Consider the following 144,179-nt stretch of genomic DNA (forward strand, 5'->3'; position numbering starts at 1 on the left):
GTTTGGAAACATCCATTTCAACCATATTATACACTATAAATCTTTGTCTATTTTAGGTCCTTAAGAAATGGACCAGTTTAATCTACATGATGGCAATGTACCTTCACCTGAGGTGAAACTCCTCTGAGTTTTGTTTCCTAGCAGGTCTTCTTTCCTTTAAAGTTGGAGTTCTTCCCAGACAATTCTCAGATGAAGAAATTAAAACTATTTATAGTCATATGAAAATATGCTCCAAATCATTATTAATCAGAGAAATGCAAATTAAGACAACTCTGAGATACCACTACACACCTGTCAGATTGGCTAGAGTGACAGGGAAAGATAATGCAGAATGTTGGAGGGGATGTGGGAAAACAGGGACACTGATACATTGTTGGTGGAATTGTGAACACATCCAGCCATTCTGGAGAGCAATTTGGAACTATGCTCAAAAAGTTATCAAACTGTGCATACCCTTTGATCCAGCAGTGTTTCTATTGGGCTTATCCCCCAAAGAGATACTAAAAAAGGGAAAGGGACCTGTATGTGCCAAAATGTTTGTGGCAGCTCTGTAGTGGCTAGAAGCTGGAAAATAAATGGATGCCCATCAATTGGAGAATGGTTGAGTAAATTGTGGCATATGAACATTATGGAATATTATTGTTTTGTAAGAAATTGTAATGACCGCGTATTTAAAATCAGCCGGAGTCAGGAACTCGGGTTAAGGGAAAAATCTTCAGTCTTTATTGAAGTGAAGAGGTGGAAAAAGATTGCGATAGCAATATGGGCAAGAAGGATTGTGATAGCAATATGGGTAGCTGCGACAGGAAGCCAGCTAGCAGACGAGAGAGCCCTGAGCTCTCCTCCCCTTCCTTTTTCACTCCCCTACCTCCACCCACCAGAATCGTCATTTCCTATACAACACATCAGGACTTGCACAAAGAGTGGGTGGGGGCCATTCTCTCTCCAAGCTTATATATTAATAGAGTATGGTCCAATTACTATTTAGCCTCATGTTCTTGGGACCTCAGTGCATCAACTCAAGCCTCAGCCCATTACAAGAAATGACCAGCAGGATGAATACAGAGAGGACTGGCGAGACTTACATGAACTGATGCTAAGTGAAATGAGCAGAACCAGGAGATCGTTATATACCTCAACAACGATACTGTATAAGGATGTATTCTGATGGAAGTGGATCTCTTCGATAAAGAGATCTAATTCAGTTTCAATTGATCAAGGATGGATAGAAGCAGCTACACCCAAAGAAAGAACACTGGGAAATGAATATAAACTGCTTGCATTTTTATTTTTCTTCACGGGTTATTTATATCTTCTGAATCCAATTCTCTCTGTGCAACAAGAGAACTGTTCAGTACTGCACACATATATTGTATCTAGGATTTACTGTAACCTATTTAACATGTAAAGGACTGCTTGCCATCTGGGGGAGGGGGTGGAGGGAGGAAGGGGAAAAATCGGAACAAAAGTGAGTGCAAGGGATAATATTGTAAAAAAAATTACCCTGGCATGGGTTCTGTCAATAAAAAAGTTATTTAAAAATTTAAAAAAAAGTTGGGAGTTCTTCCTAATCATTTTTGGGTAGTGGACCTTTTGGACAGTTTAGCAAAGCTTGTGGGTCCCTTCTCAGAAGGTTTAAAATGTATAACAAAATAAAATGAATTGCAAAAATGCCAATTATTTGCTGAAAAGTTTTTATGAAAATAAGTATGGATCATGGGTCAAAAATTGATTGAAAAGATACTATCGCTTACTCAAAATTATTCTTAATTTCATCAGTTATTAATATCCTTTCCTCCATGAAATGATTCTGAATATACTTTGTATTTCTTTATTACATAAAAATCATTATTTCTTAGTAAAATGTAAGTTGCCTAAGGGCAAATTTATTATCATTTTTCCATTATTTTAATTCCTACTATCTAGCCTAGTATCTTGTTTTTATTAAATTGAATTGAATTGAAGGGAGATAAATCAAAATTATTCCCCCAACCCAAAGATACCCTATACTTCCTGCTCTCAGAACAACAAGAGTGAACTATCCACATAGAATCCTACATTTTATTATTATTATTATTTTTTGTTTGTTTGTTGGAGAGGATATTTATATGGTGATTAGCTGTCTGCAGAAAATAGCAGACATTTTATCAAACGTAGTTGGACACGCATTGTAAAGAAGCTTAGGATGAAACTGAGCAGGTATCTGGGAAGAAATAGAGGGAATAAAACTAAATACTTCACAGGAATAACCAGAGGTAAAAAAAGCATTGAGTTGGTCAGTTATAGTATGAAGAACCATTGCAATGTGAACATATGGTGGCTGATGGCTGCCATCATTTCATCCAAGCCAAAATGGGACTGTGCATTGGAGGTATTCAGATAGATTTTAGAAGCAAAAATATTGCAGCTGTTTTGTTTCCCCTTTCACCTTGGCCAGGGAACTCTGAGCAAGCAGATGGTCTTTGGTTTCCAGCCACGCATCCCACTTGCCAGGTTTTGTCAAGCTGCCTTTAGCATGAAGTATAGACAAAATCCTGAAGGTAATATTTTCATTATTATTGGATTTAGTCAGATGAACATTCTTGTCCCTGAAATGAGCCTTATAAGGAAAAATCTGGGACTGGGAGCAAAATCACAAGAATCAGTAAATCATTGTGATTTAATGTTTGAAAAAATGTTTTCGGTCTCTTGCCATGAGTTGCTCTTTCCTGTGTCAAACAATGGAAAAAAGTGAAAGAGGGGCTGAGGCCTTCATTTTATGACTAATAATAAAGTGACACATTTTGATGTTTGATTCTAATATGAGTTATTTTATTCTGCTTCACTTTATGATAGTAAAATATATATTTCAAATTATTCTATATTAATGTAGTAAAAATTCATTTTATTTTAAAATAGGAGGACTAGGTTCTTATTTTATTGTACAATAGTTATACTCCATCATTTTATTGTGGGATTCCCCCAGTAGAATACATGCTCTGTGATATCAAGGACTGTTGTTTTTATTTATTTATTTTTCCTTTGCACCATTCTCCAGTGCCTGGCATAATGCCTTGTACATAAGTAGATATAATAAATGCTTCCTGGACTAGAAATAATAAAAGTCTGTTTTATTATGAAATTAACTTATTTTATTTTATTCTATATCATAGAATATGTTAAAATTGTACTTTATTTTTTATTATTGTCTGCTCTCTTCTTAGATAATAAAATGAACTCAAAATGCTTTTATGTATTATAGTCTCAAATTTTTAGAATGATTACTTCAGAAAGCATGTATAGAATGAAGACTTCTGGGAATTCTGGGGCATCCAATGTATCATATGCAAAGTATACACATGCACATACATACACAATGCATATATATGAAAAGTATACATACATATAAAATGATATATTGTTGTACTGGAAAATTATTATTTTACTTTTATTTCTATTTATAATTATTTTATTCCATATTGATAATAATATTTAAATTTCTGTTTATTCTAACATAATAAAATATACTTTATTTCATGCAAATAATAATAACTAAAACTTAAAAAAATTTTTTGGATATTGCTTTATATACATTATCTCATTTGCCTCTTGCCATAACTCCATGAGATACATGTTCTTTTTCTCCCCAATTTTATAAATAAGAAAATAAAAATTAATATATTTATTTATTTAAATTCACATCGCTTGCAAGTATTTAAAATATCATTTTCATTCGATTTTTAATTACACAAAATAAATTATCAGTCTGCTTTATATAATAATTTAAAATATAACCATTTTTGCATATTCCATATTTGATTTTTGTTTTATTTGCATTTAAAAATAAGAAACATTTAAAGTTTTAACTAATATTTAAATTTATTGTTATAGTTTCTGGAAAATTATTCTTACATTTTCAATATGACATTGTTTTGTGGAAATTTCTCTGTCAGTCATTATGGGCTTAATAATTAAAGGCTTAATGATTAAATTTATAGATGATTATAAATGTATAAAAGCTAAAAAAACTGAAATAATTTCCCGATTACAATAATTTTTGATGCTGGACACATTTGCATTATTAGCTGAACCATGGGAAAAACTAAACTAGTATGGTGTATAGATAGTATGTTGGATTGGAAGTTCATGGACTTGTGTTTAATTAGATCTGGCTTGTCCAATTTGGAACTTGTATGTTCCTCAGACAGTTATTTCATCTCTCTCTTTGATCCTTAGCTTCCTCAAATAGAAAGTGAAAGGAATTAGAATGGTGTCTTTTGAGTTTTTTTTTTTTTTACAAATTCACACATATAATTCTGGGAAATATATGTTGTAATCTCCTGTCAGTTTATTTGCCATATATAGACATTAGTGATAATCTCATGAAAAATAAGAACAGATAGTTGTGTAGTGTAGTGTACTGTTGAATCAAAATAATGCAATATATAAAATGAAAAGAATCTTGGCCTATGAGTTAATTTCCAATAGTCATTAAAATCCTTTCCAGTTTACCATTCTATGGCCTCTGTTCTCACTCCTTAACTATTCAAATCAAAGGACAGTAATGATTCTAGAGGACTTATGATAAGGCTTATTAACAAAACGTATTAATTCATTTATTTTCAACATTTATTCAAAAAATGTTTGAGTTTTGAATTCTTTTTCTCTCTAGCCTTCCAGCTCACAGAAAAGGCAAATATGTCATTTATACATATAAAGACATGAAAACCTATTTCCATATAAACAAAGAAAATGAGAAAACATACTTCACTTTGCCCTTTGAGTTCATCAGTTTACTTTTCTGATAATGGATAGCTTTTTCCATCTTGAATCCTTTGGAATTATTTTGAGTCATTGTATGATTTAGAATAGCTCAATCTTTTACAGTTGATTATGATAACAATATTGCTGTTTCAAGGTACAATGATACCCTAATTCTGCTCATTTAATTTTCAATAAATTCATATAATATTTTCCAGAATATTTTTTGAAACCATCCCAATCATTATTTCTTACTGAGAAACTGAGGCAGGAGAGAGATTCGAGAGTTTTTAATATTTTATTAATGGGAGAGTAAGATTGACTGGACAGGACTCTCTCTCAAATTATCCAGTCAGACAGAGATAAAGATATACTGGGACCAAGGAATCCATGTTGGTCCCAGGGCTGGAGGAGACTGTCATCTCAAAGAATCCAATTTCCAGCATCCAGCCACCAGCCTCCAGAAATGAATGGAGGAATCCCAACTTCTTAAATACCTTTTATCTGAACAAAGGAAGGGGTGAGAAGCGCGGGAAAACTGTCAGGATGGAAGAGGCCATAACCTCCCCCCCCAAAAAAAAAAAAATCCAGAGACAGGATGTCTGAATACACAGAGATAAAGATGTCAGTGAAATATCTTGGAATATTTTAGAGGGATATTGTAAATTCTTGAGGACAGGAAAGTCAGGAGGTCTACTCTCTTGTTTATCTTGCTTGTGCTAACAATTTATAACCTTAGAGTAATTGGTCCTCAGTAATGGACCAGAGTGGGTGGGGTTTACAACTTAGGGGATTGACAAAGAATAATTAAAGAAACTAAGACAAGGGAAACTAGTGCAGGGAAACTGAGTCAGGACAGTTAAAGAGAACTGTGACATAACATTACAACACAGTAGAATTCTATCACAATCATCTATCAAAATTTGTTCATTCATTCTCCGGTTCATGGCCATCTTTTCAATTTTTAATTCTTTGACACCACAAAAGAGCTGCTATAAATATTTTTTGTTCACAAAGGTCATTTCTCCTTTTTATTAACCTCTTTGATTTTGATGTAGTATTCCTAGGTCAGAGGGTATGCACAGTTTGCCAGTTCTTTGGGCATAGTTCCAATTTGCTCTTCAGAATTATTGTACCAATTCACAATTCCACCAACAGAGTATTGGTATTTCTGCTTTTCTGCATCCCTTCCAGCCATCCTTATAAGGAATCACATATAAACACAGATATAACTTGTCTGTAAAATGTATAGATTATAAGAACATAAAGCATTTATCCCAATTTTTTTCTCCATTCACTGGATACATTTATAGATGATGTAACAAGTTTATGTGGGAATGTAAGAATAAATGCCTTAAAATTATCATTTTACTTTTCTGCTGTTACTCAATTTGATAGGTATGATGTGATACTTCAGAGATGTTTTAATTTGCATTTTTATAATCAATAGTGATTTAGAACATATTTTCATATGAGCATTTAAAGCTTTGATTTCTTTTCCTGAAAACTTTCTGCTCATATCCTTTCACCATATATCTAATGGGGACATTTAATATTATCCTTCTTTATGATTTGGATAGGGAAGGAAGGGGGAAAAACAAAGTAAAAAGTACAGAGAGAACAAAAAGGAAGTAAAGAAAATCTCAGTAGCTTGAAAACAATGAATAGTATTTATTATATAAGTTTCTTGAAGTGGAAATTTCTTGTTTTATATTGAATCTTCCCCTATATTCTTCTATGTACATGATAGTGCTATTATTTCTTCTCTTTTTTTATATTTAAGTTTAAAATGAATAAAACTTTTACAAAAAATAAAGATTTGACAACTAAGAGATCATTGATAATTTTGAAGACATAATTTTGTTAATGACTTAGAATTTGCAAAATACTCTGATTAGTGCTGGTGTTACAAATAGAAAGGTAAGATGGTTCCTGCTCTCAGAAAACACATTTCAATGGAGGAAAAAAATTATATGGAAGGTTTCAACTATAGTTCAAATAGAAATGTTTCACGGTTCTCTGGGTATAGCAGCAAAGAACATGATAAAGCCACTTTAAAAAAGCCATTTTGACTGATAAAATCATATAAATTTCTGATGTTTCACCATTTGACAATGCAATGGTGGCAATTTTTTCTTTTTTTAAAATTGATGATTTTAAAGCTTTTTATTTTCAAAACATATTTATAGTTTTAACATTGCAAAAACTTGTATTTCAATCTTTGTTCTTCCTGCCTTCCCCCCATTCTCTCTCCTAGATGGCAAATCATCCAGTATATGTTAAACATATACAATTCTTCTATACCTATCCACATTTATCATGCTGCACAAGAAAAATCAGATCAAACATGAAAAAAAATGAGAAAGAAAACAAAAAGCAAGCAAACAACATCAAAAAAGATGAAAATGTGATGTTATGATGGAGGTTCAGTCCATATAATCCTCTTTTAGGAAACAGATGGCTCTCTCCATCACAAGACCAGTTTCTGGTCTGAATCACTCTACTGTTGAAAAGAGCCACATTCATTCAGAATTCATCATTGTATTATGTGCTGTTGTTACGTACAATGTGTTCTTAGTTCTACTCACTTCATTTAGATCAGTTCATGTAAGTGTCTCCAGTCCTTTCTGAAATCATTCTTCCCATCATTTCTTATAGAACAATAATATTCCATAACATTCATACACCATAGCTTATTTAGCCATTCTCCAACTGACGGGCATCCACTCAATTTCCAGTTCCTTGTTGGTGGCAGAGTTTTCTTATTTGTCTTTGGCAATGGATTGTAGCACCTGCATGAACAGTCACCAGATTATATCTCTGAGAGATTTACTTTCCAGGATGATGGTTATGGGCACTGAGCATCACTGTTCTCAAAGCTCTTGGGTTTAGAATCTTGAGAAAGCAAGTGGTCAAAGTGGTGAAAGTGGTGGTTTGACTTGCCTGATACATACTTCCTCCTTTCTTTACCTCATGGTATGCTACTGCTTTAGCTTGGTTGACTTGCTTGAGCTTTGAATGTTGGATGGTTGAATTCTTAGATTTCTCTGTCATCCTTACTTTGTAATTTTCTCTTGGGAACCCTTAAAAAACACCTCAATTTACTAGTGCTCACCTTTCCCTCTCTTCCTAATCCCACCATCTTTAATCTACTTTTTCATTTATAACATTTTTCTATCCCATAATACAGTACACATTCCTTGAGGGACTGATTTACTGGGTCTTTTTTATCCTCCATCTAATGTACAAAACCTGTGTACATAGCATGTGTTTAATAAATGTGGATTGATATTATTGAACTGAATGAATCAATATATTAATAAAATAAATTAAACACTTGAAACCAATTAGCTAACTACACCATATAGATTCATAAGATAAATTCTTAAAAAACAGGGAAACTGGGTAGAAACTTCTGTGTATTTCTTCAGGATGGGGGTAGTGTCTCATTATTATGGCATTTTAGAACATATTTTCAGTTGTTTTTCACATCACATCATTTATAAGCTATGGTTTATAATTGCTTAAATATATGAGGAGTATCTGCCACCCTCAGAAAAGGTTAGTGGTATCTGAAGACATGTAAATCTTCTTTTATGAAAAAGATGTCAACCTAAATTATGTCTTGAGTCAAGGTGTTATAAAACATTGGCTTGGATTATGCTTGCCTGAGGAGTAATTGTAGTTTAATTCCTCATTAGCAAGTCAAGCCTTATTTATGTAAGATGATCAAGAAGGTGAGATCTCTGACCCACTGATAGGTGGAACTGGTAGGAATCAAGTCAAAAAGTTGAATAGGTTTCCATCTGGAATCACTGAATACTTTATGCCCCATGTTACTGTTTTATGTGCTTTGGATGATTAAACAAATAGTGCCCCAAGTTTTTCCTTTATGAAGATATAAATAAATGAGTAGAGATTACCGATCAGCCCAAAGAACAAAGATATAAATGAAAATGTAATTGTGGAAAATCCAGATAACATGATCCCTTTAACAAATACATGAGAAGTGAGAAATATAGAGCTAAGAATTTTATGTGGGTGATATATATAGGAATAGATTTTTACTGGATCTAGGGAACAAATTGTTACATCGTTTTAAACTTTCATCCCATTAAAGGTCCCAGACCTTTATTTCTTATAAAAATTATTTTACATACTTTTATCTTCTCCATTTTGTCCTAAGTTAATGATATCAAATTTATTTTTGTATTTTGTATTTATTTCTTTATATTTTAATTGAGGTATAGATTTGTCGATATAGGTCCGCTCAACAATAGTAGAATATAGTTTAAACCTCTCATTTTACACATGAGAATGAAGTCTATACAGGTTAAGTGACTTGCCTATAACCACAAAGTTACTAAGAAGTGGAGGTGGCATTCAAACCCTTGCCTTCTTATATGATCCTGTGGAATTCATTTCTGTATTCATTTTTCTCTCCTCAATCCACCATAGAAATTGTATCAAACGTGCTCAAAAGTATTCTTTATTTCTTAAAAAAATAATGTGCAATGGTTCCTGGTGCAATATCCCTAATCTATTCACTATTCATTCTTTTTGTTTGTAAAAAAAAAAGGATTCATCACTGGGATACCTTCATTTTTTCATCTTACATTTCCTAAGTAATATTTTTAATTTCTCTTCCTGTGTGTAAATCAATATTGGTCATATGTTACACCCTGAATATGACCTCTCTATTTCTTTTTTTGGTTACTTGTAACATTAATTCTTATGAAACCATACTCTATTATTACTTCCAGTCATATTGCATCATTAGAAGAATGCCATTGTCAAATGGACAGATTTGATATGTGTGTAAGGATGAGGACTGGGACTTAGTATCTTTTGGAATAAACTAAAATGTCTCAATAGTTATCAGTCTCATTCTTCATTCTATTAAATTTTGGACCCAGGTCATTGTCTAGCTTCAATGTCTGGCCAAGATAGATGTATTAATGGCTTTTATATTTATTTCCACTGAAATTATCATATTAATTTTTTGGTCATTCTAGCTTACTTATACCTTTCTTGGATAATGACTCTCTTATTCAAAGTTGTTAATTATTCCTCAGAGCTTTTTGTCTTTTAGAATTTGGTACGGAAGCCCCATATGCATTTGTTATAATTGAGACAAAAAAAGAAACCAAGCCCCCCCAAAAAACACACACACACACACACCTCCTCATTCTCTGACATAACTTTCCTCCATCTTCTAGACTTCTCATAATCTATCTGAAAATGTTCCTCTCTCTTATCCCTTCTCTTTCACCATTATTTGGTTCTTTGATGGTTAGAGGATTTTGGGCTAGAAGTTCCCATTTTTCCTACCTTATTAGAATCTAGTTAACTATGATCTCAAAGGAGGGAACTAATCAGAATCACTGGAGAGGGATCCATTCAGCCATATAAAACACCTGAATTGCCTTCATCCCCAAGTGACTGACTTTGGAGCTTCCCTGATGCATGGAGTGAAGAAGAACTTCAAATTACAGGATAGAAGATGTAGATGTGAAGCATTCCTAAAAGTAACCAAGTCCAACTTCCTCATTTGGAAAAAAAAAAAAAAGAACTGAGATCAAAAGAAGGTAATCACAGAATCACAGAATTTGAAAGCTGAGAGTAACTTAGTGACCACTTATTCCAACCCATAATTAAAAGTAATTCCCACTAAAATATTTCAACATTTAACCTTTTCTTGAAGATCTCCAAGGAGAGGGAACCTGCTACCTTTCAGGGTAGCCAATTTTACCTTTGGACAGCTCTAAAAGTTAGGCATTTTTTTCTTCAAACTTAAGTTGCTTCTTTAAAATTTCCAATTATCACTAATGTTTGTATCTTCTATGGACAAACCAAAGTGAATCCCTTCTCACATGACAGCTCTTCAAATACTAAATGATAATTGTCATGTCTTCTCTCCTTTAACATAAATACACACAATTCTTTCAAACTATAATCAAGTGACTTTTATCTTTGTTTTAGCTTAGAAGAGTTCTCCCTTTCTTCACAATTTTTGTAGATCACAAGCGTTTTAATTTGGCAAATAAGAAGGAAGTAGAGTAAGCAAGTAGAGAGAGAGCAGGAAGGAAACCTGATAAAAGATGAATACTTCACTTCCATTATAGTCAATATTTCTATCTAGAAATTGGGACTAGAAAGGGTAAAGAAAAGAACAACCAGCCAGTTGTGGTCAGTCTTAAGTTGCCTTCATAAAATTTCCATCCAGAGATGAGTATTCAACATTTCTTTTCCAGTATAATTGCTCCTGAAATTCTTACCTCAGAGCCTCACATAAATCTATAAGGTAGGTCTATATTGTCTAATCCCATCTAAGGAATTCTTCTCATATTGCCTGTTCTGGTTAGTTCCTTGACACAGATATTGGAAGTTGAACATTTTGGCATGTTCAAAATCTAATGGACTGGTACTAATTTATAGCATAGGGGCCGCAATCTCCATGGACAGGCCAGGCCAGGCCCTCTCTTAAATGGACATCTTTTCTCTATGGCTGCTTTTCATTAATTTGAGCTCTTGTCCTTAATAGTTGCTCATAAAAGGATTTATCCCCAAGTTCCTACTATTTGTGAACTAAGGGAAAAGATAAATCAAGGACAGATAGAAAGCAGACCTTCTTCAGGATTTGGAGGAAGCTACTTAGGTTTTCCTTCTTGAGAGTTATTCTCTCTCCTTCAAACCTTTTTTAGTTCAGTTACAAGTTAAAAACATGTGGATTCAACAAATCCTGCTTCTGACTGTGGTATAACTGGGCAGAGCCATTTCACCAATGACAACAATTTGTGAGAATCTAGCAGTCTGTTCATAGTCATAAAATCTAGAGCTGGAAGAAAACTAATATAGGGAAGATATTCCAATTTTACAAATGAGGGCAATGAAACCCAGGGAAGTTAAACAAATTGGTTAAAACCACAGAAGTAACTGTAAGAGGGAGGATTTGACCACAAGTTTTTTTTTTTTTTCAGTCTAGAATCAATATATTTAATTGAATTTGTCAAAGGATAGCCTTTATTTTATCTTTTGTATTATATAAATAACCTATACATATATGCATATAATATATGTATGCAAATACACATATACTTTTCTATTTATCATTTATATGAGTGGTGCTTTTATTTGAGAGAATTTAAGTATATTCACCATGCTTTTCCTATAGATTCTCACAATTAAATTGAAATGAATTTTTCTGCACTTTCAAAGTTTAATTTTTTTCATAGCATATAGGACAATAGAATTTATATATTATTGATTTCTTTGTCTATTTCTTATCCACTAACTTTCATTGTATATTCACTTAAATCCTGGAAAAATAGTTACAGTATCAAATGATTTCTTTTAGACCTCTGTTTCTTTCTACTTAAAAAGACATGCATTTTTAAAAATAGCAAATAACTTTTTGCTTTTGACTATACTTCACGTTTCACCCCAAATTGTTACCCTTAAAGAATAGGATGCTGTTTTGGACAGGTTCCCCTCCAGAGATGATGAGATTCAGCCTTTTATTTTAATCACCAGTCAGATGTACTTAGTGCCTTTCCTGCTAAGGAAACCTGAGGTGTGAAGGAACACTTTTAGGTTTTGTTTACTAAGCTGCTGCCTCAGGGTCCTTAATAGGAAAAAGTTTCTGTCTGCAACCTCAAGTCCATAGTCTATAAAGCTAGAGATTAGGTAGTGCTCTGATGAACCTTGGCATTATTATTTTTTTTTCAGATCATTCAAATCAAAAAGAAGATGAATTTTCTAGACTGTTCATGTTATGTTTGTGTTTGTTACATCTAGATTAAAGGTTTTGAGAAAAGGAATATAAAGGAATTCATTCAGAAATGGGTTCTCTTCAATAGAGATGACAAGCAACACCAAGTTTGGAGGAACTAGATTAAAAAAAGATATTTAACAAATCAATAAAATATGATAGGACATAGATATGTTAATATGTGTTTTTTAAAGTTAATATGTCCTTGCAGGGATGATTAGGCAAGCTTAGTCATGCTTTCTCCTCTTCCATTTGAATTTGACACCCTACAACATTCCACATTATCTTTCCCTGTCATTCCAGCCAATCAGGCAGAAATTCCTAAAGGAACTCCTCACAAAAGATTTTGAATAAAAAAATTAAAGGACACTTACAAAGACAAATTTCTCCACAACAGTCCAAGTTATATTATTGCTTCTCTTCATTTTGATGATCAATTCTGATGGACGTGGCCCTCTTCAACAATGAGATGAACCAAATCAATTCCAATAGAACAGTAATGAACTGAACCAGCTATACCCAAGGAAAGAACTCTGGGAGATGACTATGAACCACTACATAGAATTCCCAATCCCTCTATTTTTGTCCGCCTCCATTTTTGATTTTCTTCACAGGCTAATTGTACACTATTTCAAAGTCCAACTCTTTTTGTATAGCATAATAACTGTTTGGACATGTATACATATATTGTATTTAACTTATACTTTAACATATTTAACATATATTAGTTAATCTTCCATCTGGGCGAAGGGGTGGGGAAAAGAAAGGAAAAAGTTGGAACAAAAGGATTTGCAACTGTCAATGCTGAAAAATTACCTATGCATATATCTTGTAAATAAAAAACTATTATAAAAAATTTTTAAAGGAATTTCTGGCTTCAGAAAGTTGTATCTTTTTTAAAGGTAACAGAATACAATATGAGGTGGAGTAGCATTATACTTTAAAGAGCTATTCTTGAGAATTAATTCAAAGACTTAGGAAGGGAAACATACTGGAGAATACTATCTCAACAGGGTGGAAGAAAGAGAAGTAATATTATTATGGAGGATACTTCAAACCATCTGAAGAAAAGAAGGAAAAAGATGAAGAATCTAAAAAGTAGAGGAAACAGTTTGTTGGTATAGAAGCATGATATTACAATGAAGAGACATCAGCTATAATAACAATAACAATGATAATATTTATATAATCCTTTAAAGATTGCAAAATGTTTTTACATATACTGTTCTACTTGCTACTGTCCAAAAGAGTAGCTGATCAATTTGCAAGTTGCCTTAATTTAACTAAATCCTCAAAAAGAGAATTAACAAGAACAACTACTCTTGATGTAACTGACAATTCTCTTAAGTAAGAAGAAACACTGGAAGGAAATAAATACTCTTCTATAGAATTCGTTATAAATGGGAAAAGATGGATGGGTAGAATCTGAAATGCATTCAAGATTTTTGAAGAGTCAATGACAGAAGTTTGAGAGAGAAAATAAGTAGGTTCCAGTGGTCCCATGTTTGGAAGAAAAGAGTAAGAGGGATGATCTACTTTCAAGAATGAAATTTTGAACATTGAAAAAGAAATTAATTTGATCTAAAAACAATAAAATGTATGATATATGTTCTTTTTTCATAAAAAAGGAAAATGGCACATTTGGACTCTGCATCAAAGAGATGAGGTTGTTGGAGGTAAGAAAATGAAGAAACAGTGAAGTGATGGGACAGGAGGCAAACCTAGTGGAGTTTTCTTTAATTAGAAATTAGACATGAGGACTGAGTTTCTTGAGACTATTGAAAAGAATTTGCTCCTTTTAGATTCTGAAGTCAATGTAGAAATGTGGGCTAACTGCTTGAATGTTTTGATATCCATCTATTCTTCCATTCATCCAATCCATGAATGGATTAATTAATCTATCCAAACACATAATCTTTTGGTACATATTTGTGCTAAACTGTTGATGTATATAGGTATACACTCTCTCTCTCTCTCTCTCTCTCTCTTTCTCTCTCTCTCTCTCTCTCCATATATATATATATATATGACATATATGTGTGTATGTGTGTTTTTATTCATATGTGAAATAGATATATAGATATAAGGCAATTTGAGGGAAGGTAATAGCTAGGGATCTGAAAAGGATTCATGAGAAAAATGGCACTTAAGCTGAATCTTGAAGAAAACTAGGGATTTTACTGAGTGGAGTTGAAGAGGCTATGAATAAGCCAGTGCAAAGATACTGAGATAGGAAGTAGTATATTGTATAAAAGGAAAAAAGGACAACTTAGTGTGCATGAAAGGGGAGTTCATGTAATAAGGCTACAAAGATTGGCACGTGCCAGATTTTGAAAAGTTTTGAATTTCAAGTAGAGGGATTTGTATTTGATCCTTATCCTTGATAAGAAGCCATTGGAACTTACTGAGCAGGTCAGTACCATAGTCAGACCTGCACTTGAAGAAAATCATTTTTTTTTTGAGGGGGGAGGAGAGATAGTTCAGGGAGAGGAGGAAGCCTTGAGTAGTGAGAATATTTAGGAGATCATTACAATAAAAATTCTTTTTCATCCATTTATGTGTGGTTAAGAAATTTTCTGGATTTGAACAATGAAATGTCTATGTGAGTGGAGAACATTAGGGAGCAGTTATTTGAGAGATGTTGTAGAAATAAAAGTTACATGATTTCATTAGTTATTGAATATGTAGAAGGGGTAAGAATAAGAATTTTAGGATGGTACTGATAAAATTACAGTTTTGAGCAACTGAAAAAAAATTCTAGTTCCTTAAACAGAGACAGGGAAGATAGAAGTGTGTGAATAGAGTGGTGGTAGATAAGTTCTATTTTGACCACATTGCATCTGAGATGCCTGTACATAATCAACTCTAAGAAAACTTATAGTTATGTTACCAACAGTAGTTTTTAAGTTGATTTTTAATAATGTTGGATAAGAACTTGACTGATAGCTATAGGACTAATTGGTAAACCTCTTATTTCTTTATTATCTCTTATCAGGAATAGCTGCTGATCATGAAATCAATTATTCATTTCTTTAAAAGGAATAGCATGTCAAAAAGTCATAGACATTAATCAGGTATAAACCTTATAGGAGTCACTGTGGGTCAATGTTGTAAACTCAATTTGGGGCACATGAAATTCTTAAGAACTTGAATTTCTATGCTTCATCAGAGCAATTATCATGGATATTCTTAATTATGATTTTGGCACTTGGATTTTTCTTGAAAAATAATGATAATAATAATGAATCATATTCATGTATTCTATAATATAACCAATCATAAATCATCTCTGTTCTTTATTTTCATTTTATTCCTGGTTACAAAATGTTCCCAGATGTGATCTATTTGATATTTTCATGTTTGAAAATTCATATCCTTTAACTGTGTGAATTGGGGCATAAAAGAGCACATTCCTTCACCATCAAGCTCTTGCTAGTGCATATATGTTCCACAAATGGACCACTGATTTGAAAATGCAACTTTTTAAACATAAATGTAAGGCAAGACCAGTTTCTTTTAGAGATTTTGTATCTAAGAAATCTTGAGAACTGAATTGAGAATGGCAACTTGTTTTTTATTTTATTAATAGTCAAGAGAAATTTGCTGCAATCAGTCTTCTTCCATTTATAGGGTTTTCATTCAATGGGTATTGTCTTATGCTTGGAGTTGAATATTTTTTACTTGGCAGGAATCAGGTCACCAGATTTTATGTCTTAGCATGGCTAACATGTATTGGAGAGGTAATTTGATTAAGTTATTATTATAATATTTTTAGAAATAATTGTGTGTTCTGTAAGAAATGACCAGCAGGATGAATACAGAGAGGGCTTGGAAAGACTTACATGAACTGATGCTAAGTGAAATGAGCAGAACCAGGAGATCATTATATATTTCAACAATGATACTGTATGAAGATGTATTCTGATGGAAGTAGATTTCTTTGACAAAGAGACCTAACTCAATTTCAATTGATCAATGATGGACAGCAGCAGCTACACCCAAAGAAAGAACACTGGGAAATGAATGTAAACTATTTGCATTTTTGTTTTTCTTCCTGGGTTCTTTTTACCTTCTGAATCCAATTCTCCCTGTGCAACAAGAGAACTGTTCGATTCTGCATACATATATTGTATCTAGGATATACTGCAACATATTTAACATATATAGGACTGCTTGCCATCTGGGGAGGAGGTGGAGGGAGGGAGGGGAAAAATCGGAACAGAAGTGAGTGCAAGGGATAATGTTGTAAAAAATTACCCCAGCATGGGTTCTGTCAATAAAAAGTTATTATAAAAATAAAAAAAAAATAAAAAATAAAAGAAATAATTGTGTGTAAAATTAGAATTTGAGAAAGATATACTAAGTAATAGGCATCATAAATAGCAACCTTGCATTTAGATATTGTCATTTTCAATAACATTTTACAAATTCTCATTTGCTTCTCATGGTGGCTATATGAAATAAGTAGAAATGGCATTTGTTATTCTGATTTTACAGATTAAAAAAATACAGACCAGGGTGGATGATTTATTCAAGGTCCCAAGGATACTTACTTCTGGTCAAATTCTAGCTCACCTTACTCTGGTTAATGCTTTTTAACATCCCACCATCATGACTTATCAAAATAAATAAGTGAATAAATAAGTAATTCAGTTTAGCTTTAGTGCTAATTTTTTTCTTATATCTTCATTATTTGAAATTATATTTTAAATTCTATTAACCAGAATATTTGATCAACATAGAAATCCCCATCCCCTAACTGTATTGGATAAGAAACCTAAAACCTTGTGATTGATGTGATCTAATACTACTGCCTCTTTTTACTGGGACAACATGGTAAAACTTGTTACTTTTGTTTTCCCACTGGTAAATCCTTCATTTCTCTAGATTCATTAGAGCAGGTATTCTGAATTCTGTCTCTCTGTCGCTGTTACTCTCCTTGTGTGTGTCTGTACACATGTGTATGTTTGTGCTTTAGACTCCTTTGTTAAGGCACTCTGCTAAAATCCATGGACTCTCTCTTAGAATCATATTTTTAAATGCATAAAACCCACAATATTACAAAAGAAATCAATTGTCTTAAATGCCTTCATCAAAGTGTTAAAAAAAATTCATATACTAAACATTACCTTTTTATGCATGGTAATCTAGAATTCTCATTTTTAAATAAAAAAGCAGGAGGCAGAACCTTAGAACTGAAGCATCTCAAAATGGAAAATAAATTTTGTGGTCATCTAGTGCCAGATCCTCATTTTATAGATGATAATATTGGGGGTGATGATGAAGTGATTTGCCTAAAATCATGTATTTTGTAAGCATCAGACCTAGAACTTTGGCCTCTTTTATTCTTTTTGTCTAGTTTTCTTTCAATGGCAACCCTCTTTTAATTCAAATATTCTGCAAAAAGATCTCTGGCTTTTAAGGATCACATGAATTTGGCTCAACATCTTTTTTTAAATTTTTGTTTTGAATGGGACAAATGAATGAAAGGTGAATCAGAGATAAACAATCATTAAACACTTATGAAATGTCTACTATATTCCCGATTCTGTGCTATGCACCAATGATACAAAGAATTGCATAGTATTTCTGAAGGAGCTTATATTTTAATGATGCAATGAAAAACAAAGGATGGCCAGTAATGACAGAAGCTGAAAATGGTTGTCTGTGAGCAGGGCATCGAGATGGCATAATGGTCTTACACTGTCTTCTAGAAATAGTCTTCAAATCATAGAAATGTCAATTTAAAATCAATTTCCAGTTAAATTCAAACATAGATCATTAAAGCTGAAATGAATCTTAGAATACAGAATTTAGAATATTAGAACTGACAAGAAGCTTAGAGTTTATTGACTTGGGGTGGGAGTGAATATAGATATATTATTGTATATGCATTTTTAATATTTTTATAACTATTTCCTGTTGTGGATAGAATATAAGATAATGGAGTTGTCAATGGGAGGTAATATGGCATAGTCAATGAAAGATGGGTTTTCACATTACAAAGAACTGGATTTAAGTCTTGTACATGACAAATATTTGCTGTGCGACCGTCAGTATATATACATTCTATATATATATATGTATATATTCAATTATGTTATATCATATATGTTTCATATATGTGTTATGTCATATGTATGGATATTATACTTATTATAAAAATATATCGGATGGATCCGAAGTCAGGAAGACTTGAATTTTCATCTAACCTCAGATACTATCTAATTGTGTGATCCTAGACAAGTCACTTAATCTCTGTCTGCCTTACTTTTCTGGTTGGTAAAATCATGATAATACATAAAGCATCTACCTTACAGAGTTGTGAGATTCAAATAACATAAAGACTTATAAAATATTACGCCTATAAGTCAAGTTCCCGGCACACATGGAAAACACACATACACACACTTTCTCTCTGTCTCTCCCCCCCCCCTTATACACATGTGTTTTAAATATTAATAAATATGTATATATTAAATGTGCATTTATACAAGTATACATATACAATACCTATACAAAGTGAGATGAAATCCAATAATGAGTGAATTTATTGCATGCATTTTATAGGTAAATCTATGCTCTTGAAGCACAGAGGGGACCAAATTTATGGTTTGATTGTTATAGGAAACTCCTGGTGAGAAAATTCAATCAATTCAAGTCAGTATTTCCTCAGAAATCTTAGTCTTAGAATATTGTCTGGCATATTGGGAAAGCTTTGTGATTTTCACTGTCACACAGCCACTATATGACAAAGTCAGAACTTGAAATCAGGTCATCATCATTCCCCTATCACCTTCCTATTCATTATGCCATGGCCATAGTATGGTATAAATATGACCAGTAGAACTTTTTCCTCTGGAAACCCCTAAGACTTGTGTACTGGAAAAGGGAGATGACATGAAATCTGATCCAGGCAAGAACCAAATGTATGAATGTTCATCTTGGATATGAAATAATAGTTGCAATTTGTGTGCTAATATCAGTTGTTATTTATAACAATGGGAGGAGGATTGAGAGGTAAGAGAAACTTTTGACAAGGTCCTTGTCATCTGAGCTTAGATTCTTTACCAATAATAAAACTAAGATTTCAGAATTCTACTTTGACATTTGGATGAAGTATTTGGAAAGCATTGAAAGGGTGATGGTGGTGATGAAATTTATATAGTGTTTTAAGATTTGCAAAATTTTAAAAAATATTATTTTATTTTATTAAGAATGATTTCTTTGAGTTATCTCTCCTTTTTCTTGACAAAAGTTTTTTTTTTTAATATAAATATTCCTGGCAGACATTTAGCTGAGAGAGAATACAGATAGACCATTTGCTTAGTTCACTTAGAAGGTGAGAGTATAGAACATGAAAGTCAATGGAGAGTCTTACCTTGGCTAGAATATCAATATCAAACTCCCTCCCTCTCATCTAAGCTCTGTTTCAGCAGTGTCTGATTGAGTTTTAAATAACTTGGTGCCAATGGGACCAACAACATGAACAGAGCCTCTGAGTCCCCATTTACTTGCTCACAAACAGGCTCCTTCTGCCTCTTTCATTTTAGGCTTTATACAAAGCTTATACAAAGTCCATTGTCATAACAGTGCTTTGTACATAAGAGACATTTATTGAAGGCTTGTGTAACCCATATAGAAATAAAATGAATGAAAAATAAAAGTGCCAAATAGAACCATGAAGTTAGAGTACTGATCAATGAATAATAAACATTTATTTTAAAAATCAGAATAATTATTTTTAAAGAACAATAATCTACTTTCTCTCCTCGTTTTGCCTCCTGGGGTGAAGCAGGACTCCTGTAAGAAATAACAATCAGGCAAAACAAATTCTTACATTGGCCATGTCCATATATGTGCATACATAGAGATGTATTCATGGACATAAATACTCAATATCCCAAAAGTCTTAGTGCAATTTATTAAAATTTAATAATTTAACTTTAAAGTGGGCATATACATGTATGAGTAAGTGTGTGTGTGTGTGTGTGTGTGTGTGTGTGTGTGTGTGGTGTGTATGTATGTGATTCTATACCCAGAATCACTCATTATCTTTCCACCAAGAGGTGGCTAGCAGGTTTTATTATTTGTTCTCCAGAAACATGGCTAGTCATTGTGTTAATCAAAGTTCTTAAGTCTTTCAGTTATCCTTTTTTTTTTTTAAAACTTTTTTACTCTATGTATATGATGTTCCAGTTATTGTGCTAAAGACTGGAGATATAAAGGGGAAAAGGAAACAGATTCTAACATCAAGAAGTTTATGTTTTTTTTGAAGAGGACATATCTGTGTGTATGTGTGTGTGTGTGCATGTGTGTATACAGATAAGATACAAGATCATCTTGGGACACAGGGCAAGTGGTTGTTCAATTGACTGCAACATTTTTTTTTGTTTTGCTTTTTATATCTTGTATAAATGTCAAGAAGTAAATATTTCCACAGAACTACAAGTCTATATATTAAGATAATTTCAGGTTTCACTAAGATTGTATATTAAAAAAAACACTTAAATTATATGATCCAAAATGATTCCTTTGCTCATTTATTTAGTTTCCCTGCTTTATTGGAAATTCCATAAGCTCAGGCTGAAGTAAAAATGATATAATATCTCTACTACTTGTTACTTGTATGACCTTGCTAAACCTCATTTTATCCTTTTCACACACATATATGTATACAGTACACACACATTTATATAAACATATGTATTTGTGTATACTTATATGCATATGCAACATATTGTCAGTTCTACTTCTACATTACCTCCTCCATTGAAATATACCCACAGGAATGCAAAATCAAATATATAACAAGGTATAAACAAGATTTAGCAACTGATTTTAAATAGGGAATAAGGAAGGCAAATTCAATAAATTGAAAATTCTTTGAAAACAATGACCACTTTTCTTCTATCCCCAGTGCTTAGCAGCTAGTTCCACAATTGATGAGAAGTTACATAATCTCTTTAAGCCTCAGTTTCTTCATCTGCAAAATGAAGTTATTACTATTTTTTTCTTACCTACTTTTAAGAGTGACTTATAATGTCACAGAAGATGAACAGAAAGAGATTTTATCCATCATCTAATCCAACCAACTCAAGATAAGGACCTGAAGTTAGGTCCAAAGAATTCAAATGATTTCTTAGAGGCCACAGAAGCATTTCAGTCACAAAGCAAGGATTTGTATTCAGATTCTCTGACTTCAAATCCAGTATTCTTTCCATAGAAATGATATATGCAAAGCATTTTGTAACTTCAAAGAATTACACAAATGTGAGATTTTAATGAATTTAAAGCTTTCTGAGCTGGGAATTTTGACTTTATTGTTGTGGTATATAACCTTGATAAGTCACTTTTTGTTAATGGGGAATGGAAGCGATAAAAATAATTTTGTGACAAATAAATATAAGAAACAGCTGATGGAAAGTTTTAGGTATAGTCTAAAGTTAAAATAAATTGATGAACATTTTTAAGCTCTTACTATGTGCCAGGCAGTGCACTAATACCCAGGGATGCAAAAAAAAAAAAGTAAAAAGCAGTCACTACCCTCAACAAAATCCAATCTAAAGCATGTAAACAGTACAGACAGTGAACTAAGTAAGCTTAGATAGGGAAAATCTTAAGAACAAACCTTTTCATATTATTGAACATGTTACTCTATATAACACAAAGCCAAGTTTCACACTTTCCAGATGGGCAAGTTTACAGAAATGAATAAGATCCATATTAACTGGGAATCTATGTGTTTGCCGACAACTTCAGGATGACATACTCTCTATGGTCTCTGTTAGCTCCAAAATTAGACTGGAATATACATGAATGTAATTTGTGATTGAGGTATAAATAACTTGGTGGCCTGGACTACCCAGTAAATTGAATTGAACATGTCTCTGTCCCCCTCCAGCTGCTCACAATCTCTTTATGTCTGTGATAGAATGCCAATGAACCAAGCAAATTGGACTCCTGGTTCATGAGATCTCTAAACTTTAATGACTGCCAGGATGGGGGATGTGTACTGTCTAAGGTAAGGATTCTGTTTATGTCCTATCTCATATTCTCAGTGCTCCATAAATAGTAATGGTAACTCATATTTCTCTAATATAGTGGTTCTCAAATTTTGGATTGAGGCCTCTAAAGTTTTTGCAGGGATTCTACAAGTCCAAAATTATTCTACAAGTCCAAACAAGTCCATAATAATAATGTGCTTTTAATTTCTAATTAGGTAGTATTGATAGATACAATACACATACAGACAATCTCTTTGGGATATTTAATAATATTTAGGAGTATAAAGCAGTGCTGAGACCAATTTGAGAACCACTGTTCTAGAACGTTGGGCATTAAAATAATTTCTGTCAATATATTTTCATGAAGGGCTTTTGACCAGGAAAAAGTCCATATTTTATTTTATACTTGGGAAGGTTAATCATAACATCATAGGCTCATAAATGTTGAACTGGACAGAAACTTAGAGGTGAGGAAATCATGAATCCAGAGCAAGAAGAATCACCAGACAATATCTAGTTGTTTATCCCCTCATTTTACAAATGAGGAAACTGAAGTCTACAGAGGTCAGGTGGTTTGACTATAGTCATAAAACTAGTAAGTGTTCACCTGCTTCCTTAACTCTCATATGTGGCTTCAAAAAAGCTGTAACATGTGCAGTGGTCACATCCCAGTAAAACCTATCTCAGCAGACATGCTAAACATGCTAAACTGATAAGTCTCAAGCCCACCTGGTGAGTTAGTGGGATGTCTACCCCAAGTATATGGGAAAACTTCCTCCATGGAATGAGCAAAGGAGAACAATCTGTTAAAAGAGTCATAAAGACACCAGAAGCATGTATTATGGTATATTAAGAGCTTGGTCAGATGCCAAGGAGGACAAGGTCATCCACTGCATCCTGGACCATTGTCAGTTATTCTGACTTGTCTAGCCACTGAAATCTGATGACCCTGGAAGAAAGAGTGAGGTTGATGAATTTGTGCAAATCTGCCTCACATAAATCCAATTCACACACACGTCAATACATTATATCCATTATGTTATTGACCCTCTTCAAAAAGAATACTGAACAATAACAAATGACTTTGAATTCTCAGATTTTGTGACTCCAAGCACTCTTTCCAGTGTATCACATTACTTCCCAAACCCTGTTTTTTCCTATGCTTTTACTCTGTGGTAATGGACATTTAAAATTAATTTATTAACTTTTCAAAACTACTCCAGTATCTTTGCCAATAAAGCCCAAATGGGATCACAAAGAGCCATGCACAACTGAAATGACTCAACAACAAACAACAACAATTTGAAGAATTTATAATTTTGTTGATGTGAGTCTTCTAGCATTGATACTTATTGGACCCCTATATTAATTAGTAGATAGTTTTGTAAGTTGCTATAGCCTAAAAATTCAGGACCTTCTATTTAAGATATGAACCATCGATTATGAACTTGACCAATAGATATACAATCCATCATTGACTTTTGGCTTGACTTTGCTTGCACTTTGCTAACATTGCTTTGGAGAAGCTAATCTCCTTCAGATCAGAGGCATCAGGTGGCTTTAGTGAAAGAATTTATTAGATAAATAGCAAATACATATGTATGTATGTATGTATGTATGTATGACAGTGTCACAGAACATCAAGTGAGAAGTAGTTTCAGTGGTCATTGAGTCCAGCAAGCTCATTTTAGAGAATTGAGACTCAAGTGAGTGAAGTGTTAGATTTGGGAATTCAAACCCTGATTTGCTGACTCCAAGCACAGCATACTTTTAAATTAGCTTGGTATGACAGGGTAATTTAATTATTTTCCCTTTATAATTAGTTTTATATTTATATATAGTTTAATTTATAATTAGAGATAGAAGAGATCATGGTCTCCATCTAGCTCATTGCTCTTATTTATGAACCACAAAACTGAGGCTCAGGGAGGTTGAGTTGCTCATATTAAAACAGAAAGGATGCATTAAAGGTAACATTTAAACTCAGATCTTCTAGATTGGTGTCAGTGTTTGTTTCACCATGCTACATTCTGGAAGTCTTTGTATGTTGAAGGGGAAACTCATATTCAAGCTCATCTTTTCTTGACACATTGTTGACATATTAGGTCAGCAAATGGAATTTTCTTCAGAAATCCATGAAGATAATGAGCAAGACAAGCCAATATCTGTCAATTAGTCCATAGATGAGCTTTGAAGTGGGCCCTACCTGAACAGAAAAACCAGGAACAGTGTACTTGGGTAGTTTCATCAAGAAATTATTCCTACCCAAGATCATTTGTTCTTCTGGATTGAAGATAGCGTGACTGTCTTGTGGTTGGTTAATTAGACTACATCAGATTTATGGGAAGGCAGATCTGAATTAAATTACTTTAGTCATTGCTTTTCTTTCATGTTCCATGTAAAAAGTTAAGTTAGTTAAGGAGTGTGGGATAATACCTAGACCAATCAATAAATAAATCAATAACCTTTTATTAATCACCCACTTTGGGTGAGACGCTATGCTAGATAATAGGAATACAAACACAAAAATGAAACATCTCTTAATTTCAAAGATCTTAGGAAAAGGCTACAAGAATAAGCAGCATAGTATAACCAAATGTATACCATATCTGAAGTTAGAAAATTAATGTTTAAGTTCAGGTTTATCCACTTAATATCTTTGTAATTTACCAAATTATCACTCTTTGCTGATGATATGATGGTATACTTAGAGAACCCCAGAAACTCTACTAAAAAGGTATTAGAAACAATCCACACCTTTAGCAAAGTTGCAGGATACAAAATAAACCCACATAAGTCATCAGCATTCTCATACATCACTAACAAAACCCAACAGTTAGAGTTACAAAGAGAAATTCCATTTAAAGTAACTACTGATTGTATAAAATATTTAGGAATCTATCTGCCAAAGGAAAATCAGAAACTTTATGAGGAAAACTACAAAACACTTTTCACACAAATTAAGTCTGATCTAACCAACTGGAAAAATATTAAATGCTCTTGGATTGGGCGAGCAAATATAATGAAGATGACCATACTACCTAAACTAAGCTATTTATTTAGCACTATACCAATCAGACTCCCAAAAAACTATTTTGATGACCTAGAAAAAATAACAACAAAGTTCATATGTAAAAACAAAAGGTCAAGGATTTCAAGGGAATTAATAAAAAAAAAATCAAATGAAGGTGGCCTAGGTGGTACCAGACCTAAAATTATATTATAAAGCAGCAGTTACTAAAACCATCTGGTATTGGCTAAGAAATAGACTAGTTGATCAATGGAATAGGTTAGGTTCAAAGGACAAAACAGCCAATAACTTTAATAATATATGTTTGACAAACCCAAAGACACCAGTTTCTGGGATAAGAATGCATTATTTGACAAAAATTGCTGGGAAAATTGGAAATCAGTATGGCAGAAACTAGGCATTGACCCACACTTAACACCGTACACCAAGATAAGGTCAAAATGGGTTCATGATCTAGGCATAAAGAATGAGATGATAAATAAATTGGAAAAGCATAGGATAGTTTACCTCTCAGACCTGTGGAAGAGGGAGGAATTTATGACCAAAGAAGAACTAGAGATCACTATTGACCACAACATAGAAAATCTTGATTATCTCAAATTGAAAAGTTCTTGTACAAGCAAAACAAATGCAAACAAGATTAGAAGGGAAACAATAAACTGGGAAAACATTTTTACAATCAAAGGTTCTGATAAAGGCCTCATTTCCAAAATATATAGAGAACTGACTCTAATGACTCTAATTTATAAGAAATCAAACCATTCTCCAATTGATAAATGGTCAAAGGATATGACCATTCTCAGACGAAGAAATTGAAACTATTTATAGACATATGAAAATATGCTCCAAATCATTATTAATCAGAGAATGCAAATTAAGACAACTCTGCGATACCACTACACACCTGTCAGATTGGCTAGAATGACAGGGAAAGATAATGGGGAATGTTGGAGGGGATGTGGGAAAACAGGGACACTGATACATTGTTGGTGGAATTGTGAACACATCCAGCATTCTGGAGAGCAATTTGGAACTATGCTCAAAAAGTTATCAAACTGTGCATACCCTTTGATCCAGCAGTGTTTCTACTGGGCTTATACCCCAAAGAGATACTAAAGAAGGGAAAGGAACCTGTATGTGCCAAAATGTTTGTGGCAGCCCTGTTTGTAGTGGCTAGAAGCTGGAAAATGAATGGATGCCCATCAATTGGAGAATGGTTGAGTAAATTGTGGTATATGAACATTATGGAATATTATTGTTCTGTAAGAAATGACCAACAGGATGAATATAGAGAGTACTGGCGAGACTTACATGAACTGATGCTAAGTGAAATGAGCAGAACCAGGAGATCATTATATACCTCAACAACGATACTGTTTGAGGATGTATTCTGATGGAAGTGGATCTCTTCGATAAAGAGAGCTAATTCACTTTCAAATGATCAAGGATGGACAGAAGCAGCTACACCCAAAGAAAGAATACTGGGAAATGAATATAAACTGCTTGCATTTCTGTTTTTCTTCGCGGGTTATTTATACCTTCTGAATCCAATTCTCCCTGTGCAACAAGAGAACTGTTTGGTTCTGCACACGTATATTGTATCTAGGATATACTGTAACCTATTTAACATGTAAAGGACTGCTTGCCATCTGGGGGAGGGGGTGGAGGGAGGGAGGGGGAAAATTGGAACAGAAGTGAGTCCAAGGGATAATGCTGTAAAAAATTACCCTGGCATAGGTTCTGTCAATAAAAAAATACCCTCCTCTCACGAGAGAGCAGCAACCCGCCATTTGAAGATACAACATCCTTCAGAGCAAGTCCATAAACTTTAAAAAAATATATCTTTGTAATTTTGGGAAAGTCATTTAATTGCTCAAGAGGTAACAGAGTAAGAGTAAGAGCTCTGGATTTGGAACCACATTAAAGTTTTAAATCCAGGTTCTGTTACTTCAATCTACATAATCTTACACATCACTTAAATTCTGTGTCTCAGTTTCCTCAGCTGTAAAGAATCTGGCGTCAGTGTCTGGGCACCTATGGATGAGGAGGAGATGGGGGTATACTGATGAAAAGGAAATAAAAGAGGGGCTTCAGCCCCTACCATTGCTAACTGGATTGTATGAGGATAAGTAATTATGGTGGTAATGAGTAGATGCCCATCCCTTGCTTTTGTTTTCTCTCTCAAAAAGAATGGTTTGTGTATCAGAAAGAAGAGAAGAAACACAACTATTACCAACAATATCAACAATAAGAGTGGCTCTCTTTGATGGCTTTGTCTTTAGACCCAGATGAACTGTATCTTTGGGAAGTAAAAGAAGTGGCAGATGTGATTGCTGTACCATTGACAGTAATCTTTGTAAGATGCTGAGAACTACAGAAAGAGCTATGAGGCTGGATAAGGTCAAGTGTTGTTCAAATTTTCTAAAAATGAAAGAAAATGGAGGTTGAAAACTATAGACTGGCAAGCTTGAATATGATTTCTGCCAAGATGCTAGAATGTATTATTAAAGGAATAGTGAGTGTATATGTAGCTATAGAATTGGGAATGACAGGGTGAAAGAACAGCTTCTTTGAGGGAGTTATGCCAGAGTAACTTATTTTCTTTTTTTGAAGAGTGTAATTAGACTGGCATACATCAAGAGAATTCTGTGGAGACTTTACCTAGATTTATCAACATAGTTGAAAAAAAATCATTAATGGATTTTGGAAAAATAAATATGAGTTATATGATGGTAAAGTGATATCAAGTTGCAATGATATATACTCCATTAGGGTAACCAGTAAACATTAATGCCAACTTAAGAGATCTATGGTTGACGTGTCCCCAAAATTCGGGCCATGGCCTTCTGATCTTTGATGTTTCGATCAATAATTTAAATGAAAGCCTCGATGTCAACTTTTTTTTTATATAGATGATACAAAGCTGATATGGAGAGCTAGCATTGGATTATAGAGTGAGAATCCACAAAGATTCTGACATTGTTCAATAGAATTGAATGTGATGAAATAGAAGATTGAAAATTTAATTTAAAAAAATCAACTTCGTAGTATAAATGATGGAAGTAGACTGTATTTCTGAAAAAGACCAGGGGATTTTAGAAACCTCCAGCTTGTTATGAGTCAGAACCATCACATGGTAGCAAAAAAATAAGTTAACACAATTTTAAACTTTGTTAAAATAAATATGATTTCCAAAACCAGAGAGGTAACAGTCTTCTTCTACTCTGACTAGTTTGGAGTTGCTTCGGAGTATTATGCTGCTTTGACTGACATTTAGATAATAATCTGGAAACATAGGAGGACAATCAGTATATTGAATGCTATCAAGTTCATGACATACAAAAAAAGGGAAGGAATGTTTAGCCTGAAGAAGAGCTAAGAGATATAGTGAGGCACAATAACTATCTTGAACTTGAAGTATTTTAAAGAGTTACCATATTAAGGAAGGATTAAATTTATTCTACTTGGCCTCATAAAGCAGATTGAAAGTTCCAAAATTATATTTTAGCTTGATATAAGGAAAAAAACCTTTAAAGATGATTAGAAGTATCTCCAAATAAAATAGAATACCTTAAGAGGAAATGTCATCATTTAAATTATTTTTGTGCAAAGGTTTTTATGACCATCTCTCAAGTAGATTCTTGTTCAAATATGCATTGGATTAGGCCATTTCTGAGGCTCCCCTCTACTCTGAAATTCTATAATTATAAGATTCTCTGACATCATCTTCCTGAAAATTTTTTATTCTTTTTAATTTATAGATTATGCTTTAGAAATCTACACATTACATGAAGAGGCAAATTATACTAACCTAGAAATAGATTCTATTATACTTAGATAAAGTTAGTACAATAGGTGTATTTACTTGGCCCCACATGCCAAACTGGGTGACTTGGGCTTGTACAGTATAAGAAGAAGATCTACCTATCTATACAGATAGAGATAGATAGATAGACATAGATAGATACAGATATCTATAGCTATATCTATCTATATTTAGGTACATATATTGATACACACACACATATATACATATATAGATAGATAGATAAATATTTAAGTACTTATTAAGATCCATGTAAAAGTGCAAACTTACTAATTAATACTTCTTATGGTTCAGCAATATTTTAACAAAACAACAACTGACCTATATATTACTTTGAGTGTAAAAAAGATATTAGGAAACTTTAGTTCAATCTTCCTTTGCACTATCATAATTAACAACTGACACTGATATATTTCAATTGGGATATAGCCTAAAATAGTTTTTCATCTGCTTGGACCAACATAAAAGGTTGGGTTCTATATTTTGAATAAAGCAAGTCCCCTTTGATTAAAAACTGACTCCTTCCATTAAGCAGCTAGATGCCATAGTGGCCTGAGTCCTAGATCTGAAGTCAGGAAAAGCTGAGTTGAAATATAACTTCAACCATATTTATTAGCTGTGTGATGCTAGGCAAGTCACTTTAACCTCTATCTGCCTCATTTTTCTCATATCTAAAATAGAAATAATAATGGCACTTATCTTCCAGATTGGTTGTGAGGATAAAATGAGTTAATATTTGTAAAGTACTTTGCAAACTTTCAAGTGTTATATGTGAATGTTAGCTATTATTACTATCGTTGAGATGGTTACTGATTTAGAAGAGCTTGCACTAAAGAAATTTTTTTTTATTTATCCCCAGAGAATAGTATTGAGGAACTGTCTTGGATTCTTGAGAGAAGAAAAATTATTAGGATTAGGTTCTAACTTGATTAGTATTAATAGCTATGGCTTTAAGACTCAGATCTATTGGTATATTTCCTTTGTCCTGATAATTTTCTCTTCTGGTTGGGCAGAGGAGAGGAGTCAATATTCCTCCCTTTATCTTCTTCTCCCCTTAGCTTGGTAAAGGTGAGTATAAAGCAAAATCTCTGTTACTGAACTGTGGGGCTAGAAATATTTATCTTTTTGTATTTTTTTCTGTCATACAATTGGAAGGTTACCTTATGTCCAAACAAATTCCATTTAGCCTAAGACAGTATCTAAAACCACATTTTAAACACATAATAAACATTTGTTGACTGAATGACAGGTATATATTATTAATCCATTGCCAGGAGATGGTTGCATTTTATAATTTAGAAATTTATGGAGGATTCTGTTTATATTATGAGGAAGTCACTTTTGACAGATTTACATGTTTGTACTGAGCAAAGAATTTCCATTTTTATACACTTCATAAGTTTCAACTTACACTAAGTTTATGTTTACATTATTGAGCTAATGATTCCCCTAACAAATATCGCATGTTCTTCATTAAAAATTCTTTCTCAAAAAAAAGTACCTTTTGTGAGATATGGTTTTCATGTACTCTTATGGCCTGTACCTAGAAGATTCCAAAACTATTCGTCTCTTACAATTTTGGGTTATAAGAAAACTCAAATGAGAATTTTTTTTCTTATTTGAATAAGAATTTTAAAATTTTTATTGGATTGAAATGTCCATTGTTTCAATATTGAATAAGAAAATTTATTCAATAAATTTTCTTTTATTGAAATTTCTTTATGTAGAAATTTCTTTACATTTCTACATGTAAATATAAAGAAATGGATAAGAAATTTCTTTATGAAGATTATCTCATTTTGAGTCTCAAGACAACTCTATAAAGTTGGAACTTAAGGTAATGTTAACAATTTAATTTTACATATGTAGAAATTGAGACTTAAGGTGAAAAACAACAATAACAACTAGCATTAGAAGGACAAAAGTCCAGATTTTATTCATGCCAAGCCAATGATCTATCCATAATGACACATTGCCTCAAAAATGAATCTTCCTAGGACTCATTTGGCATTCATAGATTTCACTTACATCTCAACTTTCAGGTGACATTGTGGATAAGCATCACTAGGGAGAGAATACTGTGTTGAATGAATAAAATATATACTTTCCTAGAATATAGATGGTCATTCTGGGGCAAAGCTATAGGCTACCTAGTCTGATTAGAGATCATTACATAACTCCAAGGAATATTTAAAAGTTTCTAGGACTAGACCATTCTCCAGTTATTTTTTAAAACTGTCTCTTTAAAAACTGTCTTTAAAACTGTACTCAGTTTGATATTCATATTGACTTTTTTTGGTTTGTATAAGTTATTATATATTTAATTATTATAGTAAGCACATATGTAACATATACATAAATACATATGTATTACTATAATAAGTAGGGAAGAATAACATTTGATCTTGAAAGAAATTACATAACTGAATTAGACAAGAAATGGAACCAAAGACAGAACTTTAAGTCTTCTTGCTAAGTAATTAAAAACTATATTTTGATAAGTGGAGGAAGGAGGGTTGAAAGTATATGATTGCTTCTATAAGATTATCATAGTAGTGGTATGTTTGAATTTACGGGTATATGCAGTGTTAAGGTAGATCTAGTACCTCTGCAGTAATCACTTGTCACTTAGATTTGGTGTTGATCTGATTCTCTCAGCCCTCACCAGTTGCTCCAAGAGTCTATAGCATGCACAGGGACCACATACTGATAAACCTGTCCCTATAGATTGGTTTAATCAAGTTAAGAGTAACCAATAGATCCATTTCTGAGTTAGAAACAACAACTGATTGAGTGTTGTATCTACAATGAAGATGTGAAGATTTCCCCTGACTGATGAAAACAATTTGTTCCTACTGAAGCAGGCATTGTGGGGTAACTTGTTTAGACATTAAAGACACCATCAAAGTCATCCATTGCATCCTGGATTATTGTCAGCCATCCTGACTTTTGTTTTGCTCCTGGACTTAAATGACTGGAAGAGAGAGAGTGGCTAATGATTTTGTGCAATTATGTGTCACTTAACCCCAATTTATATACAAGTCAAGACATTATGCCCATGATATTATTGGTCCTCTTATAAAGCAAAGGATGAACAACATAAATTTGAATAAACCTTAAGCAAATATCTGGAATGCTTCCAATAACTGGAGCACTTCTGATGGGAAAAAGAACAGTTGCTTACTAGAAAATACAGTTTGGAAAAGGAAAAAAAAACAGGAATAGATCTTTATTCAACCTCATCAAATACCTGGGCCTTGGGGGTATCCGTCTGTGTTTTGAAAGAAAGTTCAAAATTAAAAAAAAATTGAAGTGATATGGCAACTCTTGAAAATCAACTGATTTAAAGGAAATAAAGTCATCTGTGATGTTTGTCCTCCCAGAAGGAAATTTCAGAAAACACATGCTAGGTATCATCATTAATTTTTTTAAGACAAGGAGATTCAATGAATGTGTTTAGGACAAAGAGTTTATGAATAAAAAGGATGCAATTCTTGATTAAGCATAACCTGAGAAGGTCAAACATCTGTGACTGCTTTCCTAACCTGTCGGAATTTTCTGAAATACTAATAAAATAGCAGATAGAGACATTTTGTGAGTGTAATTTACCAGGAGTTTTTTTTTTTAAGCTTTTGATAAGGTCTCATGTAAATGAGGTTATTAGGAAATAAATAACAGTGGGCCAAAAGGCACCATCTTGTCATAGATTAAAAACTGGTTAAGCTCCTGGAAATGAGTGTGGGGTTTTTGAATGGAGAAAGGTTAATGGAAGCGTGACCCTGGGGTTGAGATAGGAAGCCATAGTGTTTGATATATTTATTAGGGATTTGAAGGAGGATGAAGACAGTATACTTTGCTTGTCTTAGCACTGAATTGAAGCTGAGAATGCTGAGAACCAATTCATAGTCCAAGGCAAAAAAAAAAAAAAAAGACTTGTTAATCTGTCAACTTAATTTTTCCTTCTGCACAAGATAGATCTGACTGAACTTCTATCATTCACATTGAGTTTGAATGAACTATTTGTATTGTGGTCCCTCAAAAACTGTGTCTTTTAATGAGATATCCCCCAAATCATGTAACATGTTATCAGATCAGTGATTTATTTATTTTATTTTGTTAATCATTTATTAAGCAAATACCAAAGTATTAGACACAGTGATAATTGTCAGGGATACATATATGAATAAGACAGTCCCAAGAAGCTTCATAGGGGGAAAAAAAGCTGAAAAGGGGGATATGATAAAAAAAAGTATTTGATGGGAGAGAGATGGCATGGTGGTGAAATTAAAGAAGTCCACAATGAGTGAAGCAGAATAGACAATGAGATATCTGTCCTTTCCTGTCCCTAAAAGAAAGAGTTTTAAGCTCCATGCTCTAATCCGAGGGACAGAGGTTACTGATGAAGTCTGAGTAAATGATCCCTAGTTGATATTTCCCTGGATTTTACTTGTGGAAAAAGTTTATTAAAGAAAATTAACCACTTTCCTTTGGGGCACATATTGCTTGTGAAGATCTTCTCTAGAACATATTTAAGGGTGCATGGAATGAGTCTAATATTTAACACACACACATACATACTCAAACACAAACACAAACACATGTCACCTGGCTGCTTTCCTGGACCTCATCTCCAGAAACACATCATTTTGCAAGATGCAATAAACTTTGAAATTCTTACCTCTTTATGTCATTTCTCACTCCATTTGCAGGACTTCATCATACCCTCATGCTGAGCAACCTATTCTGCCCCAGCTTTTACACTTTTTTTATGTTTGTCTTCCTCATTAGATCGTGAGTTGCTTAAAGGCAGATACCATCTTATACTTTTCTTTGTATCCTCAGCATTTAACATAATGCCCAGAATATAGTATGTGCTTAATAACTTTTACTGTGATTCTAATCTCTTATTTATTTAATCTCCCTATCCATCCATCATCTATCCATCTATTTATCTATCTCTATTTATCTATCTATTCATCTTTCCTAGCTATATAGAAAATTCTGTCTAACTTTTTCTCCTTTTCTTTCCTTCTTTCTTTGTATATCTCTTTATCTCCTCTCCTTATTTCCAAGACACAATTTCTAAATGATGAATCCAAGGTTATGCCTGTCATTCTCAGAAATACATGGTTTATGAGCTGTAGTCTTTTAAACTAGATTCATTTTACTTCCCACCATATCATGCAGTTTTTCAGTAACTAATTCCTAGAAATTAACTTGAAAAGTTTTTTTTTTGAAACCTGATTTTCTCAAAAATAGCTTTTCTCAAAGCTATTTAAAGACATTCTGAAGTTATCAGGATTTCAACAAACCAATGAGATGAGGAGTCATCCTACATGTCTTTGATATTTGCCAGCCATTTTCTCTTCAGTATTCTGCCAGACCATGACCTTGAAATCATTATTGCTCACAGTTTGGCAGACACCAGCTTATTATGGTTTCCCTGCTCCACAGGCAATCAGACTTTTTGAAGTTTTAAATGGGGAAGTATGTAATTAACATAATTTAAATTACAAGCCATCTAATTTTGTACAGTAAATAGAAGAAAAATGAAAATCCTTTTCCATAGTTTCCCCCAGAGCTGGCAATGTGTGGCCTTCAGAATGGCCTTAGCTTCAGTCATCAGATTGTGCTAGCAGCATAATTGAGCTTTCTAAATCCTTATAATATTGTATGGGAATATGTGATTGAAAAAAAAAATAAAACATGTGGCACATGTTTTAGTCATTAGGGAGGAAGGAGTTACCTGAGAGAAGGCAAAATCATCACTGACCAGCATGATTACTTTAGGAAATTCACTTTAAATATCACCCGCCCTTTTGGAAGTTTTAAACTAGTCTGCTCATCTCCTCTTTTTCCTGTTTAAATTTTCTGAGTTCACTTATCATCTGTAGTAACATAAATTCCTGTTATTCCTACTCATTTTCAATTTTTTCTAATGATTGTTCAAAGGAAGTCTCATCTCCAGGCCTCATCCTTTAATGCTCACAGCTTATTGGGTGGTTTAAGAACTAATTTATGATTTTGAGGTTAGAGGAAGTCTACTTAGTGTTAAATGAGCTTAAGAAATGTTGGTTTCTTATCTAGTCTGTACTCTAACATTAATTTTTTTGAGGTTTACTCATCTCTGGAGACTACTTAGTGTCCTAGCCATGAAATTGAGTTGTTTTGGCCATTAGTACTCTCTGCACTTTAAGAAAGGTTATATCAATTCAATTCACGACCATTGAATTGTATAGTCTATCCTTGATTAGCCAGAAAGAAATACATTAACAGATTGTCTCATTGAACTGGAATGGGTTTTCTTACCATTGCAATTTTTCTTTCTATTCAGATCAAATTAAAACAAATAACAAACCAATCAAGATTTGTAGTACACACCCTTGATTCTGCATGAATCCAAATTGATCTCCTACACATTTTGCATTTATAATCCTCATAAATAAGATTTGTTGTCTAGAATGATGACTCCCATGAAACTGTTCAAAAGCATCCATCATATAGAAAACCTCCAAATCATTTATGTTTAACTTTCATCTTATTAGTCAAGAAAACCTAAAGTTTGTACCAGTATCCTAGTGTGAGGGGATGGATACCTATGATGAACTCCTTCAATATTTTATCCATGAAAACCCATGGATTTTTGAGAGATTTGATTAGCCAATAGTAGTAGAAAAATAAAGTGGATGAAAAATTCAATTTATAAGCCATTCAGTTTATAAAGGTTAGACTGGTTATATATGGGAAGGGAAGAAAACACACGCATATGTAGGTATCATTAAGATATTAACATAATTAGAGCACATTTTCCAGTGAACTTGGTGAACCATATATAGAACATTTATGGGGAAAATGCATTAAACTCAATAATTATTTGTTAAAGATCTATTTTTTAAAAAAGGAATTAGGTAGTCAGAAACAAAAATGGAAATAGTTCCCAACCAAGGGTTGTTATATGCGATTCAGGAAACAATATGTACAAAGATGGGCAAATAGATGGTGTAGTACATGAAATACTAAGCCTAAATTCAGGAAGATTTTGCTTTGAATTTGGCCTCAGACACCTGCTAGCTGTGTGACTCTGAGCAAATCACTTAACCCTGTTTCCCTCAGTTTCCTAATCTGTAAAATTAACTGGAGAATGAAATGACAAATTGCTTCAGTATCTTTGTCAAGAAAACATGAAGAATTGAACATCTTTTTTTAAAAAAAATGATGAAATTAAGGAGTGATAGAAGAATGTACTGGGAGAAAGGGAAAAGGAGAAGTGGAATGATGCAAATTATCTGCCATAAAAATAGAGACAAGAACAAAACTTTGATAGTGAAGGGAAAGGGAGGGAGGAGAGAGTTAGTGAATGAACCTTACATCAGAATTAGTTCAAATAGGAAATAACATATACACTCAATATAGGTATAGAAATATATCGTATCCTGAAACAAAATAGGAGGGGAATGGAATGTGGGAAAGGGACAAGGAAGTGGTAAGTAGAAAATTTCCCCCTCAATCAACTCTAATTTTCTATTCTATAAGCTAAACATCCCCAATCCCGAAAAGTCTCATATTCCTCTATGTAATGGACTCTAGAACCTTCATAATCCTAGTTATCCTTCTCTGGATAATTCTTCAACCCCCAAGGTATCTATGTCCTCTACTCTCAACTATTGCAGAGATTTTAATGATTTAGCATCCCTGTTTAAGCCATTTTACTTAGGGAAAATCCTTAAGAATGCAAATGGTGTTACCAGATCAGAGACTTTAAAAGCAGCAATAGCCACAGAATGGGATTGAACTAGTTGATCACCAAAGTCTCTTTTGGTTTACAAATTCTGTGATGCAAGACAGGGTTTCCCTGGGTAGGTGCAAGAAGTGTAAAGTGTCATTGTGCTCCATGACCCTGCCAGAGAAATCACAGTGCTTGATCTGTCTAACAAGAAATTTTATTCAAAGGACAGCATTAATTTTTCACACCTATATCTGGGAGCAGCTTATTTTCAAAACAAAACAGAAGCCAAGCCTAACCAGGTCTCCACCCTCTGATGCTAATAAAACGATTGTACCTTCACCTGGGTGATCTTCTCCTCCAGACAATCAAAGCTGTGACTTTGAAAAGTTACTGAATAATTCATTGGTCTGATACCATCAGTTTCCAGTAATCACTGGCTGTTTGTTCTGAGCTTGTCAGATGAGGAGCTGTGTGAGGGGCTGATACCAGTCAGTCACAAGGGCCCATTCTCACTGCCTATGATTTGACAATGTCTGTTTTGATGATGGGTAAAATGTAGCTGATAAAAATCTTTGCAGTTGATGGAGCATACATTAGAAAGTGGACAGCCTAATGCACAGAGAGAATAAGAAGCAATCCTTTCACTTTCCAACAATTTGCCCACCCCAAGTCCCTATCCTCTATATTTTCCCTTAAAAAGAATTTAAAAAAAACAAATTTAATGATAAAAAGCAACTAAAATGTAAATTTTATTCAAAGTAGTAAAATATTAATCTTTTTAAAGTCATAAATACCTTACCCTGACTAGTTTTAGAATTAATTTTAATAGAGCATGGGACCCTCATATTAAAAAAAAAATCAGAGAAATACTGTTTTATTTTATTTTATCAAAGAACTAGAAACCAGGTAAATACTCATCAACTGGGGAACCGTAAAATAATTGTAGTATGTGAATGTAGTGAAATATCAGCATGTGGCATAAGAAATGATGAATATGAAGGATTCAGAGAAGCAAAGGAAGATTTATATGAATTGATGAAAACTGAAAACTAAAACCAGAAAAGCATGTATAGATATTTAAATTAATTTGTGATCTTGTGAATTTGGAGATTACCTGTAATGACTCATATTGCATCTCATTGATGCCTATCTATCCTCTACAGCCAAAAGGTAAATTAAGAGAATAAAACATAAAAACAATACTGTGTGATGAGAAACTGTACCCCATTCCTTTCTTCGTATAAGGGGAGGATTATGGATATGGAATATCGTACATACTATCAGATTCAGGTAATTTTTTTTTGAACTCATCTTTTTTCCTTCCTTCCTTTTCCTTTTTATTCCCCTTCTTCATTCCTCCTTTCCTTTTTCTTTCTCCTCTCTCTCCTTCCTTGCTTTTTTCCATCTTTCTTTTTTGTTTCTTTTCTCTACTATTCAACACAATGTAGGAAATCTTTACTCTTAAATCTACCCCATTTCTAAACTTAACTTTTTCCATTGAGGGCCCTGCATTAATTACTTCCAGTCACTCAGATTCACAGCTTCATAGTAATCCTTGACTCCTGTGACTCACTTTTGTCACATATCCAAATAGTTGCCAACTCCTGTCAGTTCTATTTCTACATGTTTGCCTTTATTCCTTCAGCCTCATATGATCAAGGTAATGATGTCCCTTAGTTTAAGTCCTTATCCCCTCTTAATTGGACTGTTGTGATAGATACCCAAATGGCCTTCCTTCTTCCAATCTTGCAACTTTCCAATTTATTCCTTACATAGCTGCCAAATAAATGTTCCTAAGACATAGGTCTGATTCTCATTATTTTACTCAAAAATCTCCAGTGGCTCCTTGTTGGCCCAATACATGATGCAAACCCTTCTGCTTGGCATTTTAAATCCTGCACAACCAGACTTCCATCTACCTTTCCAAGCATATTTCACATTATTCCCCTTTATCCACTCTATGTTCCAACCAAACTGGACTTACTAGCTGGTCTCTGCACCACTTTTCCTTCATATCCTCTGCCCTACAGTTTTGGAACATATTTAATTTAATCTGAAAAAGCTTTTAAAATTCTTATTATATATAAACATTGAGGAGTAATATGACATAGTGGCTAAGTAACTAGCTGTGGAATTAGGAAAAATTAGATCAGGTTTGCCCTCTGATATATACATGTTATATGTATATATCTTGGGGCAAGTTTTAGCTTCTCTAGAGTCTAAGGAAACTCTAAAGCTTTATGTTGGAGAGCAAGTACAGACCTACATTGCTGGTGCTCATTTTCTTAGTGAGAGTTCTATGCATTTATGATGGCAAATTTAGACAAATACAAAAGTATGAAAAGCATTGGAGATACAACAATAACATCACTGGATTCCCCACTCACATATTTGTTTTTTAGGATAGTTATTTCAGGTTTAAATGACTGGAAACATATCTACCCCAGAAAATAACTCGTTAGTTCCTGATAATATTTCTATTTTAAAAACGTTACCAAACAAAGCAAAAGAATTTAATTGAGCAGCATAGCAAAATTCATGAGCACCATTCCCCTTCATTATACTTAATGTACACTTTCCCATGTCACAATCAGTGGTGAAAGTTAGTCGGCATATTTTTTGTGAAGCAAATAACATAAGAATCTGTGTGGTGGGGCAATTTACATATTAGTGCAAGGGGGTCCCTCATATCTCATGTCCTTTCTCTTTGCATTGTTCAAATGCTCTCACTGAGTCTGCGTTCTATGGACAAAAAACCATCATGGTGGAACATTTGCATTTCTGGACTCACTGGTTTTGTTTCCTAGTCCCCATTGGATTTTTATGGGACATTACTTATTCATAGCATATTGTTCCTAAATTCTGGCTCAGCTGAAATCACCGATTGGATACTCCCACGATCTCTTAAAATGGCCAAAACTCTTGTTCTAGAACCAATAGAAAGTCTAAACCCTTTCAAATGTTAAGTGGCTCCATTTATGGGATATAAGGGATACACTTATGTGAAGATAAAAGCACACAGGAATAGAAAAGGCCACATATATGTGGTACAAGTTGAGATGTTCAATGAAGGAAACATTTGAGACAAAACAGGAGGAAAAGATTCATTCCAGAGATGAGGGTCCACGCATAAGGAACTAGAGCTACAATGATATAGAAGTGGGGCAAGAAATACCATGGATAGGGAATATTTAGAAAGCTAGTTTGAGGGTAATATGGATAGTGTGAAGCAGTGTAATGAAACTGGAAGGGTAGGTTGGAACCATATTGTGAATGGCTTCGAATCCTACCTTTTAAAAAAAGAATCCAAAAAAGTAACAAAAACAAATATGTATTTTTTGACTAAGGTATGTGTGTGCGTGCGTGTGTGTGTGTGTGTGTGTGTGTGTGTGTGAGAGAGAGAGAGAAAGAGAGAGAGAGAGAGAGAGAGAGAGAGAGAGAGAAGAGAGAGAGAGAGAGAGAGAAGGAAAGAGGGGGAGGGAGAAGAGAGAGAGATATACAGACACAGAGAGACAAAAAGAGAGGCAGAGACAGAGAGACAGAGAGAAACAGAGAGAAAGACAAAGAGAAAGTGAGAGGGACACACACAGAGAGACAGAGACAAAGAAACAGAGGGAAAGAGAGAGATGATTAGAGCTATGTTTTATAAATCAATTTATAAGATTTAATTGGAATTAGATTGAAAGGAAAAGATATTGGTAGTTAGGAAAACATTTAAGAGGTTATTGTGGTTATCTGAGTGAAAGATAAAAAGGAACTGAACTAAAAAAGAGACTCTCTGAGTATAGAGAAGAGCCTGCTCATGAGAAATGTTGGGCAAGTAAAATCAATAAGACTTGAGACTAATTGTCTAGAAAGTGGAATATAGGGAAAAGAAAGAGTCAAAGATAGTGGTAAGATGGGAATAATTAGCTATGAAATGGTATATGGGAAACAGAAAGAGTCAAAGAAGGTGGTAAGAGTAAAGTGGTAAACTTGGGTGGCTGGAAGGATATTAGAACTAGATAATGTTGGATGAGGGAAAGGACTTGGGACAGATATAATGAGTTCAATTTCAGACATTGTGAAATATGCATCTTGAGTTAACTAGGTGGAAATGTCCAATTGTCATCTGACAATAGACAATTTTTTCAGCTCTACTACTTAGAATTTTTAGCTTTTTTTCAGAGCTCAACTTGGGTTCTATCTTCTATGTAAAACCTTTTCTCGTTCTCCAAGTTTTTCACCTTTTCTGCCTCTTCAAATTGTCTTCTTTTTATGTTTTTGTCAATTTGTTATATTTCTCAATAGAACATAATTCCTTAAGGGAAGGGACTATTTCATTTTTGTCTTTATTCTCAGCATCTACCATAATGTCCAGCTCTTAGTTATTGCTTAATAGTTGCTTAATGTATTAAATTAAAATGAAATTATCTCTGCTATCCCATATAAATTTATATAGATATATCTTACACTCTATTAAAGTGCAATAAGAGATATCCAAAATATGAAATTTCCAATGATGAAGAGGTCAGTTCCAGCCGGGAAAATTGTAAGGAGATGGTATTTGAGCTGATGAAGGTAGAATCAGAGTGAAATATAATGCAAGATGAGGGAACAGTGAGTATAAAGTTATAGAAGTAGGCATGGAGTATGCTTAGAAAATTGAATTAAATTTAATAAATTCTATATGCGAGTTACTAGAGAAAGAAGAAAAAAAACACAATAGATATTCTCTATCCTGAAGGAGCTTGCCTTCTATGAAACTGTGTAATGGTCTCATTTTTGACTGGAGCATAAAATGTGTGAAAGTAAATAGTATGAGATGAAACTGGAAATGGAGATAGAAGCCATCAGTAGATTGTAAGCTTCTTGAAAACAGGGCTGCCTTTTACTTCTTTTTGTATCCTTGCACCATACTTATCTTAGCACCATACTTGGCACATAGTAAATACTTATTTCTTGATTTATATCACCAACATATATTAATCACAGGGACAGAAATTTGGTCTCATTTATTATTTTCTCTATTGTTTTCAGGTAACAAGCATTTAGCTCTTAAAGGGTGGAAGCTCTTATCATCATGATGGCTGGAAATATAAAATAAAAAAAAATGATGTGTTACAGGATAGAAGCAAGGAAGGGAAATTACCTAAGAACTGAAGTGTCTCTTTGACTCTCTCTCTCTCTCTCTCTCTCTCTCTCTCTCTCTCTCTCTCTCTCTCTCTCTCTCTCTCTCTTTCTCTCTCTCTCTCTCGTGTTCATTAGAGAATTAGAATTATCTGGCTGTAGCCATTGGATAACTTATGATTTTGGACAAATCACTTTACTTTTTTTGGGTCTCATTTTTCTTGCATGCAAAACACAGGGCTTAGACCTGATTATCTCTAAAATCCTTTACAATCCTAAATCCTTTTATCCTTTGATAAAAGGCAATTTAATGTTGTCAGTGACAAGAACTCTTATGATCTCACTATTTTGCTTCTTTATGATCCACCTATTTTTATTGAGAGGCTTAATAATATTGCACAACATGTTAGTATTAAACTTAATTCATGTCATTTGTTACATGCAGATGAATATGAATTGACTGAGTATTTAGTCAGAAGACATACCTGCAGTTGTTTTTAATGATGAGGGGAATGGTCTTAAAATCAAGAAGGGGTTCAAGTTCTGCCTCTGATTAGCTGTGTCACCATGGACAAGTTATTTAACTTGTTTATCTCTCAGGAAATTTAGTTATAGATATATTGCCCTCAAGATGATAGAGTTCCTCTTAGTGATAAAAACCAAATATCCTTCTTTTTTAATTTGTTGTTATTTCAATCATGTCCAACTCTTCATGATCCCATTTGGGGTTTTCTTGACAGATACTGGAATGATTAGCATTTCTTTCTTCAATTTATTTTATAGGTGAAGAAACTGAGGAAAATAGCGTTAAGTGACTTCCCCAAGGTCAAATAGGTAGGAAATTTATTTTTAATTTAAAAATTCCCTTTATTTTTTATCATAGCCTTTTATTTTTCAAAATGCATGCAAAAATAGTTTTCAACTTGTGTTCCAAATTTTTCTCCTTGCTGCCTCCTTCCCCCCTCCCCCAGACAGCAAATAATCCAATTTAGGTTAAATGTACAGTTCTTTTAAATATTTCCACATTTATCATGCTTCTCAGAAAAATTAGATGAAAAGAAAATAAAATGATAAAAAAAACAAGCAAGCAAACAACAGCAGCAATAAAAAAGGTGAAAATAATGTGCTTTGATCCATATGTGGTCTCCACAGTTCTCTCTCTGAATGGAGATGGCTCTCTTCATCACACATCTATGGAATTGCCCTGAATTACCTCACTGTTGAAAAGAGCTAAATTTGTAAGAGTTAATCATTACATAATCTCATTGTTGCAGTGTATAATGCTCTCTTGGTCTACTCACTTCACTTAGTATCGGTTCATATAAGTCTCTCCAGGTTTTTCTAAAATCATCCTGCTGGTGTTTCTACTGGGCTTATACCCCAAAGATATACTAAAGAAAGAAAAGGGACCTGTATGTGCCAAAATGTTTGTGGCAGCCCTGTTTGTAGTGGCTAGAAGCTGGAAAATGAAAGGATGTCCATCAATTGGAGAATGGTTGAGTAAATTGTGGTATATGAATGTTATGGAATATTATTGTTCTGTAAGGAATGACCAGCAGGATGAATACAGAGAGGACTGGCGAGACTTACATGAACTGATGCTAAGTGAAATGAGCAGAACCAGGAGATCATTATATACCTCAACAACGATACTGTTTGAGGATGTATTCTGATGGAAGTGGATCTCTTCGATAAAGAGAGCTTTAATTGATCAAAGATGGACAGAAGCAGCTACACCCAGAGAAAGAACACTGGGAAATGAATATAAACTGCTTGCATTTTTGTTTTTCTTCCTGGGTTATTTATACCTTCTGAATTCAATTCTCCCTGTGCAACAAGAAAACTGTTTGGTTCTGCACACATATATTGTATCTAGGATATACTGTAACCCATTCAACATGTAAAGGACTACTTGCCATCTGGGGGAAGGGCTGGAGGGAGGGAGGGGAAAAATTGGAACAGAAGTGAATGCAAAGGATAATGCTGTAAAAAATTACCCTGGCATGTGTTCTATCAATAAAAAGTTATTAAAAAATAATAAAATCATCCTGCTGATCATTTTTTGTAGAACAATATTATTCCATAATATTCATATACCATAAGTAATTCAGGCATTCCCCAACTGAAAGGCATCTACTCAGTTTCCAATTCCTTGCCACTACCAAAAGGGCTAAGTAATAATTTTCTGAGACTATATTTGAAGTCAGAAAGAAGAGTCTTTCTGACTCGAGTTCTATCCAGTGAGTCACTTAGCTGCTTTTTTGATTCTAGAATGCTATTAAGTCAGTGTAATTTAACATGCATCCTACACAATTCACAAATGTCAAAGTAGTCCTATCACTCTTTGCACCTATATTATGGAGCGATGATTCCTAGATCACAGAAGTATCCAAACATTTTTAAAAGTGAGAAACCCCATCAAAATAGGCATTAGCTTAATGTATATTGAATAGACTAAAATCTTAAATGGAATTATTATTATTGTTGTTATTATTTTAAACTTTTCACTATTTGAATTAATATTAAACAGAATAGTCTAAAACAACTGAAGGATGTCATGATGTAGCAAGGTTGTCATTTAAAATATACACATGGACAATGCATACATGTGAAGAAGGACACAGAAATCAACAAACCTAAAAATCTCTCTCAGCAGCATGGATCACCATAAAATCTGCATGAGAGAAACCCAGGAGTGAAATTGTAGGTAATTCTCTTTCCTAAGTATTACTGTTTAGTCATGTTGAGTAAAACTTAATGTGACACGATAGGAAAGATGTGACTAAAAAAAATGGGGATACAAGAAATGAGAGCCTATGGTATTGTTTGTCTTCCCCTGTCTTTTACTCACTTCCAAAATACATGTATGCTAATAGTGGATATGTCCCCAAAGGTCTGTGTTAGACATTTTACTTTTTTCTCTATACATTCTCTCAATTATTCAATCCATTCCTATATTCAGTTTTTTAACTTCAACATTCAGTTCTTACAGAAGAATCTTTTTTTTAGTTCCTCTTTTGGTCCTTCTTTTGAGTTCTAGCCCCATATCATTAACTTCTTATTGGACATTTTGAAGTGGTTATCCCATAGACATCTTACATTCTGTATTTCAAAAATACTATCTACCCCCTACTCAAATAATTTCTTTCCCAAATATTCTGATTTCTATGGAGCAAATTATCCACATTTTTTTTCAATCACCCAGGTTCACAACCCAAATCACCCCTAGTTTCTCATTCTTCCTCACTTCACAAATTTCATCATTTGTTAAGTCTTATCAATTTTGCCATTGCAACAGCTCTCAAATCCATATGAACTTTCATACTCACACAGTTATCATCCTGATTTAGACACTCATCACCAAAGGCTGAGACGATTTCAATCATCTCATTAGTGATCTTCTTGTGCTAGTTTCACAACTGAACAGCATCTTGAAGAAAGCAGATGAGCCAGGAAGCAGGGGTAGGGAAGGATTCCTGGCATAGGGGACATCCAGTTCAAAAGGACAGAGTTGCAAAATACAAAGTCATATGGGAGGAACAGTAAGTAGGTCTGTGTAATTGGATCATAAAGCATAAAAAAGAAGTAATAAGAGTCTAGTTTTAGCTCTTTCTCTATCACTCTATTTCCATTTCCTTTTCTGTATCTTTATTTGTCTCAGACACACACGCATACACACACACACACACACACACACACACACACACACACACACACACATTCCCATAGCTGCTGTTTCTATCTCTCCTATCATTCCTAAATGCTTAGGGCAGTAGCAGCATAGCACTCTGGATCCCAAAGATGCATAATAATTTCATCTCTTTTTCTTATCAATAAACTAGAACTTTCTTGATGTTGAATTTGATCATTTTTTTTCTTTAACTTCACCTCTTTCTCTTATCAGTAAGTTAGCACTTTCTTTTTCTTAATGTTTATGCTTCCTTTTATGCCTTCTTTTTATGAATTCTTCTTTTCTCTAAAAACCCCCAGGCAAGCCTCAACATTTCTATTGTTCCAAAGACACATTTTACCAGTTTTCTTATCCTTGGCAAGATATTTCACCCTCAATGTTTCACTTTCATATCTTAATTTAATAGAGTTGGATTAGACATAGCCTATGAAATTTATGATCATGTGGATAATCTCTCTGTCTCTCTGTATCTCTCTCTCTCTCATTATCTAGTTAGCTAGCTAGCGGTACTTTAATTTATATACTTATCTTTGTTAGAAGAAACATGCTATACACACAAGAACATGTATCTGGAACATTTCTTTGGAAATCAAAATCATAATCACTTTTCTAATCTTTCCAATAGATGGCCCTTAAGGATTCTTCTGGTTTGTTTTTTTTTAATTTGTTTGTTTGTTTGTTTTTTTAGTACTAAGTGGCCTAATCTTCCATGTATAATTTTTATCTTTTTCAGACAGTTGCTCATTTTCTTTTCATTTCTCTATTATCCCATACTTTGGTGCCTTGAGCTGATATTTTCAGTGATAGCAATCCCACCCCTCTCCTTTCTAATGTACTTCCATTGATGACAGCTTTGGTGTCTCTGTAAAATGGATTTGAGTCACTCTAAGTCAATCTTGGAAGAAAAATGGCCAAGTTAAGCATTATTTCTCTTTTCCTGCCAGCATGTCAGAGGAGTCCAAAGTGTATTTATATCATAATAAAAGTAATGCTATCAAACTATTAATGAAATGGTCAAGGAAGAGAGTTTAAATGAAGTCTTTTTCCAGGTCTCTCAGAGAATCACATGTTAGAAAGTCCTAAGTAGAAAAATCTATTATTTTCATGTTTGCATACCACTACAGAATAATAGTGGAGAAAAGCATTGGATTTGCAGAGCAGCTAGATTTGAGACAGAGTTCTCATCCCAGCTTTGTTGTATTAGGCAAATCATCTAAATCTCTAGACTTTAGTTTTCTCCAATCTCCAAATCCAAAAAGCATTTATTAAGTGGTAAGTATGTGGCAGCTATTGGGGATAAAAACAATAGTTCCATCATCTCAAACCTCACATTTTATAGAAAGAGACAATTTGTAAAAATATCACACACACATACATATACACACACAGAGTAAATAGAGGTAGATAAAAATATTTAAGTGAATTCTATGGACATGATACAATGCTAGATATTAAGGTTAAAAATATGAGCTATCAAAAAAAATCTTTCCCTGAAAGAACTTATATTCTGATTGGAACAGATAACACATAATTAAGATTTAGAAAGAGAGATTTTGGGGTAAGCACTCATTGGCATATTATAATTGGAGAAAGGTGGGAGCTAGTATGGAAGACTGGTTCTGAGCAAAATTTTAACTACAGATTTGGGGAACAAAGGAGCAGAATTCCAGTTTATGATGGTGCTCTGGAAGAGGTGAGGAATAATGAAACTGATTTTTGAAGGTAGGCAATACAGAGAAAAGATATGGAGGAAAGTCTCTAGTGACTAGATTGATCAAGCATGATTTCTCTCTCTCTCTCTCTCTCTGTGTGTGTATGTGTGTGTGTGTGTGTGTGTGTGTGTGTGTGTGTGCATAAAAGATGATATTTGAATTGTGTCTGGGATGAAAGTAGATTTTCTGAAAGATGGAGTTGAATAGAGAATCCCAGTCATGTATCTGACTGGTGAAAAAGTATAGGTCTTGATTTGTCTGAGGCATAGCCTGTTCAGAAATGAAAGGCTATGTGAGAATTGAGATAAGAGATGGTCTAGTATGCCTTAATAAGAGATGTAGATCATTCTCCTGATGTCATTAGTTCCTTCAAAAATGAAGGCTGAATTCTCCAATTGATAAAGCCGTCAAAGGTTTAAAAAAGACTATTTTCAGGTGAAGAAATTGAAACCATTTCTAGTCATCTGAAAAAGTGTTCTAAATCACTATTGATCAGAGAAGTGCAAATTAAGACAACTCTGAGGTACCACTACACACCTCTCAGATTGGTTAAGATGACAGGAAATGATAATGATGAATGTTAGAGGGGATGTGAGGAAAATGGAACACTAATATATTGTTGGTGGAGTTCTGAATTGATCCAACCATTTTGGAGAACAATTTGGAACTATGCTCAAAAGGCTATCAAAATGTGCATATCCTTTGATCCAGCAGTGTTTCCACTGTACTTATATTCCTAAAAGATCATAAAGGAGGGAAAATGATGCACATGTGCAAAAATGTTTGTGGCAGCCCTTTTTGTAGTGGCTAGAAATTGGAAACTGAGTGGATGCCCATCAGTTGGGGAATGACTGAATATATATGAATGTTAGGGAATATTATTGTTCTATAAGAAACGATCAGCAGAATGATTTCAGAGAGGCCTGGAGAGACTTACTGTAATGACCACATATATAAAATCAGCTGGAGTCAGGAATTGAGGTTAAGGGAAAAATCTTCAATCTTTACTGAAGTGAAGAGGTGAATAAAGATTGCGATAGCAATATGGGCAAGAAGGATTGTGATAGCAATATGGGCAGCTGCGACAGGAAGCCAGCTAGCAGAGAGAGACCTGAGCTGAAAGGCCGTCGCAATGGCAATACGAGCAGCTGTGTCCAAACGCCAGCCAGCAGTCTCTCCTTTCCCTTCCTTTTCCACTCCCCTGCCTCCATCCACCAAAATCGTAATTTCTTATACAACACATCAGGACTTGCACAAAGAGTAGGCAGGGGCCATTCTTTCTCCAAGTTTATATATTAATAGAGTATGGTCCAATTACTATTTAGCCTCGTGTGCTTGGGACATCAGTGCATCAACTCAAGCCTCAGCCCATTACAACTTACCAGGACCGGATGTTGAATGAAATGAGCAGAACCAGCAACAAGAAGATTATACAAAGATAAATTCTGATGGACAAGGTTCTTTTCAATATTGAGATAACTGGGGACAGTTCTAGTGGTCTGGTCAGTGTAGTCATCTACATTCAGACAGAGAACTGTGGGAACTGAGTAAAGATTACAACATAGCATTTTCACTCTTTTTATGGTTGTCTGCTTGTATTTTTTTTCTTTTTGATTTGATTTTTTGTGCAGCATAATAATTGTTTAAATCTGTATACATATATTGGATTTAACATATATTTTTAATATGTTTAACATATATTGGATTACTTGACATCTGGAGGGGGGAGGAGGAGGAAATTTGGAACACAAGGTTTTGCAAGGGTCATTGTTGAAAAATTATCCATGCATATATTTTGAAAATGTAATGACCGCATATTTAAAATCAGCCGGAGTCAGGAATTCAGGTTGCAATGAGGATAATAATCACACTTATAATATTTACATGAAAGCATCATTGTTATTTTTCTATGGCAATTTTTGTAGATGTTAGCCATTAACCACTTTTCAAAGGGAAAAGGCACATAGCCATGAGGCATAGAACCAACACCATCAGAATAAAACAGTGACCTCAGCATCCATATAATTCTACTCAACCTCTTTGCAACAGGCCTGACAAGTCATACATAAGTAATCCAATTTCTCCTTAGAGATCTCCAATGAGAGGGAAAAAAGTCAACTACCACTTTAGTTTGGACCAATGTTAATTGGGCTAATTGTCTAACGCTGACCCTCAATTTACCTCTTCATTAGTTCAGTCAAAACACCTAATTCTGTTCCTAGGAGTATTCAATATTTCATGTGGTTGGAATTATTTTGGGTTACTGAATATTTCATACTATATTGAAAAAGAAAGAAATAGATATACATGTGGTTATTAACTTACTATTCAAAACCAGTCACTGATTTTTTCCCTCTGAAAGATGCAAATATTGGGAAAATCAATTGTTAACTAGAATGTATTCTTATCTCAGAAATCCACAATGAAGCATTTTCTTCCTTGGTATTTTGTATTTATATCTATTTAATATAAAGCACATAACATCCTTGAATCCATAACCAAAGACAAATGTAAAGATGATGCCACAGTGCAAATATGCATTAGATATTCTGATCTAGCTCAAGGGACATGCTCATTGAATATGAACAGGATGAGATTTTATGAGTCTCAGACTGGACATTTATTATCTGAGGCTTAACCTAGCCTAGTTGGACTGGTAGGTTGGCCATAAGGTGACAAGTTTTTTCCTCAGCTACAGACATTCATGAAAATATTCTGCTAAACTAAAGAGAGGTTGTGACCTTCCTTAAAGGAGAAATAAAATGATATCATGGATCCATGAAATCCTGAAATATTTAATTCCAGTGCATCCAAATTGATTTATTCAAGCATTCAGTTCAAATGGTTATGTAATGGGTCTGTCAAATGAGAGAAGAAGCTTGCTATAAAAGGTTAATCTTTAGATTCAGCATCAAGAAAAACCTGGATTTGAATCCTGCCTGTGATACTTATTTTGTGATCATAGTAATGTCATTAAATCATTAAGTCACTTCATTTGTAAAAATGAGACTCAATGCCTGTAGTCCTTAACTCAGCATTGTTGTGAAGATCAGATGAGGTAATTTAACATATCTTTTAATTTGAAAAATCATTAAACACTAATTTTTTGAGAAGAAACTATTATAGACATTGGAAATACAAACAGAAACAAGGAGCTTAATTTCCAGGTATTTCTCTTCATTAAAAGGGGGGAGAAACCATATATACATACATAAATTATATATTTTCACACATATACATGTATAAATACATATTTAATGCAAATATGGAAATCTATTTTTTCTTATTAGAGGCAATGTGTCATGGTGGATAGAAAGCTACCTCTGAACCAGGAAGTTATAGGTTCAAATTCTGTTTCTTACTCATAATGACTATTTTTGACCATGGACAAATCACTTAATTTGTTATTCCAGGCATCTTTTTAAGATTACAATTTTCAGAACATTGACTATATCCTTCTTTGCTAGAGGCAATTTCCTCATTTCAAGTTCCCTATATCAATAAATTCACAAGTCTACAAATTATTCTTATCCTTTGTTATTGCAATATTCTTTATATATAGTTATCAAACTTCTGTTTAAACATTCTTGAAAACATTCTTTTAAAAGGTAGTGAACTTAATCCCATTCTTGACAGTATTTTTTGGGTAAATCTTGTAATTTAAATATTCTTAAAACAGTCCCCCTTTCTCACCTCTACTCTCTTCAGGGTAGCAGGTTTCTCAGTCCTTTTCCCCTCCATGATTTTTAACTGACTGCTGATTCCAAGTGCTGCTTCAGGGAAGTCCTTTTACAAAGGGAATTTAGGACTGAGTAATCAAAGTTCTTATATTAAGTACTGTGAGCTTAAGCAATAAATGATGAAGGTTAAACACCTCTGCCTGCTGTAAAGTTTCTGTGAGAACAAGGAGATTGGGCCAAGGAATCAATATTTTTCTTTCTTTTTTTCTGGAGCTCACTTGCAAAAATAATAACTAATTTTGAAAATGCTTTTATTACTATTATGTAGGCAAGTGCTAAAGAAAGCAGTTGATCAAAATGTTTGTCAGAGTTTTCCAGATATACACATCTTAACTTGTTTAATGATATTACAGACAACTGCATTAATGTGGTATCACATTTTCCATAATAGCTTCTGAAGAAATCATTTTAAAATTAGTTAATTAAAATAACGTATGATTGAGATAATTATATTATGTTCAGGTGCAGGTAAGATAATATCTTTTCTTTCTATCAGGGGTCTATTTTATGTTTACTATATATGGGTATTTCTCCCTTATTAGAATGTAAGTCTCTTGAGGTAGAAATTGTTTAGTTGTTGTCTTTGTATCCCAAGCATCTATGATGCATGATGTCTGGAACATAATAAGAGTTTTATAAATATACATTGATTAAATGATTTAAAATAATCTGAATACATTCTTTGTAATTCAGTGATTTGTATTCATTGTAGACAAAGAAAACTCAGTTTTAATTTATGTGGTATTTATAGATAAAGGGTGATCTTTTTAAATTACATCACATGCATGGTGTTTTTTTTTTTTTTTGCCTAAATTGACTTAATACAACCTTAGCTTTTTCAAAGAAAAAGTGTAATCCCTCTTCTACATGAGAACTCTTCTAAAGCTTGGCATTATGCTTCCCTGCTAACACATCTCCCCTTCTCTAGGGTAAATATGCCTAGTTCCTTCCTCTGATCCTCAATTATCATGGGCTCAGAGTCCTTCACTATAGTTACCCTCTTCTGAATACTCTCAAGCATATCAGTGTCTTCTTAACTTTATTTTTAACATTTTGAATTTAATGAACACCAACACAGAAAAAGAAGATTATATGTGGAACAGCAAAGCTCTGTTATATAATGCTTACTTTTTTTACATTTTCTAAAGTTACCATCTTCTATTCTAGGCTATCCTACTTGCCTACATTTCCTTCTAAAGTTCCTTTGCTTCTACACATTTTTCATTTCTTTTTTTGAAATCATTATTAAATTTTACTTTTAAATTATGAAATAAAACAAGAATTTCCATAATGTAATACATTTTAAAAGATGATTGTACATACTACAAATCTGCTATGTACAACTTGCTATTCCTTTCAAATATACAACAAAATTAAAATGTAAATTTCTTTTTTCTTTGCTCCTCTTTCTATATATTTTTCAAAAGGATTCAATGACTTTCCTATTTATATTTTCCCAACAATATTTCTACTCTTTCATTTGCCCTTAAGCCTTACCAATAAAAACAAAAGAAAAAATAGAAACACAGTGCTTATAGCAAATATGTTTAGTCAAGTTAAACTCATCTAAACATCTATGCCTTTTAAAAAGTCCATCACCCTATTGCTGTCTTCTCAGGAAGGTAGCATTCTCCAATATCAATCCTATGATGCTCTATGAAATCTGTATTCTTTTTCAAATATGGTGCTTGGAATAGAATTCTAAAGTCAAATGAAGACAGATTTGAATAGGAATATCACTTCCCTCTTTTTGGAAACTATGCCTCTTTTAACATAAACTAAATTCGCATCAGTAATATTTGGCTTGCATATCTTATTATCCACTCATTTTGAGCTTGCAGTCCATTTACTAAAACTGCTCAGATGTCTTTAAGAATGCCTTTAAATTCATGCTTCCCTCATCTTTTACTTTCATAATTGGTTATATTTTAGGTCTAAATGTAAAGCTTTATATTTATCTCTATTGAATTTTATATTATTTGATTTATCACAATACTTCATGGTATCCACAGACCCCACCAAAGTTGGAGGAGAGATTTCCAGAGGTTCATGAATTTGAATGGAAAAAAAAAATCTTTATTTTTTAATATAGTTGATGGAATTATAACTTTATATATTTTATTTCATATACTTAATGATATTACTTTGGGAATTGGTCCATAAGTTTCACCAGATTGTCAAAGGGTCTATGACACAAAATAGTTTAAGAACCTCTGCTTTAGCCCAAATATCTCTGTTGTCTGTTGAGCATCTTATCTCTCCCTACTGCATGTCAGATGTGTGCTTTAGAAACATTGATTTGACATTTATATAGAAGAATTTTTGCAACATGAAGAAGGCAGCTGCAGTGGTCTAAAATGGGAGATGAAGAATATCTGAGCCTATATAATGGTTTTCTTAGAGGAGAGAAGAGTGTATGGAACATCAACAAGATAGCTAGTTGGCTTTTGTGTATCAGGGATAGTGAATATTGTGATCATTATCTAGGATTACTTGAAGACTATTCATGTCTTTAATATTAGCCTTATCTGTCTATAGATTGGATAAACTCAATAAAAATGGGTCTGTTTCATGTTCCTCTTCTTATTCCAGAACACAGATTTCACATAATAGACATTTAATAAATATTTGCTGCTGAATATATACCAACCCACAACATTTCAGTTACATAAATTAGTTTAAAGTTGGTTGCATGAATGAGGATCCCCAGGTCATAGGGACTGCTCATACTTTGTCCTTTTCTGTAGAGATAAATAGATGTCTCTCTGGTGTTGTGGATTTTATTGCTATCATTTTACTTTCTTTCACTATGAATGACTGAATGTCTTTTCCCTGTACTATCACTAAATATGTAGTATCTAACTTGGTTAACAAGTACAAGGCTGCTTCTCTTTTTTCTTCACTTAAAGTTATTTTGATAAGTTCTGAAAAATTCAAGGAAAATATATAATTTATCAAGTTTCTGTATGTACATTCCATCTCTAAGCAGCCATTAATTTTATATTTCAAGTCATTGTCCAGAAATTCAAATCATATTCTTCAGTACCATTTAATTTATGAATTCAATTCAACTCAAATCAATTCAACAAAGAGTTAAAAAGTACCTACTACCAGAAACTGCTATGAATTCTGGGGCTACAAAGATAAAAAATATGAAATATTTTAAGCCTTCAGAAATGATTATTGTAATGACATGACAATTTCTCTTATTAACCAAAACAAGTATGATTTCTGAAACAATCCAATTCAAGAAACCTATGAAATAAGACCAAGAAAAAGCTTGAGGTAGAATTAAATGTTCGTAACACCAAAGAAGATCTTATCTGCCTAGAACATCATTTTCCCTTTTCTTTTTCTTCTCTTTATGAAGGCATTATGTAAGGGTCCATTTTTCAAGATTAATGTTTTGTCAACTGCTAATCCAGTTTTTTTATGGGAGAAAGAGTGACATCTCAGGGTTACATTTCTATAAGGGGATGATACCCAGTTAGAAGATGACAAGTAATATTAGCAGAACATAATGTGTTCTCATCTATAGATGACCTTTAAAGAGAATTGTAGTTATTATCTTACAATATTCCCTCATTTATTATCTGTCCTATTGCTGGATTCCATTGCCTTTATGTAGCAAAAATATAGACACGGCTTAAAAATAGAGAAATATGATTTAACTATTATAATGGCTCTGGGCATTCAAGTCTAATTCAATTTTTTCTCATTATATGAGGGATTTTGAAGATGATGGTGGTTAGTAGACCAGACAGCTTAGAGGAGAAACTCAGATGACTATATCTTTTATAGTTAAATTAGTCATAAAAAGCATTTTTCCCCAAATCTGGCAGAAGTTCATTCAAGTGATTGGATGGGCTTCTGAAACTGGATTATAAGATATTGTTGAAGTAGACTTTGAGGTAATAAGTAAAAGTGATTGATTTGGATGGTGAAATATGGGAAGAAGACTGCCATTTTTTCTTGCTTATTTACTGGACGATCCACTAGCCAAAGCAGAAGTTGCTTATTAAAATAGCTACAACAGATATTTTACACACCAAATCACATTCTAGTTCTAATTTTCACCCTAAACTCATTTGTTCTGCAGCTATGGACAAGACCTTGCCTTAGCATAATATATATCTCCAATTGGAACACATTTATCATGTTTCCTCCCACAGAAGCTACAATTTTTTTTCTTCCAAAGTTTTGAACTTGCATTTTAAGAAATGGCTATTTCTTTTAATGATTGAAAGAAATCTTTCTAAAAAAATCTAATTGAAGAGATCTAGCAGAGAAGGTTAAATGTCTTCCATTTTACATGGCTTTCCAATTCCAAGTTTAGATGATCAGAAAATGCTTTATGTCTCATTGATGAAGCTGTCATATCCTGTATATGTCTCTTGGTCATCTTTAATTATTTCAGTGTTTTATCTTTGCCTTCCCCCAGAGAGTGACTATTTTTTTTTCAAAAACATGATATTATGAAAATGTCATGCTTATTGCCAAAGAGAAAGAAATAATGGGTTTCAATATTCATACCAGTTACAATCTGAAAATCTACCAATATCACCATAAATGCTGAAGGTTTTCTCTGGACATAATTTGGAAAGAAAGAAATATAAAGCTTTAGAGGCCATTGTTTTTTCTTCTTTTTTTTCTTGCTAGTATTTTATTTTCCCCAATTACATGTAACTATAGTTTTCAAGATATATGTTTGTAAGATTTTGAGTTACACATTTTCCTCCTTCCCTTCCTTCTTTCCTCCTGCCCCAAGTCATCAAGAAATCTGATATAGATTATACATACACAATCATATTGAACATATTTACATATTAGTCATGCTATGAAAAAAATCAGAAAAAAGGAAAAACAAGAAAAAATCCATAAAAATAGTTTTAATAGTATCTTTGGTTTTTACTCAATCTCTATAGTTCTTTCTCTGAATGTGGATGGCATTTTATATCACAAGTCTTTTGGAGTTGCCTTGGATAATTGCATTGTTGAGAAAAGCTAAGTCCACTCTAGTTGATCATCACACAATATTGCCATTACTGTGTTCAGTGTTCTCCTAATTCTGTTCACTTCACTCAGGATCAGTTCATTTAAGTCTTAGAGGCCACTATTTGCCATGAGGATTCTGAAGTGAATTAATTTTTATTGTTATTTAAAACAAATAAAAATGAGTTATTTTAATGAAGTTTCATTTTGAAGATAATTATTAAAATATATGTTCCCTATTAGAAAATAATATTATTATGACTAGAATTTTTTTTTTATTCTTGGTATTCAAATAACTAGAGGGAGCTTATGGATAAAGTGTTAGGCCTAAAATCTGGAAGACTTGAGTTAAAATATGACCTCAAACACTAACTTGGCATGTGACCATGGCCAAGTCATGTAGTTGCTACTTTCTTCAGTTTCCTCAGCTATAAAAGAGAAAGGATAATTATATTTACATTCAAGAGTTGTTGTGAAGATTAAAAAAAGATCATATTTATTAAAAGTCATGAGTTCAGTTCCTAATATATAGCAGGTGCTACAAAATACTGACTTCCTTTGAATTTGTATTACTGGCACTAAATATAGTACTGGAACATTAATTGATTTTTAATAAATCATTGTTTTTGGACTGATCCTTAAATTGGCTTATTACAACAATGGGCACAATCTTTCCTGCCTTTTGATCTTAGTCTCCCTTTTCCCAAATGAGGACAATTGAATGAAGATGTTAACTGAGCCTGCTCTTTTCCCATGATTCTAAATATTCATGTGAACCTAGGAAAAATACTCAGAAACCAGATGCTTTGTCTATTTAATATAAAGTTCATAGATATTTGGGAACATCTACTTTACGCAGTTTTCTTTCCCCATTTTTATTCCACTATTTGGCTTCATGAAAATACATAATCAACTTGATCAGGATCATCATGTTATAAATCAAATTCTATACTTCAAAGATGACCATTTGGTAGTTAGCATGACAAGAAAGAGCCAAAGATTGAGACTTTGCCTATACAAATATAGTGCTTTTACCTTTTTTTTTTTCATTTTTTAAAATCAAGCCCTGCCTCTTATTATGCAGTTAATTGCTTTACCCAATTTTATCTGCTTTTCTATGCTTGTGGAATATTATTTTTAGCTCATGTATGAGTTTAAGAAGATCATTGGCATCTCATAACTTTTGAATTTTATGATTCTATAACATAAAATATATATTAGATTGTAAGTTTCAACAGTGGGAAAAAATGTCCATGATACAGATCCCTTTACACATCTAGTTTTGAAGTAAATATTTGTTGAGTTTAGTTAATTAGTATTGAAATTTGCACACTGAGAAGGTCAGATTTCTCAATGGATATCTTCCCTCTTCCATTAAAAAAAAAAAGCCCTCAGTGTTAAGAACATGGAGGAAAAATAATATTTTTTTCACTTTTCTACAATTTTTCCAGAGACTCAAACTGCAGGTTTTCAGCTTAACTTGATCAGTACTATTTACAGCTATGCCCAAACTAATCTGCTGGACTAAAATTCCATTAGAACTTGCAGTTAATGAGCCTTATTTGGATTCTGATGAGAGTTTTCTTCCTGAGGCCAGCACAAGTTCAACAAATCATGTAAATCTCTGTTGGAAAACTGCTGTCGTAGTCCTGGAATCTATACTGCAGAAACAAAAATGGTGTCATTAGCTTGGACCAGTGGTAAAGGTAGGTTTAAGTAGAGGAAACTATATATTAATTTAAAGCTTAGAAAAGGTGCTGGAATGGCCTGATAGGAGGTCCAAAAATATCCTTATATTTTTAAGGTTAAAAAGAATACTGTCAGGACACAATTTATGCAAATGACTGGTGTTGTAGCTGGTAAAGGACATCTCACCTGCATTCCCTTCATTTGTGTTTCAGTAAAAGAACTTTTTGTGTCTCCTTGTTGTCCATTCTTGATGGTGGCTTTGAGGATATTGATCTATTATCTTTCCAAATAAATATGTTCTTTATCAGAGTGAAACCTCAAACCCAGGATAGCTTGTTTGGGTTTTGATGATATTTTCCTATGGGAAAACTAAATTTTCCATGTATCAATTAGTCATTTAAACAAGTTATTTGGATTTGATTATTCAGATGTACTAAAGTCCAATGTTATAGACATAAGACTGAAGATGAAATAAATGGTTCTTTCATAATGGATATAACAAGCTTTCTTTTGGATGAGCCATAGAATCACAGAAGTTAGAAGGGGATCTCAAAGACCATCTCCTCTGTATTGGACCTAAATAGGAGTCTCCTAAACAACATATTCAAGAAATCAACCCAGTATTTGCTTGGTGCCCTTTACTGAGAGGAAACTCACTAACTTCTGAAGCAACAAATTCTACTTGGGGAATTCTCATTATCATGAAGGTTTTTTTCTTAAATCAAACTTAAATTCTCTTCATTGCAACTTAGACATATTGCTCGTAATGTTGTCCTCTAGCAACAAACAAAAGAGAGGTAGTCTCTCTTCCATGAAATTGTTCTTCAAATACTTGAAGGCAGCTATTTTACTATTCCACCCTCTTTTCACTTGTCTTGTCCAGGATAAATCAAGATTCTTTTAACCAGTGTTCACATAGCATACTCTCAAGATCTTTAATCATTCTGATTGTTTTCTTCCATAGGCTCTCTAGCTTATCAATATCTTTCCTAAAACATCTCATAATTCCTAAAAGATGATTTTCATGTCTTCTAAGTATTATATAATTCCAGAAAGGAATATAATGCTCCAGATGTGGTTTGTCTAGGGAAGATCATAGCAAGGCTCTTTCCTATCTAGTCCTAGAAACCATACATTTCTTAATTCAATCTAAAATTGCTTTAGCTGATTTGACTATCATATTATGGTAATCATGTATTCAATTATATTTAATTATGACAGTTTGTATCTATTAAAAAAAACTTAAGAAATCTGAAAGACTGTCTCCATAGATAGTAACTAGACTCTGATTCAATGGCAATTGGATTAATTGAATTAAAATAATTTTTATTTTCTGATTATCACTTTGTAGTTCTGTCCATTTAAAATGTTTATTTTTATAGCACTTGCATATGTGTCAAATCTGTTCAATATGTTTCTAAGTGCCTTGAAAATAGGAATCATTTTATTTATCAAATCCTATCTTAAATATCAATTACTGTATTAGTTCATGACAAGCCATTTAACCTCTCTTTGTCTCAGCCTTTATATTGTAATATAGGGATAATAGTAGGATTTATTTCCAAAGATTATTGCGAGGTTCAAATGAAATATATTTTTAAAGCATTAAGCATAATTCCCAATGTGTAGTAGATTCTATTTAAGTGATGGGTATTTAAAAAAATCATATCATTTATTATTATTTCATCAGGGCTATCGACTTCCTAAGGGTAATACAACAGGTATTCTTAAGGGGAATATAATAACACAATCCTCATTACAACTTATACATATTGCTCCTCATGTTGTCCTCTGGCAACAAACAAAACAGTGGTAGTCTCTCTTCCATGAAATTGTTCTTCAGATACTTGAAGGCAGCTATCAAACCACCCTACCTCTTTTCACTTATCTTGTCCAGGATAAATCATAGGTTCCTATCACTAGCTATTAGAAATGTAGGGAAAGCTACCTTTGATAAGTTTTTGACTTGTTGCTGACTTAATCTTTAGCAGGAAACTAATTACCATATAGTGACACTAGCAAATATTTTCATGAAGTATCAGAACCAGTTACAAAGGGGGAAGAATACACATACGCTCTGCTCTCCAAGATACTGTTCTTAGAGCTAATATAGTGCATAATAAATGTACATTCAGTCATATTATGGAAATATATCCAGAAAATAGTCTAGCTACTTTCTCAAATATCAAAAGGTCTTCTCAATGTCAGTCTAATTCCTTGAATACTCTGAATTATCTGAATTCACAATGATGGATGAGCCTAAATACATCTTCTAGTGCTGATAACTTCCTTTCATTCAAATTATTATCATGTTCACTATATTATCCATTATTGTTTCAAAAGTGAAACAGTGCTAGTCAGCTTTCTATGTTTTGACGCTGGCCCCAACCTAAGTGTTGAACTAACCAGCTTTGTCACAAATACTATTTGTGATGCTCATCAATTCTCTGATAATAATACCATTAAGAATATTTACTACAAGGGCCACTAGATGGTGCAGTGGATAGAGCATCAGCCCTGAAGTCAGGAGGACCTGAGTTCGAATATGTTCTCAAACACTTAACACTTCCTAGCTGTGTGACCCTGAGCTAGTCACTTAACCCCAATTGCCTCAGCCAAAATAAATAAATAAATAAAGATAATTAAAAAATAAAATTACATATTAGTATTTTGTTTATTCTCTAGATGCATTACAAAAATTAGCATTCAATTTTACAACATCTTGACTTCCAAATATTTCTCCCTCCTTTCCCCCTCTTTTCTTCTTTAATCTAATTTATGCACGTTCTATCCTGTAAACCATATTTCCATATTAATCCTTGTTTTGTAAGGAAAAACCAGATCAAAAGGAAAAAAGAATAAAAGAAAAAATAAAAAATATATACTTTGATCTAAATTCAGAATCTATCAGTTCTTTACCTGAATATGGATAGCATTTTTTATCATACACCCTTCAGAGTTAGCTTGGATCATTCTATTGCTGAGAATACTTACATCATTTACAATTGATCATCTTACAACATTGCTGTTACTTTTTACATAGGATATTTCACTTTGCACCAGCTCATGGAAGTCTGTTTTCAAAGAACATCTGGCTTATCATTTTTTATAGCACAATATATTTTTAGGATATGTTAACTAAAATTGATCCCCCATTTTTGCCTCATTGAATTTCTTACTCATTGCTTCTATCTTATACCTTTAGTGCCAAGTAAATTTAGCTAGTCTTCCACAAATAACCTTAAAGATGATTTTCATGTCTTTTAAATATTATATAATTCTTTCAGTTGATCTGGAAGTAACATGGTATCTAGTCTTCTCACTTTTATGTCCCTACTCATTGAATGTCTTGTAGCCCTAACTATTGCAGTCCATAACTGGAATTGTCATCATGAAGAAATCATCTTTTTCTGTTCATAAGAATTTATATTTTTGATTTTTCACTTCTACTTTTCTTTTAGGGGAAAAAGAAATACAAAATTTTGGAACAATAAGCAAGAGAAACTTCCACATCATCTAAGTTTAAAATACATATCCCTGTATCTTGATTCCATTGCCTTTTGAAGAACTCAAATAGTTTTCATAAGACCTCTTAACTTGCACCTCAAATCCTTTTCTCTCCTCACTAAGTGAAAATTCTTATTATTATTCTCCCTTGCCTCCTGTGGTAATCAAGTACCATGTACATTGAATGTTAGAAATAGAATTCCTAAGGGTGAAAAGATGTACTGCTTACAATTTCTGACTTCTCAGGATTCCTGAAAATGGCCTTTCTTGGCACAGCTTTCCCATGTTATAACTGAGTGCCTGTTAATACCATAGTACCTTTCTACAACAAAATGTAATTGCTTTGTTCTTATTACTTTTCTCTGTGTGTTCCAAAGCAACAACATATGGGGAAAAAGGTAATGTGTCAGATCTCATCAAGAAGGGGATTTTCTGTTATTTGCTACTTTGGGTTTGTCATCTTTTGATTTTTTTTTCTTTTCTCAAGAAATATTCCAGCTTCTATAGAGTAATTGTCACAGAAATAACCTAAGAAACTCAAATCCTTTTGGCTGCTTTGTCTGTCTACTTGATTCTGTCTTGATTGAGGATTTAGAATCTGTTCACAATTAGCTAAAATCACCAAAAATATCTTATATGTATATATGCACACATATATAGATGCACACATTCACAAATACAACTTTAGCAGTGTAGGGCTTTTTCCTCCTTTTCATATTTGCTAAAAATTAAAACCATTTCTAGTCATATGAAATGCTGCTGTAATCACTATTGATGAGAGAAATTAAGACAACTCTTAGGTACCACTATACATCTCTCAGATTGGCTAAGATGACAGGAAAAGATAATAATGAATGTTGAAGGGGATGTGGGAAAAACTGAGTTACTAATATCTTGTTGGTAGAGTTGTGAACTGATCTAACATTCTAGAGAACAATATAAAACTTTGCCAAAGGGCTATCAAATTGTGCATATCCTTGGATCCAACAGTGTCTCTACTGGGCCTATTTCTCAAAAAGATCATAAAAAAGAAAATAGAACCCATATGTGCAAAAATGTTTGTAGCAGCCATTTTTTAATGGGAAGAAACTGGAACTTGAGTGGATGTTCATCAGTTGGAGAATGGATGAATAAGTTATGGTATATGAATGTTACAGAATATTATTATTCTTTAAGAAACAATCAGCAGGATGATTTCAGAAAGGGCTGGAGAGGCTTACATGAACTGATGCTGAGTTAAGTGAGTAGAACCAGGAGTTCTATTGTATACAGTAATAGCAAGATTATTAGATGATTGATTCTGATGGGGGGGGGTGGCGCTCTTTTCAAGAGTGAGGTAATTCTGGCTAGTTCCAATGGTTTTGGGATAAAGACAGCCATCTCCATTCAGAAAGAGGACCATGGGGATTGAGTGTGGATCACAATGTGGTATTTGTTTTTGCTTGCATTTTATTTTCTTTCTCTTTTTTCCCCCTTTTTGATCTAATTTTGTTTTTGTGCAACACAATAACTATAGAAGAATTGGAAATGCTTAACATATATTGGATTACTTGCTGTCTATGGGAGAGGATCAGGAAGGGAGAAGAAAGGGAGAAAAAAATTGGAATGCAAGATTTTGCAAAAGTGAATGTTGAAAATTATCTATGCATATATTTTGAAAATAAAAAGCTTTAATTAAAAAGAAGGTAGTAGTAATAGTAAAATCATAGCTCTGGAATGGGAATCAATATTAAAGACTCTCTAATACTTTTTTTTTGTTTTTAGAGATTAAGAAGTTGAGATTTAAAGAAATGGCTTGACATGTTAAAGATCACAAAAGGAGGAAGTTGAAAAGCCAGAATTTGAACTCTATCTCAATTACTCTAAGATCAATAGTTCTTTCTACTGCACCATCATTCAACCTGAAAAATTTAATATGAAAGAAAACATATTTCATATCAGGGAATATACATCTTCAGGGAATAAACATATCAGGGAAACAACTTGCCTTTTGCCCTTTTCCTTCTATCCAAATTACATCATAAACTATAGGAGAAGAATGATATGATGATGATGAAAATAACAGCAATTCATATTTGTATAGTGCTTCAAGTTTTACCAAGTGTTTTCCTCAATATAATCTTATAATATAGATAATGCAAGTATCAACTTCCCATTTAAAAAATGAACACTGAAAGTAACAGGACAAATGCTTTGCTGAAAGGCAAAGTTTGAGAGCTGGTACCAGAATTCAAGATTTCTGACTTGATCCTTTTTAGGATACAATACTCTGTTTCCAGGCCGAGAAGAAAACATCCTTTTTATCTTTTTTCTGGAAAGCAGAAGCCACAACTAGGAGAGATGCTTCATATTATTTATATTTGTGAGAAAGGCAGAGCTATTTCCATGTATAAGGTAGCTGAGTGAAGCTGGCTGAGTCATTGAAAAATCCAACAAAAGAAAAGAGAAATCTGAGCTCAGTAAAAAATCACATAATATAGCTGAAAAATTAGCTTTGTGGCCAGTAAAATAGTTAGATGTCACATTGTGGTTGTTTGTCCTTTGTTCTTGAAGAGGACTGGGACATCAGAGATAATGCCATGAGATGCAAGTGAATTAGGTGTAAGTGAAGGAGGGCTGTGCAAGGTTACCTGCCTCACTTTCCCTTCCAGATCCATCTGGGTCCAGTTGCTAGATGTAGATCCGGATGATTGGAGATGGCACTGGATGAAAGGGGAGACCTTGGCCTTTTTAAGTTAAAGTCTTCAATAAGTCTCAGTTTGACTGAGGCCATACTCATTCAGTGAATAAGGCAAAGAATGTCCTCTTTCACCTAGTCAAAAAATCTAAATAAATAAATTGGGGATGGGAAGATCCTCATGATTTTTGGCCAAAGTAGAAATGATTTTTATTTACATTCAATTTGAGCCTACTGGGACCCAAACTGGCTAGATGTAATATGCTCCTATATAAATGGAAATATCTAACGTGTAGTATCTTTGCCATCTTACTAAGGCTTTATTCATTGAAAGACAATGCAAGTCACTGGGAAGATTATTGAAATTAAATGTCTAAACATGATATTCCAATAGTTATATTTTAACCAAAGATTTACTTTGAGCAAGTCACAACCTCTTGGGTCTCAGTTTTCTTATTCCTGAAAAGGAAATAACTAAACAAGATGATGTCTAATGTTCCTTCCAGATCTGTATCTTTGAACAATATGCAAGAGCCTTTGTCTGCTGAAGAGTTATCTCAGATATTACAATAAACACAATCATAATAAAGATAATAAAACAGTGTTTATAATACTTTTCAAATACAATGCAAGTTGAAATTTGCCTAAATTGATTCACATTGAAGTAGGTAGAAGCAGGGATATAATATATATATAACAATAACATAAAAATTAAAGAATTTGGAAGAGCTAGGAACTTTAGTCAATGTAGTGATCAAACATATTACAGAGGGTTTCTGTTGAATCATGCTATCCATTTTGTGATACAGAGGCAATTCACTCTATATGCAGAATGAGGAAGACATTTCTGGATGTTGAAAATCAATCAATTTGTGTTGCTTGACTATTTATTGTTTGGCTTCCCCCCCCCCTCTCTTTTTTTTTTCTTTCAGGGGAACTGTTAGAAAGAGAAAAGAAAGATTATTCAAATATGCATAGAGCTTCTCCATTCAGCAGTAGATAAAACCAACTCAAAATTTGTTAATTGAAAAAATGTTAAAAAAAAAAAGTAGAGGAAATTAAAAAAAAAAAACAATTAAGGGAGGAGTTAAAGATAGCAAGTTTTTAGAACTAATTTTATTTGCTTCATTAAATATTTGTCATTTACATGTACATTTTCTTAAGTGACCATTTTTTTAAAACAATCTGAGTTCCTAATTATCTCTCTTCCTCCTGCTTCCTTAAGAAAACAAGTCCTTTGATATCAATTATACCTGTGAAGGCATGCAAAACATTTCCATATAGTCATATTGCAAAAGAAAACACAGAAAAAAATAAAACAATAAAAATAAAAGTTAAAAGGAATATGCTCCAATCTACATTCAGAATTCATCAATTCTTTCTCTAGCGGTAAATAGAATTTTTCACATGAGTCCTTTGGAATTGTCTTGGATCATTGTTTTCATCAGAGTAGCTAAGTCTTTCATATTTAATCAAAATTTGACAAATTTTGAGAATAGGTGACTAGGACTACACGTGTTGTTTTCTTGATAGATTGTAATCTTTTTAAGTGCAGGGACTATTGTTGCTTTTGAGTTTGTATTTCAAGAACAAGCATAGTGCCACCCATAAAGTAGTGGATTAATAAATTCTTTTTTTTTTAATAGTATGGACTATTGAAAGAAGTCAAGAAATCAGCATGTGAGAAAAGAAAGTGTCTATTATAGTGGTGGAATGAGTCCTACATCTGAAGTCAGAGGACATGTGTTTGGATCTCTTTTTCTACTAACTTTCTGTTTGGCTCTGGGTAAGATACTGCAGATATGTACGCCTTACTTATTTCATCTGAAAAGTGGGTGAATTGGACTAAATGGGCTTCAAGGTCTCTTTCAGCCTTATATCTTAGCAATCAATAAATCAACAAACATTTGTATGAAATTCCAGAACAAGCCTTGTGGTATTAAGGATTACACACACACACACACACACACACACACACACACACACAGAGAGAGACAAACAGAGAGAGAGAGAGAGAGAGAGACGGAGAGACAGAGACACAGAGAGAGACAGAGACACAGAGAGAGATGGAGAGAGAGAATAAGAAGGAGGGAAAGGGAGAGGGAAAGGAAGAGGGAGAGGGAAAAGAAGAGGGAGGGGGAGAGGGAGAAAGAAAGGGAGAGAGAAAGGGTGAAGGAGAGAGAGAGAAAGAAGGAGATAGAGAGAGGGAGAAGGAGAGGGAGAGGGAGAGGGAAGAAGGGAGAGACATAGTGAGAAAGAGAGAGTCCAAGACACAAAAACAGAAGCAGAAAGAAACACACACAGAGATAGGCAGACAGACAAACAGACAGAAAGAGTTTCTGACCTGAAAACATTTACACATTTCTTGTTTAGGAGTTTGATATATCTACTTTGAGCTATGATCAAGTAGAACATGCCCAGAGGGAAGTGGAAGATGGGAAGATTAGGCAGGACTAGGGTACAAATCTTGTTTTGGAAAACTGATATATTAAAGAGGAAAAACAACTTTTGTTGGAATGAGTGTAGCTAAAGTAGAGGAGAAGAATCAAGCCATAATGCTAGAGAATGCTAATGCTTAAGAAGTGGAAAGAAGAAAGGCATTATATAAAATATGTTATAGTAAATCCCACAAAGCATTTTAGTCTAGATAATAACCTTTGTATTCATTGTGATATATGTCTATCTATATATTCATATGTGGATGTATCTATATCTACAGATGGATTTCCATGTCTTGAGTATAAGTGAGGTGTGAGATATGGATAGATACCAACATCCATCCATCCATCTATCTGTCTATCATCTATCTTTCTATATATCTATATATCCATCCATCTATCTATCCCTCACTTTACTTATACTAAAACTTATACAAAAATGGAAATCCATTAGGTAGGATGGATGTTTTTTCCCCTCATACCAGTATTTTGATAGAGTTTACTTATATTTGCAGTCACAATTTGGAACTGGCTCCCTTGATTATAACCAGTGCAACCTAATGCAAATTACCCTTTTCTGAAAACTAGGACAAGCAGCTTGGAAAAGTGGAATCAGCAGCCACGCTCTCTCCTTTTCTGTTCTAAATGGTGGAAAGTCCAGAAGCCTGACCTCTATTTGTGCAAATGTGACAAAAAAGCCAAAAAAAAAAAAAAACCCAAAACCCTAAAGAAAAAAAAAAATACCAACAGCTGCTCTCTGTCCCACTGAAAGCAAACCACCCAATTTTCATCAACATCTAATTAAAGAAGTAAATAAACTTAGTGAGCTTTGGACTCCTCATCCATTTCCCCTCAGATTCTGCTTTGGTTTGTCTCCTGCTGCAAGGAGATGACATATGTATATTTGAATAATCTTTTATTGGGATATCTCTCTTGCCATGGAATTAGCAGCACATGACCCCTTGTCTGCCAAACATGTCATTTGGCAGGATGTTTCAGGCACAGTTCACCCTCCACTCTAATTTCCTTGTTAGCTCAAAGGGCTCTTTGTTATTGTCCCTGCAAGTTGGTGTCCAGTTAATTTAAATCACATTGAAACCCATTATTGGTTTCTTCAAATCTCTCCCAAATGATGGAATAAAACCTTTAGTGCTTAAACCATGACAATGCAAGTCGATTGGGTTGCTCTTTCTGATGTGCTCTCAGTGTGGGATTGGAGTATGTGGAGTCAGGACCTTCCCCCACCCTTGCCATATTAATATGGCATTCAAGTGCAGTCTTCTAATGATTTGATCTGAATTGCAAAGCACTGTCTTATGGCCCCATTTACATCTCCAGTTTTAGAAACTACTTTTTATGGTCAACACAGATTTTTAAAAGAATGCAATAAAATGGTTGAACTATGTTAATTAAGTGAAGGCAACGGCATATTAGGCAACTTGGGGATGTAATACGTTAACTGACCTTGAACCAAAAAGAGTGATTTGTTCATAGCATTTCTTATTCTTCGGCAACTATTCCCCATGATCTAGTAAATCAAGTCTACATTTCTCAGTCTAGAAAGTCTGTTTCCATTTCTTTGCGGCTGCTATTCTTCCTGCATGGATTTTTAAAACTTTTCTGTTATCTGAAATTCTGCCTATTGAAAGTATGGCACATTCCATAAAATCTTTCTTTTCTTTTCCAGACCACTGTGATATCTCCATTTTCTGAACTCTCATACCAGTCATTTGCTTCTCTACAAATGTTGTAGTGATATTTAACTTGGATTCAGTTTCTTTGGGCAACAAGAGAGATCAGTGGGTTAGAGTGATGAGGTTCAAATCTGACCTCAGACACTTAGTAGCTGTATGACCCCCATTTACCTAGAAGGCAGATTGGTAATTTAGCACATAGAGCTCTGGATTTGGAATTAGGAAAACCTGAGTTCAAATTTAGCCTCAGATACCAGCTGTGTGATCCTGAGCAAGTTCTTTATCTGTCTTTGCTTTATTTCACTGGAGAAAGAAATGGCAAATCACTCTATTATCTTTCCCAAGAAAATCCCATGGACAGCGATGGTATGCTATGGTCCATAGAGTCACAAAAAGTTAGACACAACCAATGACAGTTTCCTTATCTGTAAAATAGGACCACTAAAGTTCTTTTCGTTGAGAAATCTCAGAAAATAAGAACATCAATTCTTTTATCAACTAGCTTATAAGCAACTTCGGTAAAGAATTAATTCAGGATGATGCATTACAAAGAGTGTTACATAAGAGAACTGAGTGTGGATCTCACTCAGTGAGATATTTGGATTTAGTAACTGTGTGACAATGGGAAAGTCACTTTCCTTTCCTAAACTCAGTTTCTTCATCTCTCAAATGATTATAATCTGTATAGAATTGTCCTGAGGATCAAATTTGATTATGCATGTAAAACTCTTCATAGATATTAACTGTCATTGATGTGTCACACACCCCATTGCATAAGCAGCAAAGTAATAATAATCCATAAGGTGGGGTAGCCAAGTAATGAGAGCAAAGGACAATGGATGAATTATTCTTGGATTCAATGTAGTGTAGTGAAAAAAGCTCTGGTCTTGGAGGAAGAACCTGAATTTGAATGCCAATTTTACTATTTATTTCCATATAAGTCTGAGCCATTTAACCTCCATGGGCTTCAGTTTTATCACCTGGAAAATGAGGCAGTTTGACAAGATGGCCTCTAAGGCCCTTTTTGGCTTTAGAGCTCTTATTCTATGGTCTGTTTTCCCTCAATATTGATATTCTACTATCCATGGAATATTAGAATACCCAGAGAAAGACTTCCTGTGTTCTGGGTCAAACTTTCATGAAGAATTTAAGTATATATTAGGACAAGAACATATGAGTGAATTTCGATCTATACTCATTATAGAGAAGACTAGTCACTTCAGTGACCCCAAAGCGTCATTAAAACATTGAACTGTGTCTTGTCAGTAAGCTCTATTTCTTATTATTCTCATATCTTCTCCTGATACGGAAAATTCTGAATAAAATACATTTGAGAAATAATTGTTGACTTGAATAATAGAAGCAGAACAATCCATAAGTGTAGTATGGAGTGATGAATAAAGTTCTGGACCTTGAGTGAGGAAGTTCTGTGCTTAATTTCCTCCTCAGACTCTTTATGGATGGAATTTTGATCCTGGCAAGTTTACTTAATTTCTCTGTGCCCCATTTGTAAAGTGTGGATAATAATAATGCCTATTTCACAGGGAAAAAAAAAACTATGATTATTAAAAGATATAGCATCAGAGAAGCACTTTGTGAACATGGAAGTACTTTTGAAAATGTTCATGATTATTTTCAGTAAGATCATAAAGAAAAGCAGTATAGTAAAATGAACAGAGCATTGGTCTCAAAGCCAGGAAGAATGGTACTAAAATCCTATCTCATTACAAGGACTGGCTGTATAACCCAAAGGCAAGTGACTTAACTTCAATGCTCTGTGTATTTGTCATTGACTATAAATGGGAGTGAAGATGCCAATTTGCATTAGGAGAAGGAATATCCTCATCCAGGTTTTCCTGTCTCAATGAAATCACAAGTCTTGTCACTCTCCTTATCAATCAAAAGGGCTTTGAATAAAATCAATCTGATAGCTACAATTCTTTTTTTCTACAAGACAGCATTAGACATTATGAATTGTTCATGGGTAAGGATAGGAAGCATAGACCTACAAGTTTATTCATTGATGAAAATGGTAATTCCAATTCAAATGTAATTATTTAGATAAACTATATGCAAATATCAAAATGCTATAAAATGCCAGCTACCATTTTGTAGCTTGAATGGACTAGCAAATGATGACCACTTTTGAAGTATTCATAATTCATACTAACACATGGATGACTCAAGGATTTGTACTAGATGATGACAAAAAACTCTTTGACAGCATGGATAAAAAGAACTTATGACTCAGGGGTTGCCTAGATATAACTGAATGAGAATCTAAAAGGAAAAACCTGATCCTTTCCCTTCTTTTTCTTTTTGACATAGAGATGCCTCCCCAAGAGTTAGGAAGGGAGAATATGACTTCCTGGTTTCAGTCATTGGAGAATGACAGTTGGCATCTTTTCCTTTCTTGGCAATTAGAAGGTAGGGAGTGAGTTTGAACAGACTGGCATAGCGGAGTAGTACAGCTAAATAGTGGAACAGCCTGGAAGAGAAGCAGATCTGCCAAACCCAACAGTAGATCAGTCTGTCCTGTAGAGATACCATGCCCTACAAGGAGCTAGTACAATAAATGAACTCTCTATTACTAAATCAGTGCTCTGTAGTGAAATTCTTGAGGGCCCCATGAAAGAAAAGAAAAGAAAAAAGACTTTGTGGGCAAGGAAGGGAGAGAAGCCCCATTTTTATACCTGAGTTTTTATTTTATTTTTTTGTAATAACAGCTTTTTAGTTTTCAAAATATATGCAAAGATAGTTTTTAGCATTCACTTTTGCAAAATCTTGTGTTTTGATTTTTTCTTGCCCCCTCACTCCTTCCTCCCTCCCCTAGACAGCAAGTAATCCAAAATAGATTAAATATGTGCAATTCTTCTAAACCTATTTGCTCATTTATCTTGCTGCACAAGAAAAATCAGATAAAAAGGAGGAATGAGAAAGAAAAAAAATAAACAAACAACAAAAAAGGTGAAAATACTATGTTGTGCTCCACCTTCAGTCCCCATATTCCTCTTTCTGGATGCAGATGACTCTCTCCATCACAAGTATTTTGGGATTGCCCAGAGTCACTTCATTGTTGAGAAGAGATAAATCCATCACAGTTGATCATCACATAATCTTGCTGTGTACAATGTTTTCTTGGTTCTACTTACTTTACTTAGCATTAGTTCATGTAAGTCTCTCCAGGCCTTTCTGAAACCAGCCTGCTCATCATTTTTTATAGAACAGTAATATTCCCTTATGTTCATATACCATAACTTATTCATCCATTCCCCAACTGATGGCATCCATTCAGTTTCCAATTTCTTGTCAGTATGAAAAGGGCTGCTACAAACACTTTTGCACATGTGAGTCCCTTTCCCTTTTTTATGATCTTTTTGGGATACAGACCCAGTTGGATCAATTCACAGCTCCACAAACAATTATACCTTAGCTTTATACATGTGGTTTAATAAAATATTAAGTGAATTCCCACCCTTACCATGGATTTTGCATATTTTGGGGACAGTATGTTTCAGGTTTGGGGAATCAAACTATTTTGTACAAACATTTTGATATAGTTTATAAGTAAATATTTTTTGGTAGAAGCAAATTAAGTTTATATTTAACAGTGAACTCAGTAATAGGGACTCAGAGGCAATAGGACTAGAAATCATAGCTTTTAGAACCAATAAAATATAGAAATAGTTATAGAAAACTTAAGATACTTTTTGTTGGATGGAATCATTGTTATTGGTATTATTATTAGTATGCTCTTGAGATGTCAATGCATGCTTATGTTAGTCTGAGGTTTTCTTCATGGGAGGAAGGGAAGAGAAAAAGGGAAAACTTTGCATTGCTTAAAATTCACTAAAAATCCCATACTTATACATATATAAATTATTTGTATAGTAACTTGAATGTTCAACAGTTTGATTCAATTCTGAGGAATCATCAGACCCAAATCTCTCTCTCATTTTGCATTTTTCCATTGTACTCAGCATGATCTCATTTGCTGTGTCTGTCTCTTGAAGAGTCATCTTTGCTCATTATAGGCACAGACCATGTAGATCCAGCCACAGACTATGAATTCCCCAGGTGAGGTGAAACACTTGGTCTTAATCGTTTTCCCTTTAGCACAATCAGGAGGTCCGAAGCTGAAATGACTAGCTAAGGAGGATTGGTAATTTGTCCCAGTGTGTAGTCTCATGGCAGCTGAAAATTAGTGGTCGGTATAGATATGAGGGTAATTTTAATTAAAAAAAAAATCAAACATTACTGTTACCATTACCATCTTCTTTCCCAAACTCTAGTAAAAGTTCCTTTTCCATGAAGGCTAAGCTGACTGGATTCCAAATTTGTTTGTCAAATCCTAACCAGGTCAACTGTCTTTTGTAGGCACAATTCGGTATTTTTGCATTTTATTCATCACTGTGCACCACATTGGATATATTCCTCCCTCCTCATTGTCCACTATTACTCCTTCCACCACCTGATCAGTTGCCAAAAGTTGTTGATGCTACTTTTACAAGATCATTCTCGTGTCTTTCCTTCTCTCAGTCACAAAATGACCAACCTAGTTCAATTCCTTATCACTTTTTACTTTCTTGAATGATTGCAATCTTTTTATCTCTTCAACTTTTCTTCTTTTCCTCTCTCTTTGGCAATTATAACTCTTAATAATCTTTATCCAGACTATTTTTTTCTAATAGGGATTATATTATTTACCCTTATGGATTGTATATTCTAAGTCCACTAAATTCCTTGCTGTTCTCTGTCTATGATTTCATCTTATTCCACACTTTTAGAAAAGTTCTCTGCATGTCAAGAAGACCATATTTGCCTCTAGGATCCTTATCTATTTTTAGAGTTCAGTTAAAGTGTCACTGTCTACATGGGGCCTTTTCTCATCCCATTAGTCATTTGTTTTCTTTCTCTTAAAATTATTTGACATTTACTTCCTTTGTGTGTGTGTGTGTGTGTGTGTGTGTGTGTGTGTGTGTGTGTGTGTAATTTACTTTATTTCTATCATGTACATGTTTCTATCAAGTGTCAAGCCTTACTTTATATGATTGCATTGTTGGCAAAATGTTTTGGAGTATTTGCAAAGAACATTTTTGGTCTCCTTTGCCCTCTATCTCACCTGAATCACCATTTAGCATTAGACAATCTTAAAAATAAGATTATATCCACTTTTAAAAGATTTTGCTCTTTGATCTATTGTGTGCATTATAAATAGAAGAAAATAAAAGCATTTCAGACTCAATTTCTCAACTGTAAAATGGGATTAATAATAGCACTTAGCTTATAGGGGATATAAAGATGGATTGAGATAACAAGCATTTTGCAAACCTTAAAGTGTATATGAATGCTTGTTATTGTTGGATAAAATTAAATCAGTATAGCTTATCCATTTTTAAACTATCCTATTCAGACATTCCATTGAACATAAATGAATCCTTTATGATTTATAAAACACTTTATATATTCTATCTAATTTGATGCTCATTTGAAGCAGGGACTATTATTTTCCTTATTTTTACAAATGAGCATGTTGGTTATGAAATGAACAAATATGAAATTTCAGGTCTTCCTGAGTCTGGCAGTCCAAAAATTGTATTACCTACTTGGCTATTTTTAATTGATCTGGATCTTCTCAAGGTTTTGTCAATCCAAACTTTGCAGCCTTTAAATTAACAATTTTTTAAAAAATATTCAAATACCTTAATTCCTCTTTATCTTTTCATTTTTTAGTGCCAATTCTGGAAATGAATTTGAAAAGCAAGTAGCCACTATAAGAAAAAGAGCAAGCAGTCCCAGTTACTAGTATTTACATTGATTCCACCATATTCAAGAGGTCCCAAACCAAAAACTCTATAGTTTGCAAGGTGCTGAACCCCGAAGGGACACCTGAAAACATTATCTGCTTCTGTGCATGGCAGATTATTTTAGTTGACATCTGGATAAGCAAGTTAGAAGTTGAAAGTTTTTCTATTTCCTGGTGGAAATGGGGTGAGAGAGCAGATTCAGGAAGAAAAAATCTGCATATTCTTTTTTTTTAAATCTTGGAATTAATAACAAAATTTTAATTTTGAGATTTAAGGTGATGCAAGAAATATACCCTACAATTGCAAAACTAGCCAACTTTACAGAATAAGCAACAGGCCTCAAACTGTTCAATTCTAATTAAAAATGGCCTTGGATGGAGTCAGAATGGGAAAGGAAAGTTGCCTAAGTTCTTTCTAGTTTCCCTTAGAAACAACATTAAATCAAGCCTGTAAAAGAATTTTAGGTAGACAGAATCCACAAAAAAGAGAGATATAATTTTACAGCTTGAGATCACTTAGAAGAACTTTGGGAAAGGTTTGTCTCACTTGGGCAAAAAGGGAGTGTGTCTTAGTACCAATGATATCTGAGCAAGTCTGTGGGAAAGCCACAGCACCAGTTAATAACAGAAGCCCCATGGTTCTGTCTCAGCAGACCAGCAGAACAGCATTCCAGTTGTAAGATCTTTAGGCCCAGCATAGCAGGCAAACTGCCAACTCTGTAATCCAGGAATGAACAAGCATGATTAGGCCAGGCTACCCCACATCTTTGGGTAAGCTGCTAGCCCCACAAACCCTGGCAAGGAAAGCCAGTAACCAGATCCCTGACCTCTAATACAAGGAGCTTGGGACAGTGCTCCTTGAATCCCTGAAGCAGAGATCAACTTAAACAACAACAAAAAAAGATCAAATAATAAAAAAAAAGAGCCCTGATCACAGATAGCTAGTATGGCAACAGGCAAAAGAAATGTCAGTGTCAAAATACTTATATGTGAAGTCTCAGAGAGGAATATGAATTGATCATAAGCCCAAAGGGTCCTCTTGGAAGTACTCAAAAAGAGTTTTTAAAATCAAGTAAGAGAAGTAGAAGAAAAATTGGAAAAGAAATGATAGTGAGAGAAGTATGAAAAAAAAAATTAGCAGCTTGGAAAAGGAAGCACAACATTTGACGGAGGGAAAAAAAAATCCTTAAAAATTGAATGGCAGAAACTAAGCACAGGCTAACATTTCACACCATATAGCAAGATAAGGTTAAAATGGGCACATTATTTTATACATAAAGGATCATATGATAAGAAAATCAGGAGAGCAAGGAATGGTCTATCTGTCAGATCTATGGAAAAGGGAACCATTTATTTATTTTTTTTAAATAATTTTTTATTGATAGAACGCATGCCAGGGTAATTTTTTTTTACAGCATTATCCCTTGCATTCATTTCTGTTCCGATTTTTCCCCTCCCTCCCTCCACCCCTTCCCCCAAATGGCAAGAGTCCTTTACATGTTGAATGGGTTACAGTATATCCTAGATACAATATATGTGTGCAGAACCAAACAGTTTTCTTGTTGCACAGGGAGAATTGCATTCAGAAGGTATAAATAACTGGGGAGGAAAAACATAAATGCAAGCAGTTTATATTCATTTCCAGTGTTCTTTCTCTGGGTGTAGCTGCTTCTGTCCATCTTTGATCAATTAAGGCTCTCTTTATCAAAGAAGTCCACTTCCATCAGAATACATCCTCAAACACTATCATTGTTGAGGTATATAATGATCTCCTGGTTCTGCTCATTTCACTCAGCATCAGTTCATGTAAGTCTCGCCAGTCCTCTCTGTATTCATCCTGCTGGTCGTTCCTTACAGAACAATAATATTCCATAACGTTCATATACCACAATTTACTCAACCATTCTCCAATTGATGGACATCCTTTCATTTTCCAGCTTCTAGCCACTACAAACAAGGCTGCCACAAACATTTTGTCACATACAGGTCCCTTTCCTTTCTTTAGTATCTCTTTGGGGTATAAGCCCAGTAGTAACACTGCTGGATCAAAGGGTATGCACAGCTTGATAACTTTTTGAGCATAGTTCCAAACTGCTCTCCAGAATGGCTGGATGTGTTCACAATTCCACCAACAATGTATCAGTGTCCCTGTTTTCCCACATCCCCTCCAACATTAAGGGAACCATTTATAATGAACAAGAAGCAGAACATTATGAAATGCGAAACACATAATTTTGATTATATTAAATTAGAAAGCTTTTTGCACAAACAAATCCAATACAACAATGATTAAAATGAAATCAGAAATATGGAAAACAATTTTTACAGCAAATGTTGTCATAAAGGCCTCATTTCTCATATCTATCTATATCTACCTATCTATCTATATATAAAATTGAGTCAAATTTGTAAGAATCAAAGTCATTCCCTAACTGATAGTCAAAGAATATGAATAGGCAGTTTTCAGATGAAAAAATTAAAGCTACCTAGAGCCATATAAAAATGTTCTAAATCACTAGCTATTAAACAAATACAATTTAAAAAAATCATTGAGGTACAATTTCAGATTGACTAATATGACAGAAAAGGAAAATGATAAATATTGGAGAAAATGTAGGAAAATTGGGACATTGATGAATTTTTGATAGAGTTGTAAACTGATCAAATAATTATGAAGAACAATTTGGAAGTATATTGAAAGGGTAGTCAAACTGTGCATACCAATCTTTGGTCTAGCAATACCACTACTAGGTCTGTATCCCAAAGAGATCCTAAAACAGGGGAGTGATCTATATGTATAAATTATTTACAGTAGGTCTTTTTTTTGGTGATAAAGAACTGAAAATTGAGGTATGCTCATCAATGGGGAATAGCTGAACAAGCTGTGGTATATGAATGTGATATCATACTATTATCATTTAAGAAATGATGAGCAGGTGGATTTTAGAAAAAACCTGGAAAAATTTACATGTGTGGATACCAAGTGAACAGAATCAGGAGAACGTTGTACACAGTAACAGCAACATTATGCAATGATCAACTTTGATAAACTTATCTCTTCTGAATAATCCAAGACAATTTTAAAAGACACATGACAGAAAATGCTGACCATATCTAGAGAAAGAACTATGAAGTCTGAATGCAGGTCAAAGCATATTATTTTCACTGTGGCTGTGTTTTGTGTGTATGTGGTTTTATTCTTTCATGACAGGACTAATATGGAAAATGTTTATGTGATTGTATATCAGTTTGCTTGCTGTCTTGGGGAGGGATTGGGAGGGATATGAAGGAGAAAAATTTGAAACTCAAAATTTTATAAAATGAATTTTGGAGACGTAATTGGAAAAAATAAAATACTATTTACAAAAAAGGAGGCTTTGCTTTGACTTAAAGGAGTTTTAATATAAAGAAAATAAAATCTAAATATATCTATAATATATATTCTCTAGACAGGAAATTAATTATAGAAGGGCTGCAAAGCTTCTAACCTTAAAACTTTGCTTTTTCCGCTTTGTCTGAAAGTGACCTTTTTTTACTTAAATTTTCTCCAAACTTAATGTGGCTTCATGCTGTGTAATTATATCCAAATCACACACAGCCTATTTGGTCTCTCTTTTAAATGCAAATAAAAGTCCAGGCAAAAAGTTTTCCATCTCTGTCAAGAAAGAAGACCCAGAGTCCTGCAGCCTAGTTCCTATAGAAAAATAAGTGGGAATTAGAGTGGACTTTTTGTGGAAGAATAACATGCTTATATAAGATAAGAAAGCATTGTTCAATGAAAAGAATGCTAGGTCTCAAGTTAGAGGTCCTGAATTCAAATGTTGTCTTGGACATTGATGATAATGATTCCTCATTAGTAAAATGGAAATAATAATACTACTTATCTCAAAGGATTCTTGCATGAGAATTCATTGAAAAAAGATCCATTATAAACCTTGAAGCACTACTGGAATGCTAGTCATTGCTGTTATTTACAAATGGAGTATGTGTCCTCTGAAATCCTTTCTTGCTCTTCATTTGATACTGACACTTAACGCATTCTGTGGCATATGTATATGTATATACATATATACATAATTGTAATTATAAATCTTTTACTTATTACTTTTGAAACTTTAAACTGTTATATAAATGCCAGTTTTTATCAGTATCTACATTGTGAGAGATTGGATTAGATAGCTTCTGAGATCCTTTCCTGATTTTGATCTGACTCTAAGTTGCTTAAATAACTCCATACCTCAGCTTCCTCATTTTTAAAATGAGGGAATTGGACTACATGGTCTTTGAGGGACCTTTTAGCTCTAAATCTATTATTTTAAGATCCTATGATTTGGTGACCTCTATTTTCTTTCAGCTTTAAAATAGTGGTTCAGAATATGAAAGGATGTGCAAGGAAAACAAAACAAACAAAAACCTTTTCCACTGATCTGCCATAAGGTGGAAAATGTCTGTTATTATCCTGGAATCCTAGAGGCACACAGGAACTAAGGGGTCTTACACTTAGAGGGCTGACTCCTCCAAGTGACAATCTAGGTTCTGATTGAGGACCTCTAGTGGTGGTTAATTTCTAATTCCTGAAATAGCCCATTGTACTTTTGGACAATTCCAATAACAAGAACATTATTCTATTGAATATTTTGCCTTATTTGTACCTTTTGCCTGTAACTCCTAGTACTACCCCTTGAGGTCAAACTGGACAATATAATCTCTTTCTCAACACTGACTTCAAAATCTATCTAATTCAATTATTTTCCTGATTATATGTCTCAGAGATATGGTTAAACCCAAGTTTTCCTAATTCCAAGGGTGAATGATTTGTCTTTGAAACATTGCTACCTCACTAACATCAGAGACTAAATTCTGAATTTGTTGATTGGAAAGAAAGGAAGGAAGAAAGGAAGGAAGGGAGGAAGAAAAAAGAAAGGAAGGAAGAAAGAAAGAAAGAAAGAAATTAAAGCAGGAAAGAGAGAGGGAGACAGAAAAAAAGAAAGAAAAAGAGAAAAGAAGAAAGAAATAGAGAAAGGAAGAAAGAAAGAAAGAGAGAAAGAAAGAAAGAAAAAGAGAGAGAAAGAAAGAGAGAAAGGAAGAAAAAAAGGAAAGAAGGAAGGAATGAAGATTTATGATATCTATGATATCATACTGCCTCTCCACTTTAAAACCATTTGTTGTTGAATGAATCCCAATTAAATCTAGCTTTTGATGTCACTTTAAGATTGGCAAAATGGTTTACATATGTCATTTCATTTGATGTTCACAATAGCTCTGAGACATAAATACTTTTATGACCCTCATCTTATAGATAAAGAAATGGAGGCTAAGGGTGGTTAGGCTAACATAGTTAGTAAATATGGGAAGCAGGATATGAATTTAAGACTTTCTGACTCCAAATCCTGCTCTTTCTCCATTACATCATGCCTTAAACCCAAGTCACTATGGCTCTTATTGATGGCTCCCAAACTCCATTTGGTCATTGTTTGAGTCCTGATTTACTTAGAACGGATGTGAAAACCAGTTGTTTTTGTTTGGGTCAGAAATCTGAGATTCTTCCCCTCCCAGGTAGGGATTTTTTTTTTTTTGACTGTGTGAAGGAGATCATTTTCTGCTTCACTCCTTATTTAGCATTAATCACTGATTGGGTATTGCCACAGTCAAACTGAGATCAGTAAAAAAGTTAGTGTAAAATCATTAAGATCCCCCACTGCATCTGGAGCCATCTCTAGTTGTCCTGTTCTATAGTTTGCCATTAGACCCCAATAACTCTGTAGAAAAATGTGAGGCTGGTGATTTCCCATTGCTGTCCTTCATTTAAATCCATGTCACTTACATGTCATGGCATCATCTCCCTGATGTCATGGTCATATCTAAGAAGGAAAGGTAAACAAACAACACCAATAGTAGCAGCATTTTATATCTATATTCATCGTATCTTTGTTTTTTGTTTTTTGTTTTGTTTTGTTTTTTAATTTAGAGACATATGACTTGCTCAGGGACACAGAGCCAATAAGTTTCTGTGCCTGAATTTGAATATAGGCTCCTCCTGACTCCAGAGCCAGTACTCTAACCATTGTATCACCCAGTTGTCATCTACATATTCTCTTTAACAAATATATCATAGAGGTGCATCAAATTGATCATGAAATACATAGCATGGAGCTGAAAGTAGCCGTATTAAAGACATCCATATTGCAAAGTTATGATGAAGGTCTCAGGAGTTTTCTTTTCCAGAGAACAACAGAATGATCAAACTAGAAATGACCTAGATATGGTCATATCCTATCCTTTCTTTTACAGAGCAAGTCCACTGACACATAAATACTTAATGAAAGATATAAATAAAATTCAGGTTTTCTATATTAGCTAGGACCCACTCATCTGAAAGCCATGATCTGAGCGGTTAATATCTATTCTAATTCAATTATTTGCATGATTATATGCCTCAGAGATAGGGTTGAATCCATGTCTTCCTAAGTCCAAGGCCGCGTGATTTGTCTTCAAAACATAGCCAACCAACTAATATCAGAGACTGAACTAAGAATTTGCTCATTGGAAAGGAGGGAAGAAAAGAAGAAAGGAAGGGAGGAAGGAAGGAAGGAAGGAAGGGAGAGAGGGAGAATAATTGGAAAATTTCCCCACAGTATTGAAATTTAGACAGTGGTAAAATATTTATATTCTTTTAGCAGCATATTGATAATTGAGCTTAACACCTAGTTAGCTAGAATAGATAGGCTATGTGAGAAGATACACATTGCTTTTGTTTACTCCTTTTCCAGACCACCTTTTCTTGCTGCCTCCCCCATTCTCATGAACAGACTACCATGGTAACTGGTGCATTCCCTTAGGTATTGCAGAAAACTTTATTCTTGACATAATAATGATAGCTTATATTCACGTAGAACTTTAAGGTTTATACAGCATATATGTCAGTTGATCCTCACAACAATCCTGGGAAGTAGAATGACCATATTGTCCCCATTTTAGAGATGAGTTAATTTACTCCTATAGATTTCAGTGACTTGTCTAGGGTTGTACAGTTAGTAAGTGTGTGGTTCATAATTTGAATCCAAGTCTTCCTGTATCTGGGTTTAGAATTAACCATGGCCCCATTTTACTGCCAAGATGCTAACATATGCTTAAATTAATTTCCTAAGCTTTAGCAAAACTTCATATAATCTCCAAGTTGCTCCCACTAGCAATAAGTATTGAATAGTATATATCTTTAAACAACTAACCTATTGTAGTGAAAGTCCTACATCACAGTAATCAAAAATAGACAAGAATTTTTTTTTAATATGGGGTATGTGGTATAGATGATAACACTGAGTTTTCCCCTCTTCTATCACTCCAGTATTTCTTTGAAATCTCCATGTTTTGCCTATAGAATCAACATACTGGCAACTATGTCTAACCTCTCCTTCCTTCCTCTGTTCACCTGTGTTTTTCTACCATCAAATACAGGCTACATTTCTTTATTAATCATATGTCCTAGGACTATAATAGTTTTATGATCCACTTACTATCAACTCATATTACTAATAATACTAATCTCAATGTGATTAATGCCAACTTAATTAACTACACAAATTTACTAATATTCCTTTATTGTTAGTCTGTTAGTCTACTTTCATCCTCATCCTAACATCCTGATTTTAGGAGCTCGGTTACCCAGGGAACAAATCAGCCAAGCAAAGAAAAGAGAGAGAGGGCCATAGGGAATTATAGTAACACAGATGTTTCAATGTTACAATGAGAGAAATAGAATGCAACATAATTTTTTTCCCTCTGGTAACAAAATCATGATAACAAATTTTGCCGCTGAAATATTCTCTTCATTAATTGAGGTATTATCATATCTTGATGGCAAGGTCCTATTTTCCGGAGGATTTTTGGTATAGCACTATGGTAAAGAATATTAATACAAATGCTATTAGAGGGCAGCTAGGTGACACAGTGACTAGCAAGGGTCCTCAAACTTTTTAAATAGGGGGCCAGTTCACTGTCCCTCAGACTGTTGGAGGGCCGGATTATGGCAAAAACAAAAACTTTGTTTTGTGAGCCTTTAAATAAAGAAACTTCATAGCCTGGGTGAGGGGGATAATTGTCCTCAACTGCCACATCTGACCTGCTGGCAGTAGTTTGAGGACCCCTGGACTAGCGCAATGAGTCTGGAGCCAGGAATACTTGAATTCAAATCCAGCCCTATACATTAACTAGCTGTATGAACCTCTGCAAGTCACATAAACCTGTTTGCCTTAGTTTTCTTATCTGTAAAATGGGCTGAAGAGGGAAATGGCAAACCATTCCAGTACTTTTGCTAAGAAAACCCCCGAAGATATCACAAAAAAAGTCAGACATGAGTGAAAATGACTGAAAGAAATTCATTATATAAATTGATATTTGTATAGGACTATCATTTTTAAGCTCCTCAAACTCTGAAATTTCCTCCTTTTTTTTGTTTTTTGCACGCTCATTATCTCTCATGCTATCTTTTATGTGATTAATGAACACTTGTGGAATGAATAAAATTTGCTGTCTTTTCTCCACATGTATGTGGGTGCACATGGATGCACATGCCTATCTGAATATATCTGTGTTTTTGCAATACTACTAGTATTTTTATCTCCATCTTACAATTAGAGAAACTGAATCTTTAAGAAATGATATTATTTGTCCCATAATTACATTGCAAGTGTCAGAGGCAATAGTTGAATCCAAGTCTACCAGACTCTAAGTCTAGCAGTTTATCCCTTATATCAGGATCACAAATTTGAGAGAGGCTCTCAACATAATTTTGCATGAGTTTTTCCTCACTCAGGTCCTTTTTTTGGAAACAAGGAGGTAACTTTGGGCTTTTGAAGGCATTAACAGTGAAGAAGAAGCTCTGGAACTTCTGGATTCTACAAAAAGGTTCTTATTGCTGTCCTTGAGTCAGACTGTATGTTTAGGTAGATTAGGTAGGCTCAGAGAGACCCAGCACAAGATTTAATGTGAGGCAAGTTTCCCCCCTTACCATCAAAACATAAGATGGACTGTGGCTATCCATTTTGATGTGAAAAATCTCTGGTTTTCATCCCTGGAGATAGCATCCTTACTAATAAAAGCATAGATCCTTAAAGTATATATCATAAATGACATTTTCTGAGAATTTATTCTTTTTGATGCTGCTCCTTTTGATTAAAATCACATATTGGCAGTATGTCAATGAATTAAATAATCCAATCCAACCATCAGATCTTAAACATCTACATTGCAGAAGATATTGTGCTAGGTGATGGGGATAATTTAAAGATAAAATGGAAAAAAAAATTCCTGACCTTAAAGAGCTTACAGTCTTTAACTAAGGGGGCTATTAATATGAACACAATAAAAATTGAGTTTTATCAATGCAGTCTGTTATGGAAAAGTGATTTGGGCAATTCTTTCCCCTTTTCCAAATGGAAACCTTCCTTATAACAAAGAAAACATGTAATAAATTATGAAACAATCACCTAATTTAGTAGACCCATTCTTCTCTTCCATGAGATAATTTGAGAAAGAGGCAGAAATCAATCCCTGTGAGTATCCTATAAGCCAAGCCTAGAGAGAACTGAGAGATCCCAATTTCTTAAATTATTGTCAGGAATCAGGGGATTCTAGCAAAGAACACAATTAATTTATAAAATACCCTACTTCTTTTATAAGGAAGAAGTTCTCTTTGAGTTAGAGAATCAGTTTATAGGAAGAGGAGGTAAAAATTCTTAGATACCTTTATTAACCAAAGGGGGAATCAACTTAGATAATCAGGTCAGCAAGGAATTAAGTTCTTCAACCAAGAGGATAAAATAGATGATGAAATGAAATGTATTGTGACTCATTTAAAGAAATTTGATTTATTCCTGGAGTAATGTACAATACAAAAGGAAATTCTCACTGGAGCATTTCTTTAACAACTTCAACAGGCAGCAGTTCTAAAAGGCAGATAACTTGTGCCTTTACCAAAGGGCAGTAAGATAGGATGGGGGATGAATGAAGAAGTAAAAAAAAAGTAGTGTTACACAAGAGTTCTGTCCTCTGGAAATTAGACAGATTGGACTGGAGCAAACAATGCATCCATCTAGGTTCTAAGAGAAAACACAATAAACATAAAGTGAAGGGCAACTTCAGGAAGCGTGACCTTGTGGGTATGGAGAGAAATGAAGCCTCAGAACTTTGTAAAGGACTCAAGCCACATATTTTCTCTAAACTTATGTCCACATTGCCCTGGATTCTGCATATATCTGAAAGAAAATGTTTCCCAGATATTTTTTGGAGAAAATATATTTTTGTACTAACTACTTTTACTCTATCCATTTAGTTAAATACTCACTTCTAAAAGCCAATTATCTCTAGTCAGCTAATTGCTTATAAAGAAGGCAGAACTTTGGAGAAGTGTACATGAAAGAAATATACTTGAAACAAGGTGTTAACTCAGTGGAGTTAATGAGACAATGGTTATACATATACTTAGTACTAAGTGTGGTAATGTAATAGTTCTACAATTGATAGGATATTTAAACTGAGGACAAAGTCAGCCATAGACATTCTATCTTTGACTGTCCTCTGGTGGCTCTCCTGCCTCCTGCACTATGGGGGAAACTGGTTCAGACTGGGAGACTGAAGGAGACAATAAAGCCTTTGGACTTTATTCCTGACTATTCTTGTGATGATTATTCTGCTGAGACCAAGGCTGGACCCAAGGCCCTCCAGAAGGCTAACTTGGACATTACAGCATATAGCTAGCATCCTGAGAGGAATTATCATTTGTGGAACTGAGCCCTGGGAGCACATTCTACACATGCAAAGGATTGGAGGTGGGAAGTGGCTTAACAGTTCCCATTCTCAAAGCTCGTAGTTGAACCTGCTTGCAGTTTTTACTATATTTGTCATACTAATAAAAAGCAAGCATAATCACCACACCTATATGCTTTATGAAGTTTGAGCACCATTTATAATCCATATGTTTAAAATTATTTCCTTTAGGAGAATAAAATATACTCATGCTCAGTAAAGGTAAGGATACTCAGGACTCCTCTATCTCTGGACCTCTGTAACTCTACCTTTCTATCTCTGGCATCATTTTCTCTGTCTTTGTCTCTCCTTCTTCATCCCCTTAGCAATCTGGAAAGAATCTGAGTGCTGGCTTTATTTCAGACTTGATGTCAGCTGATGGAAGACTGTCCCTACTTAGTTCAGAGTGGTTCATCAGCAGTTTGTTTGCCAGGTGAAGAATCACTCTAGAAATGGAGTTTGTTCCCTTTCAAATTATCATTTAATAAATGTTTTCTGCAAAGCCTCCTGGGGACAATGACATCAGGCTTCCCAGGAACAATAAGCTATTCATACCAGGTAGAATTATGATAGGGAATTTGCAAGAGGAATCATGGGTCTGTTAGTCATCTGGGCTAGGATAGAATATAATTCAACCCTTTCATGTTAAACCTACTGAGGTAATGTGATCTGCCATGGTCACATAGGTAAATTGCATAGAAGGGATTCAATCAGTCTATCCATCAATCAGCATTTATCTAGAACCTACTATGTGCTAGTTAGTTGCTGTGCTAGATACAGGAGGTCCAAAGACAAAAGTTAAACAACTACCTTCAAAGAGCTTTCACTTTACCTTATTCCAATCCCATGTAGCAATTTTGTAATCTACTCTTTAATAGAAGTAGATAAAATTCTTTAAGACATATAATGATAAACTCTACATTATGACATTTTCTTCCTCTGATCTGATCCTTTGAGATTGTCCTTATATATTGTTGTTTGTCCTTCATTTTCAAAGAGAACCCATGTCATCATGGAATGGTAGTTTGACTTGCTCATGAATTGGATTTAAGTAAGGTAGAGTTGTACCAAGTCACAAAGTTGTCAGCCTTATTCTCTCTTCCAAAGTAGTTCCTATGGCGTGAGATATCCCTGAACCCTTTTCAGGGCTGCTCATCCACTTTGATGTCTACCTCACATTCATCTCTCTCCTGTGTCTACAAGAAGCATGTGCTACACACTAATAAAATGATGTGGGCAGATGGCCTAAACCAGATTGAAGGCAACTGGGGGTCTCAAACACATCAGTAAGTTAGGGAGACGCTCTAAAATTTATTTCTGCATAGACATTTACATGTCTCTCCCATTAGAACTCATTCTTAAAGAAAGGGACTTTTTTGGCCATTTTTTTCTATCCTTGGTACTATGCCTGTAAGTACAATACTTAGCACATAATATGAGTTTAATTTGTTGCCTGACTGTTGTTACCAAGCATAATAACTGTAGCATTATATCCCATAGAACCAAAACAACAGCAACAGTTAGCATTGACAGCATATTAAGATTTACAAAGAGCTATATAAACGTTATCTTTGATCACCAGAACTACCTTGACAAGTAGTAATATCTGTATGTTTTAGTTATGAGGAAATTTGGGAAAAGTTAATTGACTTGCCTAGGGTCATACAGCCAACTGTTTGAAGCCAGATTTACAATGAGGTTTTCCTGATTCCAGGTCCATGTTGACACCTAGTTCCCTTATATAAAACAATATCTTTTAGGTTTCTATGGTGGGGAGTAGGGACTGTAATCTTTTATTTTAATTTCACTGAAGTTGGTACTGCCTTCCCTTCTGAAGTCCTCCAGGCCTTAGTGAATGGTTTGCGAAGTTCTCGCGACAATCCATCCACTTCTGAACCAACTATCTAATGAAGAGTATTTTCAGGCCTGTCGAATCTTGCATCATCAGATGAATTATAAATAGGTAGTTATTGAGAGACTTGTATTCTTCAGACTGCTGGAGCATTCACTTCCATGACTCCAAGAATACACAGTCAAATCCATGCCAGGAGGTTTTTTGAGATTATTTTTTCTCTTGGACAACAATATCATGGTTTTGCAATTCCCCCTACATACTCATTCTGAATAATTCCCTGAATTTCAACTGGAGCTGATGCCTTTTGACCCCAAAATCTTATATTCTTTCCACTATATTTTTCATCTCTTAACAACAGATTGAAAAATAAGAAGACATTTTATAGCACCTTGCATGTGTTAATGCATATAATCTTTGCAACCACAAGAGGTAGCGATTTCATTTGTCATTATCCCCATTTTATAGATGAGAAAACTGAGGCAAACAGAAAAGTTCACATAGCTAGCAAGTAGCAAAAATTCCAACTCCCATCTCTCTTTTCTGTACCAATGGTTAAGAATGCCCATAATAATCAAAATAGCTAGTATTTATAAAGCATTCTAAAATTTACAAAGCATTTGACATGTTATATTTTTATAATTATTTATGATTTGTATTTGGAATAGATATATAAATATTAGAAAAACAGCACGATCATCAATGAGAGGATAAAAAAATTATAATATTCTCAATAAATACATAGCAGATTTTTCTTTTGGGGGGTGATTTTATTTTATTTTTGTTATTATTAAAGCATTTTATGTTCAAAACATATGTTAGATAATTTTCAGCATTCAAAACCTTGTGTTCCAAATTTTTCCCTCCCACCCCCTCTTCTAGACAGCAGGTAATCCAATATATGTTAAACATGTGCAGTTCTTCTATACATATTTCCATGTATGTATGGAACTGGCCTGAATCATCTCACTGTTGAAAAGAGTTATGTCCATCAGAATTGATTATCATATAGTCTTGCAGTTGCTATGTACAAAGATCTCCTGGTTCTGCTCATTTCACTTAGCATCTGTTCAGGCAAATCTCCGCAGCCCTCTCTGAAATCTTTCAGCCAATTGTTTCTTATAGAACAATAATACCCCATAACATTTATGTACTATGGCTTATTCAACCATCCTCCAACTGATGGGTATCCAGTCAGTTTTCAGTCAGAACAGATTTTTCATGAAGTACAATATCTATTTTCATTACTTTTAAAATTTGTTTTATTTTTATTACATTTTATTTTTTTTAATTCTGAGTCTAAAAACCTCAAATAAACTGAGTATGTTCATTTCAGGGGTCCTTAAACTACGGACATGGTCCAGATGCAGCAGCTGAGGACGATTATCCCCCTCACCCAGGGCTATGAAGTCATGGGAGTGTTTTTAATATAATCCAGCCCTCCAACAATCTGAGGGATAGTGAACTGGCCCCCTATTTAAAAAGTTTAAGGACCCCTGAAAGAAGAAAAAAGATTATGCATGAAAGTTGAAAGTATACTCATTTTATTATCTCAGTTTATTCACAGAATAGAGATATAAGGTCAGTCTTATTATTATCCCCATTTTTTAGATGAGGGAATTGAATCTAAAATAACATTAATGATTTCCTCAGAATCACAGAAGCTAGTGAGTGTCTAATAAGGATTTGAAGTCAGATCTTCTTGGGCAAAATAAGTGCCCTATGCCAGGTGTTAAGGGCATATGGAAAGGTTTGGGATGCTTTTTAAGCATTTTATTTCTCTGCTGTAAGAAATGAAACTATCTTGTCTATATTAAAATCCTCTCCTTTTCAATAGACTCCTGTTGTTTATAAAAAACTTTTTGCATTTCAGAATAAATAAAAGGCTGCCAAGGAAGGAGGACTGTATATATATATATATATATATATATATATATATATATATATATATAATATATATATATATATATATATATATATATATATAAAGTTTTGTTCTGGTTAGAGCTTTTGGCTCATATTATGAAATAAAATAAAACAAAATAGATATTTTTTTCTCTTTTTCAATCCCTTTGGGCATATAAAGAATTATTGGCTGTTGAGAAATAAGCTGATAACCCTTTATATTATCTTTTGACAATGCACCAAAAAAAATAACCTTTTTATCATCTGCAATCAACAAATCCTCTCCATTAGAAAAGCTCTAGGAGGAAGACTAAATAGCTTGTCATTGGGGTGTTTGGTATTCCTCACACAATGTTTTTTTGTGTGCCTTCTTGATTGTATCATTTGGGCAAATAAATGGCTGGCACCACGTGGTTCACAAGGAATGATGAACTAATCCCAAGAGAACCTCCAAAAAGAGTCTCTTTTAAATCTTCCCATTTTAAATGCCAGACCATCCAGGAACTTTGCATGCAAGGAACACTATAGATTTAAGAACACCTTACTCCATTTGCCTCTTTTCTTGCCTTTGAATGGAACTAATGGAGAATAAGATGGCCTTGTCACAAACAAATTAATTTTTTATCTCTCACCTCTCCAAAACCATTGGGATTTTCCCATGAGAGAAAGTCAGTGTATATACTCCAAAGAAGGCAGTGGGTTCATTGAATCCACTACTGCTCCCTCCTCCCCCGCCCCAAACAATATTAGAGACTTTCTCAGAGTCACAAAGCTGGAATCTGAGACAAGATCTGAACTCATGTTTTCATGGCTCCAGTTAGAACAATCTAAGAGCTATCCATTCATCAAAATATCTAGTATCTTGTATATTTTTTCATCTCCTTTCTATGGAATCCATTAGAAAGTGTAAAGAATTTGAATCAATTTGAAGTCAAAAGCTCTAGGCTCAAAGACCAAGTCTGTTACTGATGTGACGTGTTCAAATCATTTAACCACTCTTTTCCTCATCTGTGAAAAGTGTAGGGTGAATTCATAGCTCCCTCTTGCCACTAAACTAAAATACAAAGTCTGTCAGTTGGCTTTTAAAGATCTGGATTTAGGTAACTTCTTCAAATTTATTGCATAATTACTTTTTTTCAGTATAATCCCATAAACATTTATAAAGCACTTACTGTGTACCAGGCATTTTATTAATTGCTAAGGATGCAATTAACAAAATGAAGGCCATATGGGCATATGGGATGAGATGCTGGTCTAAGGAAGGGAGGGAAGGAGAAATGGAATTTGAAATTCAAAACTTAAAAAAAAATACCAAATATTAAATTTTGCTTTAGTAAACTATTAAATATTAAAAATTGTTTTAACATGTAATTAAGGAAAATATGTACATATATACATGAAAATAAAAATTAGAAATACATATATGTTTACATAATAATATATATGTACATATATGCATATGTACACATATACAAATAAGCATGTATATGTATGTGTGCACATATATATATATATGCACACACACATACACATATACCTATATAGACTATATATGTACACATATATGCCCATGCACACATACTTATGAAAGATAATTCTTAAACTCTGTTGAAGTTACATTATAAAGGGTAGAGGGCAAACATACACAAGGAGTCAGAATAGCGAAACAGAGAAGAGAGAGACCAGTGGTTATCTAGTGTGGGAGCATCTTGTTTGGTGGAGTTGAAACTAGGCAGGGCAGCAAAACTAGAGTGGAGTGATTTGAAGAGTATAGTTTATTTCCTTTATAAAGGAAGGCACTGGGCAGAGTTTGGAATTCTACCTCCCATTTCTTCAATCACATTCTATTTTCTGACCCAATAGGCTACTATATTCCATTTCTCATCTAGGTATCTTTGCACATGTTATCTTTGATACCAGTAATGTTTGCTCTTTGCCTTACACCTTAAAAAAAATCTCTGGCTTGCTTCTTACTTCAAGGCTCACCTCGGATCATATGTCATACAGAAAGTCTAACCTTCTTCTCCCTATTGCTAGTACTATGACCAGAAAAGACTCTGTATAATGTATATTTAATTTTTGGTATCCTTACTATTTTTCTTTCCATAGAATGTAAGTCCCCTGAGAGCAAGGACATGATCATTTTTTGGTCTTAAATTCTCCTATGTGTATTACTGTACTTGGAACATTTTGTTTTATTCAGTGATTTTTTAGTCATGTCTGACTCTTTGTGACTCCATTTGGGGTTTTCTTAGCAAACACAATGGAGAAGTGTGCTATTCCCTTCTCCAACTCAGTTTACAGATGAAGAAACTGTAGCAAACAGAGGTAACTTACTTGCCCAAGTTTATATAGGCAATGCATGTCTGAGGCCAGATTTGAATTTAGGAAGAAACTGTAGCAAACAGAGGTAAGTTACTTGCCCAAGTTTATACAGGCAATACATGTCTGAGGCCAGATTTGAATTTAGGAAGATGATTCTTCCTAACTCTAGGCTCAAAACTCTTTACATTGTGCCACCTAGCCGTCCTTGCTTACTTGGAACACACTAGGTAATTAATAAATGCTTTTTTGAATGGAAAAAGTAGATACTTTCTAAGTTCCCCTCTAACCTAAAATCTGTGATCCCAATTTGAAATCTGTATAGAAACTTGAATACATTAATTATTTGTATTAAATTTGCAGGATCATGTAAGAGATGACATCAAAGCAATTTAATACTAGGATGGGGAAAGGTAGATAGATGATGAGAGATAGATAATCAATCATCAATCCACATGTCCCATTGGTATTTACATATAGACAGATAATCTCCAAGAATGTCCTAGGTATATAGGGTGGATCCTCAGAAATATTTGTAGGAAGAAACAGACAAGAGTTTCAGTAGCTTGGTCATAATGGATGGGACTTTTTGCATTTTTGGAGACATATTATGATCACCATTTAAAGCTGGTGGGTGGTGGTGGATAGTAAATCCAGCCTTATGATTTTATTGATGAGAAACTGGGACATAGAGAGGATACATGTCTTGGTCAAATTCACAAAGCAAGTAATGCTTGAAGCAGGATTTGAAGTCAGTTTTTCCTTAGTGTATATCCCATATAGACATACACAGTTTTTCCGTATTAAAAATAGCAATAAGAGTATAACAAAGCAAAAAAAAAAACCTTCCTCAAATCTGAGGATCTCATCTTTCTTTCTTTTCAACAGGAACAGCTGATTTGGGCTCTTTCTCTTTCTATCCAGTCTTAGTTATTCTAAGGAGTGAACATCCCAGCATTTAACTATTAAATGAAAACAAGGTAGCTATTTATTGCTAACAAGAACCATAATATTGTAGATTCAAGTGGTCCACTTCTTTCTTACTTCTTGCTACTGTCTGTATTTATTTCAAATTGTCTTTTCTCTCCAGAGAAGTCTTCTCTAAGGAATATCCTAATGGTATTTCACCTTTCTCTTCTATAGTTTGTGTAAGAAAGATCTATACCAGCCCCTTTTAATTCACTCCTTCTAATTCACTCCTCTCCAATCTTAACTTTTTACAAGAGCTGGATTGTTTTGCAATCATATCCCACACCTGATTGGAATTAGTGAATTTCAGAATTTTAAATGGCTACTGTGGATTTTATGATATAAATTTTCTTTGACTTTTAATGACTCTATAGTATAAAGGCTGACTTGAATTCACAGATTTTCTGGATTAGAAAGAATCCTAGAAGCCATTTGGTTCAAACTATAGCTGAATTTGAATATCCATTACAACATATTCCATGGGGGAGAGTGGGGGTGGGAGAGAAAGAGACAGAGACAGAGAGGGAGACAGAGAGAGAGAGAGAGAGAAAGAGAGAGAGACAGAGAGAGAGAGAGACAGAGAGAGAAAGAGAGAGAGAGACAGAGACAGAGAGAGACAGAGAGACAGACAGAGACAGAGAGAGACAGAGAGACAGAGAGAGAGGGAGAGGGAGAAGGAGACAGAGAGAGACAGAGAGAGACAGAGAGATAGATAGATAGAGAGAGAGAGAGAGAGAGAGAGAGAGAGAGAGAAAGAAGGAGAGAGATTCCTAAATTTTTGCATTCTTTCGCTCTACTGATGCCAGACTGAGAACTCTATACATTGTGCCATCTTTTCTTTGTCTGCGTCTCTTTGCTTATCTATTTCCATGTCAATCTCTCTGTCACTGTCTTTAAAAAAAAAAAAAAAAGCTTTTCATTTTCAAAACATATGCATAGGAATTTTTTCAACATTAACCCTTGCAAAACCACGTGTTCTAATTTCTCTCCCTTAGCCCAATCCTTCCTTAAATGGCAAGTAATCCAATATATGTGAAACATGGATATATATAATCCAATATATGCATAGACATTTATACAATTCTCTTGCTGCACAAGAAAAATCAAATTCAAAAGAAAAAATGAGAAAGAAAATAAAATGCAAGAAAATAACAACAAAAAGAGTGAAAATACTAAGTTGTAATCCATATTCAGTTCCCACAATTCTCTCTCCGGGTACAAATGGCTCTCTCCATCACAAGATCATTGGAACTTGCCTCAACCATCTTATTATTAGAACGAGTCATGTTCATCAGAATTGATCACCGTATAATTTTGTTGCCGTGTACAATGATTTCCTGATTGTGCTCATTTCACTTAGTCACATGGATTCATGTAAGTTTCTCCAAACCTCTCTGAAGTCATCCTGCTGATCATTTCTTATAGAACAATAATATTCCATATCATTCATATACCATAACTCATTCAGCCATTCTCTAATCAATGGGTATGCACCCAGTTTCCAATTTTTTTGCCATTACGAAAAGGGCTGCCACAAACATTTTTACACATGTTGATCCCTTTCCCTTTTTAAGATCTCTTTGGGATATAAGCCCAGTAGAAATACTGTTGGATCAAAAAGTGTGCACATTTTGATAGCCCTTTGGGTATAGTTCCAAATTGCTCTCCAGAATGGTTGATCAGTTCACAACTCTACCAACAATGTATTAGTTTCCCAGTTTTCCTACATCCCTTCCAGCATTCTTCATTATCTTTTACTGTCATCTTAGCCATTTTGAAAATTATGTAGCAGCACCTCAGAGTTTTTTTTAATTTGCATTTCTCTGATAACTAGTGATTTAAAATACTTTTTCATCTGACTAGAAATAGTTTTAATTTCTTCATTTGAAAATTGTCTGTTCACATCATTTGACAATTTGTCAATTGGGGAATGGCTTGATTATAAATTTGAGTCACTTCTCTATATATTTTAGAAACGAGGCCTTTATCAGAACCTTTGAATGCAAAAGTGTTTTCCCAATTTATTGCTTCCCTTCTAATATTGTGTGCATTAGTTTTGTTTGTACAAAAACTTTTTAATTTAATATAATCAAAATTATCTATTTGTTGTTTAGTAATGAACTCCAATTCTTCTTTGGCCACAAATCCTTTGCTTCTCCTTATATCTGAGAGGTAAACTATCCTTTGTTCTTCTAATTTTCTTATAATATCACTCTTTATGTCTAAATTATGAACCCATTTCAACCTTATCTTGGTATATGGTGTTACCTGTGAGTCATTGCCTAATTTCTGACATAATAATTTCTAATTTTTTGTCAAATAGTGAATTTTTATCCCCAAAACTGGGGTCTTTGGTTTTGTCATGTCTCTGTCTTTCTCTCTGGCTTTCTGTCTCTCTGTTTCTCTTTGTCCCTGTTTCTTTCTGTCTCTCTCCCTTCCTCTGTCTCTTTCCCTCATTCCCTTCCCGTTTTCTCCCCACCTAAATTTAACTGTACACACTATATATAAACATCTGTATATATGTTCACATATTAGCTTTATATTTACATTGTCTATATTGTTATGTGTGCGAGTTGTAAGCTCCTTGCCAGTAGGGATTGCTTCATTCACTGTGTCATCGCCTCCAGTCTCTCTCGCTTAGCACAGTACCTGACACATAGCAGGTTCCTAATAAATACCTGAATGATTGATGGATGTCAGGTTACAGTCCTTCAACTACTCAAAGATAGGTTTTGTGTCTTCTCAGTCTCCTGTTCTCAAGGCCGACTGAACACGTTCAGTTCCACTCAACAGCTCTTCATGTGGCAGGAACTTGATCTCCAGCTTATTAAAGATCTTTCTAAAATGTGACACCCAGAACTGAAGACAATAGCCAGGATAAATCTCATTATTTCGGTAAGACATAGTTAAATTCAATGAGGATATTTAACACTACATGTTAAGAGTTATATAGAAAATGCGTTTTTACAGGGATCCGTTTGAGGAGAAGCAAGGATGTACTATGAGAATTTGAAGTTTTTGCACTAGATTCAAGTTGATAGGAAGCTGTCAGATATTCAGGAAATATAAAAAAGGAAGGTGAATTGCCAAAGACCTTTCAAGTGGTGACTGAGATGCTCTGGAACCCCAGCTCTCCCCCGACACACACTGCCTGACTTCTTAGTATGACGGTATTCTCATTCTTTTCTCATTATCATCTCTATTTCTGCTTCTGCCCCACAAATTCAATGAGCTGGATATTTCTGATCAAATCCAGGATCTGAAGTATCAAACCATGAGTCACACATCTCCTGGGTCCCTCTATTTGGAAACACATCTTTCTACTTCTACGCTCGGGGTCTGTCTAAATAGAACAGGGATGCTCTCCTTCTCCATGTGTCTTTATCCCTCCACTGCAGCTGAAGACAAAGAGAGAGGCATTAATATTCAGTCAGTCACCAGGGGTGGCTCTGTCCTCTCCCTTCTTGCAAGTGCCCAGGTAAAGTCAGGCTGACTGATTTGCTTTCTTTACTTGGAATACAGAGCTCTTCTCCTTTTCACACATTGCAATAAATAACATGGCAACTTTTTGACACCAGAGATGGAAAACTCATTATATACAGTTGTGTGAGTGCTTCATTTTAGAAGGCCCTGAGTGAAGCTTGAACAATTCAGGCTCCTTAAGTGTCACTCTGCCAAATTATTGTCCAGATGCACTTTTCCTTTCCTGGGACAAAAAAAGGCACTCATCTCATGTAAGAAAGTACTTTCCCCAAAGAGATATTAAACACCATTCTCCCCATGGAAAAGTGGGCTGTCAAAAACTCCAGAGAGAGCCCTGGACTTTTATTCAAGGAGGCAAAACCATGGCTTCTGTTGTTCCTGCAGAATCACCAATGCAACTATGGCTACATTGGATCAAAGATGGCTCTGTGTATAGAGAGAGTAGGAAGATGCTTATATATGATGATTTAAAGTTCTCTAGGGAACTTTCTTCTTCAAATTTCTCATGAACTAGCACATTAGTGATTTTATTTTCAGTGATTCGTTCCTCTGAAAGCCCATTTTATCATGTTCTGGTGAGTAAATCATGTTTTGTCAAACCCTGAGTCTGTTGGCTAATGAACATTCATTAAGCACTTACTGTATACTAGGTACTGTTATAGATGTCAAGATTACAGATTCAGAAAACTCATGCTTTTCATGTAAAGACAAGCATGTTATTGGAACATTATAAGTTTCAGTTATTCATTCAAGAATATAAATGCAATACTTGTCTACTCTGTGTCTTTTATTTATGGGCAAGACATGGAAAATAATTATACAGGATCAGAGGACATGAATGAGTTTCACAGGTGGAGAGAGGATGCTGATGAGAACACAGATGCTCTGAAATGGTAAATAATAAGGAAAATCACAATGTTGGATCTTGTGAATAATACAAAGACATGACACCTCCCCTGCCCTTAAGTTGATTATCACATAGCAAGGGGAATGAGATACATATTCAAATGATGAAATTATAATAAATACATAGGGGAAAAACATGATGAAGGTTTTCAAGAAAAATATATTGTTTCTACAAGGTAGATCAGAGAATATTTCATGGAAAAGGGCACTTGCAGAATAGATATGAGTCCATTTTTGTTGTTGTTCAGTCATTCAGTTGAGCCTTACTTTTCATTATCCTGTGTACCATGGAGTTTCTTTGGCCAAGATGCTGGAGTGATTTTCCATCTTTTTCTCTAGCACATTAAGGCAAATAGAAATTAAGGAAGTTGGGGTCACATTGTAAGATTATATTAAATTTAGCAAAAGCATTGCACTCTAGGACTACAAGGAATCCCAAGGAAAGAAGTTCTACATTGACAATGTGCAGGGCACATCCAGGTAGTGAAAGTCCAATGTCCATGCACCAGAAATCTTTCCTGTGATCTCTTTTACAACAGGAAGGCAGAAGACAGAAAGGGAGAAGTGTGAAGGTGTCAAGGACACAGCTTTTTTTTTTTTAATTTTTATTTAATAATTACTTTATATTGACACTCGTTTCTGTTCCGATTTTTTTTCCCTCCCTCCCTCCACCCCCTCCCCTATATGGCAAGCAGTCCTTTATATGTTGGATATGTTACAGTATATCCTAGATACAATATATGTTTGCAGAACCGAACAGTTCTCTTGTTGCTTAGGGAGAATTGGATTCAGAAGGTATAAATAACCCGGGAAGAAAAACAAAAATGCAGATAGTTCACATTCGTTTCCCAGTGTTCTTTCTTTGGGTGTAGCTGCTTTTGAAGGACACAGCTTTTAATTGAATTTGTGGTACAAGATAATTTATGTCCATACTTTTGGTGTATTTTATGCCTAAGATATCTAGTAATTTATTTCTTAACATAGTATAGAAGGCTCTTTCTAGGGATAGAAATAGCTAGATATTTCAGTGGTTGGAGCTTTTGCATTTAGATGTGGAAAACCCAAGTTGAAAGCCTGCCTCAGATACCTTAGAGTTCAGTGTTACTTAACATCCACAGCCTTGCTTAGATCATAAGCCTATAAATAACACTTACTTTACAAGGTTATCCTATGGGTCAAATGAGATAAAATATGTAAAGCACTTTATAAACTTTAAAACATTATATAAAAGCTATCATTATACTGAGGGCCATTGATACAAATGCACTGGAAAAGCTCTCAGATTAAAAGGCTACCCTAGAACACACTGATTTGCCTAAATTCACTTCTGGTTCTCTTGTCCCACGCTTCTTTTCAGTTTGAGGGCTATTTTAAGAGACACTGGCCCCAAAGTCTGTATTATACTTACTCATTTAAGTAATTAATATCAACTTCAGAGTAGGAGAGAGACCAGGGATTAAGTAATATTGTAGGCAGAACCTGAATCCTTTGTTTTCCTTGAGTGTGTGTGATGGCACAAAATAGCCTGTAATTATTCAGATTCCAAAATGCAAAAAGATTAATATACGTGTCTGATGCATTTTTGCAGGGTAACTAAATAGTTTCCTTTGTTATTGGATTGGCAGAATCTGGCAGGGCAGCATGAGCACATGGGTTGATTGAGTGGTGCAGATGAGCAAAAGAAGAACTGTCCCAAAGATAATGGTGTTTCAGTTATATCTCCCCCCTTCTTTAGGCAAAGGCTAGATGACTAAGAGTGAGATCTGGTCTGAAAGGAATTCTTTTTCTGGTATGGATTGGACTATATGGTCAATTTGCTCCTTTCAGTTTCAAATTCTTTTAGTGATTCTGACTAAGACAAAATAATGAACACTAGGCTCTCACTTGTAGCATGCTCTATATCTTGTGCTTTTTATTTGAGTTCAGATGTTTTTTTGGGGGAGAGAACTGGAGAAACATAAACATTTTCTATTTTTAGATGTGGATAGTTGATCTCAGAATTGGAAGTTTGACTTTAAAGACTCTCTCTGTTCAATGCCTAGACTAACACATGGATCTCTTCTAGATTATTCCTGATAAGTATTCAATTAGGTTTGAGCCTTTCTGTGATGATTATTTCATTACCAAAAAATAAAAAAAAAATCCTATTCCCATACCATTTTTTTTCTCCTCCCAGATTGAATTGAGAAAAAAAGTTTTTTTTTCCTTTTGTGATATGAGTTTTGTCTTACTTTAATTGGTCATTGGAAGAACAAAAATGTATAGCAATGTTTATTTTCATTTTTAATTAAATTTTTATTGAAAACTTAATATTGAAAATTAATGAAATTACCTGAACTTACTTAGGAACAATTTATTCTTAAATAAATTAATTTTAGTGAATAACATATACCTTTGTATTACTGCCTGCAATTCCATTTCCAACTATATTCTGAAAAACATTTTCTCTTCCTTCCCTCCTTCTTTCTTTCTTCCCTCCATGCCTCCCTTCTTCCATCCCTCCCTTTCTTCCTCCATCTGTCCTTTCTTCCTTCCTTCCTTGCTCCCTCCCTCCCTCCATTTATCCCTCCCTTTTTCCCTATATAGATATAAAAATAGGCATATAAATAAAACATTTGCTGATAATAAATCATAATTTTACAAGCTCCCCACATTCACTTACAAGATTCCATATGAGGTCATGACCCACGGTTTTAAGAAGCTAGGCTGTATAGAGCACTTTACTAGGATAAAGGACATCTCAATTCTGCTCTCATTAAACTCATAGTGCAGCAGAACAAGTGACATGCACAAATAACTAGAAGAAACAATAAAGCATAGTAAATTTTAAAGTGCAAATTAAGTGCTAAATATAAGATATAAAACAGGAATGTGCTAATTTTGATTTATATCATCAAAAAAATCTTCATGAATGAGGAGACATGTAAACTATATCTTACAAAATGAGTGGGATCTCAAGAATCAAAATTGGAGGTTAATGTAGAAAGTATTTTAGCCAAAGGGAATAGCATAGACAGAAGAAAAGAGGTGAATGACAGGGCATGTATAGGAGACAATGAACTGTCCTGTTTGGCTGGAGCTCATGAAGGGGAGTAGTATGATATAAAGTGTGGATAAGTCAGCTGGTACCAAATTACTGGAGCCTTTGAACAGCTAGTAAGGAATTGAAATTTTACGTAATAGGCAATAGTGATCCATTGAAGGATTTTGAAATGGCAAGTTATATCCCAACATCTATATATAACGAAGGTTATCTGGCATTTGGCATAAAGGACAGATTGGAGAAGAGAAATAAGAGGGGAGAGAAACTAATCACAAAACATTGTTCTTAGTGTGGATCATTCTGAGAGCTTGAGAGGAGTGGCTATGAGAATAGAATTGCGATTTAATAACTAGAAATAAAAATGATAGGACCTAAACTATTTGATTTGGCATGAAAGAATGGAAAAATTAAGTGATTTCCCCTATAATTTTGCAAGACCTTTAAGGGCTTGGATCATTATTCTCATTATGTAAATCAAGAAAATAAGAATCAAAGAAATCAAGTCCATATCTGAAAATCACTCAACTATAAAGGACCAGAACTGGGAATGGAACCACTCTTCTTTGGTCTTTACCATGTGTAGAGATTGACTTTTATATTTGTATACTCAGTGTTTATCAAGATGCTTTGTAAGAACTTAGTAATTGCCATTCATTCATTCATTTATTCTGAGTACATATTCAGAACTCTTCCCCTTATACTATAACAGGTACTACCTTAATGTTTTGATTTTTTCTTTTAGAAAGAAGAGTTAAAATGACAACCATAAATTCAAGCAAATATTGCATTATCATTTTTTGAAAAATGATTTAAAATTTCCACACTAGTCAATCCTAGTTTTTATTAGTGTTTCATATGTTCGGTTCAATTGTCCTAATCAGAGAGATTACTTTGAGTACAGCTGACAGATTAGATTACTCTAGTAGGGCAAGAAATGTTAACTGGTCTTTCTATAGTTCACACATCAAAGGTAGAAAGGGACTTTTTCCTACCTTTTCAACAGCCCAGTTAAAAAAAAAAGAATCTATGTAGGTGATAGGTCAATTACCTTTTGAAAATTATTTGGCCATGATATATCCATAGTCATCCTTTACATTTGCATAACTCATCACAGATTAGAAAGACTTACACTTAAACATCTATAAAATGCAAAGATAGTGATTTATCTCTAATTTACAAATGAGGAAATTGGAGCTTCAGAAAATTATTTGCCCAAGACCACTTAGTTATAAAGTGCTGGAGGAGGAACTAGACCCTAAGTTTTCCCCCTCCAAGTCTAATATTCTTTCCAGAACTACATAGTTATGTTTCCAAGTTTAGCATCTAATGTTCATGAATTGCATCTCTTTTAGGGACATGTTGCTAGAAAAGTTTTTGTTGTCATTTCTTCAGACCCATTTCACTTATCTCTATGTACTTAACTGACCCAACAAAGGACCCTAAAAATTTAATGACAAGCATATTATTATTGCTTTAATGTCTCAAGTTGTTCCATAACTCCCTACACATGGATTTCAGAGTTTTTGCTTTCTTAAGTGGGTCCTCAGAGAGATGAATCACCAAATTTAGCCACCTAACCCTACCCTGCCATCTACAAAACCCCAACATCTTCTCAGTAAATCATTCCCTGGGATGCCAACTTAATCCCCGACTTCACTGAATTAATTTTCAGTCACATTGATGAAACTATGACATAATGTAGCCCATCAAGTGTTTTCTTTATCAGAATTTTAAATATAGGGTTAGAATTACCTGACAGCTAGGTGGGACAATGGAGAGAATTAGGAAACCTAATTAGCTAATTTAATATGGTCAAGTCACTACACATCCCAATCCAAGTGTCCTCATCTGAAGAATGAGGATAATAAGGGATCTTTTTCAAAGAATTCTTGCAAGCATCAGGTGAGTTAAGATAGATGAATTTTCAAATATTAAAATTCAATAAATTCTACCTCTTCTAACAACTTAGTAAATAAACTTGGAATATTCATGGTATTAATTGAGCCAGACTTTATGAAATGCCAACTACACATACAGGAGAAAAAAAGATAAGTAAGATGTTTTCCCTACCTTCAGGGACCTTATAATTTAAAAACAGAGAGAAGATTTAAGTAACTATAGTGCAAAATAGGATATAATTGGGTTAGACAAATGCCAAGAAAGATCATAGGAAAAGTTTACCATGTTTGTGGGGAAATAAAAGGATTCATTGAGGAGGTGACCTTTGAACTGGGTCTTAACAGTTGGGAAACACTTTGATAGGCAGATATAGTAGGAGGAAATTTTTCTGCCATAGGGAAGGAAATATACATTTCCTTGAGGTTTTCCTTGAGAGTAAAACAATCTTATTCATAATGGAGAGCTAAAATAATAAAATAAAGTGCATATTTCTTGCTACTAAGGCAACCATTTGTGCATAGCATGATGGCATAAAAGGTAACATTAAGGATTTGCTTGATTGAAAAAGACTGGTCATGTAGTGAGAATGAGAAACAACAGACGGACACTATAGGAGGACTGTTTTCTTAGAAATATTAAATGAATTAAGAAATAGTATGTGAATCAGAGAAGGGACCCCAGAAGAGGGGTTGAGAAGACATCTATGGAAAATCCATTGAAGAAAATTTTATTAAATAATAATTATCCATGTAGCATTGAAGGGGTTGTGTATGAGATACTTTGAGCAAGAATCAACCAAAATGGATGGCAAGAATAGTTCTTCTGCATGCATTGATAAAATTATAAGCTCCTGATGTTTTGAGGTAATTCTTATGTAGATTTTCAGAGTAATGAAATATTATCAGGAAAAACCTCAATATGATTGCTTCAAAACATTCCTTCCTGAGTCTTAATTTAATGTGACCTCCCTTCTTAATTTTAGATTCTAAGCTGACCATTTCACTTTATCTGCTCACCATCTCCTCACTGGTTGCTACTATTATCTCTGAACCTTCCCTGTCTTGACTGTCTCTTGTTTACCTTCTTGGATCCATATCAATTAAACTGTCAAGGCAGTCATTTTTCATTTACATAATGAATAACTATGCTCATTGGTGTTGTCAGTCTTAGTGGCTTCCCAGTTTGCATCAGAGTAATGATTTATGCATTGGTCTTCTTCCAGATTCAACTCTTATTTACTTGATTTGAACTTCTCTCAAGCTTGAGCTTCAAAACTAGAGGCTTTACTGAATGCTCCCAGGGCTTCTTTCTCTTCAAGAGCCAGTCACTGCCTCCCTCCCTCCTGAGTTTATTCATTACCTTGGAAGTTCATGTAACATCTTATTGATTTTACAGTTATCACTTTGACATTTCAAAGACTTTGTGGTCAGTTTCTCTTACTCTATTTGTACTGTGAGGGCTCATGCTCCTTGGACCAGATTGTACCTTGTGGTTTCCCAAGAGGCTGACCAAATAGACAGGGATATTGAATCAGACATTTTGACTGATCTGAAGAGTCAATTCAGGCAAACCACTTGTGTTTCAGGCGAATAATGTCTTCATTGGTTTTCTTACAATACATTGTTTAGTTATTAGACCTTGTTAACGGAATTAATCATTTCTGGCACTGGGACCCTTAGAATGTGAGTTCTTTGGAGCAAAGTCTGTCTTTTGCATTTCTTTGGATATCTTAAAGTGTAGCAGAGTATCTGCTACATAATAGGACAATAAATTTTAGTTAGTGATTTGTATTTTATTGGGATAAATGCAAAATCTTAAAGTTAATGTTTAATAGATCAATATTTACCAAGTATAAAGTGAATGGAATTATGCTTAAACAACAGTTTTTTTATCATTATTATAGAATATTTTATTTTAATTAGTTTTTTAAAACTTTGAGTTCCAGATTCTCTCTCTTTCTGCCTCCCTCCTTCCCATTGAGAAGGCTTATGTGAAGTTATAGAAAACATTTCCATAAAAGTCATGTGGTAAAAGGAAACACAGATTCCATTCCCCTTGCAAAAAAAAAAAAAAAAACCCTCAGGAAAAAAGAAAAGAAAAGAAAAATATACTTCAATCTGTATTCAGACACAATCAATTCTTTCTCTGTGCATGGATAGCATTTTTCATCATAAGTCTTTCTGAAATGTTTTGGATCATTGTATTGACAGCGGTTTCTCTGAGCAATATCAAAGAGTTTAAGCTGACCCAAAACTCAATATGAGTTAATGTTATTTTGATTTAGTAGCCAGAATAGCTTATGTGAACTTAGGTTGGATTATTTGAGGCATAACTGCTAAGAATGAGGTAGATAATCTCTCTATGTGTCATGTTTTGTTCAGGCCACATCTGGATTATCACATTAAGTTCCGGGTGCCACCTTTTAGCAATAACACTTAGAAGCTGAAGAACTTTCAGAGATAGGTAGCCAGAATGGTGAAAAGTTTTGAATACATTCCAGATGAAGAATAATTGAAAGAACTTGAGTTAACATGGGAGAGAGAAGACTTCTTGTACATGATTCTTATACATGATTTTCACATTAAATAAAAGTAATTACAGAAAAGTTCTACATTTGTTCTTTTCATCTATTTTTCTGGCCAATTCTTGATTTTCCAAGAATTGTTGTGTTTATTTTAGGTTCTATCGTCATTTTCCCCTTATCCTTCCCAGAGTAAACTGAGCACCAGAAACTTATGATCATGGGAATTGCTTGAACTTTTTTAGTCATACATGCTATAATGTTCTTGGTTGCTTGTGCCTCTATGATTGAAGCGGAGTTAAAAAAAAAAAAGGCAAAGCAAAAAAAACCAAAAGAAATCCTTCTTCCCTTACTTCTGAGTCTTCCTTCATGAAAAGCTCAAAATTCTTCATTTTTTTCATTTTTCATCACTCTGCTCACTTTCAATGTCATCATCATCATCACCTTCACATGCCCCTTTCATTTAGCACCTCCCCAGTTTATTTTTGTGTATTGTTTTCTATATTTAGATAGCAAATTTCTTCAGACAAGGATTGTCTTTTTTCCCCTTACTTATTCAGTGCTTAGTAAAATACCTGTTATATAGTACACATTTAATAAATATTAATTATATCATGTACATTTCAAATATGTAATTAAGTGTATGTAACTTACATTTAATATATGTAATTAAATGTCTATAACTTACATACATTTAATATTTGTAATTAAATGTATATAACATATAGTATTTGTAATTACATATATATGATTTATATATTCTAAATATAATGTATTTATATTTATATTACATTAACATAATATATTACATGACTTTTGCTGCAAAGTCACACTTAGGATCAGACGGCAGAAAGTTAGATGAGACAAATTTAAGTTGAACATCAAGAAAAAAGTATATCTGCCAAGTACAAGGATATAAAAATAGGATGGGCTGCCTTACTACATAGTACTCTCTCTCTTATTGGAGGACTACAATTGAAAGCTAAATAATCTCTTTCATGTGTGTCATAATGAATATTCTTCAGTAATAAGTTGAATTATGCATTTTGCTGTGGTCTCTCCTGACTCTGTGATCCTATGTTAGTTTTGCCTCTGTGATTTTCAGTTGGGAAGAGAAGTAGTATGTTTTCAGGTAGTGAAGTTGGCTTCCGAGTAGTACCATTTTTGATTTCATGTTTTCAGGGAGTCTCTGGGCTCCATATACTTCTTTTCTTGCAAAATAAAATGCCAATTTGATCCTGAGAAGCCAGAGTTTCTATTCTCTCGCATTGGGTGGCTTGCCAATAGTTCTTTTTTACTAATGATGTCAATTTCTAAGAACAGAGTAGAGTTCCGTGTAAAGGGCTTTACTTGCTACCCTTCTCCTTAGCTCTCTCTTCCTGTCACTCTTTGGCCTCGTTAGCATCATCTGCTGATATCCCAATCTTCTGTGTCCTGGATTTCTCGCTTCCTAATGGGCTTTGCGATGAATTCTGGAAACACTGCAGAGCTCCCCAATGTTTGAAGAATGTGAACTGAGTTATTAGCCACAAGGGCATTGCAAGGTGAGAAGGAAGTCACTTCTAATGCCAGCAGAGCTGCCGGGCAGAGAGTTCCAGAAGGATTGCACAGCACTGATTCAGAGCTGCCTGATGCGGGGGAAAAACCCAAACCTTTGGACGTGCAAACCCTGTAAAAGACCAAGTAAATTCCTTTCTTTCTCTTGGCCTTAGTTTCCATATCAATCGAATGATGAAGTTGGACCACATGGTCTCTAGGGTTCTTTCCAGGTTTTTAGCATATTTGGATTGATATTGTGGTGTGAGTGCAATCTCACACCAGGGATGATTCCTAAGTGAGATCCTGTGAGAAAGGTGGAAAACCTTTATTGGCAGACATCTTGTTGAGAGTGATTTAGTATACCTCTCAGAGTTCACATCACAAGGGATGTTGAGCCAGATTCCCCTAGTCCTTGAGCTACTGCCTGCACCAAATTAGGCCCTTTTCCAGGATGGCTAATTGATACCTTTATGACCTAAACACTTAATCATTAGGTGCACACTTTCAGGCCCATATTAAGTCATTCTGGAACCTTTGTGGCACTGAATTTCCTTCCAAGGTAATAATTGGAATAGCGAAAAGAAGTTGTTAATTTTTTCTTAGCATATGCATAGCTTATACAGCCCTGAGGGGTGCCTAGGAACATGTCATAAAATTTTGAATGGCTGTAATAGCATGACTAGCTTTCATATGGTTGAGCATGTCCTCCAAGCACAATGTTATACTATAATTCAATTCATTCAAATTCAGTTTAATGAAATGTTCAATATAAGAAACATTCTTTTAGTACCTACTATGTTCTAAGACTGCTTTAGACTCTGGAAATAAAAAAAAATAAACTGTTTCTGCTCTTGAATGGCTAATAATACCACTGGGTTATATATAGACTGGTAGACTAGTTCCCATGAAACATATGCAAAGTAATTAAAAGAGTATCTTAATTTTGTAATTGGTTACATATTTGAGATTTAAAAGAAAAAACATTTAGTTTTTAATGACAGAAAAAATAAGAGCTTCTAGGTTGTTCATTGGGCTCTGAAATTCATTTTCCCCATAATGATCATTTTCTGGGTATGAGGATATGCTATCATCAACTTTGACTTTATTTTCAGTTCCTAACTCATTGCTGAACTGTTCTCTGGAAATTCAACAGCAGGTCCTTCAGGTTCTACCTTTCCTAATGTGTGTGTGTGTGTGTGTGTGTGTGTGTGTTTAGTGTTACCTAGATAATTTGGATTTCCACCTTGGTTTTAAATTAAATTAAAACAAAACAAAATGATCTTTCTGTGGATAATCTCCTTTCTCAAGGTTGCCCCATATTCCAAATGAACCTTCCATAAAAGCATAACATCTGTGTCTATAACATGTCTTTTCTCAGAATTATAAGTCTGTGCATGAGATAATCATTAAGTGATTAATTATAATTGATCACTTTATTTTCATTGCCAAATAAATTAATGGATGTTATGGATATCCATATATGGATTTAATGGATATCATGGATAAAGACTCTCATTTGTGAACAGGTAAGCGAAGATCTTAAGCCAAGAAAGAAATTTTGTATATTACATGGAGGAGTTTGAACTAGTCAAATAGAAAAGAGTTTGAAAATGGAGAATGGAAATTTATTAAATTTGGAAGTAATTAGGGAAAATTTGAAGTAAAGCAATCTCTAAACCTAAATTCTGGTCTAGATTCTACCTCTGAATAGAAAAGGCAATGGAATCTAGGACCATGAAGAAGGCTATAGAAGGAGGATTGAAGATGATTCAAAGGGGACTAAAGGATAGAATCTGAAGCAAATTTCAAAAAAGAAAGAAGGTAGTTGATAAGATAAAATATAAAAGAAAAGGCAAGTGGGAAATTTAGAAGGTTAAATAAATTTATGCCATAGAGTGGTAGGCAAGAAGAATTTATTAAACAGAAATAATGGAGAATTGGTGTAAGACTGAATGAAAGTAGTGTGAAGTAGTTGTGTAGAGTACTTGAGATAAACTTTTCATCTGAAAAGTTGTCAAATGATTAAGATATGATAATAAGCTGCAAAAGTTTTAATCTAGTGCTTAAGACTGAGATGCAAATATCAATAAATAATTAAAAAAAACAAAAATTAAGTCAGAGAACTTCCATCTATATGGAGAGCATGGAAATTTTTCAGTGATTTGCCCTGAATGTGTGATTATAATTTTGTTACAATGCAGTGTTTTAACTATAGAGTGGTCTTCTACATTTTCACACTTCTGTTAAATCAAGAGAATAAAATGTTCCACAAAGGAATGAGACTTTGATGAAAAGGAAAGCAATGTATCTGAGACGATAAGGGAGAATCTAAGACATGGAAGTATGGAATACAATTACTCAAAGGGGACAAAGAAGGAAAAAGACAGTTGTACAAATAGAACTTAAAAAGAGATTGGAGATCAATACAGAGGAGAAGGGAGTTGGATATTCTGAAGGGGAACAACTTGTTAGTATTCTAAGCAAAGGTGGATTGGAGCCACACAAGCTTCCAGGTGAGAGATAATACAGAAAATGTCCAAGAAATAAGAAAAAAGCAATGATAGTACTTGGTGATAACTGTTCAGTGGTATTGAGCCCACTATTTATGAACCTGATAATAACAATAGAGAGAGTAATTGTTGCCTTATTACATGTATTCAAGAAATAATGAAGAATCTCCCAAAACTTCTCTCATCATCATTCACATAGACACAACTGCACTGCTATTAGAAACCTAAAAATGAATATATTCATGTGTACATATATGTGTGTGTGTGTGTGTATGCGTACATATGTATGAATATATGTATGGGGCGTTTATGTTTGCTTATAGCCATTGCTTATGAATACTTGGGCAAAGAGTTATAAACTATGGGCCATAGGTTTTGCTTTCCTTACAGTTACCTATTGAAGGCAAAGGATTCAGGGAAGAAAAAAGTCTTGGCAGTAAATATATGCCTAATAAAGTAGTCTGAGAAAGAGATTTGAGATTTTGAGTTGTGGCTTAAAATCCAAGAATGACAGGTGTCAAGAATTCTTCTTCCACCATGGGAAGGTAAAAAGACAGATGTTTATGTCACATATTCCAGAAAGAGAAAGAGGTTAAGTGAAGGTTAAGTATGGCATGTTACATGTTCGCTCTGTTAGACTTACATGGCAGCTCTATGGTAAAGTGGTTAAAGTGCTGGAGAGAAAGACGAGTTCAAATATTACCTTAATTAATTAGACTTGAACAAGTCACTCAACTTTCTGTCTCAAGTTTCCCTATCTATAAAATGGGATTGATAACAATATCACATACCACACAAGGTTATTATATAGTAGCAATGAAATAACTTACTTTACAGATTTTGAAGTTGTATATAAACTTAGCTACTATTAGAATTGTTTTGTATATATATGCATATCTACATATACATGTATATGTATATATGTATATGTAGATATGCATATATATACAAAACAATATATATATGTATGAACATTTGTGTTTGCATTCTTTTCTAGGATGGAGTGGGGAGGGAGGGAGAAAAAGGTACATAACAAAGAAGAAAAAGAAAACTTAGAAGGAAGCACAGAAAAGCTAGGTAGCTTTAAAATCAATGTATAGCATTTATCACATTTTTTTAAAAGTAAAGTTTGAAATGGAAATTCATTATTTTATATAGAATCATTTCCTATATTCTGCTGTGTATATGGAAATGTTCTTTTCTGTTATTTTCTATTTAAGTTTATAATGAATTAAAAATTTAAAAGGCAATAGCTATTAAATATAGAGTAATATAAGGTTTATAAAGTTCTTTAAATATCTTCTTATTTAATCTTCATATCACTCTGTGAAGTAGGGGCTATTATAATACTTATTTGTGGTTGAGGAAATTAATGCAGAGAGAAATTAAATTACTGATTCATTTACTAAAGATAGTATTTAATTACTAGAGGCTGCATTCGAACTCAGGTCTTCATAACTCCAGGTCCCGAGCTTTAGCTATGGCCTTATTCAGCCAAATACTTGTCAATGATGCTGAAGGAAGGATTTATGTCCAGGTATAAGCTAATTATCCTGAATGGATTATGAGGTGTTTCCCAACTATGAGAATCCACAATCTATTTCTTCTCATCCCAGAATAAACATGTCAGTTAAAATCTATTATAGGGAAGAAATCACTAATAATTCATTCTATCAATTGTCAACATCCGACCAGATTCATTTAGATCTCTAATAAATGATTTTGCTCTTGGCTGTGTTATGATGTCATGATGTTGGCTTTGATCATTAATATTTTTCACCTGAATAAAGTAACATGATGTGTATTTGAAATACTCTTTGGGTAAATAGAGCTGGAATTTAACTTCTGTTGAATTTGCAGTAATGACAATTGTGCACCATTTCTATTATGCATTGCCAGACATCTGCCTCATTAAAACTGCTAAAATATAGCAATACCTACCATTTGTATGCTGCTTTGTACGCCTTAGATGTTTGAGAGAACAAAATGCTTGCAATAAGTTGAACGATTTATAACAAAAGAGTCATTATATTAGAAGCAAAGTTTAATTAGCTCAAAATTGTATAATGTGGTATGAAACAGAGCATGCCTAAATATATTGTGGAAGTATTTAAGGCAAGATGAAAATTTATTATGTGGAAATTGTGGACATTAAAATTCAATATTTCTACTTATAATTCCCTCCCCTCACCTCTCTATTCAAATCATGGATTATTCTCTGCCAAAGTGTAGGTACAAAATGGGACAAACTGAACAAAGACTTGTTTTGGGTAAAAATTTTCTGGAACTCCTCTTTTGGATCTTGTTCTTTAAAAGAAAGATAGAGGATAATAGCATTTTGCCCAAATCAGGGGCCAAGATGGAGATGTACCCCAGCCATTAAACCCTATTAAAACATGGCTGAAACACTTTATTTGATGTGAATGAGATCTCTGTGGCTCTGTGGCTCACTAGCAGTGAGTTTCCCCTGATGTGGAAGATGAATTCCTGTCACTTGCCATCAATCTTCTATCTCTTCAACCTGAAACACACGTTTGGATTCTAGGTTATAATTTTTTTCTCTAGTTTCTTCTTTCATTTTGTCTTCTCTCTGGTGCTCATATTTCTGCTTTTACTCATCTCTGCAGCTTAAATTCTAATTTTCATCTGATTCTCATCAGCATTTCATCTTTATCTACCTATCTAGTATCTATCTGTCTATCTATCTATCATCTATGTATCTATCTTAGGATATTCTCTGGCATAAAACAAGAGCTCAGTGAGTGCTTTTTCATTCATTCCTTTATTCACTTATACATGTATACTGTCATCTCTCATAGAAATCGAGTCTGTAGGACCAATCCATTCTTCTGTTTTTATGCTTATATTTCTTTTGCTACCAGGTACTTAATGAACATGAACAAAAATGAACCCAAAGCAAGTACACCATATTGTGATATTTTATTTTCCACTACTGTTCAGTTACTCATTTGTTTTGAACAATGGGTATTCATGAACCCATCCCCACTATGCACATAGTTATAAGATAACCTTATTTATGATTTTTCAACCACGGTTTTATGGCTACTTTGGCTGTGTTAGCTGGGTATCCAGCATAATAATAAATGTGTCAGTTTGCTTAAGAATCTGGTCACCTCTCTGATACATCTAATCCCAATGATTAGTTTTTTGCATTCCATTTTACTGACCCAATTGACCTATTGCTTTGGCATCTCATAAGCTAAGGATCATCTGTTTCTTTCATTTGAAAAGACACACTGAGTGATAGATCTCAGAGGGCTATCTAAGCAATTTAATAAAACAATTCCAATACTTTGCAAATATTGTATGAAGAGCTATCTAAATGCTAAATAATACTAAAAGACTAGATGAAACAACTAGGTTTATTGATAATCTCCCTCCTTGTGTAGGAGTAAATGGCAATGTCATCAGGATACTTACAAGGGCATAAGATTAGAAACCTTATTAATTATTTTTCCTGATTGACATTATTATGGATTTCATATATTATTAGAGAGGGAGATTTCTATAATGAATAGAGGTATGTCTAGATTTTGTCAATATATACGCACTCAAAAAAAATTGACTTAACTTTTTGGCTGTAGATTCTGCTGAGCTGTCTAGAATAATTGCATCTGCTTATTTATCTCAGACCTCAATTTGATTAGAAAGTTTGGTAAATGTGTATTTAAAGCACCAGTCCCAGAGCTCAAGATTGTGTAATATTTTAGGGTAGTACATGTGGGAGCAATGAGCAAAGAGTTGGAGCTGAAAGGAACTGCAGATATCATTGTTCATCCACTTAATTTTATTGATGTTGAAACTGAGATTTCAGAGGAAAGGAGAGAAGTGAAGTGTTTTGCACATGGTGGACAGGTAGCAAGCATCTGCCTTCAGACCCAGTATCCTTTATACTCTATGATACTGAGAATCACAGATAAATTCACTCTGAATGTGCACTGAGCACCAATAATGTGGGTCCAATTTATCTTCACAAATATCGTCAAATCCCTCAGTAACCCATGTTTTTTTGGCAACTTCCCTTCCATTCCTCATCTAGATACTAAATATTTTCATGAGATAACACACACTTAAAATAGTGTCTTCACAGTTTTCAAAATACTTTCCTTCCAACAGACATGAGACAAAAATGTGTTATTATCATCATTTTATAGAAGAAAACCCTGGGGACCACCAGGTGATATGGTGGATAGCACACCAGTCCTAAAGTCAGGAGGACCTGGCTTCAAATATGGCCTCAGACACTTAACACAGCTTAGCTGTGTGACCATGGTCAAGCCACTTAACACTAATTGCCTCAGGGGGAAAAAAAAGAAAAGAAAAAACTGAGATTTGAAAAAAGTAAATTATATAGTCAACGTCAAATAGTTAGAAAGTATCAGAACTAAAATTCAGATTCAAATCTTCTTAACTCATATGCTCTTTATCCTGTGATCTGTCATTTTGTTCATTCCCTTAGGATCTTGCTAGATAATAGATTCTGGTGTTAATGGTGTTAACTCTCTCTTTGTAAATCATTCCTAACAGCTTCTATCTGTCTTTTTATTCTTTGATGGAAACATAAATCTTTTATGTTATTCCAATTCTGCACTTCTCTTGGTGTAGTTTGCAAATCTGTTCTGCCTTTCTATTCCATATAATTCTCTTTATTATCTATAAGAACATCTTAATATGGAACATTCACCAAATGTGACTGAGAGCTTACTCTGGTTCTTTTTATTAGAGGACTGTGAGAACTGAATTTCATTCTGGAATTTCCAGGTCAGAAGCATTCCTTTATAGCTGGAGGACAATTTGGACTACTGTAATTTTTGAGCTATAAAGGGACCTTGAGTCTTTCCCAAAGATTTTAAAATAGAAAAAAATTTTTAAAAAAAATTCTGCTTGTGATAGAGCACACCAAAAGAAAGGAATCAGTAGAAAAACTGTCAACAGAAATAATATCTACTTGGAGATCAAGTAGTTCTCACTGGGATTTATTGAGTCAAGATGGAAAGACTTGAACACACTGGGATAATAGGTGAAAGGGGAAAAAATGATAAACAGAATTAAATTTCAACTGATTAAGGAGAAATTGAGGGGCACAGTTAAGTTCCTACAAGTATCTTAGAGACTGAGGGCATGAATTAACTTCCACCAGTTTTATTCACTTGTTTAATAAATGAGGTAAATTGGAAAGAAAACATCTATTATTTCTTCAATTTATCTTCCCTATAGCTCTCTGGTAATAGATACTGTAACATATTTTACTTGCTTCTTTTACCTAAACAGTTAAATGAAATTTAAAGCAAAACAACAACAACAACAACAACAACAACAACAACAACAAAAACCAAATAAATAAATAGATAAATAAACAATTAGAAAGAGAACTGACGTTTTTAGAAATCTACGTTATTTCTTTTAAAACAGGGGGCTCTGAGCTATTTTTTTATATCACTATTTTCCATTTGATAAAAATTCAACAAAATAACATTGAAAGATCACAATGATTTGAAAGTCATTCTACTATCTATGTAGAATAAAAGAAACCTAATTTTTGTAACAAAGTGTGGCTAATTTTATGTCCACTTTATACTCTGAGCTATGTGAGGTACAGTGTGGAGATAAGTCCTGATTGAGATGCAACTCTTCTTTTAGAAAGAAAATCAGAACAAAAAAGGATCAGTAACCTTTATCAGCATTCCACTGACTCACCAAAGAGACATTGTTGTTGAAAGTCAGGGTGGTAGGTGTGAGGAACAATATTTTCTCTTTCCTTTTAAGTCAGAATCACAAAACTTAGTATATCCTAGTTTCCTGAAATATTCTTTGGCTATCATAAACATCTCAATAGGAACAGAATGATTTTATAAGAAATGTAAATGTTTCTAAATATCCAACTGCTTGGTAACATTTGCCTGTTATACAGCAGGTGTTTAATAAATGCTAATTGACTGAGTACCTCTTTCTTGGACTCTTGCAACAGCCTGCTATCCTCTTTCCAGAACTCACGAATTTTACCACTACAATTCATCCAGTTCTGAGACTGTAAAGTATAAAATTAAGCTTTCTTATTAAACTTCAGTGCTTTTCTATTACCTCTAGGATTATATATAATTTGTTTTATGTGCAATTAAAATACTTCACAACCTGTCCCGTTCATACCTTTACATACTTCTTACCCATGCTTTCCTTAAAATACTTAATGGTCCAATCATACTGACTTACTTGGTGTTCCACACACATGGCACTTTATGTCAGTGACTTAGCACTGACTGTTTCCCATGTATGGAATGATTTCCTTCATCTTTTTTTACTTTTTGGAATTGCTGGTTTCCTTCAAGATATAGATCAAGTTTCACTTTCTAAATGAAACCTTTTTTTTTTTTTTTGGTCCCTCTAGCTGCTAGGGCTCCCCCTTCCAAAATAACTTTGCATTTATTTTTGGTATATATTATGTATGTATTTATATTTGTGAGGCAGCTAGGTGATACAGTGTTGAGAATGCCAGAGACTCATCATCCTGAGTTTAAATTTGGCCTCAGGCAAGTTACTAGCTTTGTAATCCTAGGCAAATTCTTTCCCCCCATCTGCCTCTATTTCCACCTCTGTAAAAAGATCTGTAAAAGAAAATTGCCAACCATTTCTGTGTCTTTGCCTTGAAAACTGCAAATAGGAACCAAAACAGTTCTGATATAATATTCTTGAGAGTGGGATCATCCCTCTCTCCCTCTCCTTTTTAAACTTACATCACCATAATTGGTACACAGTAAGAACTTAATAAATGCTTATTAATTGACTTGTAGACATAACATAAATTTTTTGCATATAGTCAGATGTCAAGGGTCTGTAATTTATGGAATTCAATAATTAAATAATCGTATGCCAAGAATTTACACTATAAATGCCTCCTCACATTCAAGAACATTTAAAAATTCAAAGACTTTACATTTCTGAAGGGGGCAAAAGTTTACATTTTAGCAAAGAGTATGAAGAGGCAATTAGATTTGAAAAGCAGCTTTGAAGGAAAATCTTTTTATTCCCAAAGGTGTTTTTACATTTCATGTTTTCAGTATATCACGTTTCAAAAGATGGCTTGGTTAAAAATTACAAGATAGCATAGCACATACTGTTAACCTGAGCCTTAACACTTATCCTAACCATTTGAATTGTCTACAAGAAGAATGGGTTGCTTTGTGGTCATCAATTTGAGGCTACTAGATGGGTATATTGTAGAAAGAATTCTTTTTCAGGCATTGATTAGACTAAATCACTCAATAGATATAAAAATTAAATTCCCTTTCAAGTCAGAGATTCTGATTCTTTGCATTTAATTCTCCAACATATCTTCGTTTTATTTTTAAATGAGACAGATATTTGACTTACATTTAACATAAGTTAACACAATTTTCTTCCCCTTTTCCTTTTGCTCAGTGATGATTTAGAACATTTCCAAAAAAGGGTGTAGCTGTTGGAGCAAGGAAAGAATGAATGAGTATGACTTGTTGGAAATAGGAACATTAACAATAACCTTATCCACATTGGCAAAGATGAAGGGGGAAAAGCAGCACCATTTTCCTTATTACTTGATTGCATTATCATAGACCTATTCGATCTTCATTTACTTAAAAGTTCAAATTTAAATGGGATAAATGGACTAGCTGAGAAATATTTTGTTTAAAAATTATGAAAAGGTTAAAATTTGAATTGTAAATTATTGGGAAACTCTCAAATCACTGACAATCAGTGTTTTGGATTATATATTAATATGTTTCAACCCAAGAAGGTGGGAAGATAAGTTCTGGGACTAAGAACTATTTATAGGCTTCATTTGTCACTTCTTTCCAGTTTGATCTATTGCAGAAGCATAGATTTAAAGCTAGAAGGGATACTAGAGACCATCTAACACAATGTCTCATTTTTAGCAGAAGAAACTGAGGGCCAATGAGGTCATACTATCATATCATCATAAATTTAGAGCAAGAAGACTTCAGAAGAAGATGGAGCCATCTAGTCCAACTCTCTTATTTTAAAAATGAGGAACTAGACCAGATGAAGTAAATAATTTGCTGAGGGTAATACAGACAGTAAATGATAAGGTATGTATTTAAATCTGAGTCTTCTGCCTCTAATTCCAATGTTCTTTCCACTGTGCCATACTAATATTCATTTAATATGCCCTTTCATGTGTACATATAAGTTGTAACAGCAATAAAAAAATCCTCCCTCCCCAGAATGTATCAGATAGTCTCCAAGTATTTTGTACAGATTAATTATTGCTGAAGTTTTTTCAGGCAACTACAAATTTGGAATTTGGGTACAAAAATTTTAATTTTCTCTACTGGAACTTTGAAATAATATACCTTTGGATATTGTCTAAGAACCCAAACAGACATAGTTTGCGCATCATAAGAGTCTGGTTTTATATCTCAAAGATCAGGACCTCAATTTCACTCACCTGTAATCTATGAGGTTTATTACTCTAATATTCAAATGAATCTATGATCTTGCCAATAGGGAAGTTTCACACAATAAAACAGATTGCAATGTATTCATTATTATTCATTTTTATCACTCTTTTTCAATGTCCCAGCACCTATACTAAATATTCCTGTGTTTGTTATAGCATACTCTAGTCACAGAAAGTACATTAATGGAATACTTGACCTGTCCACACATTAGCTGTTTTTCTCTCTCATTCTGTGATCAGCACATCTTCTCTTATTTTTTTTTTCTTTCATTACATTCACTGTAGAATATTATTTGTTTGCAACTGGCCAATTCTTTATAGGATGTGGCATATAAAATACTGATGGAATACACGTGCAAAAAGGATACAAGGAAAGATGTGCTCCATTCTTAACATCTTGGGTACCAAACTTCATCTTTTTCTGGTAGTGGGGGAATGATGCCATAAATGTAGGTGCAACTCAAGTGGCTGCTATAATAAGTTCCAGGTTTTTAGTGGGCCCAGGCAGTTATGGACTATTAGATTTTATACTGAGATATATGAAGGAAGCTGGGGCCTGTTCAAATGTATCAATCTTGGATAAATAGATTTCAGGTGTCACTGAATATATCAATCTTGAGTAGTTCAGGGGAAAAAAAAATAACTCGGACACAGAAAGAATTCCTTTGGAGTCAGGGACCATGCTCATTAATTCATCTATCTCTCTAATTGACTGAATGCCCTCCCTCTTTTTTCTTAAAAAAAAAAAAAGAACATAAACTATTTAGCCATCTTATATCATTTCATGTTCCTGTTTGGGGAAAAAAAACTGGTCAGTTTTATAAGTCTGCCCTTATATAACTAAAATAATAACTACATAGTTTGTTATTTTTTTGGTTGATGGTCAATGCTAGGGAACAAAAAAAAAAATGCAGCATTGTGATGAATACTGTGGAGATAGTTTAAATAGATTTCAACAAATGTCCAAAGTTGGGATATATAGATTAGAGGAAAACTTATTGAAGTGAGTTCAGAGCTGGTTGAAAGGCTCAAAAGGCAGAGCCAATGAACAAGGAATGATTCAATGTCAGTATGACAGGATGTCTCCAGTGAAATACTCCAGGCATTCATGGTTAGCCCTAATTAAATTTTTGTCAGTAGTTTTGATGAGGCATAGATGCTATATTCATCAAATTTGTATATGACAAAAATATGATTGATAACTATCACTTTGGATAAAAGAATCTAAATAGAAAGAATGAAAAGGAAGGAAAGATGGAAATATGGAAAGAAGGAAAAAGAAGCTAATAGATAAATAGACAAAAAAAGCGCATATTAAGTACTGACTGTGTCAGGTATTGTGCTAAGAACTAAGACTACAAATGTTTAACAAAAGAAAGGCAGTTCCCACCCTAAAAAAGATTTTATATCTTAATGGGGAAGATAAAACATAAAAGGAGCTGGGGGGGGGAGAAGCAATTATGAGGTTAAAGTTGAGGAGAAGGGAGTTACCCATGTGATAAGTAGTTTGAAAACTCATGGGCATCTAGCTTCTAGGTAGGCACTTGCCAGTCAGAGTTAGGGGGTTGTAGTTGTTGGGGTGTTGATTACTTGAAAAGGATTAAAAAAATGGAAATTGAAAAGTTGGATGGAAGTCATGAACTAACTCTGTTTTGAAATGATAATTTAGTAGAAATATTTAATTCAATTGAAGAAAAATTTGAATAAAGATACATGTAAAACATTATTTTTTGGTACCAAAAAAAAAAAATCTCACAAACTCAGAGCAGACAAGGCATAGGAGACAGTGAACAGTTATTTTGAAATTTAAAAAAAAAAAAAGATGTGGGAGTATTAGTGGTATTAGTGAATTGCCTTCTCATTATGAGTCAGCAGTATGATGTGATAGTCAAGATAGCTAATAATCTTTGGATGAATTAAGAGACAGAACTTGCAGGAATAGGAAGGCCATAGCCCTAATAAATTGTCTTCTTTTCAAAACTCATCCAGAGTACTGTTTGGTTCTGGGTATCACAATGCATATATAATAACCTAGAGAGTCTAGAGGAGGAAAACAATCAGAAAGGTGAATGTCTTGAAGTCATATAACATGAGGTCAGTTGAAGGAAATAATTATATTTAATTTGGAGAAGAAAAATGGGAATCTGGGAAACATGATAGTTATTTTCAAATACCGAATAGAAGAGAGGGAGGAGAATGGAATCAGCTGCAAAGCAAAGTAGAAGAGTCTCAAAAAAGTACATTTGGGCTAACTGCCCACCCAAAGCACATAAATAAGCTGCTTCATAAGAATGCAAACAAGACTTCCGGTTAAGATGGCGGAGAGGAGGCTCACAGCTGCATAAGCTCCACGCTTTCTCTCACTATCCATTTCATTACAAGCCTCTGAATCAATGCTTGACTGAAAAAAACCCACAAATAGTTACCAAGAGAAGCCATCCTTGAGATCCGCCAAGAAAGGTCTGTCTTTACTGGAGGGCTGGGGCGGTTTTAGATCGGGCGCAGGCGGCGGGCAGCGGCAGTGAGGGCACAGGAGCAGACTGGAGAGGGGGTGGAGAATGATCGTAGCCGTCTCTGCGGGGAGAGCTTCGCTACAGGTTTGGATACTTTCCTCCGGCAGCAAGTCAACAGCCCAGCAGAGAAGCTAAAAACACCGGGGCTGAAGAATACAACCCCAAACAGCTGGAGTCTCTCAGGACCTGGCCGCCCCCCCCTTCCCCCCCCCCCCCCCAGTGACTCAGCACGCTCTCAGAGCGCAGGCGCAGCACAGTCCTGCTAGTGCCTCACTGCTGCCCCCTGCAGTCTGTAGAGGAAGCTTGAAGCTTGATAACACCCCCCCCCCCCCCAAAGAAAGACTCCAGTTTTTTCTGTTTTTCTTTGGTAGTTTGTCTCTGATTAATAGACAGAATGAGCAAGAAGCTGAAGAGGACTTTAACCCTTGACAGCTTCTACACAGATAGAGAGCAGACTCTAAATCCTGAGGAGACTAAAAACAGGCAGTCCCCAGGTGAATCCCCAAAGGAGGAGATTGTCTGTTCCTCAGCACGGATGAACCTCATAGAAGTGATTAAAAAGGCTCTCACAAGGGAGCTAGAAGAAAAATGGGAAAAGAGCCTGGAGAAGTCAGTTAAAGAGAGAGTGGATAAAGAAGTAAAATCCTTGAAAAATAGGATTAGTGAACTGGAAACAGAAAACAGCTCTCTAAAAAACAAAATTGGCGAAATGGAAAAAAATTCCACAGAACAAAAGAACTCAATTGGACAATTAGAAAAAGATTTTAAAAAAGTGAGTGAAGAGAATACTTCACTGAAAATCAGAATTGAACAAGTGGAATTGAATGACTCGAGGAGACAAGAAGAATCAGTCAAGCAAATCCAAAAAAATCAAACAATGGAGAAAAATGTGAAATACCTTCTGGGGAAGACAACAGACCTGGAAAACAGATCCAGGAGAGACAATCTGAGAATCATTGGACTCCCAGAAAAACATGATGAAAAAAAGAGCCTGGACACTGTCTTCCAGGAAATTATCAAAGAGAACTGCCCAGAAGTCATAGGAACAGAGGAAAAAATAAACATTGAAAGGATTCATCGATCACCCACTGAAAGGGATCCTAAAATCAAAACACCAAGGAATATAGTGGCCAAATGCCAGAACCCTCAGATGAAAGAAAAAATATTGCAAGCGGCTAGAAAAACCCAATTCAAGTATCAAGGAGCCACAATAAGGATCACCCAGGATCTGGCAGCATCCACATTAAAAGATCGAAGGGCCTGGAATATGATATTCCGAAAGGCTAAGGAACTTGGTATGCAACCAAAAATAACTTACCCAGCGAGAATGAGCATCTTTTTCCAGGGAAGAAGATGGACATTCAACGAAGTAAGCAAATTTCATCTATTTCTGATGAAAAAACCAGAACTTAACAAAAAGTTTGATCTACAAATATAGAACTCAAGAGAAATCTAAAAAGGTAAAGATTAATCTTGGGAACTATATTTTGACTATATAGATGTATAAAGAATACATGTATACCTTGTTCTAGAAATTGATGTGGAAAGGACATTGTACCAGAAAAAGGGTAAAGTGGGGGTAGTACATCTCATGAAGAGGCATAGGAAACCTATTATATCTGAGAGAAAGAATGGAGGGGGATGAATATAGTGGGTATCTTACTGCCTTCAGAATTGGCTTTAAGTGAAAAATCTTAAGACATATTCAATCTATGGTGAAACTTCTCCCATCTCATTGAAAAGTGAGAAGGGAAAAGTGGAAAGGGAAGGAATAAGCTAAGCGGAAGGGAATACAGGAACTGGGAGGGAAAGGGGTAAGATAGGGGGAGGAACTCTAAGGCGGGGGGAGGGACACTAAAAAGGGAGGGCTGTGAGAAGCAAGGGGTGCTCACAAGCTTAATACTTGGAAGGGGGGGAAAGGGGAAAGAAGGGAGGAAAGCATAAACCGGGGTTAACAAGATGGCAAGCAATACAGAATTGGTCATTCTAACCATAAACGTGAACGGGGTAAACTCCCCCATAAAGAGGAAGCGGTTAGCAGAATGGATTAAAAGCCAGAATCCTACAATATGTTGTTTACAGGAAACACACCTGAAGCGGAACATGCAGGTTAAAGGTAAAAGGTTGGAGCAAAATCTACTATGCTTCAGGTGAAGTCAAAAAAGCAGGGGTAGCCATCCTGATCTCAGATCAAGCTAAAGCAAAAATTGACCTAATTAAAAGAGATAAGGAAGGACACTATATCTTGCTAAAGGGTAGCATGGATAATGAAGCACTATCTATATTAAACATATATGCACCAAGTGGGGTAGCATCTAAATTCTTAAAAGAGAAACTAAGAGAGCTGCAAGAAGAAATAGACAGTAAAACTATAATAGTGGGAGATCTTAACCTTGCACTCTCAGAATTAGATAAATCAAACCACAAAATAAATAAGAAAGAAGTCAAAGAGGTAAATAGAATACTAGAAAAGTTACATATGATAGATCTCTGGAGAAAATGTAATGGAGACAGAAAGGAATACACTTTCTTTTCAGCAGTTCATGGAACCTATACAAAAATTGACCATATATTAGGACATAAAAACCTCAAACTCAAATGTAGTAAGGCAGAAATAGTAAATGCATCCTTTTCAGACCACGATGCAATGAAAATTACATTCAACAAAAAAGCAGGGGGAAGTAGACCAAAAAATAATTGGAAACTAAATAATCTCATACTAAAGAATGATTGGGTGAAACAGCAAATCATAGACATAATTAATAACTTCACCCTAGAAAACGATAATAATGAGACACCATACCAAAATGTATGGGATGCAGCCAAAGCGGTAATAAGGGGAAATTTCATATCTCTAGAGGCCTATTTGTATAAAATAGAGAAAGAGAAGGTCAATGAATTGGGTTTGCAATTAAAAATGCTAGAAAAGGAACAAATTAAAAACCCCCAGTCAAACACTAAACTTGAAATTCTAAAAGTAAAAGGTGAGATCAATAAAATTGAAAGTAAAAAAACTATTGAATTGATTAATAAAACTAAGAGTTGGTTCTATGAAAAAACCAACAAAATAGACAAACCCTTAGTAAATCTGATTAAAAAAAGGAAAGAGGAAAATCAAATTGTTAGTCTTAAAAATGAAAAGGGAGAACTCGCCACTAATGAAGAGGAAATTAGAGCAATAATTAGGAGTTACTTTGCCCAACTTTATGCCAATAAATTCGACAACTTAAATGAAATAGAAAAATACCTCCAAAAATACAGCTTGCCCAAACTAACAGAGGAAGAAGTAAATATCCTAAACAGTCCCATCTCAGAAAAAGAAATAGAACAAACTATCAATCAACTCCCTAAGAAAAAATCCCCAGGACCAGATGGATTTACATGTGAATTCTACCAAACATTTAAAGAACAATTAACTCCAATGTTATATAAACTATTTGAAAAAATAGGGATTGAAGGAGTCCTACCAAACTCCTTTTATGACACAGATATGGTACTGATACCTAAACCAGGTAGGCTGAAAACAGAGAAAGAAAATTATAGACCAATCTCCCTAATGAATATTGATGCTAAAATCTTAAATAAAATATTAGCAAAAAGATTACAGAAAATTGTCACCAGGATAATACACTATGACCAAGTAGGATTTATACCAGGAATGCAGGGCTGGTTCAATATTAGGAAAACTATTAGCATAATTGACTATATCAATAACCAAACAAACAAAAACCACATGATCATCTCAATAGATGCAGAAAAAGCATTTGATAAAATCCAACATCCATTCCTAATAAAAACACTTGAGAGCATAGGAATAAATGGACTTTTCCTTAAAATAGTCAGGAGCATATATTTAAAACCATCAGTAAGCATCATATGCAATGGGGAAAAACTGGAACCTTTCCCAGTAAGATCTGGAGTGAAGCAAGGTTGCCCACTATCACCATTATTATTTAATATCGTATTAGAAACACTAGCCTCGGCAATAAGAGTCGAGAAAGATATAAAAGGAATTAGAGTAGGCAATGAGGAAACCAAACTATCACTCTTTGCAGATGATATGATGGTATACCTAGAGAACCCCAGAGATTCTACCAAAAAGCTATTGGAAATAATTCATAATTTTAGCAAAGTAGCTGGCTACAAAATAAATCCCCATAAATCCTCAGCATTTTTATACATCACCAACAAAACCCAACAGCAAGAGATACAAAGAGAAATTCCATTCAGAATAACTGTTGATACCATAAAATATTTGGGAATCTATCTACCAAAGGAAAGTCAGGAATTATATGAGCAAAATTATAAAAAAGTCTCCACACAAATAAAGTCAGACTTAAATAATTGGAAAAATATTAAGTGCTCTTGGATCAGCCGAGCGAACATAATAAAGATGACAATACTCCCTAAACTAATCTATTTATTTAGTGCTATACCAATCAGACTTCCAAGAAAATATTTTAATGATCTAGAAAAAATAACAACAAAATTCATATGGAACAATAAAAAGTCGAGAATTTCAAGGGAATTAATGAAAAAAAAAATCAAATGAAGGTGGCCTAGCTGTACCTGATCTAAAATTATATTATAAAGCAGCAGTCACCAAAACCATTTGGTATTGGCTAAGAAATAGATTAGTGGATCAGTGGAAAAGGCTAGGCTTACAAGACAGAATAGTCAATTATAGCAATCTAGTGTTTGACAAACCCAAAGCCCCTAACTTCTGGGAAAAGAATTCATTATTTGATAAAAACTGCTGGGATAATTGGAAATTAGTATGGCAGAAATTAGGCATGGACCCACACTTAACACCATATACCAAGATAAGATCAAAATGGGTCTATGACCTAGGCATAAAGAACGAGACTATAAATAAATTAGAGGAACATAGAATAGTTTATCTCTCAGACTTGTGGAGGAGAAAGAAATTTGTGACCAAAGATGAACTAGAGACCATTACTGATCACAGAATAGAAAATTTCGATTACATCAAATTAAAAAGCCTTTGTACAAATAAAACTAATGCAAACAAGATTAGAAGGGAAGCAACAAACTGGGAAAACATTTTCACAGTTAAAGGTTCTGATAAAGGCCTCATTTCCAAAATATATAGAGAACTGACTCAAATTTATAAGAAATCAAGCCATTCTCCAATTGATAAATGGTCAAAGGATATGAACAGACAATTTTCAGAGGATGAGATTGAAACTATTACCACTCATATGAAAGAGTGTTCCAAATCATTATTGATCAGAGAAATGCAAATTAAGACAACTCTGAGATACCACTACACACCTGTCAGATTGGCTAAGATGACAGGAAAAAATAATGATGAATGTTGGAGGGGATGCGGGAAAACTGGGACACTAATGCATTGTTGGTGGAGTTGTGAACGAATCCAACCATTCTGGAGAGCAATCTGGAATTATGCCCAAAAAATTATCAAATTGTGCATACCCTTTGATCCAGCAGTGTTTCTATTGGGCTTATATCCCAAAGAAATACTAAAGAAGGGAAAGGGACCTGTATGTGCCAAAATGTTTGTAGCAGCCCTGTTTGTAGTGGCTAGAAACTGGAAAATGAATGGATGCCCATCAATTGGAGAATGGCTGGGTAAATTGTGGTATATGAATGTTATGGAATATTATTGTTCTGTAAGAAATGATCAGCAGGATGAATACAGAGAGGACTGGCGAGACTTACATGAACTGATGCTAAGTGAAATGAGCAGAACCAGGAGATCACTATACACTTCGACAACGATATTGTATGAGGACATATTTTGATGGAAGTGGATTTCTTTGACAAAGAGACCTGAGTTTCAATTGATAAATGACGGACAAAAGCAGCTACACCCAAAGAAAGAACACTGGGAAATGAACGTAAACTATCTGCATTTTTGTTTTTCTTCCCGGATTATTTATACCTTCTGAATCCAATTCTCCCTACGCAACAAGAGAACTGTTCGGTTCTGCAAACATATATTGTATCTAGGATATACTGCAACATATCCAACATATAAAGGAGTGCTTGCCATCTAGGGGAGGGGGTGGAGGGAGGGAAGGGGAAAAAAATCGGAACAGAAACGAGTGTCAATATAATGTAATAATTAAATAAAAAATTAAAAAAAAAAGAATGCAAACAAAACAAAACAATTCTATAAGAATTAGAAAACTCAAAATGGAACTCTAGGTTCTCCCTCCTTAGAGATCTTTAAAAGAAAATCAGACAATCACATGTGAGTATGTGCTAGTAAAGCTACCATTTGTGGATGGGGCAGGTTAGATAATTACTAAAGTCTCTTTGAACTTTCCAGCTCTCAAATTCTGTGGATTTTGGGGACAACAACTCAAAAATTTTTGAATCAGAAATAAATGTTAATGATAGCCAACATCTAACAAATTAAGCTTCTCATAGGACAAATAAGTTATCTTAGTTGAGCCTTAGAGTAATCCTGAGACAAGTAGTATTCCCATTTAACAGATGAGGGAATGCAGTTTCACTCACTTGCTCATGGTCACATAGGTAGTAAGGGTTAAAGGCAAAGTATGAACACAAATTATTTTATATATAACATTATATTTATATAGATTTTGAATTTAAGACATCCTTTCCTTATAACTATCCCATGAGAGAGACCATTTGAGCATTAATATTTTTTTTTTTCTTTTTAACAAGAGACACAATGACTCATAGCCATTCAGGCAGCAAACGGGATAGAAAAAATGGAGGATCATGTTCTAAGAATTATTAGTGATTTCTTTTTCTCTGTTGCTATCATCATCACTAGCACTCATATAATGCTTATTTGTACCAGGTATTATGCATTCAAATATTACTTCATTTGATCCTCTAGCCACCTTGAGGAAAAAAAAAAATCACCAATCAGGAAACTGAGAAAAACAGAAATGTGTCTTAGACCTTCTTGATGAAAGGCTCACTGTTCTGTCCCCTGTGCCATCTAATTCATTGGCATGTATTTTTCACTTGTATGTTAATGTCTCTGTGTATGTTGTTTTGATGTAAGCTATGGGTAGGCAGAGACTTTATTTTTTTTTTTTCTTTGTATTCCCAGGATATAGTGCCTGGCGCATAATAGGAATTTAATTGAATGAATTAATTAATGAATGGACGTGTTATATTTGGGATCTAAATGTAAGTCTCTTATCTCCAGCTCCATTTCAATGATCAGAATGAGTAGTTTCTTTATAAAATGGTCTATTTTGTTTAAAGTGAAGAACTATAAATACATTGTGAATGCTTTTGAATTCCTTGTTTTTGCACTTTATAACTCAGGCTTCATTCAACATCACATTCTGAATGTTGAATCCTGAAATCACAGTTTAAAAAGATCTTAGTCTTTTGTAGACTAACAAATTATTCTCTTTTTCAGTACAAATATTAACAGAATCCTTGATGACTTTGCTGATGGTTACTCCCTGCTGAGACCATTACCCTGTCTCATCTTTAGTCATAACTAAGATGTGGACAAAAACTTACATTACTCTTGAGACCAGCTGCCACCTGCTTGTTCCCTTTTTTGTTTCTGTTTCTTTTTTTCTTGAAAAAGAGAATTATTTTTAGTCTGGGAAAAATGAATCAAAAAGTTAAGAGGGACTTAATGTTATTAGGTAGAGAGATAGTAAGAGAGAATGCCCCCCTTTCTCTTCTTTTTCTGAATGTTGTCTAGAAGAGAGCCCAATAAAGTGAAGTAGAAAATATTGGCTTCATATCCAATACAGGCATTAAAAAGAACTTTGAAGACATTATTTTACTACACTAGGTTCTAGAATTTTGGGGACAGGTAGGTAGCCCAGTGTATAGAGGTCCTGGCCTGGAGTTAGGAAGAATTATTTTCCTGAATTCAAATCTGGTCTCACATATTTCCTAGTTGTGTGACACTGGGTAAATCACTTAATCCTATTTGCCTCAATTACTTTATCTGTAAAATAAGCTAGAGAAGGAAATGGAAAACCATTCCAATATCTTTTTCAAGAAAATGGGTTCATCATTAATCTTTGTTTTATATGTTTCATCATATAATACATAGAGATTATTCCTATTTTGTAAGTATTTTTATACAAAGAATGATGTATTTTGTTGATGGACTCTATTTGGTCTATTGACATAATCATTTAAAAACCTTATATATAAAAATATATATATGTGTGTGTGTGTATATATATATATACACACCCACACACACACATATGTATTTACAAAGGATTATCTAAATATCTTCCTTATTGTTCACCACCTTTGAATACTTGGTACAAATCCAATATGCTCGTATGTTTCCTACATGGATTGTTATGACCGCTTTGTTAAGATTTAATTAAAGTTTTAATATTTTTTAAAAAAGAAAATGGGCTCATGAAGAAATGAACATGACTAAAATGACTGAATATAAAAGGGTCTATTTTCTGTAATAAGGTATTTGGATAAGATGATCTGGAGAATCTATTCAATCCTGAATATTCTTTGAAATCCTTTTTAGGTTTTATACTCTGTGTTCTAAAATCTACCCCAGCTCAGACATTTTGTATTCTAAGGTCCCTCCCAGATCTGCCTATGTTCAAAATGTCCTAACAACACCAATATTTTAGATTCTATATTCAAATGTCCTCTTAAGTTCTCATATTACTTGTTCCATGGACTGAGCTTCTAGTTCTGGTATGCTATATTCTAATGTCTGTTCCAGTATTGACATTGTTTAATCTATGTACAAAAGTCTATGTTCCCTGTAAAATACTATCTATTCTCCCTGTCCCTGTCCCTGTCCCTGTGTTTTGTTTTGTCTTGTCCTCTGCTCTCCTCTCCTCTCTCTCTCTCTCTCTCTCTCTCTCTCTCTCTGTTTCTGTCTCTCTGTGTATGTGTCTGTCTCTTTTTCCCTCTGTATGTCTCTCTGACTCTGTCTCTGGCTGTCTTTATCTCTCCCCATCTGCCTGTTTCTCTTTCTGTATACACACATATCTGTATATATGCCTTATAGATCATGATTTGTGGACAAACTCAGCATGAATAAAAACTACAAGCTAATGTGCCAAGGAAATATATGTATTCCATTAAACACATGGATAAGCTTCTGCACATGGATAAGATAACCAAATATCTCTAATGCAATGATAAGAGAATCACAGTTATAAAGCAGTCCCTGATTATACCTTGTAATTGAAGTCTCTGTCTGTGCTTTAGAACCAGGTTCCTTTTTCTTGCTAAAAATAAAATAGGGACTTTCAGGGATTTTTATTTGACTTGAAAGGTCCTCGATTTTCAGATGGTTGACTATATATGTATGTGCAATATTTTCTATATGCCTCTTCTCTTTCTTTGTTATAAGAACATCTGCTGAAAAATAGGATTTTATCAGCACTTGTTTATTTCTTACCTTTTTCTTTTGAACAGATAGCAATTTCTGTAGCAACTGCCACAGAGGTCTGAGGAGGCTATTTCTTCCACTTGATAACAACTTCAAGAAACCTTTTCCTGCAACTGTAACTCCTAATATTAAAAAAAAAAGACTAGTTCTGCAGAATGAGCAATAAGATTCACAGATTGTTGGAACTGTGAGAAAAGCTAAAGACTTCATTTGCTCCATGACTATGTAGCATGAGCATGACCATCCAAGAAATGTTTCAGTTTAACTTCCTTGTTTTACAGATGAAGAAACCAAACCCTAGAAATTTTTATAATTTACCCAGTGTCATATAGAGTGGTTTATGAACTCAGCCTCCAACCCAAGTTGTGAAGTTCTTAATATAGTGCTCTTTTTTACATCGCTCTGCCATTTTCTTCTTCTTCTTTAGATAGAAAAGGCTCTTGGTACTATGATAGAAACAGAAACAATTGTGTATCATTTATGGATAGCACCAGTAGGCAAGGTGCTACGGACTTCAAGAGTATGTATATAACAAGTTTGTGAATAATGCTTAAAGTCTGTAGATGCTAAGACCATCATACTGGCATTTTGCAATGGAACAACATCCACTATCTCTACTTGAATTAATTTGCAGAACATCTCATTTCTGTTTTTCTCATGTTAAACATTATCTGTCTTCATTAATAGAATTGGCTTCTTGATGGCTATCCTCATGGAATATAAGTACTGAATAGGCTTCATTTGACCAAGGACAATGTGTCTAGTATTTGAAACCCTGATTTCCTATATGTAGAGGGCAGAAGGATGGTCATGAAATCATGATTTATTTTCAGTTAAAACATTCTAAGGAGGAATTCTACTAAAGAACAGGTATAATGTAATATCAATCACATGGAAGGAGTAATTCTCCCCCTTTGTTCCACATCTCATTGAATTGAAGCTTAAACAAATTTCACTATAAATCAATGGTATAAATGCAGGTAGGTAGCTCAGTAGAGAGAGCCCTGACCTTAGAGAAAAGAGGACCTGAATTCAACCCCAGACTAGATATTTGACATTTATTAGCTGTGTGACCCTGAACAAATTACTTAACCTTGATTGTCTCTTCAAAAAAAAAAAAAAAAAAGTCAATGCTTTCTTATCTTGCAAGTTCCCTTTCCTTATTAAGGCTTATACTTTAGAAGTAAATAGCCATCATTCTATTGTCAGGCAAATAGAACCCAAGAAAATATGATCCTTGTACTCTAGGAAGCTTGTGCATATGAAAGAATTTAAAGGTCACAGAGTACAGTTAGCAGTTGAAGTTCAAAACATAAGGTACAGGCTTCCCAAAAAGAGGATGTGTAGAAGTCAGCATAATTTCAAATACTCTGACAAAGCTTCATGGAGGAGATACAACTTGAGAGGGATCTTAAAGGATAATAACTGATTGTTTCTACTTGTAACACTATCCCTTGATGTAATGAAATGTATTATTACAAAAGTCATTTATTTTATTTTAATTTTATCTAAGTTTTTCAATAAGAAAGAAACATAATGAGAATTGGAATTGAAGTCAGTAGACCTGAGTTTAAATCCCAAATCAACTACTTTTGACTTGTGGAACTAGAGGTAAGTCATTTAGTCTCTCTGTGACTCAGTATTCTCATCTGTAAAATGGCAGATTGTACTCCATACATCTAAGGCTCCTTCCTTTGTTAAATTTATTATTTCTGCTAAATCTTTTAAGAAGGGTTATAATGACTGTAATTACAGGGGAAAACACGAGTTTAAGTTAGCAAATTAAAGGAAAAAGTTACAAAATGTTAAGATGCTGTATGAATTTATATGAGTTTATCCCAATGGTCTTCTGGGATCTTCCTGGCTTGCCCTATTCAGCGACTTTATTTAGTTGTTATCCCCTGAGTCAGCTGGAGCCAGATATGTCTGAGCTGGATCTGAGACTAAGCTCTCAGGCTTCTAGCCAAAATAAATTTAGATTGATGGGATGGCTGGCATTCTCCGGCCCTTTTAAGACCTGCTTCCTAGACTTCTCTCCAGTCTGGGAAACCTGATTGCAAAAGTTCTCATTGATCCTTCCCATGGGCTTCTGCCCAACTTTTATTGACCCTGCAGCTGCCTCCTACACTCTCCCCAGAGACATCAGTGGCTTTGGTCTTATCAAGCTTTTGGTTAGTTTTCTCGCAGTTATTTCACTTTTTTAAAAGTTGTTTTAATTTTTATGTCAGTCTGCAATTCCTCCAACAAACATCCCGGTGTTACAGACAGTCTTAGCTCTAATCCCTAAGTCATATACTTCAGTGGTCCAGCAATAGAACAGGTAAAATGATACCTTTATTTCTTGAATAGTATGTCCCTCATTGGTTGTTCCTTTGAGGAACCAAAATGGTCCCTTTCTTTTCTATTGTAAGTCATTCAACTCTTGTTTGAGGAACCTAGATAGCATAGAAGATAGAGAGCTAGGCCTGGAATGAGGTAGACTCATTTTAATGAGTCTAAAACTAAATCTGTCCTCAGACACTTTCTAGTTGTGTGATCCTGGACAAGTCACTTAACCCTGTTTGCCTTAGTTCCCCACATGTAAAATGAACTGGAAAAGAAAATTGCAACCCACTTCTGCATCTTTGTTATAAAACCCCAAATGAAGTCACGAAGAGTCAGGCATGATTAAAAAATAACTGAGCAATAATAACCCCACTTAATTGTAGCATCCCACTTAAATATAGTTTTGAGTTTAGGCCTGGGGTCCTTAACTCTGTGTGTGTGTGTGTGTGTGTGTGTGTGTGTGTGTGTGAGAGAGAGAGAGAGAGAGAGAGAGAGAGAGAGAGAGAAAGAGAGACAGAGAGACAAAGAGAGAGACAAAGAGAGAGACAGATAGGGAGAGAAAGAGAGAGAGAGAGAGAAAGAGAGAGAGACAGAGAGAGAGAGAGAGAGAGAGACAGAGAGAGAGAGAGAGAGAGAGAGAGAGAGAGAGAGAGAGCGAGAGCGCTTGTGGCACTCTAACAAAGCTGATAAACTTCTTAGAATAATGTTTTTAAATAAAAAAAATGAAGGAGATGTTAAATTTCAATTAGAGTTTAGGAAATAATGAAGAATGTAATTCCTTCCCCATTCCCAATATAAATTCATGCAGTTCTAAAATCTATTTGAGGAGTCTTCAGGATATCAGGTTAGGAATTATTGGTCTGGAGGAATACCTATTATTCAGCTCTTTTGTAAAGCTGACATGAGTGCACTGGTTATTAGCTCAATAAAAACCAGAATATAAGGAATAATTTTGTCATCCTAGATCAAAAGGCCCACCCAGGTTAACTTGATGACTACTCAAGTAGGAAAAGATCTTCATGAATGAGGGAATAGCCATTACCTCCCAATGGATTCCATTATAAATTTAATTAATTTAATTATTCCAAGTTTGAGAAATTGTTGCTGATTAATAAACACAAGGGAAGGGAGGGGAGGAATGAACTTGAACAAGAAATAAATGTAATTATCCACATATAAGTCAAAGGATAGAAGCTATCAAGCCTCAAGCTGCCCATTTGCTACTTCCATATTTTACTCTCATGTTTGTCCTTTGGACAAACCAGATAGAAGTAATCTAATCTTAGCCCATCTACTTGAAAATCTTGAAGGCAGCCAGTTTGTCACCTCTTCCTGTAAGACCTCTATTTCCTATGCTAAATATTTAAAGTTTTGCTTCATCCACTTAGAGGATAAATTTGAGTTCTTTCAGTCTTCTGGTCACTTTCCCCTCTTCAGTTTCTTCTATAAAATGTGGTACCTGGAAATGAATGAAATATTTTATTTGTAATTTTGCTGGGACTGGGTTTCCTCTATGATTCCTGTAATTCTGTATGCTATCCTCTCTAATTGTTGTCCAATATCTTGCTATTTTATTTGGTTAACATATCACAGTATTAACCTATGTTGACTTTTTATTCCACTAATCTTCCAACTAACTTCTTTCTAGCTATGCTCTTTACATATTGTCTTTGTGAAATTGCTTAATAAAAATATAAAGTCTGTTAATATCTATAAAACTTTATCTTATATTAGCTCCATCTAGATCTGTCTCTCTATTCCATTAAGAAAAAAATATAGGTAGAGTGCTGGATTTTGGATCAGCAAGAGTTTGAATTTTGCCTCAGAAGTTTACTGTGTCAATCTGGGTAACTCACGTAACCCCTTCCTTCCTTATCTGTTAAATTGAGATAATATCATCAATATTTCAAAATTGCTGTGAAGATATAAGTAGATAATATATGCAAAAGTTTTGCAAACCTTAAAGCCATATAGAAATACTAATTATTATTTAGAGGTTCAGACTCATTAGTATGGGATATTCCATATATTTCCAGCACATAGCAAGATGCCTGATGTGAAATAGACGCTTATTGCTAGTCTCTTGATTGATAAGTGAATAATGTGATTTGATTCTTCCTCTTTGAACTTTTCCTCCCTTTTTTGCATATGATTTATCCATTTATCAAACATTCATTAGGTGTTGACTTTATGTAAAGCATGAAGCTGTGTTGCAGATACAAAAATAAATGTCACAGACCATATATGCCATTGAAATGTATGTGTTTGTTAACATATCTGTAGAAATTCATGATTAAAAGGAAATAATATAAGCACAAAGGGGAAACCCAAGAAAATTCCAACTCATTTGGAAGTTGGGACAGAAAAGGTTTAATAGATGAGGAGGCACCTGAATTGGGTCTTGAAAGAAGAATGATTTCAACAGTCAGGGGCTGGGATTGAAAGTAGTAAAGTTAGTCCATTTTAGGAATGAATAATGTTAGAAGCAAGGGTATAGATTTAGGGTAGATCAGGAGAAAGTGCAGCATGTCAGATATGGATGGAATGCTATCTTATTGGAAGAAAGTAAGATATGAAGGAATAATGGACTCTGATTATGGAGAAACTTTATTACATGCAAAAAAATGTATATTTTAGTCAATAGGCAGTAAGTAGCTTTTGAAGATTTTCAAAAAAAGAATAATATGAGAATAATAGTATATTTGAAAGATTACTTGGACATAGTTATGCAGGATGAACTTCAGATGACCTAAAATAGAAGGAGGAAGATTGGATGAGATTTTGGATCAGCAAGAGTTTGAATTTTGCCTTAGACATTTAATGTGTCAGTTGATGGTTGCCACCTGGTAGATGTCAATGAAAGTGGTTGAATAAAAGATTAAAAAGGGGAACAGATGATAGAGATATTGAAGATAGACTCAATAAAATATAGGTTGGATATACAATGTAAGAGAGAAGGAAATTCCAAAGAAAACTCTAATGTTCAGCAGTCATCTTGGTGATGACACTAACAGAAATATAGAAGCTGAGAGAGGGGAGGGCTTTTCATAAAGTTAATGACTTCAGTTTTAGTTATGTTGAATATATGGTGCTATCAGGGAACCCAGGTAGATATCCATCAGATGTCTCTGAAAATGGTCAGGGATAAAAATCATTAATTAGAAATTCATGCATAAAAATAACAATTGATATCATGAGAGATAATGAGATACTGAGGAGAGTTCCTGGAGAGAGAAGAGGAGAGAACCAAAACATCATTGCCAAGTGGGAAAGGGATGAAGTCTCAGGAAAGGCAATAAGAGAAACAGAAATGGCACAAAAATACATCCCAGTAGATGGTATCTAGAAAGAGATCAAAGGATCATTGATTTAGTGCTTGAAATCACTGATGAGGTCATCTAATACAATATATTCATTTTACATATTGGCAATTGGGGCCTAGATTAGTAGGATGATTTACCCTGATTCACACAGCCAGTAAGTGTCTGGGAAAAAAAAAAGTTTTGAAATTAGTTTTTTTTCTGATTCCATCTAGTGTTCTATCTAATTTACCATGCTTATCAACAATGTCAAATTTCAGGGAGAGGTCAAGGGGGACGAAGACTAAACAAAGGTCACTTTTATTAATTGATAAAGAGTTAATGGGTGAATTGACAAATGTGATTTAAAGTGGAAATGGTATGGAAGCCAGATTAAATGGGTCTCAGAATTTAGTAGATGCTAAGGCACATCTTATGCCTTATGGTATGACTTATTATTTATTTAGAATTTGTCTTTAAAGGTGCAAATAGAGATAGGACTATTGTGAGAAGAAATGTTAGGGTGAAAGGAAGTTCTGCCTTGGGGAGGGAATTCATCAAAACATTTTTAGCCTAAAAGCAAAGTCAGTAAAGAAGAAAAAACTTGAAGAAGCGGGTGGAGGAAGGCATGATGGGTGAAAGAATGTTCCAAAGGAGATTAGAGGGGATGACATCAGGAATACAGGTAGAGTGGTTAGTGTTGGAAATGAAGAAAAATATATATGTATATATATATGTGTGTGTGTGTGTGTGTGTGTGTGTGTGTGTGTGCATTTTTCTCTGAGCTTATAGGGAAAGAGGAAAGGAGGATTGAGGGCAATGATAAGAGATAATGCAAGGTGTTCTGGAGGATGATCTCAATCTCATTAAAGGAGGAGGCAAGAGTATCTGCTGAGAAGATTCCATACATTGAAAACCTTCTTTCTCACCTTTCTCTACTAGCTTCTTTTAAGTCCCAAATTAAACCCCATCTTCTATAGGAAACCTATTCAATCCCTTTTAATTCTAATGGCTTTCCTCTTTTATTCCCATCCTATTTAAACTATATTTATCTTGTTTACTTTTTGTCTCCCCATTAAATTGTAAGTTACTTTAGGGCAGAGATGGACTTCTGACTTCTTTATATTCTGAGCACTTAGCATAGTGTCTCCCACATAGTTGGCACTAAAAGAATACTGATTTATTGATTGAGAGTGATAGAAAAAGGAGGAAGTAAAAAGGAATATACAGACAAGAAATAATGCAGAGAACTATTTTAAGAGTTTCATTTGTAGAATTATATCATAGAAAACTACTTTATATTCAATAATAAAAGAAAATTCCCATAAAAGAAGGGTCCTTATTGTGATAACATGAAATTGCATGTTAATAACTATAAATGTCACTACATGGGAGATTTTGAATGAGACATTCTATTTCATTGAGATGTAGTGTCATCCTCAGGAACATGATGATATAACATGTGATCTTCAAGACAGATTTCATCTCTCAAATTCTATGATTTCATCATAGAATGTAGAAATTGACATAAAATATTCCTACAATGTTAAATAGCCTGATCGAGTGCTGAAATTGGTACCTTTTTTCCTTGACTATGCTTTAGCACCATAGGAGTTCCATCAGCATTTTAAAAATTTATTTCAATCTAGTTGTTTTTTCAGAAAGAGAACTGTGTTTCATCAGTGAAAAAACTTTTAAAATGCATGGAAGTGAATTGAATCAAGTATTCCTGTGACAATGAGAAGAGACACATCATGATTGTTAACCAGTTAATGAGTAGTTAACAGAGAGAGTGTTTCCCAATTGATGATTTTGGAGGCAAGAAAATCTGCATTAGAATCTTACCTCAGACTCTTTTTTTTTTAATTTCAGGAAAACATTTCAACCAATAAAATTGGATTAATAATAGTACTTATATCGTGGGCTGTTGTGAGAATCAAATTAGATAATATATGTAAAAATTTCACAATCCTTGAAATACTATATCTTTGTGAGTTATTACTATATCATATTATCAGAAGAATTGTCATATAGCTATTCTGAGGAGGGTGTACAAAGAGGGAAAATAAAGCCAATAAATAAAATCAAAACTATATATCCACTCAGAGAATTTACAATTAATATAACTATACATATATAGTTATATATTTATAATATATATATATTTATAATATAACTATATAATATACACACACACATATATATACATCTGTATATATATATATATATATATATGTGTATATATATATACTATATATACTATAGTTATATAGTAATATTAAAGTTAATATAATATTACCTGGCTGAGTTATAAAGTATATATTAGCAGCATCACATTTTGTATCCCACAAAAGTAATGCTTATTTTTATTTTACTCATTTTCTTTTAAAGAATTTGACCTACTTCCTTCAGAGATTAATTGTATTTGTTTCTTTTCAAGTTGAGGACAAAGTTCATTAAGACACTAACTGAAATAGGCTTGGGGGCAATCAGGACGGAAGATAATGAAATCATTCTTGCCTGGGAGTTGTTAAGGTTAAATTTCATCTTGATAATAATACATGCAGTTGGCATGTTTATTTTTTCTTTCCTATCCACTTACAACTTTCTATCACAGTATTAATTATGCACTTCTGCAAGTGAAGAAGTAACAGGGGTAGTGTGAGAAAGTACGTTTGGATTAGTGATGCTTCAGAAAATTCATTTGTATCTCTGACCCATACAATTAGTTTCAGATTCAGATGGCAAACACAATCCACTCAGACTTCTATAACCAAAGGCCATTTTGCTTGCTGGGTCTGTGCTTAAATACACAATAAGAATCATGATTTTCCTAGAATTGATGGGCTTGATCAACTTCTTAATTAAATTCACTGATCAAAATCAGCAAGTGGGTCAGTTCAGAAGAAAATATAAATTCAATAGCCTAGGTATTTAAAACCAATCAGAACACTTGAAAATGTACAGGTAATGATGCTGAACCAAAACAATGACAAGAAGAATTCCCTCAGGAAAGGATGTTTCTATAGATGGTCACTATCATGGATAACATCCAAACTATAGTTAATGTTTCCATTTGCCAATTATCTTATTGCTTTATATGGGGAAATTATTAAAAGTGTTTTAAAAAACCTCAATGATAAATGGAAAGAAGAGTTATATGGTAGATATGAATGTTAGAAACCAAAAACAGACTTACTGACCAAAACATGATTGTTACAAAAGCTACCTTCTTTCTACCTTGGAAATAGATTGATGATAACTTCTTGTAATATTTCATCTCTATCTTAAATTTGTCATTCAGTTATTAGAAGGAAACCTACTAGGGAGCCAATGTGGTACAATAAGAAGAGCACTGACTCTGTCGTCAGGGAACCTGGATTTATATCTCACATCTGAGTTACTATATTTGTGTTTTCAGTTAAGTCATTTAATCTCCGAGGTCCTCAGATTTTTTACTCTATAAAAAAATAGAGGATTAGTTTAAATTGCTTCTGGAGTCTCTTCCAACTTTGCCCATGATTTTGCCCATGAATTAAACTCATATCATTGTCATGTAACTTAATTGGGATACCAGATGATCTTTTTTTTTTTTTTTAGAACTATAATTACTAGAGATTGACTTAAACTTCCTCTAGTTCTTTTTCTGCTTTTAATAGGAATATGACTTTACTTGGTAAATATGGTTTTACTTGGCAATCTTCTAATCATCTGCATCAGCCAAGCCATAAAAGTTGAAGATGTATGCTCATCAAACCTACTTGTCATTGTCATGAAGGGGATCCCTCACAAGGTTCTGATGGAAAAAATTGTCTAGTTGCTCTTGCTTGTGGATGAAAGCATGCTAATTGTGTCAAGCTTCAGAATAGTTCAGAGCTTAGATGAATTCCATAACCATTCAAGACATTCAGCTGAAAAATCATAACAGAAAAGTCAAATGGATGAAATATGAAGGATAAATATGATAATCAAATGAATTAATTGAGCTGGTTCATCTATATAAGTTGAACAGCTATTATAGCTGAATAATGAGTTTGGATAGGAATCTGATATGAGCAAAATAATCGACTCTATTGCATTTGGAACTTTGTATAACACTTTTAACAGAACCAGGCTTATCCCTCAAATGTAAATTCATCTTGTTAACACCTACACTATTCAGGGATTCTATACTCAATACCACAATTACTAAATCATCAAAAGAGAACTAGTTGAATACATTGTTGGTGGAATTGTGAATACATCCAGCCATTCTGGAGAACAATTTGCAACTATGCTCAAAAAGTTATCAAACTGTGCATACCCTTTGATCTAGCAGTGTTACTACTGGGCTTATACCCCAAAGAGATACTAAAGAAGAAAAAGGGACCTGTATGTGCCAAAATGTTTGTGACAGTCCTGTTTGTAGTGGCCAGAAACTACAAACTGAATGGATGCCCATCAATTAGAGAATGGCTGAATGAATTGTGGTATATGAATGTTATGGAATATTATTGTTCTGTAAGAAATGACCAACAAGATGATTTCAGAAAGGCCTGGAGAGACTTACACGAACCATTGCTGAATGAAATGAGCAGGACCAGGAGATCATTATATACCTCAACAACGATACTGTATGAAGATGTATTCTGATGGAAGTGGCCATCTCCAGCAAAGAGATGAACCAAATCAGTTCCAATGGAGCAGTAATGAACTGAACCAGCTACACTCAGCGAAAGAACTCAGGGAGATGACTATGAACCACTACGTAGAATTCCCAATCTCTCTATTTTTGTTTGCCTTCACTTTTGATTTCCTTCACAGGCTAATTACACACTATTTCAAAGTCCAATTCTTTTTTTTTTTTACAACAAAATAACTATATGGACATGTATACATATATTGTATTTAACTTATACTTTAACATATTTAACATGTATTGGTCAACCTGCCATCTGGGGGAAGAGGTGGGGGAAAGGAGGGGAAAAATTGGAACAAGAGGTCTTGCAATTGTCAATGCTGAAAAATTACCCATGTGTTATAAATAAAAAGCTATAATTTTAAAAAAAGAGAGACCAACTAGTTGGTTAGCATAAATAGGCTATATCATATGACTAACAATCAATTGTATCAATAAGGAAGGCAGGTCATAACTACTGTACAAAACTACTTGTGCCCAGGGCTACCCAAGTTCTGAACTGGTATCTATATAATATTAAGTTGTTTTTTTTTTTTATTCCCCTAGGAGTCCTGGACATTGTATAAAACTAATGAAAAAAGATTTATGGGAGAATAGGGTCAAGAGTCTGAGAGCATGGGATGGCATGGAAATTGTGCCTATACCCACAAAATCATATTTTCATCATTTGAATATCTGATAATTAACTAATTGATTAAAATATAATATCTAGCTAGTGGTAAACAAAGAATACTGTCAAAAAATGATGTGACCTTCTGTTTACACAAAAGGAAACTACAGTGACCAGGATAAGTAGGTAGGATTTTTTTTAAGTCGTGTAATTGCCTCGGGAGATAGGTTGAAGGTAGAAAAATGGCTTCTTAAGTGAATCTGTAGAAATCTAATTCCTGCTAAAATCCCCATCTCCATTCTCATTGCACCATACGGGTAGGGGGTGATGTATTAACAGCCACAGTGCAGCCTGCATTTAACACAGTCCATAATTGCATCTTTAGTCATTTCTTTGTAGGATTACTTATAATTGCAATGGGGCTTTCGGTCATTTGGTAGGGGCCTTGAGAAGAGATCATGCATCCAATTGAATTAAGCAAAATGTGTGATGGCAAGAGAATTAAGCTGGAGAAATTGAATGGAAAATGGATAGAACATTTTATTAACGCTGGCCGCGCACTCTGGGTTCAGGTCATTGTACACATGACAGAACTAATGAATAACACCATGCCATCTGAGGAGAAGATAATAATTGGCTGCGGGGACACAATTCATGCTGGCACAGACCCTTGCCTGCAAACCTGGTGGTATTTCCTTAGGAAAGCAGAGACTCTAAGTGTAGAGGGAGGTGAGTGCCAGATTTATAATTCAGGGCTTGATAGGTTGCTTCTATTGTCTATTGAAGGGCACGACTGTAAATTCTGAGATTCCACACTTAAACCTAAAATGTTGACAACCATCTCTGCATAGCCATGGGTTCTGAGCATCATCTCTAAAAAAAAAGTAATGATTAACTTTTTCTTCATCCTCTAGACCCATGAAGAAAATAGCATGTCCCCTCAAATACTCTTGCTCAATCATCATCTTCTTGCCTTGTAGCACTAGCCTGTGTTTTTCTCTTGTAAATCTTCATCTCTGAATTATTATTTGAATTTTGACAATTTCTTGAGGAAGAAAGGTGCTATAGAATTTTTGTATGTATAAAACACTTAAAACTCAAATTTATCCATTAATTAATTAATAGTTTGATTTAACCATCAATTTAGCAAACATCTGAGTGTTTTTTAATGTGTAAGAAACTGTGAGGTATATAAAAATGTATAACTTGATTTCTTTTTTTTCAGCATCTTCCTAGTAGATCTTAGAGATTTTATATGTGTATATGTATACACACATATATGTATATATATATATATATATATAATCTATAACAACCTATAATATTTATACAGTATCATATATGTCACAGAAGTGATATGAACAATATGTGGCATAGGCAATGTCCATTTAAAAAGTAAGGGCATTCAGTGCATAGTGTACTATGCCTGAAGTCAGAGAACCTTAGTTCAAATCTGGCCTCAGACACTTAACACTTCCTAGTGTAATGCTGGAGAAACTGAGGCAAGATAGAGATTAGAGAGTTTTTAATATTTTATTTGTGTTTCTGAGAGGGAGAGATTTTCTGGGACCAAAGGATCCATTTTGGTCCCAGGGCTGAAGTCTTAAAGCATTCAGCATCAGCCTGGAATGTGAGATTCCAGCAATTTTTATATGGCTCTAAAGATCAGGATAGACAAAGGCAAGAGGGAGTCCGAACACTGGTGAGCACAGGAAATTTTGGAAGGTGACCATAAGTTTGGTTCTGACAGGTTGGGGGTAGGACCATAAATTCTAATAAACTGGGAGTGAAGGGAGCAGACAGCTAGAGAGAGGAAGTCTGGAGAGATAAATGTAGAGGATGCGAATTAGGTGTCTGAAATAGGACATCTGGAGTTTTATGATTCTTTTGGAATGAGAGAGTGGCCGGATCCCCACAGTCCTAATTATCTCAGTCCTAATGAACAGGAAAGGGGGATTGTAATTAGGGGAATTGAAGCAGAACAATTCAAGAAAAGAGACAGAACAATTTAGGGAAACTGAGTCAAGACAGTTTAGGGACACTAAGGCAGGACAATTTAGGGAAACTGAGGCAGAACAATAAAAGGAAACTACCACAATGCTAGCTGTGTGATCTTGGGCAAGTCACTTAATCCCAAATGCCTCAGCAAAAATAAATAAATAAAATAAATGTAAGATTGTTAAATTAATTGCTCTTGATATGGCTTCTTGTAGTTTGGAAATTCCAAGAGTATATGTAACAATAACCAGTGTAACTAATTGGGCAGCAACATCCTATAGTAATTTAGAGCCAGAGGATTTATTTTAAATCCAAGTTCTTCATTTACTACTCCTGTCACCTCAGAGAAGTTCTCAGTTTCCTTATCTGTTAAAGAAAGAATTTGGACTTGATTGCTTCTAAGATCTTTTGAAATTCTTATTCTATGATTTTAAAACTAAGTGATTCCCAAGGTCCCTTTAAGCTTCAATATATCAACAATATAAATTCCAATATGGTAATCAGATCTTATTATGCATTGTACTATCCAGCAACTGCAATGCTAATTTAAAATACCTTAGTTTAGTAGTTTTCTATGAAACAATAAGTCAAAACCATACAGCGAGTAATATATTTTTATCCCCAAGCTTTTGGTTAGATTCTTGGTGGAGGGTTTATTGAAGGTCAGCATCAAGAGTTATATTAAATGAGAAGGCATAGATAGTTTGTGATTTGTACCATTGAAAGGACCACAAATACCCATGAAATTATGGATACACTGAAGAAAAATATTCTTCAGTTGAAAAGAAAAATTCTGTTTTCTATGTCTATTAAAGCTTGCACCCTATGGAAGAGAACTGATCCATGCCTTCTACATATACTTCATACAGGCATCATAGGCAGACATACGCACAATTGAAATGTAGTATTACAAAATCTATTACACTTGTTTAAAGCAAATGAATTTATGGAGTAGGCTTTTATTTTGTTATTCAGTGGTGTTCAATTCTTTTAGCATTTTCTTGGCAAAGATTTTAGAGTCATTTGCCATTTCTTTCTTTAGCTCATTTAACAAATGACAAAACTGAGGCAAACAGATGTGTGTTTAAGAGACTTTCCCAGGATCATACAGCTAGTGTTTAAGGCTAGATTTGAATTCCAAAGTTCAAATCTGTAGGCCCAGCTCTATGCATTGTGCCTCCTACCTGCCTTTTTATAGCTATTGACCACCAAGCAATAACTTTCATAGGGATTGAAAGGAGTCTCTCCCTGTATATCAAATAAAAGACCTGATTCATGTGGGGTCGTTTGTTCATTCCCTGTATTCACTGCTTTCCTTTTTAGTCACTATAGACTGAGACTAAGTTCTTATTTCCGTAGAAGTCCAAGAAGAAGGACCAGGACTAAAATCCTCAGGCAGGGATACAATAGACTCAGAAGAGATAAAACCTTGAATTCTGATTAAAGTAGTCAAAATGACTTTTCCCAGAGGCATTTTGCCATGGCAGGAGGCTCAGCAGGGAGATGAGAACGGGGCCCATTTCTATTCATCATGGTTATGAGAATTCTGACACAACTTGATGAGATTAGGATTAATTCAAAGCTTTATCTGATGCTTTATTTTCTTTCCTGAGTGGCAAATTTCACCCTGAATTGCTACAGGGCTTTGGGAAGCCAAGTTCTTAGCTAATGTCTAGACTACCAAGTATCCACTTAAAAATTTCTCCCACAAAGGTTGTGAGATTTAAAATCGGGAAAATCTTTGTTGGCAAAGTCAATCCCCTCCTCCTTTGTAGACATATCATTGTTTTTAGTTCTTATCTCTGATCTTATTTTATTCTCTAGGCCTCTATTTTCTCTTTTGTAAAATGAGGGGGTTTAAGAGTAGAGAGACTGCCTAAAAAGATTTTATATTATGGAGTTATATTTATATATTTGAATTTATATTATAGATTTATCATAATTCAATAATTCAACACCAATAGTCATTTTTTCTTAGTGGAAAATCCATGGAGTTCTTGTTCTTGGTTCATTCCCCTCCCAATATCAAGTCACTGCCTTATTGGAATCATCAGCAGCATAAATGTAGTAGAAGCTCTCAAAGGCCATTTCCAATAGGCGGGTTTTCTTTTTTAAACAACTGCATCAAATCCCTGAGGTGACAAGTACAAAGCAGTCTTCGTCTTACTTAAAGGTCACCTCTGCTAGCAACCAATTTTTGTACATCCCTTGAGTGGCAGCTTACGACCATATTCACTGTCTCTATTAACTCAGCAACCATATCTTTTAAATATCAAGGCAGTTAAAAGCTCATTTAGACAATGATTGCCTTTATTCTCAATAAGCTGATGATTTTTCAACACAAGAATCCACAAATAATATGATTTTTGAAGGACTGAATGGTGATTTTAATTCCATGCCCTGATTTCTTCTTGCTGATTCCATGTTGTAGTAACCTTCGATGATTAAAAACATTGAATTAATGGAGATGTTTTGACACAATGTGATCCCAAAATAGGAACTTCTGTAGCTACTCGCCATTTAAATAGAATCTCTTAATCATTACAGACTTAATAGATAACAGACACTTCTATATTATCGACAGACTCCAAATTTCTCTCTCCGTTACAAATAACACACACACACACACACACACACACACACACACACACACACAAAGGTCAGATCTGATACTTATGGAACTTGGAGAAGTTAAAAAAAAATAAGATCAGGGATTTTTTTGAAGGAACCTAACTTGACAGTCTTCAGCAAAACTTTAGAGGAGAGAGTGTAGAATGATTGTACTACAGATGCTCATGGATACACCAATTCTAATGAGATTTCTGGGTCCATTATCATTCAATTCACAGGGATACCTCAGACAGGGCTCAGTGACATTCAGAAATCAAGAAGGCTCTTTCATCTCACCTGGTGATATCAGCCCCTCTAGGACAGATATTATTGGTTTACATTTTCTTGGATCAAAGGAAGAATTATCTAAGCCAGGAACTATGCTA

The sequence above is a fragment of the Antechinus flavipes genome, chromosome 6 (genome assembly GCF_016432865.1).
Source record: "Antechinus flavipes isolate AdamAnt ecotype Samford, QLD, Australia chromosome 6, AdamAnt_v2, whole genome shotgun sequence".
Classification (NCBI taxonomy): domain Eukaryota; kingdom Metazoa; phylum Chordata; class Mammalia; order Dasyuromorphia; family Dasyuridae; genus Antechinus; species Antechinus flavipes.